General features: G+C 42.5%; 2 protein-coding genes and 2 pseudogenes across 3 annotated transcripts; 2 read left to right on the top strand and 2 right to left on the bottom strand.

Moving 5' to 3' along the window:
- Positions 1 to 9,138: 9,138 nt before the first annotated feature.
- On the bottom strand, positions 9,139 to 11,846 carry LOC113188958 (cyclic AMP-dependent transcription factor ATF-4 pseudogene; annotated as a pseudogene).
- Positions 11,847 to 15,476: 3,630 nt separating this feature from the next.
- On the top strand, positions 15,477 to 70,229 carry Piwil2 (piwi like RNA-mediated gene silencing 2). Its single transcript, XM_026397531.2, has 22 exons — positions 15,477 to 15,641; positions 17,677 to 17,764; positions 17,909 to 18,047; positions 18,482 to 18,688; positions 19,397 to 19,507; positions 23,084 to 23,201; positions 23,604 to 23,728; positions 24,638 to 24,718; positions 25,029 to 25,142; positions 35,581 to 35,769; positions 36,668 to 36,752; positions 37,395 to 37,484; positions 39,069 to 39,209; positions 40,285 to 40,398; positions 41,363 to 41,551; positions 43,919 to 44,020; positions 45,223 to 45,339; positions 46,056 to 46,144; positions 47,165 to 47,270; positions 68,072 to 68,325; positions 69,219 to 69,326; positions 70,073 to 70,229. The coding sequence occupies exons 1-22, from the start codon at positions 15,477 to 15,479 to the stop codon at positions 70,227 to 70,229; spliced, it is 2,889 nt and encodes a 962-aa protein (XP_026253316.1).
- An 8,537-nt stretch (positions 70,230 to 78,766) lies between these two features.
- LOC113188971 (small nucleolar RNA SNORA51) lies at positions 78,767 to 78,886 on the bottom strand (annotated as a pseudogene).
- Positions 78,887 to 79,879: 993 nt separating this feature from the next.
- Positions 79,880 to 126,693, top strand: Slc39a14 (solute carrier family 39 member 14). Of its 2 annotated transcripts, none has more exons than XM_026397521.2 (9): positions 79,880 to 80,000; positions 111,697 to 111,975; positions 113,668 to 113,854; positions 116,406 to 116,575; positions 119,254 to 119,376; positions 120,010 to 120,198; positions 120,319 to 120,526; positions 121,381 to 121,565; positions 123,612 to 126,693. In XM_026397521.2, the coding sequence occupies exons 2-9, from the start codon at positions 111,712 to 111,714 to the stop codon at positions 123,756 to 123,758; spliced, it is 1,473 nt and encodes a 490-aa protein (XP_026253306.1). In that variant the 5' UTR covers positions 79,880 to 80,000; positions 111,697 to 111,711; the 3' UTR covers positions 123,759 to 126,693. The 2 variants fall into 2 exon arrangements, with proteins under 2 accessions (XP_026253306.1, XP_026253307.1); XM_026397522.2 differs by lacking the exon at positions 116,406 to 116,575 and adding an exon at positions 114,512 to 114,681.
- The last annotated feature ends 8,426 nt before the right edge of the window (positions 126,694 to 135,119 follow it).

Here is a 135,119-nt window from a genome sequence, read left to right as displayed (position 1 = left end):
TGACTTCTCAATGCATTTTTAGAGAAACCAAAATTGGCGATCTTAGCAGTGCATTGTAGATTCCATAGAATGCCAACCAGCATGCCTATTTCTTAGAGAAAAAGACTTGTCCCTGCACCATTGGACATTTCCTTTTTATGTGTGTTAGGTTAAAATATTTAAGACAGATATGTTTCTTTTATTAAGCCAAAGTCTGTTCAATTTAGAAAATGGCATAGAATCCTCCTATGACCTCGATGACCTCCTGAGTCATCCCACTCCAGCCACCCAAACCTATGCTGTTTGTGTCACACAGCAGGCAGGCTCCATGTTTGGGACTTTTGCATTCTTTTCCCCACTACCTAGAACCCACTTTCCCCAGGTATCTTGTTTCTTGAATTCCTTCAGTTCTTTCAGACTCCCTGACCACCTTTCATAAATCAGCAAACTCCCAACCCTGATGATCCTTATGCCTCTTTTCTTGATTTCTTCTTCTCAATAGCATTTGTCATCATTTGACTTATTGTTTCCTTTTTTTTAATTTATTTTTTAGTATTTGGCGGACACAACATCTTTGTTTGTATGTGGTGCTGAGGATCGAACCCAGGCCGCACGCATGCCAGGCAAGCATGCTACCACTTGAGCCACATCCCCAGCCCTTGTTTCCTTTTTTTAATCTGATATTTCATCTAGAACACAAGCTATAGAGTAGAGATGGTTTTGTGCATGACTTTTCCCCCAGTGCTTAAAATACTTTCTGGCACATAACAGGCACCAAATAAATGTTGGTGAAAGAACACAGGCTCGAAGATTACATGGGAAAGTTGTGTGTGCTCAAGAATTTTTACATTTCTGCACAAACATGCAAGTGAGGAAGTTGATATGACTGGACAGTCTCCTAGATTCCTCCTAGGGAAAGAATGCCCATTACTCTCTAGGGAGAAGAAAGGATCAGGCTGACCTTGTGGATAAACCTTTGCACCAGTTTAATGTACTGTCTTCATGGTTTCCCCTGGTGAGTGTATAGTTGGCACTGGCGTTATACACAAATGTGCTGTGTGCTCATAAACACCAAAGGGAGTTAGACCAATCAGGAATTGCAGCATATAGAGATGTGTTCTTATCTTCAGGACCCCAGAATCCTAGTGACTTTGAGCTAAACATGTTTGGTTGTTCATTTTGCTGTATGGAACATGTGTCCAAGAGAGGCAGTGTCCACCTGAAGTGCCCCTATAGGGGTGTTGAATTTGTTACCTCCTTGATGTGGCTAAGAAGTAAGTGTACTCCTTTTGAAAAGCAGTTCCTAGCTTGCTACTGGGTTTTCATCAAAACTGAACACCTCACAATACCTAAACTATGGAACCAACACAGATACCCTCAACAGATGAATGGATAAATAAAACATGATATATATGCACAATGGAATATTAATCAGCCTTAAAGAAGAATGAATTTTTGGCATTTGCAGGTAAATGGATAGAGCTGGAGAATATCATGCTAAGTGAAATAAGCCTATCACAAAAAATATAAAGGCCCAATGTTTTCTCTAATATGCAGATGCTAATTCACAATGTGGGGTGGCTAGGGGAAAATAGAGGTACTTTGCATTAGAGGGGAGCAAAGGGAGAGGAGGAAAGATAGTAGAATGAATCAGACATTATTACCTTATATGCATATTATGATTATACAACCAGTGTAATTCTACATTACGTACAACCAGAAGAATGAGATGTTATGCTCCATTTATGTATGATGTGTCAAAATGCATTCTACCATCATGTATAACTAATTAGAACAAATAAAAAACTGAACACCAGAGAAAGTGTGTCACAATATGTACCCATTGCAACCTGTGACTGGCCTCCCATTTTGGGGTAGATTAAATTTAACAACTAGCAACAGGAGAGGAGCCAAACAGCCTCTCCTGTCAGAAATGGTACATTCCAGCACTCTGACCTGGCCCTGTTGGCATTTCAGATGGATGTGAAAAAAAAAAAAAGGCACCTATTCCTTTGGGGGCAGTTTATTCTTTGCTCTACAGCCTAAAGCAAAGCCACCAGGTCAGTGAGTTTTCCAGTTTGCAGAGGCCCCCCTAAATGCCAGGCCTTTCTTTACGGATGTTTGGCTAAGCTGAAACCAGCAGCAGCCACAGGCTGCTGGGGCTATTTGGGGTCAGCTCCAGCTGTGTGCATTGGAGGTGGATGTGGTCACTCCACTCAGATGGCACAACGAAAGCTGTTCTCATAGCTCTGGCCAGTACTCCTGATGAACCCTGTTCTAGTTTCACTGATTCTTAGGCTGTTGACAATGGCCTACCTATTTGGTCTGCCATTTGGAAAACTACAGACTGACAGATTAAAGATTTCTCTTCTTAAGGCCATGAACCATGTAAACAAATCATACTGTTGATAGAACCATGTGACTCACTCATGTAGGTGCCCATGATAAGGGTACGTTCTCTGATGAGATGAATTGGAATCAAGGTGGAAGCTGTGTTGCACCTCCCAGATTGCTACCTCTGCTGCCTGGATTCATTGCTGTCCCGGTCATGGCAGCAAGCAACGGACTCTGCGTTCCAGATGCACAAGCTTCCACTGCATACCGGGTTTGGGACTCCTGATAAAAGTTGAACCATTTGTCTCTTGGCGAGGGAGGCCAAAATGCACAGGGCAAGGCAATTGAGTCCACCCAGCCTCTGACTCCCACTTGGGGCTACAGGCTTACCTGTGCTCACAGTCTTTTAGGTTCCAGTGTTTCTGTCCGAGTTCAATTAGTTGTCTCTGGCCACCCCGTTGTGACCCTTGAAAATAATCTTTGTCTTTCAACTTTGTGAAAAGGATGTACCTTTTTTCACAGTGGATGCTCCAGCCACTGAGGTAGACCTTCTAGACTGCCCGCCATACACGGATATTTGATAGTGTTGATCACTGAAGTGGCCTCCTCAAAAATGAACAACTTCTGAGTCTACCTTTGTTGTGCTATGAATGTCCTCTCCAGGGGAGGGGAGGGGAGGGGAGGGGGGATAGTAGACAATAGGACAGACAGCAGAATACATCAGACACTAGAAAGGCAATATGTCAATTAATGGAAGGGTAACTGATGTGATACAGCAATTTGTATACGGGGTAAAAGCGGGAGTTCATAATCCACTTGAATCAAACCGTGTAATATGATGTATTAAGAACTATGTAATGTTATGAACGACCAATAAAAAAAAAAAAAAAAAGAATGTCCTCTCCAAAACTCACATTGAAATTTAATTCCCTCTCTGATGGTATTGGGAGGTGGGACCTTTAAGAGGTAATAAGGATATGAGAGTGAAGGCTGTTTTCTCTTGCCCTCACCCTCTCTTGCCGTGTTGGCTCTGCCATGTTGGACAAAGGAGGAAACCTTCACCAGATGTCGCCCTTCAATCTTGGACTTCTTGCCTCCAGAACTGTGAGAACTTTATTTTCTTTATAAATTACCCAGCCTGTGGAAAACTTATCTGTTTATCTTTTTTTTTTAATTCAGCACTAGAAAAATTGAACCCAGAGCCTCACATATGCTAGGCAAGTGAGCTATATCCCCACCCCTTTATGATATTCTTTTATAGTGACAGAAAACAAACTGAGGCAGCATCCATTGCCTTTTTCTGGCCCATACACATTTTTAAGTGTCTTGCTTGTTTTCTGTTGCAATAACAAAATATCTGAGACTGGGTAATTCATAAAGAAAAGAGGTATATTTTGGATTACAGTTCTGGATGTCCAAGAGCATGGCACCAGCATTTGTTCAACTTTTGATAAGGGGCTCCTGGCAGAAAGTGGAAGCAGGTACATGTGTGAGAGATACCAAGGGGAGGTTCTTGGCTTGCTTTATAACAGCTTGCTCACAAAAACCAATCCATTCCATTGATAACTAACCCAGCCTCTTGAGAGACATTCATTCATTCACGAGAGACATGCCTCATGCCCAAATCACCTCCTGAAGTCCTCACAAAACTGCCACACTGGCAATAAAATTTTAACACAAGTTTTGATTGAGACGGACCACTTACGAACCATCGTACTAATCCATAGTACTGAACATAACTGTTCTCAGAAGAGGATCATTCTCTTTCAGTTCTCTGGGTATTAATCAGGATGAAAAAATGGAGACCCAGTTCAAGTTCAAGCTGGACTGAGAACCAGGAGAGCCAAGGTTGCATTTCCAGTCCAAAGGCTGACAGGTTGCAGATTCAGGAAAAGCGGATGTTTCAGTTTGAATCCGAAGGCAGGAAAAAGCTGATATCTCAGTTTGAAGGCCATCAAGCAAGAGGAAGTCTTTGTTAATTGGAGGAGAGTCAGATCTTTTGGTTTATTCTGGCCTTCAACTGATCAGATGAGGCCCAACCCATTAGGGAAGGCAATCTGCCTTATTCAGCCTGTCAATTTAAATGTTAATATCATCAAACCTCCCAGGGACACTCAGAATGTTTGACCAGATATCTGGGCATCCTGTAATACCAAATTGACATAGAAAATTAGCCATCAGCTGGATGCAGTGATGCACACCTATAATCCCAGTCACTTGGGAGGTGGAGGCAGGAAGATCAGGAGTTCAAAGCCAGCCTCAGCAAATTTAGTGAGGCCTTAAGCAACTTAATAACACCCTGTTTCTAAATACAATATTTTTTAAAAAGGTCTGGGGAGCTGGGGATGTGGTTCAAGTGGTAGCGCACTCGCCTAGCATGCGTGAGGCACTGGGTTCGACTCTTAGCAACACGTAAAAATAAAAAAATAAAGATGTTGTGTCCACCTAAAACTAAAAAATATTAAAAAAAAAAGGGTCTGGGGAGTGGCTCAGAAGTTAAGGGCTACTGGGTTCAACCTCCAGTACCAAAAAATAAAAATAAATAAAGGAAGAAAATTAGCCATCATAGTCTGTCAGGGCCACCATGAACAAGAGCTAAACACACCTCTTTAAGCCTTGAGTAAGGAGGTACTGAACTCAGCAACATTTGTTTCACCAATTATCTTAATAGTCTCCGTGGGACCTCCAATTCTCTAATTCCTTATTCTCTATGCCCAATTATGGTCTTTACAATTGCAAAATAAAATTTTTCTAAAGACAAAAAATTCCCCATATATTATGAGTTTAAAATCACTCACTTTCTTCTAATTTTCTTACTTTCCACCAACCAATCCACAATTCTCTGAGAATCTAAGCACGATTAATAAACTGCTGGAGAGAAGACCAAGCCCACTAATTCTTAAAATTCACTCTGGAGTGACCCCATCCCTGTTCAGGCACCCGCTCCCATGACATGCAAATCAGTCAGGGTCACTCCAGGTGAATTGGCTGGTGCTAAATAATCACACAGACACAGAAACTACCTTTTTCTTGGGGTTCAGTGATGGCTCCTCTGCCCCAGCTCTCACAAGGGAGACAAGAGAGGCAGGCAAAAAAGAGAGAGAGGGCTCACCTGAAAACATCCTTTTTATTGAGGGGAAGACATTTGAGAAAGTTCCACCCAAATAAGGCAAGGGATTGGGTTTCAGAGGGGGTGTAGCCCAGTCCCATTGGGTGATGCCCACTCCCAAAGCTGCACCTCTCTTGCTGAACAGAGGAAGTCCACATGCATCACAGCAGGTGCAGTGCCATTTCAGTACCTCCTGAACTTAAAGAGGTGTGCTTAGGGGCTGGGGCTGTAGCTCAGTGGTAGAGTGCTTGCTTTGCACGTGTGAGGCACTGGGTTTGATCCTCAGCACCACATAAAAATAAATAAAGATATTGTGTCCATCTACAACTAAAAAAATATTTTTAAAAAAGAGGTGTGTTTAGCTCTTGTTCATGGTGACCTCCCAACAATAGTCATTATCTATTTTTCTTGCAATGGCCATTTTAGTGGTTATGAAATGATATTTTATTGTGGTTTTGTGTTTCTGTGATGAATAATGATAATGTGCCCATTACCAATTTATATACCTTCTTTAGTGAAAGATTCATTGGTATTTTTTGCCCATTTTTAATATTTTGTTTTTCGACTTATTACTGAGCCTGATATGTCTTGTTATTTATTTTTTTCTCGTAAGTTCATATCTATTGGACTTCTTGCCTCCAGAATCTTGAAGTTTTGCTAGCCTGGCTACGAGTATATTCCTCCTGGGAGGATTTATATTTACCCTTGCCAGGAACCCAGAGGTACCACAGACATAGGTCCAGTTAAATAAAATTCTTCCTGTAGTTTCTAGACTGAACAGGTAATATAGTTTTATACCCTCAATAGTACTATGGCTTTAGTGATCCTATTTTCTGAATAACAACAATCACCATCAATCAGAATGCACAGTCAAACAAAATACACACAAGGGCAAAGGGTCAGAATATTTGAAGTTATAACTGCCTAGAAAGTCAAGATTGTATATAGTTATAGGTCCTCTTCACCTTGAGTTTTAGACTCTAGGCAGAGTCAGATGACAGAATTTGGTGTTATGACTTTTTTGAGTTTAAAAAAATGTAGTACCTGTAACTTAACTCAAAATACTTTATCTTAGTGTGGTATGTGTGTGCTGTTTTCTTTTAATTGGCAAATAACAATTTCATGTATTTATGGGGTGCAATGTAATGTTTGATATATATTTACATTATAGAATGATTAAAGTAAGCTAATTTACATATCTATTACCTCACATATTTATCTTTTTGTGTGTCTGTGGTGAGATAGTGCTTTTTGTTTGTTTTTCTCCAATACTGAGGATGGAACCTAGTGGTGCTTTACTACTGAGTTATATCCCTAGGCCTTATTTATTTATTTATAAATATTTATTTTTTAGTTATAGTTGGACACAATATCTTTATTTTATTTATTTATTTTTATATGGTGCTTAGGATCAAACCCAGGGCCTCTCACGTCCTAGGAAAGGGCTGTACCGCAGAGCCACAATCCCAGCCCTATTTTTTGAAACAGGGTCTTGCTAAGTTGCTGAGATTAGCCTTGAACTTGCAATCCTCCTGCCTCAGTTTCCTGAATTGCTAGGATTACAGGTGTGTGCCACTATGCCTTGCAGTGTGTGCTAATTTTACAAAAATATTTTTTACCTGTTGATGGACCTTTATTTTATTTATTTGCATGTGGTGCTGAGAATCAAACCCAGTGCCCCACACATGCTAGGCAAGTGCTCTACCACAGAGCTATAACCCCGTCCTGCTATTTTTTGTTGTTGTCGGTTTTGTTGAGATGAAGTCTCACTGGGTTGTCCAGGCTGATCTAGAATATTGAGCTCAAGCCTCCTCCTGCCTCGCTCTCCTAAGCATCTGGGATTACAGGCTCACTACCACATGCAAAGTTGTGTGTTTGTTTGTGGTACTGGGGATTGAACCTAGAGGTGCTCTATCACTGAGTTACACCCCTGCTGCAGGCTGCTCGGCCAGGCCGTGTGGGCTTTTTGAGCTCTGCTCCTGCCGCTGCTGTCGCAGAGCACCGCCTGCTGCCTTCCTGCTGGGCGCCTCCCTGCTGGGCTGTCAGTGCACTCCGGCTTGCAACCTTGCAACCCGGCTGGGCACAAAAACACAAGCCAGTCAAACTGAAACAAAGTTTTATTTTGTGAGAGGCCGTGTGCGTCCCCTAACAAGCCGGTCCACACACGTGTGTTGTCTACCTGAGCCGGGGGCTCCACTTCCCTCGGAACACCCTCCTACCATCCTTTCCCAACCAATGGGAACTCTCCCATTACAAGAGTGACATGAGTAACCTGAGTCCCGAAACGGGCCCAGGTAAACAGCAGGAGTCCAATTACCATATGAATGTAACTTAACATAATCATAATCTCAATGGCTGGCTGGCAGTCACTAAACCCAAAGGTGCCTGTATCAATATTTTTGCTGTGGCTCCTAGCACACCCCCAACCCTTTTTATTTTGAGACAGGGTCTGTCTAAATCACTGAAACTGGCCTTGAACTTGTGATCCTCCTGCCTCAACCCCCCAAATAGCTAGGATCACAGATGAGTGCCGCTGAGTCCTGATCTCCATGTGTTATTTTATTTAGTACCAGGGGCACTTAATTACTCAGCAACATGCCTAGCTCTTTTAATTTTTTTTTTTTATTTTGAGATAGGTTCTCACTAACTTGCTTAGCACCTACTAAATTGCTGAAGTTGGCCTTGAATTTGTGATATCTGCCTCAGTCTCCTGAGTTGCTGGAATTATAGGCGTGTGCCACCATGCCCGCCTCTATGTGTTATTTTAAATTGCTACCCTAGAAATGGTTAATTAACAATCGAAGTACCCTGATAGGAAATATAAACTCCAGGAGAGGTGGATGTGAGTGAGTTAAGACATTAACATAGACTAGACACATTTGTGTCTTTCCACAATGTCAGAATTTTTGAATAACAATAAATTCACAAGCTATATTACTTTCATTGGTTGTTATTCACCGAGTACTCAAGGGTCACTTGGTAGCCAAAAGCCCAGCAATCACAGGTTCTTTTATTCCAATCTTAATTATTAATAGCTGGAACACTCAAGTCATACATCACATTTTCACAGTGACATATAGATTATAGAAAGACTCAAAAGGGTTATACAGCAGCCATAGAGCTTCAGGAGGCTGCACTGAAGCAATGGGAGAAAGCAAGAAATAAGAAGTCATTGCATGGTCAGAGAAGATTAGAAACCAGATGAAGTTGTTCAGGGTGCAGAGATGTTGGAGGCAAAGAACTTATTCTACACCAGGGCCCAGAGGGCAGACAATTCAAAATTGGTCATGTCGGGCAGGAGACAGCTGAGCTGAAGTCCCAGAGACAGAGTTGAGATTTCATGTTGACTCATGCTGAGTTCGCTGCATGATCTGATCATGGGTGTGTGTGTGCTATCATTAACTAGGATTGGGGTGCTTCTCCTTTTATGGGTTTCAGGTGAGGGTGTTAGTCTGGTGAGATTGATGAGCTTGTGGGCCTGGTTTTTCTGATATGGGTTTGATATGCCCATGCATCCATGTACTTCTGATTTAATTTGCTAAGTTTGTGGGTGGTTCTCTTTTATGATCATGAACTTCGTGCCTTATGATTGTTCTGGACAGTCTTTTTTTTTTAATTTCACTACAAAATAATTTATTACAATGCAACTTTACCGCAAGACACACCTACATAGAAGCACACGGCTCTCCTGATTAGCCACTAGAGGACCATTTTCTTCACTCTGCCTTACGGACCTCTTCCAGAAAATCTTTCGGATATTGGATCTCCTTGGCTGCAGAATTTGCTTTTTCTTTAGAGCTTTATTCTTCTAACTCTTGAAACTTGCCAGTGAGGACCTTCTGTTCTGTCCTCTTCTTCTGGTGGTCCCTAGTGGTTGCTGCTTGTTTTGTTCCATTTTTTTTTCCAGCTTTTTCTCCAGCTTCTTGCCCTGTACTTTGTTGCTACCATCTTTTCCCTAGGAGGGTTGTAAGGTTTGGGGTGGGCAGAATGAAGATTCCTATCAGGAGAGCCCTAGAAGGTAGAGGGGCTATGCTGGGAAGAGCCCAGGTTGGACTCGCAGTGAACACAGATGCGACCATCATGATCTGAGGGCATCTTCTTCCCTTATACACTGAGGGATCATGGTAATGTAGGAATGCCAGGGATTTGGGGGAATATTTTGCAAGAAGGTGAATGGGGCAAACTGGTCAATTTCTGTTCAATTTTCTGGGAGACGGCCAATTGGGTTCATTGTCTGGGGGGGGGGATCCTTATTAGTCTCCTGGACATAAAGATATCCCATGTGTTATCTAATGTGGCCAAAAGAACATTTGTCATGGTTTCTAGATCTCCTATTCTCAACAGGCCATCAAGGTCAAACTCTTTCAGATCCATTTCCTCCAACATCCAATCTGTCCCAAAGAAGGTGTCGTCCTTGCCCTTGTCTGAGACATTGACCCAGGTACAGCCAACCATTCCAAAGAGCCCACCTTAGCCTTATTGCTGGAGAACCCATAAGGTTGAAAGTGCTTGGCCACCTCCAGGTAGTCATCTGAGAGACCTAGGCTTGCTTTTTGTGTGTGTGTGTGTGTGCTGAGGATTGAACCCATGGCCTTGTGCATTTGAGGCATAGGTTGGCTTTTAATCTATTTATTTTATTTTTCTCTGTGTTTTTTTTTTGTATATATATATATAAAATATGTGTGTGTGTGTGTGTGTGTGTGTGTGTGTGTATATATATATATATATATATATATATATATATATATATATTTAGTTATAGTTGGACACAATACTTTCATTTTATTTGTTTATTTTTATGTGGTGCTAAGGATCGAACCCAGGGCCTCACATGTGCTAGGAAAATGCTCTACTGCTGAGCCACAACCCCAGCACTTCCTTTTTTAAAAATATTTTTATGTGTTCTTATTAGTTATATAATAACTATATATTTTGATATGTTATACATAAATGGAGTATAACTTCTCATTATTCTGGTTGTACATGATGGAGAATTACATTAGTCATGCAATCATATGTGCACATAGTACAGCAATGTCCAATTCATTCTACTATCTTTCCTATTCCCATTCCCCTTCCCTTCCCTTCATTTCCTTTTGTCTAATCCAAATTACTTCTATTCTTCCCTACCCACTCCTCCTTAATGTGTGTTAACATCCACATATCAGGGGCTGGGAATGTGGCTCAGGCGGTAGCGCGCTCGTCTGGCATGCGTGCGGCCCGGGTTCAATCCTCAGCACCACATACCAACAAAGATGTTGTGTCCGCCGAGAACTAAAATATATATATATATATATATATATATATATATATATATATATATATATATATATATATATTAAAAATTCTCTCTCTCTCTCTCCTCTCTCACTCTCTCTTTAAAAAAAAAAATCCACATATCAGAGAAAACATTCGACCTTTGAGTTTGGGGGATTGGCTTATTACACTTAGCATGGTATTTTCTAGTTCCATCCATTTACTGACAAATACCATAATTTCATTCTTCTTTATGACTAATATTCCATTGTGTATATGCACCACATTTTCTTTATGCATTCATCTGTTGAAGGGCACCTAGGTTGGTTTCATAGCTTAGCCATTGTGAATTGAACTGCTATAAACATTGATGCAGCTACAGCATGCTAATTTTAAGTCCTTTGGATATACACCAAGGAGTGGGGTAACTGGGTCACATGGTGGTTCTGTTCCAAGTTTTGTGAGGACTCTCCATACTGCTTTCCAGAGTAAGACCCAGGCTTTCTTCAGCCCCCAAACCTTGAAGGGCGACATCAAGTGTCCTGCCAACACCTCACTGTTGAGGAAGTTCACCTTGGTCACATGGAGGATTTTGCCTCCACAGTGAATATACTTAATTCCAAGATGACTTTGTGGGTTACAGGGGGGTTGCTGCTGGATGCCATGAAAAGCTCTGTGGCTTAAGTTACTGCAAAAGCCCACCTGCTACAGGCACTGCTATCTGTATGCCATGGTGGTCCCCGCACCCTATGGAGGGGAAGAGGGAGGGCATAGTAATGGAGGGCTCTGTATCTAGGGGCAGGCAGAGCAGAAATGTGAGCATTATTCTTTTCCAAGTCCCATCTGGTGGTTATTTTCCCAGACAAGTTACCAAGTCATTCTGCCTTAGCACTTGTTCTCAAAATGGAGTAGCTCAGGAACCTGGCACAGCCTGAAATCTGCATTTCTATACATTATGAAATGACTCAGAGCAGGACATGGCCTGCTCACAGCCTGTTCTGCACAGATGATTAGCTTTTGAAAGATTCTAAACAAATGCCCATATTTCAGGGAGAGCTTCACCCATCCCCCACCCCCACTCCCCATTCCTGGAGATGGAACCTGGAGCCATGGGCATGGTATATTTGCACTCTCCACCTGAGCTAAACACCTACCCCATTTTGACCATTGTCGTTGGGGGGTGTGTTTTGGGGACTGAACTGGCACTCGACATCCCCAGCCCTAATTTGTATTTTATTTAGGGACAGGGTCTCACTGAGTTGCTTAGTTCCTCACTTTTGCTGAAACTGGCTTTGAACTTGTGATCCTTCTACCTTAGCCTCCAGAGCCACTGGGCATTTTCATCATTTTTATCTCCAACTGATACCAAAGCTAGGAAAGGTGGTGCATGCCTGCAATCCCAGTGGCTCTGGAGGCTGAGGCAGGAGGATCACAAGTTCAAAGACAGTTTCAGCGAAAGTGAGGGGCTAAGCAATTCAGTGAGACCCTGTCTCTAAATGAAATACAAAATAGGGCTGCATATGTGGCTCAGTGGGAGAGTGTTCAATCCTGTTACTCAAAAAAAATAATAATAATTCCAATCAACACCAAGATGATATGAATTTTTATTTAGTGAAATAAGTAGTATTCATGATGTATGAACTGGCTACAAATACTGTACAGAGGCCACCTTCTCTTGCATGAATGTTGTGTAGCAATCTAAGGAATCCAATAAGTACCCTTTTTTTATGTTGATCTTGATTTAGATTACAAAACAGATGTGCTTTGAAAATTACTGTTGCCTTATATCACTTGCTGAATCCATTCCCTAAAATACTGTTTCATGTATGATGAATTTATCTTTCATGCAGGTGTAGATTCCGAAAAGGACTGAGAGAGTTCCAAAAAGGACTGGGAGCTGGGACTTCATCAAAGTTACAGAATAGTTTATGTAACTGATTTTTATTGCACTTGTTACTGAATGTTTGCATAAGCAACAGAATCCTATCTATAACATAACAATGTAACATCTAAGTTAGGCAGGTTAAGGGGTAGAGGAATTTACAATGTTAACTTGTACAAACAGTGAGGGGACATCCTGCCAATTTCATTCCTACCTTCCTACTCCAAATAGTTTTCAGACTCTATTCTCATTCAAGATGGAAAGGAGGATCCTTGAATATATGGATTAAAACAAGGCATGAAATATTTGAGGCCTTAAAAGGTAAGGTCAACAATCCTCCTCTGGTTCAGTTCCATGCAGAGCTATCTGGACGTCTCCATAGCATCTGCCAAATCTTCCAGAAATGGCCCCAATCACTTCCTATAATCTATAGGTTGATATGGGGCAAAATTACTTGCCAAAATGTTTGGAAGAAGGGTAAGAAATATTTCTTTGGGTGAAAATATGCTTTTATTGCAGAATCAATAATTTTCTAGTTTGAAGAAGCTCTACTCAGCTCATCCATTAATGTACCAATAAGAATAGACAGCATGGGGGGGGGGCGATCATCTCCTTGTACTAAGTATTTTACATACATTATCGTTTGTACCTTTCCATACAACCCTGTTGATGCCTACAGATTGAACCGGGGGCCTGTGCAAGCTAGGCAAACACTCCACAACTAAGCTACACATCCAGTCCCAAGATTACTGGTGTGTGTGTGTGTGTTTATCACTATATCTTCTAATTGGGAGAAATGGGGCAAGTCAATTTCCACAAGAGCATGTAAGCTAAATCTGTGCGCAAGAGTTGCCCACGGAAAGGGAGTTAGGATCTCAAAAACGTTTAAATGCTCAGGCTGCCGCTTAATTTCTAACAATCCTTTCGGATGAACCTCCTTGCAAAGCGAAGCTGCTCCAAATGAACTGCCTCTTTTTCATACGAACCAATGAGATGGCTGGATATTGTGAGTGGCATGTGATTTGTCCAATGGGCTAAGCCTCGGTTTTGCACTCCTTCGGAAAACTGTGTGGGGAGCACGTGGATCCTTCCGCGTGGCGGATGGGTTTGAGTGCGATGTTCTTCAAGGTGCCATAGGCCCTAGGGAGGACGTAAGCCCAGGTGAGAGGACAGGAGTCAGGTGTGGAAGGCCAAGGGGGCCAAGCTGCAGGTAAGGGCTGGGTGGGCTTTTGCTCTAGCACTTGGTGGTGGGTGGGGCCATCCCACCCACTCCCGACCCCCCAGGAGACGCGAGGTGCCCTGGGGCTCTGGGTGGGGCGGGGGCGGGAAGTCGTTATTTGAGGCCGAGTGGGTGGGTGGGAGGGGCCGAGCACTGGGAAAGTACAGAAAGGTGTCGGAGGGAGGAGGGAGGAGGGAGGACCCTCGCAAGGTTTGGGAGGTAATCAGACCCGCACAAGAGCTGTTGGTTTGAACAAAAAGTCCTTTTCCCTAGGTGAAAAAAGGGGGGTGGGTGGATTTGCGTTTAGGGTCCTGGCTTGGGGTTAGGCCCAGGCCTAGTGCCCCAGCTCAGAGCAGTGCTTGAAGAGGCAGGGAAAGCTGGTCTGGCCTGGCTCCCTTCCCTGCTGAGCCTTTCAGTCAGCAGAGAGCTAACCAATGAAATGAGGAAATGGACTTTAAAGGAGTGCCCCAAGTTAATGGAAATACTGGTGCGGTTCAGGGAAGGGTGGAAAAAGAGGATTCTGTGATTGGTGGGTGTTACAGCACTTCTCAGTATGTGCCAGTTAGGCAACTGATTGTTCTGGATTTTTAGTTGGGGTTGGGGAAATGTGGGCAAGGAATCCCGGGTTTTGGCAACAAAAGGAGAGAGCCATTGTAATTTGAGAATGAAGGCGTAACTATTTAACAAAGGATAGATTAGTTAAAAACTTTTTGCAAATCCTTGACTACCTCCACCCTTACTGTCTTTTCTTCATATGCATGGGGTGATCTGTCATGAGAGATTTTCAAAAAATTAAGAAGAGGCTTACTTAATTTTCAGTTAAGAAAGATTCTTCGGCCTGGGGATGTAGCTCAGTAGTAGAGTGTGTGTTAAGCATGTACAAAGCCCTGGATTCTATCCTCTGCCCTACAAAAACAAACAACAACAACAACAAAACAACAATTTCAGGGATTAGAGGCAGGTTGGGACAGTAAGAGGAGCTGTTACAGAGAGGGAGTCCTGAAATTTGTAGAATACAAAGTAATTTTGAAGAGGCCTGGTGGACCTGAGATTTTGGGGAATGGGAAGAGTGTTAAATGGAATTGTGAGATCCAGCCCATATTGTAGGTTCAGAGTAGGAAGGCTCTGTACCCTGGAGACCTCTGTTCTAGTAGAGTTTGAAAGAAACATTTTGTAGAAAGGAATTGGATAAAGATTCAGAGAGTTGACCAAAGAAATCATGAAGATGAGCTTAATGCAATTACAGACTGGAAAAAATAAAAATTTGGTAAAGGAGGGCAAAATCCTATAGATATTTATTAGAATAATTTTATGATATGGCCATGTTAAGTTTATAAACCAGAATCGTCCCCACATATAAAATGTATATCCTTCTACAACAGGTGGTTAACTTAGAGAACTGAATTATCTGAGGCTGTTTGGATAGAAAATGTAAGTTTGAGAAGAGATTGGGCTTTTAAAGGATTGTTAATGGAAGGTGTTTAGAATTTTCCAGGCTCATATAGAAGCTTTCCAAGTGAATATGTTATAAAAGCCTGGTCACATCAACTTAAAGTAAATATATATGTATATTTTGTAATGCTTTGTGAGTCTTTCTCTAAGGAAAAGGAAAACAATTGGGAATTTAATCTTTTTCCCAATGCTGACAGGTAATTAACCAGAACAGGTTCAACATCTGTGTCCACTGCCGACTTGCAATGGATCCTGTCCGACCACCATTCAGGGGTGTACGGATGCCAGGCCGTTGGCCACAAACTCCTCGACCTTTGGACTCAGCTCTGGGTAGGGCAGGGCCTGCAGGCAGAGGCCATATGTTTGGAAAGCCAGAGGTACCCAGCTCACAGAACCGGTCAGCACAAAGGGTAAGACCACATCTGGTTGTACAGGATTGGCATACACCTTAGCTGTGTGAACAGAGAAGGAGTGGATTTCAGGGTTCGTTGGGACCTGGAAGTCCATACCAAAATGAAGAGGTTGTTTCTGGTTGCATCTTCTGGGTATAAAATTCAAATCCTAGAGTCTATAAAGTACCTCATAATAAATACTGGATGGGCTTGGGTAAGGGCCCTTGATCAGTCCTCTAGCTTTAGTCTATCTATCCATCCATTCATCCATTCACAGTTGGGAGGCTTAAAAGTACAACTTGTTGCTGAACAAGTACAGCTGTAACCCTAGCTGTTTGGAAAGCTGAGTCAGGAGGCTTGCCTGGGTGACTTAAGACCCTTTCTCAAAAGGGGTCGTGAATGTAGCCCAGTGGTAGACTACTTGCCTGTCATGGGTTCAATCCCCAGTACTGGGGAGCAGAGAAAATAAATAAAACCACACATACACACACACACACACACACACACACACACACCCTGATGCTTCTTTCTGAGTGTTCAGATTTTTCACCCTGGTTGGGCTCTATGATATTGACAGCAACTCTTGCATCTGAGATAACAGTTGTTAGATTTTTCCTTTTAAAAGTTCTTTGTCCAAATCTTAAAGAAAAAGAGGATCTTCAACTATTGCTACTGCAGTGTGAATGGGTGTGTGCATCCTTAATCTGTTAATTATAGAGTAATTTTAAGAACAGTATTTGTCTATAATTAATATATGTCAAAGCTAAAGAGCATGTACAGGAAGAACTTAATAATGCAGTTATGATAATTTTTAGAGTTGTCAGTGTCAGTTTAATATTCTGTTAGAAGAAAAGTGAACAATAATAATCTTGTGTGTTTATTCAGATGAATTGCTCGAGTCTGTGGGTGGCTTTTAGTCATGTCACAGCTCTAATCTGTGTAACTGTAGTAAACTTTTCAGACTGCTACAGGAAAATACTAGCAGTTTTGTTGGAGAATATTAAGAAAATTTCTAATACCCATAAAGTGATCTGTTCTTTCTGAAAATTTATTAGCCCATATACTTTTCCCCACTTATCTTGGGTAAACAAAGAATAAACTAGAAAAAATTCTTTTCTTTTGCATTTTATTCTACTTTAGATCAAAATTATAGAATTACCTCTCTCCCCAGTACTGGAGATTGAACCCAGGTTTTTACTCTTCCACTGAGCTACATCCCCAGTCCTTTTCTTTTTTATTTGAAACAGGGTCTTGCTAAGTTGCCCAAGCTGGTAATTTTTGATTCTTCTGCCTCAGCCCCTCAGGTAACTGAGATTACAGAAAGTACCACAGCACAATTTATGCTTGAAACTCTAATGTTCTGTAATTATTAGTATTGAAAACATTTTTGTCTTTTTTGTCCTGGGGATGGAACCCTGGACGTGTTAGGCAGGCACTCTACCACTGAGTACATTCCCAGCCTGAATTTTTTTTTTTTTTTTTTTTTTTTTTTAGTATCAGGGGCACTTAACCACTGAGCCACATTCCTAGTCCTTTTTTGTATCTTATTTAGAGACAAGGGCTCACTGAATTGCTTAGGGCCTTGCTAATTTGCTAAGGCTGGCTTTGAACTCTCAATCCTCCTGCCTCAGCCTCCTGGGCTGCTGGGATTACAGGTATGTGCCACCATAACTGGCCTGAAAAAAATTTTATAATTTTTTTTTTTTTTTTTTGTATCAGGGATTGAACTCAGGGGCACATGACCACTGAGCAACATCTCTAGCCCTATTTAATATTTTACTTAGAGACAGGGTCTCACTGGGTTGTTTAGTGTCTCACTTTTGCTGAGGCTGGCTTTGAACTCGAAATCCTCCTGTCTCAGCCTCCTGAGCTGCTGGGACTTTAGGTGTGCACCATCATGCCCAGTTTTATAAAATATTTTTGTCCCTTAGTCTTAAAACATTATAGAATTTGGAGAAGCTGATTTTTATTATTTACCAAGGCTTCAAGAAAGCCATTGTTTCTAGGGTTTTAAACTTCATCTTAAAATAACTTACTCATCAACTTTTCCCAGGAGTCTGTGGGTTTGGTGTCCATGTTCCGAGGCATGGGCCTTGAGACAATGTCCCGGACCCCTCTGAAACAGGAAGTGCCTCCTTTAGGTAAGTGAAAAACTAACTTGAGAAACTTTGGTTGTATGTATGATTGCTTGATGCCTAAATCTGTACAGTTTATCCTAAGAAAAATAACTGTGCTTTGAAACATACTCACTCACAGTCACAGCTGAGTTTGGTTCTTCCACTCAGGCAGAGGCATTTTGGGTCGAGGCTTGTCTGCTAACATGGCACGCAAGGACAAAGAAGAAACTCGTCCCACATTTCCTGACCCTTTGGTGCTGGCTGCTGGGGATAGCAAGCTGGCAGAGGCCTCCGTTGGTTGGAATCGGTGGGTAAAGTCACTTCTCATGCAACTATCAGGTTCAGGGTGAAAGAAATGCGCTGGGAGGGGACATGTTATCATTAATGTTGCCAAGATGGACATTTTCTGGGATCAGGGAGCTGCTGCTAATCCAGGAAGTCACTGGCAATGATGAAAAGTGGTTTTCCCTGGGTTGTCCACAGCTTCATTTACCTCTCAAAAAGCGCCTTGGTTGGAGAGGTTCCTTTATCTGGGTGAATCGCATGCTCTCCTCTCTGGAAGATGGCTGTTGGCAAGCAAATCATGACATCACGATGTTGAGAGAATGCTGAGGCTGTGCCTGGGCCTCTTTGGCTGACTCCTCTGGGAAGAGAATGTAGACTCACAGAATGATCTGGATGAAGCGCAGATATAAACATGACTAGGAAAGTTCTAATTTGCCTCCCTTTTCACCATTTCAGAGTGCTTGGAAGAGGGAGTTTGGATTCCTCTTTATTACCATTGGGAAGAGCAGCTGGTGGTATAGGCAGAGGAGTCGACAAGTCTCCCAGTGTGTTTAGCCTGGCCACTCGAGATCCCCCACGGCTGTCACCACCCCCACCTTTGCCCCAGTCCTCATTGCATGCTTCAGACTGCCCTCCTGTCCTGACCATCGAACACAAGGAAAAGTAAGTCCAGAGCACTGCCTTGGTGGCAGAGGGCTTTCTGAGGGGTGCCTTCTGATCTTTGCCTTTGGGCTGGAACACCGTTCTGTTCTGTTCAAAGCCCTCCTTTGGAGACAGTGTGTTTTATTTTTTATTTTTAATTTTTTTGCCATTAGGGAGATTGACAAAGAGGTGGGACAATTCCTGAGGAAGTGCAGTGGGTTTCACAGTGAATATATATAGTGGTATGTACCAGAGAGGGGACTCATGGCCTGTCATTTTCCTACCATTTTCAAGCATTTTCAAGTTCTTTTTTTATGTTAAGATGAGGAAATAGTTTAGGAGAACATTCCAGCACTGCCTAACCTTCTGCAGAACCAAGTCTTTGCTCTTGGCTAGCTGGCCTCATCCGTTCCAGCACTATGGTTGGGACAGGTAGCGTGGCCCTGCCTATCTAACTAGATGCTGCTAAGGATTTCAAGTCTTCAAAGCTTGCATTTGTACATCTTGGTTCTTGGCTTATGTTAAGTGAAGGGTGAAAAAAATCACTTCCACAACCTTTTTGTTGTTGGTGTGGGTTGTTTGTTTGTTGGTATATATGTGGGTACTTTCTTTTTCGTGTTGCCCTATTCTCATCTCAAACTTCTGAGTGAAAGTAAGTCACCTGCCTCAGACCCTGAGTAACAAGAACTACATGCTCTGGCTGCATTCTTTTATTTTTCCTTCCGCCAGAGAGCTTTTAGTGAAGCAAGGATCAAAAGGAACACCTCAATCTTTGGGACTGAACCTCATCAAAATACAGTGTCATAATGAAGCAGTTTATCAATATCATGTGACTTTCAGGTATTTACAGCATTTATTCTCTCTGTCACTCACTTCCTAGAGGGCAGGAATGATGTGGTTTCCTTGGAATAACTGAATGTTTTTCTTTATAATTCTTTTTTTCATATTTTTATTGGTGCAGTATAATTGTACATAATTTTGGGATTCATTGTTCTACATTCACACATGCACATGATGTAACAGTATTATGATAATTCTTGGTGGTCCTCCCCATGCAGTGATGTCTGTAGTCAGATCCTGGCAGGAAATTTAAGATTAATATTTTTGTGTTTTATGTTTTTAAACCATTTTGCCAATTCAGATTTTAACTGAAGAAATACAGGTTTCTGTATGAAGCTAGAATTGGATTTAATGTGAAATGAATAAAGCTTAAGTTACTTAAAACTTAAGAGCCTTTTACTTGCATGTGGCCCTTCCAAGTTATTTTGACTAATTTGGTACTCCTTGTCTTAAATGTACTCTGTATCCCACAAAACCTGGGTTCTCGTCTGCCTGTGTTGTCATAGTCGACATTTGATTAAATTTGAGGGTGAGGAAATAAAGGAAGAGACCTTCAATTATGTGTCAATAACTTTAGGATTTATCATCCTTTTTTAAAAATTAAGATTTATGGGCTGGGGATGTGGCTCAAGTGGTAGTGCGCTTGCCTGGCATGCGTGCGGCCCGGGTTCGATCCTCAGCACCACATACAAACAAAGATATTGTGTCCACCAAAAACTGAAAAATAAATATTAAAAAAACCTCTCTCTTTAAAAAAAATTAAGATTTATATTAGTTTGTGTTCTTCTTGTAAGATCTTAGGGGAGTTGTTAACTAGAAATTGTTAGCAGGAATTGTGAAAGTGAATGACTGCTTTGAAATACCTATGGGAAAAATAAGACAGAAGTCTAATTTTTTAAAAATTGACAGTTACTGTTTGTCAGGTATAATATGATGTTTTGATACATATATACATTATAGAAAGATGAAATCAAGCTCATATACCTGTCACATCACCTACTTGTTTTGTGATGGGAGCATTTAAGGTCTCTTGGCAATTTTGAAATATATAACACATGATTATTAACTATGGTCACCATGCTGTGCAGTAGATCGTTAAAACTATCCTCTCATTTCACTGGAGCTTTGTGCCCTTGACCAACATTTCTCCTCTCCCTCTCCCCCACTGCCTTCCACTATTCCACTCACTGTTTGAGTTTGACTTTACTTTTTAGATTCCACTTATAAGTGAGATTGTGGAGAATTTGTCTTTCTGTGCCGGGCTTATTTCACTTAGCATAATGTCTTGTAGGTTCATCCATGTTGCCACAATGATGGAATTTCTTCTTTTATAAAGACAGTATAGTATTTGTGTGTGTGTGTGTGTGTAATACACAGTACATTTTCTTTATTCATTCAAGCACTAATAGATGTGTCTTGGCTATTGTGACTAGTGATGAAACAAACACAGGAGTGATTTATACTGGTTTTAGTTCCTTTTTATATATATTCATAAATGGGATTGCTAGATCAAATAGGAATTCTGTTTTTGTTTTTTGAGGAACCCCCCTACCTTTTCCCAAAGTGGCTATACTAGGGAGTCTAAATTTTTGAAGGGCAGCTTCTAATTGATAGTAGAAGTGGAAGAATTGAAGAGAAAAGAAACAGTTATGAAGACCAAAGAAAAGAAACAGTTACGAAGACTTAATTTGAATGAGGAAGAAGGGGTTGACTTTGGCCACAGGAAAAAATGTTTCTGGATTTACTTACAAGGGGGTTCTTGGTTATTTCCTAATTTCTCTGTTTGAATTATAGAGGAAAATATCTAAAAGACTAAAGAAGCAGGGAGAGCATAGGCCACTTTAAAAGCTTGTAATAAGAATGAGAAAGGAATAGTTCCAGTGGGCAGCAGGGAGGCTTCAAGAGGGGTAGGAAAGCCCAGCAGGAACAGGGAAGGAGCCAGGAAAGGGAGCAGGCCTGCTGGGAAAGGAAGGGGAGGAGTCCAGTGTTGCAGAGGGGGTAGAGACTTTCTCTGAGAATGGCTTGATAAACCTTAAGGAAACAGAAATGGTCCTTTGAGTTCCCGTAGATCTGAGGTCACTCAGCATTGAATGGGCCATGGAGAAGACATGGAATGTAGGGTTTGTGATTGTAGATATGGACCTGTGAAGCTGCAATGTGAAGGTGCTTCTAGGTCAGTGAGAGAATACTGAGCAGATTCAATGAAGTGGGCATCCTGCAGCTTCCCCATTGTACATGAAGGGGATCTAGGAAGAGAAACTTAAATAGTGTGTTCAGAGGGTAGCTCTGTGTATGCAGGTCTGAAGTGCTCCAGAATCTGAAACCTTTTGAGCACTGACATAACATCAGTGGAAAATTCCACACCATGACATTTCATTTAGTGCCCAAAGTTATTTAAAATACTGATAAAATGACCTTCATGCTATGTGCATGGTATATATCAAACATAATGAATTTCATTTTAAGACTGAGGTGCCATCCCCAAGAAATTTCATTATATCTGCAAATATTCCACAATCCAAAACACTTTTGGTCCCAAACCTTTCAAAAAAAGTTATATTCAACCTGTATTTAAAATTTTTTCAAAGAAATGTGATGTTAGCATGGGAGTGTTTAATTTTAGGGACAACTATATTGGATTACCACTTGATTTTTTTTAAAAGTCTTTCTTCACATACTTGAACACCCTTGACCCTTTTAACCTTGTGTTTGTTCAAACTTTGGAGTTGTAAAGTAAGGTTGTATATTACTGTGATATAATGGGACAATCGTTGTACAGAGTAGCTGCTGATACTTTTTGAAGTTTAATATTTGTAACAATGAAAATTAATAAAATATTGAAATAGCCCTAAGTGAAAAATAGCCAAAGTAAAATCCTGTTTTTTAAAAAGCACCTTTTTAAAAAGTATATTCCTCTGAGGATTCTAGAGCTGGAATTAATAAACCACAGTTGGTCCAAAGGTCAAACGTGGCCCATAGCCTGTTTTTGTAATGAAGTTCTATTGGCACATAGTTACACAGTAGTTTACATATGTTTATGGCAGAGTCTTACGGTAGATTTGCAAGATTTTGCCCCACAAAACCTAAAATATTTATAATTTGCCCCTTATAAAGGTTTTTGATCCCCTGATCTAAAGTCCCCTGGCTATACACACTGACATGTTATGGCAAATGTCCTTGGGGTTAGAATTATGGATTGTTTTTATTTTTATTTATTTATTTATTTTTTGTAATTATAGATGGACAGAATGCCTTTGTTTTATTTGTTTATTTTTATGTGGTGCTGAGGATCAAACCAAGTGCCTCACACATGCTAAGCAAGCACACTGCCACTGAGCTTTAGCCCCAGCCCTGTTTTTATTTATTTTTTCCTAAATTTCCCAATGTTTCTGTGATGAGCAGGTGTTCCTGAGTCCATTGTAGTTTTATTAGACATCTATGTATTTTTTAACATGACCACTAGATGGAGCACTTACAAACGCTGCTTCTCTGATAACCCCTTTACCTATTGCACAGCTGTAGTAAATATTGTTATATAAGCCAAATTGAAGTGAAATCCTTTTTATTATTTTCCAGCCCCAACGTGGAGTGTAAAAGCATGAGATTTGGCATGTTGAAAGACCATCAAGCTGTCACTGGAACTGTCACTGCTTTTGATGGATCTATTCTCTATCTGCCTATTAAGCTTCAGCAAGTGAGACCAAAGAGGACGTGTACTTTGGGTGAAACCTAAGAGTGTCTGGTGTTTTGAGTGGTGGGAAACCATAGAGTTGAACCTTTTCATTTTTAGATGGAAGGCAGATATCTGCAGAACAAAATAAAAATTCTTCAGTTTGAGTTCTATAAGAAGTACCTTCTCACATAAGAGACCTTTGATCTCAGTGATAAAGAATGACTTAAAATTTCAACTTCAAATTTTATTGGGTTTATATTACCAAATAATTTCTTAAATCCTGGTTGTCATGCTGTGACTTTGCTTTTGTAGGCATCAAAGTGAGGGGGGAAACATTTTGAAATATTTTGGTATTGTTGGATTAGATTAGGCCTTGGTAATTTTGTCATTTCTTTTTACTTGTGTATATATATTTTTTGTTAGGTTCTTGAGTTAAAAAGTCAAAGGAAAACTGATGATGCCGAGATCAGCATTAAGATTCAATTGACAAAGATCCTGGAGCCCTGTTCTGATTTGTGCATTCCCTTCTACAATGTTGTTTTCCGACGGTGAGAAAATAGCTGCAGTCTTACTTTGCTTTAATTTCCATTTTGTATTTGCAGTAGTGCTCTTCAAGAAGCTTATAGCATTATATGCAGTGTGTATGTGTATAGTTGGTTTAAATAAATAATTAAATTATTAAATGTTTAATAAATAAATTTGTTATTTACAATATATAATAATCCAAAAAGGATTGCTAAGCATTTAATAAGTAAATGGATTATCTTGATGCTAACTTAACGATTATTTCACAAGTGATAGGCCAAGTTTGGGTAAATTAGATTGGGTTTGGGGATAATTGGAAATATTTGTTGGGAGAATTTTTCCAGTTCCTGAATTTCAGGATTACAGACAGCTCATAATTGTTTAATTTCTTTTGAGATTCCCTAATTTTCTTACAGCTTTTATTCCCAAACTGCCTCTTATTTGATGAAATAGAACTTATATAGACCTAATTCTATTTGCCATATTTGTTATTCACACACTTAGAAATTGGTATTCTCTTTAGCTAATGGTGACAAGTAATGTAAATTAAGCCTGGCGGATAACTCAGTATTTGGCTAGCTAGTAAGGAGGAAAGACTGCGGTCACTTGCACATACTCCAAGATAAATGCTTTGATAATCTTTATTTTTCTTTTAGCAACACTGGTCTTAACAGAAAATTTGGATTGTACAAAGAAAAAAAACATTTCTGACCCTTTAGGTTTCAAAAAGAAATCATAGCTAAGAGAAATGGAGCTTAATTTTGTTATTTTTCTATTAGGAAACCCATTGTAGGTCTGGGGAATGTATCTCAGTGTTAGAGTGCTTGCCTAGTATGTGTAAGGCCCTGGGTCATCCTAGCACTGCAAAAAAAGAAAGAAAGAAAGAAAAAAATGTATATATAGAGAAAGCTCATTCCTGCTCTTTATTTCAGAGTAATGAAACTTTTAGATATGAAGCTCGTGGGAAGAAACTTCTATGACCCTACAAGTGCTATGGTATTGCAACAACACAGGTTGGTGGTTTTTTACACCTTATTTTTTACTTTTGAATATACTGGAAAGGAAATTTTCATTGTGACTATCCTACTAAGGACAAAAATTCAACAATTTTATGGTAGTGAATACAATTAGTTAAACTTTTTTTTTTTTAGCTTAGATTTTTAGTAAACTTTAGTAATGTCAATTTAATTTAGTTTGTTTCCTGGGGCTTCCTCATTGTTATCAGGAAAGGGCAATATCAGCTCAAAATATTATTTCACTTGGGGGTATGGAAATGCCCGTTTTCCTTTGGGACTCTAGGGTAAAGGCCACCTCTCTCTCCAGATTGCAGATCTGGCCTGGCTATGCAGCCAGCATCCGCAGGACAGATGGAGGTCTCTTCCTGCTAGCTGATGTGTCCCACAAGGTCATTCGAAATGATTCTGTGCTGGATGTCATGTGAGTAAATGATAGGATCATCCTTTAACATTGCTGATGATTTTCTGAAAGGTTCAGTAATAGCCAGTCATAATATAGATTAGCCACTGTTCCATTTGCAATTTTAATTGTAGAATGGAATAAGAGAACTGAATGGATATGTTCTTGTCCCTCAGTCCTACCAAGATGGGCATCTGAACAGACATCTACTGTGCTTTGAGGAATCATATTTCTTGGGTGGTCTAAATCAAATTAGATCTAGATTTGAGCCCCTGTTCTCTGAGATTATCAGAAATCTTGTGTCAGGTATCACCCCATTATATCATGGGATATGGGGTATATGTGGCCGTGGTTCTTACTGTGACTGCAGTGTCCAGGCACTCACTCCACCCCAGAGCATGACTGTGGTTCTTGGGACCCCTGCAACTGGTATGGCTACCTTTGTCCTCTGAGCCTTTGTGTTCTTATGGACCCCTGGAAACCAAAAAAGGCCAGTTATTTTCTGGAGGTCAGAAGGGCCGGGTCTTAAGAAACATGGTAGCTTTTCCTTTCATCACCTCAGCATGGTTTGTGTACCACCCTGAGTCAACTAAAATTTAACAAATGAGCTTAAAGTTCATATGTTGTTATTAAGTTCTCAGTAATTCATTTAATGGCCTGTCCTCCCAGAACTCAGTACCATCTTAGAATGTCTGGCAAATCCTGATGGGCTACAGTTTGACGGGTTGCTCTCCAGCTGGCTAGGCACCCCTGTCTTGGAACTCCCTCTTCCCCTCAGGTTCCATTCCTCCTGCTTCCATCGTTGTTCCTTGCCTCAGTGTACAGCATAACCTTTAGTATTTCCTGAAGAAGAGTGCATAGGAGGAAATGATTTTGAGACCTTACTTGTGTGTGAATGTCTTTGGGTCACCTTAGGGAGATCCGGTGTAAAGTTCTAGGTTGGAAGTACTTTTCCTTTAGAATTGTGAAGGCATCACTTTCCCATGTTTTCACTTTAAGATTTGCTGTTAAAAGACCTAGAGCCATTTTGATTTCTGATTCCAGAGTCTTTGTATGTCTCCCCTCAGGCCTCCTGGCCCTTTCAAAACAAAAAGAAGTTTTCTTTACCTCAGTCTCCTTAAAGGTTTTTTTGTGTTCTGTATTCCTTTCTGTCCATGTTAGGATTGTATCTGGAATGAGTTTCTTTTTGTCTGAAGAAACTCCCTATTGAATCTGCTGATGACAAATTCTCTCAAATTTTATCTAAAAATGTTTTTTATTTTGTGTTTAAATTAGAATTCTGGATTTGGCAGATTTTTTTTTTCAACACTTTGAAGATATTTCATTATCTTCTGGTTTACGTTGTTTCTGTTGACAAATAATTACCAGTGTTACTGCTGTCTCTTAAATTGCTTATTACCATCTTTGGTTTTCAGAAGTTTTACTGTAACATATTTAATTGTGGTTTCTGTTAAAGAAGAAATCATGATACTGTTGAAGAATGTCAAAGCAGCCAGGCATGGTGGTACTTGCCTGTGATCCCAGCAACTTGGGAGGCTGAGGCAGGAGGATTGCAAGTATTCAAGCTTAAGGCAAGCCTCGGCAACTTAGTAAGACCCTGTCTCAAAATTTTTAAAAAGGCGAGAGGTGGGTGATCTGTAGCTCAGTGTAGAGTGCTCCCAGATTCCACTCCTAGGAACACACACACAAAAAAAGTTAAGGCAGATTTTGTGCAGGAATCTTGTGGCAGAAGGGTTTTTTCAGTGCAGGAGAAAGATTGGATTCAACTCCAAATACAACAAGGAAAAGTGGGAATTTATAGCCAAGGAGTAGTGTGAGTGTCAGTGGATGAAAAACATCTGGGGTTGGGGAGATTCTGGCTCAATAAACCTAACAGGATTCTTGCTGCAGGCTGGCCCTGGGGGTGTCAGATAGCACAGTGGTCAGATAGGAAGGGTGGGGATTCTGGCTAATCCAATGTAGTAGAATTCTTGAACAATGCAGTAATGAAAACGGAAGCCCAAAAGTTAGAGCCTGGTTGCAGAGAGAATTCAAAAGAACATGAGGTAGAGTTTGGTAAAAGATCTTGGTTGTTTCCCAGGGTTTGTGCTGCCTGGCCCTGGCCTCTTCGTTAAACAAGCACTGTACTTATTGACATGGCTCCAATGTGTACAATATGGTAAGAATGAGGTGATGTCACCTTTTTCCCCCCCTAAGACCAGGGGTTGAATCCAAATCCTCACACATGCTAGGCACTGAACTACATCCCCAACCCTTTTTATTTTATTTTGAGGCAGAATCTTTTTTTTTTTTTAATATTTATTTTTCAATTGTCAGTGGGCACAACATTTTATTTTTATTTTATGTGGTGCTGAGGATCAAACCCAGCGCCCCGCGCATGCCAGGCGAGCGCGTTACAGCTTGAGCCACATCCCCAGCCCCTTGAGGCAGGATCTTGCGGAACTGCTAAAGCCATCCTCCAATTTATGATCCTCCTGTCTCCGCCTTTCAAGCAGCTGGGATTACAGGTGTGCACCACCATTCCTGACTGAGGGGATGTCACTTCTGAGAATAGATTATAGAGAGTTTGTTTTCTGCTTCGGTGCTCACTCTGTCTCATGGACACTTACCCTCGGGGCAGTCAGCTACTATGCTGTGGGCAGTTCTGTGGAGTGGCCCAAGTGAGCTTGGAAGCGTATCCTACTCCATTTAAGCCTTGAGACTTGAAATCTTGCCACACTTCAGGAGCCCCTGAACCAAGGCACTCAGCTGACCAAATTCAAATTCCTGACCCACAGAAACTGTAAGATAATAAGTCTACAAATACACATATACGTAAATAAAATAATATATAAATATATGGACAAAAGTGTGTGATTTTATTGATTTATTTGCAGTGCTAGGGATCAAACCCAGGTCCTCTCATATGCTAGGCAAGCTTTCTACCAGGGAGCTACACCTTCAGTCCCTGTGTGATCTTTTTAAACAACTTTATTGAGATATAATTCGCACACTGTGCAATCCACTCATTTATAGGGTATGGTTTGATGTCTTGTATAAAGCAGCACTGTACATTCATCACTACAGTTTTTCTTTTTTAAGGTGCTAGGTAGGGATTGAACTCAGGCATTATGCATGCTAAGTAAACACTATCACTGTACTATGTCTGCATCCTTTTTTTTTTTTTTTTTTTCAATTTTATTTTGAGACAGGGTCTTGCTATGACCCTGTAACCCATGCTGGCCTTGAATTTTCTGTTCTCCCACCTTGACCTCCTGATAGTTGGGATTACAGGTAGACCACACCTGGCTCACTACCATCAGTTTCAGAACATTTCCTTCACCCCATAAAGAATCCCCACTGTCCTTAGCTTTCACTTCCCATTCCTCCATCATCCCTCAGACCTAGGCAATATGAATTTATTGTCTGTCTATCCCACTGGCTCCAAACATTTCATATGAATGGAATCCATGTGAAATGGCTTCTTTTTTAAATTTTTAATTTTTTTTTAGTTGTAGTTGGACACAATACCTTTATTTTATTTATTTTTATGTGGTGTTAGGGAGCGAACCCAGCGCTTCATATGTGCTAGACGAGTGCTCCACTGCGGAGCCACAACCCCAGCTCCCCCTTGGCTTCTTTTCGTTTGTTTGTTTTTTGGTACTGAGGACTAAACCCAAGGGCTCTCAACCACTGAGCCACATCCCCAGCCCTTTTTATTTTGTGACAGGGTCTTACTAAGTTGTTCAGGGCCTTACTGAGTTGCTAAGGCTGGCTTTAAACTCACAATCCTCCTGCCTCAGCCTCCCAAGCTACTGGGATTACAGTGACCATACCTAGCAGCATAATGTTTTCGCGGTCCACCCATGCTGTAGCATTTATCAGTATTTTTCCTTTTAGCGGCTGAATAACATTTCACTGTATCAATATATATTTTGTAAATTGTTTTTCCATTTGTTAGTTGATAGTCATTTGGGTTTTTGCCTTTTGGCTATTATGAATAATGATTCATGTACAAATTTTTGTTTGGACATATGTTGTCATTTTTCTTGTATAGATATCTTGAAGTGGAATTGTCGGGTCATGTGCTCTGTTTAACCATTTAAGGGCTGGAAGATTGTTTGTCAGAGCCGATAGACCATTTTATATCCCCACCAGCTGTATAGGAGGGTCCCTGTTTGTCCACATCCTTGCCAATACTTGTTGTCTATTTTTAATTCTAACTTTCCTGCAGTGTGAAGTGATATCTCCATGCATGATTTGCATTTCTCTGATGACTAATGATGTCTAGTATTTTTTTCATATACCCATTGGCCATTTGTGTATCTTCTTGGAGAGGTATCAGTTTCGTTTCTTTGCCCAATTTCATATTGTTTTGTAATTGAGCTGTAGAGTTCTTTATGTATTTTAGTACAGATCTCTTATCAGATGTATAATTTGGAAATATTTTCTCTTATTATATGGATTGCCTTTTTACTTTCTTCACAGTACCCTTTGAAATAAAATTTTTTAAGTTTTGATAAAGACCTATTGTTACTTGTACTTTGGGTGTCATATATGAGAATTTATTCCCCTCAAAGCAGTCTGAGATGATCTATGAAAATGGATTGCTATTCACTTGATCCAGAAAACCCCACAAAATCATGCAAATAGGTTAAAATCTTTGTGTTTAAAAACACATGTGACTGCTCAGGCTATTAAGGATATACATATTATAGAGACTGCCAAGTATCTGAACACTGTCGCTTTATTTACTTTTTTTGTGTGTGTGTGTGATTCTTTGGATTGAACCTAGGAGCACTTTACCCCTGAACTTTATCGCAGGCCTTATTTTTATTTTGAGACAGGGTCTCACTGTGTTTCTGAGGCTGCATTGAACTTGTGATCTTCCTGCCTTTAGTTGCAGAGATTATAGGCAGTTGCCTGGCTGAACAGTGTCACTGTAAAAAAACAATATGTTCCATTCTATCCTTACAATGGTGGAGTTTATTAGTGTTTCCAGGACACATGGTGGGGCTGGACATAGGGTTGATGGTCCCCAAAGCCAATCTTTGGTGCACATGCTTCATAATACAGAGAGTAAAGTTGAATGTAAGGGGTTAGATGTACTTTCTCTGGTCATTGAGCAAAGCCTCTGCACTTAACAGCTCTTAGTAGGATTAACCTGTATATGGGCCTCCCAAGCCACACAGGGATCCACACTGAGAAATACCAGATTGTTCCTAAAGCAGAAGGGGAGTTAGCACAGAAGAAAAAGATATTCTAGAAGAAATTGAAGAAACAAAAACTTGTGAATGTCCCATGTGTGCTTAGACCACTGTAATTTTAAAACAACAATAAGGTCTCATCATGTTGTCCAGACTGGTCTCAAAATCCTGGCCTCAAAAGATCCTCTTGTGGGCTGGGGTTGTGGCTCAGTGGTAGAGCGCTGCCTAGCATATGTGAGGCCCTGGGTTTGATCCTCAGCACCACATAAAAATAAAGATATTGTGTCCAACTACAACTAAAAAATAAATATTAAAAAAAAAGATCTTCTTGTTTCAGCTCCCAATTGCTAAGTACAGGTACATGCCAATATGTCTTACTCTGGTCATTGTAATTTTAAGTCACAATGTTTTTTACAAGTACAAAGGAGAGTGCAAGAGTTAGGGTTGTAGTGTACCTTGATATAAGAAGCAGACCTTTTTTCCAGGATGAGGTCCAGACTTTGACTTAGGCAAACTCATGCTGAACAAGAAAGAAAAGCACTAGCTAGGCATAGTGGCATATGCTGTAATCCCAGAGGCTCTGGAAGATCACGGGTTCAAAGCCAGCCTCAGCATCAGTAAGGTGCTAAGCAACTTGGTGAGACCCTGTCTCTAAATAAAATATAAAATAGGGCTGGGGACATGGCTCAGTGGTTGAGTGCCCTTGAGTCCCTGAGTTCAATCCCTAGTACTCCCTCTCCCCCGAAAAAAGAAAAGTACTAAGGTCATCCAGGAATTTGGGAACTCTATCTCAGAGTCCAGCCTCAGATAGGAAGGGGCTGTGAGATCAGTAACTCAACTGTCATTGACCACGGAATATGGACTGAATAAACACCTTTTGCAAATTTTGACAAGATTGGACTGCTCTCATGAATTTGACCAAATGTTAGCAGTTTGTGTTCTAGTCTAATGTACTTCCAACTTGAGTATCCTTACTAATTTACTTTGACACTTTTGTCATAAATGTCTGAGGTAGGTTCTTATGTAATTTAAAACTATAATTTCCCCCTGAATACTGCATTGGCTAGAACTCCTGAATTTTTTGTTGTTGCTGAGCATTGAACCCAGGGCTTCATGCATGCTAAAAAAAAAAAGAGAGAGAGAGAAAAGGGGAATGGAATCCTAACTAGAAAAGTTATACTCCATGTATAAATGATATGTTTAAATATACTCATGTATCTCTAACGAGAAAAAATAAAAATTGTAATAAACAGTGGCCTTGTTCATTAGGTTCAAGGAGAAAAAAATGAATACAGGGCTTGAGGGTATAGCTTAGTGGTAGAATGCTTGCCTAGCATGCATGAGGCTCTGGGTTCACTCCCTAGTACTTCAGAACAAAAATAAACATAAAACCCTATGTACTGTTGATCAACATGGTATAAACAGGAAGCCAAAATTCATAAAAGGTTCTGAAATAAAATCTCTAAAATATCATTTTTAGAGAGTAGTTAGCTTTACCACCTCACTGTCTCTGTGTATGATGTGTGTTTGAATACCTGTCCCTCTAATTAATTTTTTTCAACTCAGATGTCTGTTCTTTAATAAATATCATTTTTTTGTTGTAGTTGGACACAATATCTTTATTTTATTTTTATGTGTGCTGAGAATCGAACCCAGGGCCTTGCATGTGCCAGGCAAGCACTCTACTGCTGAGCCACAATCCCAACCCCTGATGGTTTTTTTCTGTTGTTGTTTTTTCTGGTACTGGGGAATGGATTAAAAAACATTCTATCTCTGAGTTTCATCCCCAGCCCTTCTTTTTATTTTATTTTGATATGTGGTCTCACTAACTTGTCTGCAGTGGCCTCAAACATGGCAATTCTCCTGCTTCACCCCCCCAGTTGCTGGGATTATAGGTGTTCACCACTGTGCCCAGGTCAACTGTAGGCAGGAAAAATAAATCATAGTGCATGACCTAGAAAGCATTTTTAACAAGTTACACATACTATGTCATTTGATCATTTTTGAAAAAATTAGTTTTTGCCAATGATACCTGTTTTTAAACATTTTAAAATTGTTGAGGTGGTAGTGCACACCTATAATCCCAGCAATTTGGGAGGCTGAGGCAGGATGATGGCAAGTTCAGGACCAATCTCAGAAATTTAGCAAAGCCTAAGCAACTTAGCAAGACCCTGTCTCAAAAAATATAAAAAGGGCTGAGGATGTGGCTTAGAGGTTCAGCACCCTAGATTCAATCTCCAGTACCAAAAAAAAAGAATGAAAGAGAAAAAAATTAAGGTGGGGGAGGACCATAAGAGGTTAAAAAAAAAACAAACCAAAATAAAATTGCTGTGATTTTTTTTTTTTTCTTTTTTGGCCGGGGGACTGGATGCTGGGGTTCAACCCCAGAGCCTCATGCATGCTAGGCAAGTGCTCTACCACTGGGCCACACCCTTAACCCTACTATGTGTTTTAAAATTGCTTTAAATTCTATGTTATATATATAACATTTACTATTTTAGCACAAAAATCACCATTTCAACCATTTCAAAATGATAACTTAGGGCTGAGGGTGTGGCTCAATGGTAGGGTGCTTGCCTGGCATGCACAAAGTCTGGGGTTCAATCCCCAGCACCAAAACAAAAACAAATAAACAAAAAATAGAAGTGCAAGGTCAGAAGCACTTCTCTACTTTAGTAGAGATAACTTAGTGGCATTAAGTGCATTTATAATGCTGGACCACTATCCTCACTCTGTATCTCTAGGACTTTTTCATCATCTTAAATAGAAACTGTGCCTATTATGCAGTAACTCCCAAGTATGTCTGTTTTAAATATTTATCTTACTTTAAAACGTGTGTGTGTGTGTGTGTGTGTGTAAATGAATGAAAATATTTAAGCAAATAACATTTTGCAAAAAAAAAACAGTTAATTTTTTTTTTAAGAATTAAAAGTAAGGGGCTGGGGATGTGGCTCAAGCAGTAGCGTGCTCGCCTGGCATGCGTGCGGCCTGGGTTCGATTCTCAGCACCACATACAAAGATGTGTCCGCCGAAAACTAAAAAAAAAAAATAAATAAAATATTTTTAAAAAAAAAAAAGAAAAGAAAAGTAAGGTAGGTGCAAAGTCAGTGGTTTTTTATTCTCTAATATTTGATATTGGAATCACAAGATATGGGCCTATATTCCTTATTTTCTGTAATCTTCAATTCATTTTTAGCATTTTCTTGAAGTCTTCCAAATTTAGCATCCATTTTCTATAGTCAGGGGAAAGGGATTTGGTGAGAGAAAATGAAAATTATCACAGGGCTATGAGAATAAATTATAACTTGAAAATTGTTTAAATGTGGCCTCTATAATAGTAGTTGCTTCTGATTTTCCTAATTACATGTCTATTCTGAACTGTCTTTACCAGTCTGTGTATTCAAACTGAGATAAAAGGCCATACATTTTGGTGGGCCTTGTTAACTCTTTCTAATAATCCATTCATTTAAAACATCGAGCACACACATACTGTATCTGATGTGTATTAAGCACTAACTGTACCCATAGCAATGATAATGTTTGCAAACATTCAGTTTTATTATTTTGATAGGCACAGATCTGAGTGTTTTATATTTATAGAGTCATTTTGTTCTCTCAAGAGCATGAGTTAGGTGCTTGTACTGATGCCACAGGAGGAAACTGAGGCATAAAGACATTAAATAACTTGTTCAAAGTCTCACAAAGTAAGCTGGGTGTTGTGCCGCATGCCTGTAATCCCGGTGGTTTGGGAGTCTGAGACAGGAGGATTGCAAGTTCAGACAGTCTCAGCAGTTTAGCAAGGCCCTCAGCAACTTAGCAAAACTTTGTCTCTACATAAAATACAAAAAAGGACTGGGGATGTGGCTCAGTGGTTAAGTGTCCCTGAATTCAATCCCTGGTACCAAAAAAAAAAAAAAAAAGTCTTAACAGCTAGTAAGTAGCAGAGCCGAGCTTTGAATCTGTACAGTTGGCTCCCGAGTCTGGAGTTGGTGTTGAAATCTCTGAGGTTTTTCATTTACTGCAGGCTTTCTTAAGGCAGGTTCTGTAGAATACTCATTACCCAGAATAGTAGTAAATATTCTGAGGTGAAAATTAAAAGGTTGGGGAGGAATCTGTGGTTCAATAAATTGGAGGAAAATAAACTCAGTGTGTTTCTGTAAGTCCTGATGTGGTAATGGACGCTGTGCATCTGTAAAGGGCGTTATAAGATGCAGGAGGCCTCAACTTTCTGATTGTGGACACCGCCCCTACTCCCAATCAACCTCTCAGAGACTATAGTTCGTGAGGAATATATCATGAGTGACACTAGCCACAGGGTAAAGTCCCACTTCCACCCCATCCCCAAACCCTGATTGTCTGCCACCCTTCCTCTGCCTGGAGAGTTGCTGATATCTCTGTCCCAGCCATTTGAGTGGCACTTTTCTCCTCTCAGTAGCTCCTTCTGTAAATGTTGCTCAACTTCCCCAAGTGCCTTTACATGTGGCATCTGTGAGTTTCCTGTGCTGCCTTGGTCATAGTCTTGCTATATGGGTCACTCAAGAGGACATTTGTCTATCTCAGGTCTTCTCATCACTGTTTTTTTTGTTGTTGTTTGTTTGTTTTTTTGTTTTTTTGTACAGGGGATTGAACCCAGGGGCACTTAACCACATCTCCAGCCCTTGCTATTTTGAGACAGGGTCTCCCTAAGTTCCTTAGTGCCTTGGAACTAAGGCAAAATTGCTGAGGCTGGCTCTGAACTCGGGATCCTCCTGCCTTAGCTTCCTGAGCTGCTGGGATCATAGGTGTGTGCCACTGTATCTGACTTACCTCTGGATCTTTAATGCCAGTATCAATGCTTGCCTTGTGATGAGTACTTTGTATTATAATTTCTTTCTTCAACTAGGAAAGGGCATGTGTGGCTTAAGGAATGATTTTCTTGTCCTGTTTGCGTACTTTATCCTAGTGATAATGCAAAATAATTGTTTTGTGATATAAGTACCTTATGTTACAGAATACAGTGAATTTTAATTTGTTGTTGCTTTTAATATGATTTTTATCTTTTCATTATCTTTTTTTTTTTGGTGTGTGTGTGTGTGTGTGTGTGTGTGTGTGTTAATATTAAAAAGGAGAAAGGCAAGAATCCTTCTCTTGAAAGACACAACTGGGGCCCTCTGGTGTCATAGAGCTATAATGAGATCACTAGGTCCCTAAATTACTTACTTGTGTCCTCTGTTCCTTTCATATTACCCTGTCTGTGCAAACGTGATCCGAAAGTCCCTTACCTCTTTCCAAAGGCATGCCATGTATCAGCAGAGCAAGGAAAACTTCCAAGACGAGTGCAGTAAGCTTCTGGTTGGCAATATCGTTATCACCCGATACAACAATCGGACCTATCGTATTGATGATGTAGATTGGAATAAGACTCCAAAAGATAGCTTCACAATGTCTGATGGGAAGGAAATCACATTCCTGGAATACTACAGGTAGAAAGAAGAGATTGGATTTGGCCCAAGGGTGGGGTGGGGTTTAGAGGATATTGAGTTCCATAATAACATTCAACTTCATTATTAAAATAATGAATTTGGCAAAAAACCAAAGGCTGAATATTCTCTTTGATAAGTGGATGCTGATCCATAATGAGGGAAAGGGCATGGAATGAATGGAGGAACTATGAATTGGGCAAAGGGGAGGAAGGAGAATGGGGATGGAGGTAGGAAAGATGGTAGAATGAGAAGGACATCAGTACCCTAGGTACAAGTATGATTGCACAAATGGTACAACTCTACATCATGTAAAACCAGAGAAATGAAAAGTTGTACTCCATTTATATACAATGAAACTAAATGTATTCTGCTGTCATGTATAACTAATTAAAACAAATAAAAATAAAAACCTGCTCTGAAATGGAAAAAAAAAAAATGGGATTGGTAGCATACGTAAGATCCAGTGAGCTTGTTTATGGGGTTGACCTGAATGTGCTGTCCTGACAGTTTCCATTCTTTTAATACTTTGGGAAATTACTACATAAATTAATTGTATTTCCTTACCTGGTTTTGTTAGAATTTTAGCCTGGTTGGAGACATTAAATTCCAGTCCTTAATTATTCAACTAACTTTTCACCTGAAAAAAGTTGCCTGAGCCCATTAGCCTGAGGAAGTTGTTAACATATTTCTTTCTTGGACATTAGCCTTAGTTCTCCTCTTTAATTGCATTGTGACTCAAGCCTACTTTGTCCATTATCCTTTTCCAATGGATTCTTGACACAAGGGTTTTATGTGAATTATAAGCCTCGATCCTGGTAAGAGACAGAGACTCAGTGTGTGTTGCTGTAAGAATATCGATGTCACTCCTGAAAATTTTTCTGCCTCGTCCCTGCTCTAGCAAAAACTATGGAATCACAATTAAGGAAGAAGACCAGCCGCTGCTGATTCACAGGCCCAGCGAGAGACAGAATAACCACGGGACGGTGAGTGTATTGCCTAACTTACACTTCCAGGGCAAGGTGGCTGCTTGTATCATACCCCAAGCCTCAAGGGAGCTGTGGCGCTGTGGTTACTGTGTGGTGGGGAAGCTGGGCAAGGTTTTTGGTCTCATCTGACAAGAGTTGCTGCATCACACTGGTAGGATTTGCTCTTGAAGTCCCCACAAGGAGGAGCTAAATATCCACATAAACAATTCAGATAAAAGGGATAAGGCGAATGTCCTGTGCATAGACATTAAAACCTCTGGATCCAGGAGGGAAGGTATGTTTAAGGGGGGTAGGGCCCTGGGGGGAGGAGAGTGCCCTGTCACCTGACTCCCTGCCTTAAACAGGAGGATCAGGATGAAAGGAAAGAGAGGCACACAGCTTGATGGGTTGTCTTCCCATTGTTTTGAGGCCAGGCAGAAAAGTATGTTTTGTTTTTCTAGGTTTCCCTCTTTTTTTTTTGACAGTTTCATTATTTTTCCTTTTACCCTCTATAGCAGGCTGTTTGTATTGTGACTGAGGGGACAACCAGTGACATGATTGTGCTCCTCAGTGTAAGCTGTGGCCTGGCCATGCTTCCTTGGGCCAGGGGGTCGCCAGCCTCTTTCACTGCTGCCCTCCCTCTCTGTTCTCTCTCCAAAGCTGCTAAAAGGCGAAATCCTCCTGTTGCCCGAGCTTTCCTTCATGACTGGGATCCCAGAGAAGATGAAGAAGGACTTCAGAGCCATGAAGGTTGGCATCTACTGTTTCCAGGGGAAAAACTCCTCCTGTGTTGAGTGGTCACCTGAGCTAGCAGTTTGACTTAGAACTGGACCAGATTCTGGCTCTCACTGTGGCTTGTGTTGTCACCTGGGCAAGCCCTTTCTTTCAAACTCCTCTATCAGAAACAGGATCTGTGACTCTTCCCCCACTGATGTGGAAAAGCATGTCACAGCTTCCTTTTGAGGTAATTAGGGCAGCAGAGGGACTGAATTTCAAAGTTAAAGAGCCCTGTCTCCATCCTGAAGATATGGATGATGGGTGACTGGCCGTGTGACTGCACATGAGGTTCTGGAGAGAACTAAAAGATAATAGCATGCCTTCCGATTGTTTGAAGGTATGGAGACAAGCAAAAAGTCAGTGAGAAGATGAATATAGACATTTGTCTCACAGGGCTGTGAGGTGCCGGGACTGTGAGCTAGCCAGAACTAGCTGAGAAGCAGAGGTAGGGACAGTGCCCCTCCCAGGCAGTATGTGGCTGAGCTTCCACCCGCTGCCTGCCACTCTAGGGTCCATGCTTGAGCTACTCTGCTATCTTGCTTTCCTTGCCTGTCCTGGACTTAAATGCCAAGTCAAATTTTAATTAGTATCCTAAAGATCTTGGAGTGAAGCTGAATATTCCTGTGGGAGATTTCTTTCTTCTCTGTTACCTTCTTCTATGATTATGTAGGTCAAGGCCCTTTCTTTACAACTGCTAGTTACCTAATGACTTTATGATCACAGAGCTATCTAGATAGCCCCATAGCTGTTGTTCTGCACAGCAGCTGTACAACTCATTAGTTCAAAAAGAACAAATAAAGAACTCACATGATTCAGAATCTTCATATACACTTGCTAGATATTACTCAATAAAAGTATTTAGCAGGCATCCATATGGGTCAACACTGTGGCAAGTTCTGGGCAACAAGTGCCTCGTGCTAACATCAAATGGCTAGTATAGTGTGACAAAGTGTAAGACTGAATGTGGTTTGCTCTTTTGTTGTGTATGGCTAGACGCTGGCATATGTTTTTTCCTCTGACTTTTCTCAAATTTTAAATAGGTGTACTCAAGCCCTTTTTGCTTGAGTCTTTTTTCATAGACTCTGTTTGGAATTTCTAAATTTAGAACAAGCTTTGAGGAAGCTAAAAGATTTAGATCTCATAAGAAAAAGTCAGTAACCTTTAAAATTCTTTTATTATTCAAGTTTTAATGTATACCTTTTTCACATTTCTGAGAAAGATTTACAGAAGTCCTCCATGATATTTGAAAATTTCTGCCGAGTTAAAAAAATTAAATAGGGACTAAGGATGTAATTCAGTGGTAAAGCATTTTCCTAGTGTGGCAAATCTGAAACAGCATCCCCAAACCTAAAGAGGTTTATGGAAATATTTCAGACACATTTGGGTTTGTATATCTAACTTCATATAAGATAAATTAATATTTACATTTTGTGTGTGTGTGTGGCAGTGCTGGGGATTGAACCCAGGGCCTTGTACATGTTAGGCAAATGCGCTACTTCTGAGCCACACCCCCAGCCCAATACTTTAACTTATTATCTCCATTTTACTTCTATTTAGGATTTGACCCAGCAGATCAACCTGAGCCCCAAACAGCACCATAATGCTTTAGAATGCTTACTACAGAGAATTTCAAAGAATGAGACGGCCAACAACGAACTGACACGTTGGGGCCTCTGTCTACAAAAGGATGTGCACAAGGTAAACCAGAAGATGTGAAGGTGCAGGAACAGAATCAGCTGAGGTTCTAGAGCTGTGTGAGGCCAGCTGACAGCCTCCTCGTTTGACTTCATTGTGGAGTTTTTGCTTTATTCTTATACCTTTTTTTTTTTTCATTAGATGGTACTTAAATTTCCTTAAATTATGCTAGTATCATTTACAGATTTTTTTTCCCTCTGTATTTTCAAGGGATCTAAGCTAATAATTTCTGGTCAGATAGCCATCAAGAGGAATGAGTATTCACTGACAACTTACTTCAATTTAGTTTTTCAACCCAAATTATTATTAAAGTTCTGTATGTCTTTCTGTTTCCTTTTTTTTGTTGTTGTTCTTTTATTCCCCAAGTTGTTTTTTCTCAATTAATTAATTTGTGTTTTCTTGAATATGCTACTGTTATTCCTTCTGTAGACCTAAAAGGTCTCCAGCTTGTGTACTGGAATTATCTGGTGGCCTTTTCCATCTGGGTTTGCCTGAGTTGCTCCAATCCCTGTCATCTTGGTTGTCTTGATCAAGTTGCTTAGCATCTCTTTGTTTCCATATCTGTAAAATGAGGATAATGGTTGAGTTAAAAAAATTAAATAGGGACTAAGGATGTAATTCAGTGGCAGAGCATTTTCCTAGCATGGCAAATCTGAAGCAGCATCCCCAAACCTGAAAAAAATTAATTAAATAGGGTGAGGGTGTTGCCTCTTTTTATCTTATTAAGAAATTTTACCTTTAATTTTCTCTTTTTAAGTTTCCCATAAAATACTTTATATTTTATGCCTCTATCACTGGTTCTAAGGAGATAATGTTTTCCAACCATTTTCATGAAAGAATAGTACCTATAAGCATTTTACCCACATTTGTCCAGATTTCGATTGACATGGATCTTGCTGATAGAAGTTTCATTTTTCTGCTATTCTCTTTTTTTTTCCTGCTATTCTCAAAAGTTGTAATGGGGCAAATCTATGACGTAGAGATGACTAGGCCTCAGAGTCATCAGAATCAGTGTTTTCCCATGTAGTGTTCATAGATGAATGCTTAATAAAGTCATAATACTTTATATTCTGTTTAGATTGAAGGACGTGTTCTACCAATGGAAAGAATTAACTTAAGAAATACTTCATTTATCACATCTCAGGACCTAAACTGGATTAAGGAAGTAACCAGAGACTTTTCCATCTTAACTGTAAGTGATTTTTGAAGGGATAAAGAGAAAACCATTATCCCCAGAATACTGAAATTTGGAGGCAGAAATGAGAGAAAGTACCACTGAATTCCATTCTAAATTCCCTATTAAACAAGGGTCCTTCAAACAAAGCAGAGGAGGAGTTGTTATGGGAAGTAGAGAAGGAAATTGTTGCCATAGTGATTCATCTTATGCCAGCTCATGGCCCACTCTCCTCCTTTATTCCTTCTTTCTTTCTCCTTTCTCCCTCTTTTTCACTGAGGGCAGGAGGTGTTTTTATCCTTGAAAGAAGTCAAAACAGTACCCCACCAAGGCAACTGGCACATTAGCTATTTGAATCAAATAACAAAGTGGTATATAATTATTTCTAAGTATTTTGACCAGCCTGGTCTTTGTGGCCATGTATAAAATATTTATATTTAAAAATTTTTGAGATTTTAATTGAAATGTATTTAAAGAAGCGGCACACTTATAAGTATATAGCTTGATGAATTTTTGCAAATTAAATTAAACTTGTGTAATCAGCACCAGGGGTTAAGAAACAGAACTTTCCAGGCATCCCTCCATGCTCCCAGTTAGTCTACCCTTGAACCCTCCCCACACATTCAGAATAACTACTGTCCTGATATGGTCACTGTATAAGTACAATTCATTTGGGTTTTTCTGTACTTCATATATACATGGAATCATGGAATGTATGTTCTTTTATATCTGGCTATTTTTCAGTCTTGTATTCATAAATTTCATCTATATTGTGGTTGTATACATCTTTTGAATAGTATTCCACTGTGAGAATATGTCAGAGTTTACTTATACATTCATGTGGCTAGTAGGAATTAGATAAGACTGGACTTAAGCAGGGTAAGTGAAAGTAATTTATTCTCTGTAATAAAATCTCCTGAGTGTGAGTTTGGTATGTTTTAAATTGTAAGAAATACTAAAAACAGCTTGTGGTTGTTCCTAGATCCCCATGCATTTCTGGGCACTCTTTTACCCAAAGAGAGCAATTGATCAGGCCAGAGAACTGGTTAACATGTTAGAGAAAATAGCTGGCCCCATTGGTATGCGTATGAGCCCACCGGCCTGGGTCGAACTGAAGGATGATCGAATAGAGACCTATATCAGAACCATTCAGTCCATGCTGGGAGTTGAGGTAATAAATTAACTTAATTTGAGTAAATGTATAGGATCTCTGTTTTAAAATACTTGATTACTCAATTGTCAATGCTTGATTACAGTTTGCTATTGATGATGTCATGGAACCTCTGAGTTGCACATGAAGTACTGAGCTGAGGAAGTATTCTCAATGCCCTTTGGTTATTTTTGTTCCTCTCATTTTGTGTTGGCACCCTCACTCATTCTACTGTTCTTTTTCTCACGTACTTGGCTAGGAGAATAGCTGACTTGACTTCAGTTCATTATCTATAGAACATGTTGTGCTCAGAAAACAACTACTTGGGCCAGGTGCCATCTTTCACTATTCAGTACTGGCTGTCACTGTCTGGTCTGGCTCAAGACTTGAATTGCTCTGGTGATGAACTTGGCTGAGGGCCCATTGACAGGGTCCTGATAACTGATCTGGAACCCTGGAGTTGAACAGGTCATAGCACTCACAATTCAGCTGTCCAGATCTTCCTGCTCTTAATCTGTTTGTAAACAAAATACAGGAAGAAGACTAGGGAGAGGACAAAGGCAGAAGAAAGATTTTTGGAAGTAATTTGCCCTTGAATTGAAGACTGGTGAATTGAATTATTCTGATGAGATCAGTCCTAGAATTTGATTATCTTGACATCCTAGTTTTCTTGTTGTGATCCACTTTTCTTGGTGTGTCATTCATAGATCATAGTCTCATGATCTCTCTCTCTCTCTCTCTCTGATTTTGAAATGGGATTTCACTGTTTCCCATGATGGCCTCAAATTCCTTGGCTCGAATTATCCTCCCACATCAGCCTCCCAAGTAGCTGGGACTAACAGGCGTGTGGTAGGGCACCAGCTTTCATGTCCTATCTTGGGTGTTCCCTTCATAATTTCCTCCCAGCTTCCCATGTATGTCATATTCTGCCATGGCCTCCCTCCAGCATGGTTAGTGATAAGTTCCGCTCTGCTTTCAAAGGACTAGCCCAGTTTAGTACACGACTCCCCATTTCAGAACTTCTTGTGTTTCTGTGTGAGAGCACATAGCCAATAGTTTTCATGTAGTGTGATATGAGTACCATTCATAATCTCACCACATGTACCTCATGTACTCTGTCTCTTTCTCATCTTTGGGGCATTCGGTTTTATTGTTCTCTTTGTGAGAGATCACAAAATCAGATGTGTGCAGGGACCGCATAATAAATAACATCAGTGAGTGAAGAGGGCTAGGAGGTACCTGTGGTAACTAAAGAGGGTGATCCCTATGACCAGAGACACAAGCTCACCATTGCCAAATTGATTCATTATTCATTTTTCAGTATAAGTTAGAATTCAGGATTTGCATATAGATATACCTCCCTGTATTTAAATTAAGAAAAAAAAAACTTATAAATCACAATAGATACTAAACAAACACATCTGTTTGCTGTGTCCAGCCCATTGGCTCCCAGTGTGCAATCTAAGTTTACATTGTTCTCTGTCCTAACAGGAGAGAGAGAGAGACAGAGATATAGATAGATAGATAGATAGATAGATAGATAGATAGATAGATAGATAGATAGATAATGTTGTTGTTGTTGTTGTTTTGTACAAGGGATTGAACCCAGGGACACTGTACTTAAGATATATTCCCAGTCCTTTTTTTAACATTTTATTTTGAGACAGGGTCTCACTAAGTTGCTGAGGCTGGTCTCAGTAAATTGCAATTATCCTGCCTCCGCCTTCTGAGTTGCTTGGATTACAGGCATGCACCACCACACTCAGATAGTGGTCTTGATCAGGAGCAGTGTTCCACTGCTTTGGATGTATAGCAGTGTCTGACATAGGGCATTGGCAACCTTGTTTCTCTTGAGTGCTGCATACTTTAGAAGATCCTGTTCTCAACTTTGGCTCTCTAAAGCAGTGAGGGATAAAAGATACTGACAGGAGGGATGCTATCGGCATTTTCTCTCTCTCCCTAACCAGAGTGAAGAATAGCTACTATGGACTTGGTAATAACATCATTACTTCTGCATTTGACTCTGAACCTTTCTTATAGTATTGCATTTCACATTTCCTCAGAGAGTGGTCAACCACATTATAGGGAATTGAAAGCAGCAAGTAATAGAACCCTTGCATATTTTCAAACCTGGTCCTTTTCCAGGGTCTAAAGTCTCCTCGTAAATAAATCTTTGGTGATCAGGACCAGCTCTAGATAGTAAATAGTAACATCACACATCCATGAAGAGCAGTCCTGAGCCAAATGAATGCTAATTCAGATTCAAGAGCCTTTTTCTGTCCGTTAGTTCTTTGTCCATCCTAAAGGTCCTATGACTTTGCAAACTCAGTCCTATGAAAGTCCCTAGAGAGTTTGGGAACCTGATCCTTTATGCTTTATCTTTTCAAGGGGAAGATACAGATGGTTGTTTGCATCATTACGGGCACACGTGATGATCTCTATGGGGCCATCAAGAAGCTGTGCTGTGTGCAATCCCCAGTGCCCTCACAGGTAAGTAGAGTGGAGAAGAGGCAAGGCAGCTGCCCCAGCCTCCTCTGAGGTTTGTGAAGATGAGTGCATGTGTTCAAAAAGACCATAAAAACTATTGGAAGCCATTACTTGGAGCCTTGGGCTAAAAGAGTCCCCTGTTGAGAGTAACCTGGCAAGGAGCAGGTAGTTCTTCAAAAGGACACCTTCCTGCTCAGTTCTTTTTTTTCCTGATCAGTTCTAAGAGTGGAGGCTTCACTTTGAGAGGAGAAGGCTGTTTTTCCTTGGTGGGGAGTGGGGTTTTAAAAAGGTTTTACCATGAGCCGGCATGGTGGTGCATACCTGTAATCCCAGCAGCTCTGGAGGCTGAGACATGAGGATCACAAGTTCAAGACCAACCTCAGCAATGAAATAAAATAAAAAATAAAGGACCAGGGATATATCTCAGTGGTTAAACACCTCTGGGTTCAACCCTCAGTAAACTCCTACCCACCCCAAAAAAGTTTCACTCTGCACCAGGTGCTCTTGAAAGTTTTCATTTTTTTTAATATTTATTTTTTAGTTTTAGGTGAACACAATATCTTTATTTTTTATTTTTATGTGGTGTTGTGGATTGAACCCAGCGCCCTGTGCAATGCAGGCAAGCGCACTATACCGCTTGAGCCACATCCCCAGCCCAAAAGTTTTTATTTGTTGAGGTTTTTTTTTGTTGTGTTATGTGTGTGTATTCATGTATGTACACACATGCCTAGAGATACCAGAATTAGAATTATTAGTCCCAAACATAGTGTGTGCTATCTCAAATTCCTTAAGTATAGTGTAGTCAGTCCTCTATATCTGTGGGCTCTGCATCAGTGGATTTCAACCCACCATGGATTGAAAATACTTAGAAAAGTTGTGTCTGTACCAGAAATGTATAATTTTTTCCTTGTGCTTATTCCCTAAACAATAAGCTGAAACAACTATTCACATGACAATTACATTGTATTTACATGGCAATTACACTGTATTATTGTAAGTCATCTAGAGGTGATTTACAGTACATGGGAGGATGTTTGCAGGTTAGGTACACATCCTGTGCCATTGCATATGATCGGCTTGCGCATTGTGGAGTTTGGCACTCTCGGGGTTCTGGAACAAAGGAATAACTGTGTTTACTTGGAAATGATTCATATTTCTGAGAGTTTGATAATGTCCTGCCTTTCCCATATCTGTTATCACTATAGGTCATCAATGTCCGAACCATTGGTCAACCCACCAGGCTTCGCAGTGTGGCTCAGAAAATTTTACTTCAGATTAACTGTAAATTGGGAGGCGAGCTGTGGGGAGTGGATATTCCTCTGGTGAGTGCTGCTGAGGTGTCTTCCCTTAGTTCAACTCTCCAAAGAGTGCTCTCCAGCTCTTCTCCTAGTGCTCTCCTCTGGTTGTCTTTTCTGCCCTCAGTGCTACCAGGAGTCTAAATGGTTCACTGTCTGTTTTGACCAGTCCATGAGCTAAGAATGGTTTTTACATTTTTTATTTTTTATTTTTTATTTATTTATTTTTTTAAAGAGAGAGTGAGAGAGGAGAGAGAGAGAGAGAGAGAATTTTTAACATTTATTTTTTAGTTCTCGGCGGACACAACATCTTTGTTGGTATGTGGTGCTGAGGATCGAACCCGGGCCGCACGCATGCCAGGCGAGCGCACTACCGCTGAGCCACATCTCCAGCCCGGTTTTTACATTTTTTAAATGCTGAAAAAAATATAAATATTTTATGATACTCAAAAATTATATGAAATTCACTTTTTAGTGTCCTTAAATATGGTTCACCAGAATATAGCTGCACTCCTTTACTAATCTGAGGCTTTTTGTCTATTATAAAGAAAGAATTGAGCAGTTTCTACTGCAAAGCCCAAGAACATGTTAAATCGATGGAAGTCTTTATCTTTCTTTCCCAGAATTTGTTTTAATTAGTAAACCTAGAGAGAGGTTTCTTTGGGGTTCAGATAATAATTAAAGATGGAACAATGGATTGCTTGGATTTTGGGTTTTCTTTTTGTTTTTGTTTTCTAAATTAGAAACAATTAATGGTGATTGGGATGGATGTTTACCATGACCCCAGCAGAGGCATGCGCTCTGTGGTTGGCTTTGTTGCAAGCATCAATCTGTAAGTACTACTGGTTCTGTTGTATTTGGTTATCTCATTTTGATGCCTGATGTTGTAAATCCAGCACATGTTTTGGAGTCCCGTGTATTTATAATATGAATATTTCTAACCTCCTCCCTCCTCTGTCTTCTTATGGCATTTGTTTATGCAGCCTCTTTACCAGGCTTGCTGCCCACTGCAGCCCAGCCTCCTGTGAGCGTGCAGGCTGTGCCTTGTCTTGTTGGCTCCCCCAAGAAATGAGGTGGTTCTTGTTTATATGCTTATTCCCAGTATCTACAGAAATTGAGAATGTGAGACTTCCTCATTTTACCAGCCACCACCACGGTTTGATGTATATATGCTTTCAGATTCTCTTCTGTACATACATTAACATGTATGTGATATACACATACACACACATACAGTCATATTGGCTTGTGTGAACATCATAGAGTGTACTTACACAAATTAAGTTGTCCACATCGTCACTAGGCAGTGTCATTTTAAGGGCCCACTGTCATATATGCAATTTGTCTTTGACTGAAATAATATTATGTGGCATGTGATTGTTTATATATATGATATATACACATATGTCTGTAATTTGTACAAATAGGATATTACTGTGCATATTATTTCTCAGTGTGTTTTTTTCACTTCAAATGTATATTTTGGATATTTTCCTATATCAGAACAAATATATCTCAACCAGTTCTCTTGAGCTGCTACACAGAATTTATTGTATGTTGTGTCACTGTTTATTTATGATGACTACAAGGTAGTTGGTTATTTTTTTCCCTCTTGGAAGCAGTTTTGTAACAAATACTCAGAATTTTATATTTTTGATGTTATATGTGGCTTAAATGTATCTTCCCATATCCTCCATGTTCTCAATGACATAAATACATTTACTAGATATTTTGTTGATTTAATTCAGAGAGAAACCTGTGTGTGACATGCAGACCATGCCTTCCTATGTGAGTGTCTGTTAACTGTCCCCTCTCTCTGTCTCTCCCTCTCTCTGCCCACCCACCCACCCAGCACCCTCACTAAGTGGTATTCTCGAGTGGTATTCCAGATGCCTCATCAGGAGATTGTGGACAGCCTGAAGCTGTGCCTGGTGGGCTCATTGAAGAAGTTTTATGAGGTGAGGAGAACAGAAATCCTAAAGTTTCTGGGTTTTAAGGACTACCTCTCTGAACTCTTGAACAGGAGGTCTGATATAGAGGGAGAGATCCCACATCAAAGGTGAGTTTCTAAAAGAACCATTGTTTGTTAATGGAACAAGCAGCTCACAGTTCTTCCTTTCAGCTCAAAGGGCCAAAAACTTCAATTTGGTTGGGTAAGTAATAAGTATTTCCCTAGTTGTCAGCCTGATGCCTGCAGACATAATTTTCATGCCCTTATCAGGGAAATTGGGGGTAAATTTCAGCAATTAAAACAGCTTATGAATTACTCAGCTTTTTATGACTATCATTAGGTGCTGATTCTTTCATTTTGGTTTAAGACAAAAGCTTTCTTATATGTTACTCCTAGAACTCTTAACTCCTAGAATGCTAACCATGGAGAATTGCTGTCATTAAGCTGATATTGAGTCTGGGACAGTGAGCAAGCAAGGTACTGATTTTTGTCTTGGCCTGTACATCAAAGGAAGCGTTGATAAGTGCCTTTCAGTCATAGGGTTGGTGCTAGCCCTTTGCATACAGGTTAAACAGCAAGAGGTTTAACTGTATTTCATGTGATTGATGTTAGTTTCTCAAACTCCAATTTGTCTCCTTCTAGAATGTTTCCTACAGTGTAAATATTTTGATACTGTTGACATGTTAGATGATGAATTTTTATCTCTAAGGTCCATATAATAAGCTACTTTGTCACCATGTTCTACTATACCTTTCTTTTTCTTGTTATTGTTTTCCTTCAAAGTTCTGTCTTGGAGAACCTCGCTCAAAGATTACCTGTCAAACCTTTCCCATTTTCCTTCACTCCCTCTCTGCTCTTATCTTTTAGCAAGAATGATTTATATTTCTCTCCCAAGACCCTTAGTTTATATTTTGTGTAGTAGTTATCATATCCTGCTAACTTATTTTAGTTATTTGTGTGCTTACTTACCACTCTTGAATGTTTTTTTTTTTTTTTTTTTAAGAATTATTTGGCTATTGATGGCTATGTAACACATTACCTTAGAACTTCGTGGCATACAACAAGGTAACAAGTTACCTTAAAACTTCTTGCCATACCACAAGGATGCATGAGATTCATGGTCAGGAACACTGGGCTCCATTTTTTTTCCCATGTGAGTCTTGTGATATAGTCTTTCCATGTGGCCATTTGCCTTCCTGTCAGTATGGTAGGTGGATTCAAAGCATTGACATTTCATGAGATGGAGAGAACCAGGTAGGGGTCATGCTGCTTTTTATTGCCTCAACTGTGGCAGTCATACCACGGCACTTTGGCTGGGTTCTACACACTGAGTTAGTTAAAAAGTCCTGCCCAGGTTCAAGGGTAGAAAAAGAGATTCCACCATTTACTTGAGGGATGGCAAGGTTCTGGAAGATTGTGTGCAACTAGAGATACTGCTGTGACTATTTCTGAAGAACAATCTGCCATAATATCTTACTTTTCTATCCTTTGCAGGGCCTTGCATACAACTGATACTCTTCTAGGGGAATTACATTGAATTTCTAGTGACATAGCTCTGTTCTAAGTCAAATAACTATTTTAATTTTTGTTTCTTTTTTTGAATTATAAACTTTAAGAAATACTTATTAAACCCCATTGAACCAGGTCAAAGAGGAAATTAATCAGTGTTTATTCTAAATCTAGAATAAAGATAGTAATATCAGGATTCTCTAATCATAATGTTTCATTGGACTCTAGTCCTTACCATCATCTTAGTTTTTTGTCTACTTTTGCCATCTTCCTGCTTTTCTGTATCTAGCAGAAGAAATCTTTATATTGAAACTATTTTGATCCTGTCTCTCCCAGAGTTTCTCCTGATTACTCAGCAGAGCTGCCTCAAAACAAATTTACTCCTAGATTTTAAGGTTCTGACCACCTGCAGACTCCCCAGTTTTGTCTTCCCCTAAGAGTGATGGTAGCCACCAGAAGTTCTAACACCTCTTAAGTAGTTCTCTTGTTACATATTTTCATCACCATTATGATTGGCACTTGCTACCCCTTGGCAACAACTTTCACCTTTCTTAGTTATTTTTTATCTAGCCTGTATCTCCAGTCTCCTAAACAGTATTTTTTTTTTCTGTTTGAGACATTAGCTATTGTTTTTCTGCTACAGAAAATGGGATCTTACAGCACTGGCGCATGGCTCCCTTCTTCTACTTCAACTTTCCCAATCTACTTATATTACCAAGCCTGGTTAAGTAGTTTTTTAGTGTACATGATATTATTACAGCCATCACATAATATATTTTGACTATGATTCCTTTCTTTTATTTTGGGTTTTTGTTAGAATTAGTGATTGCCTGTTTTTCTTTTTCAAATTTCTTCATGTTTATTATTTATTCTTTCCTCAATTTAAAACTTTTCCTGTTAACTCTAAACACACCGGATACTCTATCTATTACCCTTGTTTTCATGGAGAGCTTCTTCCTAGAATCCTTCATTTTGTTATAACAAGATAGGAGGTACTTGACTCCATGTTTATTTATCTGTCTTTTGAGTTCTCGTCACCATCTGGGGACTTACTTTTGTCTCTCTTCTGTGTTCAATGTCTTTTTTTTCCTTGTGGAGATTGAACTCAGGGTGTTTTACCACTGAGGTATATCCCCAGCCTTATTTATTTATTTATTTATTTATTTATTTATTTATTTATTTATTTTTGAGACAGGGTCTCACCAAGTTACTTAGGCTGTCCTCGAACTTGAGATCCTTCTGACTCAGCCTCCTGAATAGCTGGGATTACAAGCATGTGCCACTGTGCCTGGCCAGATATCTTTATCTTTCTTGGCTTATTTCCTTGTTTATTTTATTGTTTTTGAATGACTCTTCCAATAACTTACTCATAACATTTTGAGAGTTAGATGCCTAAAAATATTTTTATTTTACCCACATACTTGATTGACAATTAATATGTAGATTTATGGGTTTGGCAATTAATTTCTTTAGAATTTTGAAGACATTGCTTCATCATTTTCTAGATTCTACTGTTAATAAGTCTTTTTCCTCTTTCTTTTTTTTTCCTAAACATTTTTTATTTTTTGGAAGTGGTTGGAAACAATACCTTTATTTTATTTACTTATTTTTATATGGTACTAAGGATCGAACCCAGGACCTCGCATGTGCTAGACCAGCGCTTTACCGCTGAGCCACAATCCCAGCCCCTCTTTCTTTATTTTTTGATTTAAAAATTTTTTTTAGTTGTCAATGGACCTTTATTTATTTATATGCAGTGCTGAGAATGGAACCCAGTTCCTCATGCATGCAAGGCAAGCAGTCTATTACTGAGCTAAAGCCCAGCCCACTTTTTATTTTATTTCTTTAATTTTTTTTTTTTTTTAGTTGTTGATAGACCTTTATTTTATTTATTTATTTGTGGTGCTGAGAATTGAACCCAGTGACTCACACTTGCCAGTCAGGTACTCCACCACTGAGCCTCAGCCCTAGCCCCAGACCATTTATTTATTTATTTATTTATTTATTTAGAGGCAGAGTCTCATTGACTTGCTTAGGGTCTTGCTAAGTTGCCCAAATCAGCCTCAAACTTGCCATTCTTCTGCCTCAGCCTCCAGAGTCACTGGGATTACAGGTATGTGCCATCGCACCTAGCTAATATGTCTTCAATTTATTCCTTATTCTTTGTATGTGACCTTTCCCCTCTTATTTTTACTTTTGGCATTCTGAAATATCATGATATGCCTTGATATGGTTGTTTTTTCATTTGTTGTACTGAGTATTTGTTGAATACTTTCAATCTTGAAAGTAAGCTCATAGTTTCATGAAATTATTTCCTATTTATTTCTTTGATTTCCTCTCATCTGGTTTTTCTTATCCTCTAAATTAAGGTTTCCTAATTTTTATTTCTTATCTCCTGTTTTTATATTGTTTTTTCATTCTAGTTTTTGATTTCCTTAACTTTATGTTCCTTTCTAACAAGTATTTATTTCAGAGATCTCATTATTGTTGTAGGAATTGAGTGACCAACAGTAAAGTTAAGGAGAACAGGATTTCTCTCACTTCTGACACCAATTATAAATTCACATTGTTCCCTGCTCAGTTTTGATAATTCACTGAAAGGATTTCTAGATCTCACTGAAAGTTGTTATACTCGTGGTCATGGTTCATTATAGGAAAAGGATACACATTAAAGTCAACTAAGGGAAGAGGTATATAGGAAGAGTCCAGGAGAAGTAACGCACATGGAAGGAACTTCATGGTTCTCTCCCTGTGGTGTCAGGACACATTAGTTTCCTCTCACCAATGTATGGTAAGACACAAGGAGAATTGCCACCAGGGTTGCTTACCTGGACCTTAGGTGTCCAAATGTTTATTGGAGATCCCTTACATGGGCATGATTGATTGTTTGCTGTTGTGGATTGTTCTTGGTCTCTGTAATCTCTGTAAACTGAACTATGTGCAGCCACTGAAGTCCCTTACTAGTTAGCTTAATGATCAGGTAGGGTCTGGAGAGATTTCTTCAAACATCTTGAACAACTTCTCCCCATCCACTCATTGCTGGATGATTTTCACAGTTACCCTGGTGGCAAGACTGCAGGTGTCAAAACTGTAGAGCTGAAGAAAGGGGAAGGCCAGGGGACAAGTTAAAACCCTACAGAGCTTTCTGTTCTCACCAAGGATTACCTGGTTTTCCTGAGTAAATGCTCTTCGGATTGTTACAACCCTGTAGTTGGTTTCCACAGTTCTAAAAATGTTGCTTTTGACCATTGTGTCCAGTGTTGTTGCTTTTATAGAGGTCCCTTTTTTGCCATTTAAGAATACTTTCTTTTTTTTTTTAAGTAATAAAATCTTTTAATGTATTAATTTAGAAGGTATAAAATGAATGAGATGCACAATTTTACCTAGTTTACTTTGAAAATAATTTATGTCTAACAGTAACTTCATTGAAGATGCAGTTGTTTTTGATCCCTACAAATAAGCACAGACTATGATCTAAAGAATCTATTTTAGGAGGGCAATATTTTTTTTATTTTTTTATTTTTTTATTGTTGGTTGTTCAAAACATTACATAGTTCTTGATATATCATATTTCACATTTTGATTCAAGTGGGTTATGAACTCCCATTTTTACCCCGTGTACAGCTTGCAGAATCACATCAGTTACACTTCCATTAATTTACATATTGACATACTCATGTCTGTTGTATTCTGCTGCCTTTCCTATCCTCTACTATCCTCCCTCCCCTCCCCTCCCCTTTCTTAAAAGTCCTTTTGTCAGTCCAGCAGTGTTCTAGGGGGACAGTGGTTAGCCTCTTGAACCCAGTAAGGGCGATAGAACTAGAGAACCTACATCATTTTGGTTTGGGGTTCTGAAGGGCTAAACCCTAGGAATAATGGTGAATGAGAGGCAAATAGAACCTTACAGTAAATAGTAACTCACCTTTGATTTGGATAGGATGATCCAGGGCACTGGTGTTCCTCAGTATGTCGGAATGCTGATACCCCTTGCATCTTGAAGAAACAAACCTAAATCATCTCTGTAGGAAAAACATTATTTAAGGCCCCACATTGTGTATATTAAGATTAATTTCTTTGCTTTTATTTATTTTATTTTTACAGTGCTGGGGATCAAACCCAGGATCTTACGCATACTAGGCAACCTTCCTACCACTGAGCTATATCCCCAGCCCCTCTATTATTTATTTCTATTAAAATATTATGTTTGAAGCTAGGCATGGTGGTACACACCTATAATCCCAGCTACTTTGGAGGCTGAGGTAGGAGTGTCACAAGATCAAGACTAGCCTCAGCAACTTAGTGAGACCCTATCTTGAAATGAAAAAATAAAAAGGGCTGGGGATGTAGCTCAGTGGTAGAGTGCCTTTGGGTTCAGTCTCCAGTACCTGGGAGGACTCCGGGGGTGGGAGGTAGGTTGTTTGGGCACTCAGTTTTTAAAAAGAAACACTCCTGGGAGCCATGGTACACAACCTGTAATCGAAGCAATTTGGGAGGCTAAAGCAGGAGAATCACAGTTTGGAGACAAGTCTCAGCAATTTATCAAGGTTCTAAGCAATCTTAGTGAGGCCCTGTGTCAAAAAATGGCTGGGAATATAGCTCAGTGGTAAAGTGTCCCTGGATTCAATTCCTAGAGCCCTACCCAACCCCACAAAAAGGAGCACACTGTGTACATTCCCACTTTGGGGGCTGTGAATCCAAAATATTACAAATTAAGAGTAAAGAATAACTATAGGTAAACCAAATCTGACTCATTTCATTCCCTAAATATGGACTAAGGTGAACTCTGACTGCTAGTTTAACTACTAGAAGAAATACACCCCATTTACTAGGAACAGATATATCTTCTGAGAGAGGTCCCATCATTTTAGACATCATATTGTTTGCTAATTGGATTATTTCTGGCAGTTGGTAAATAATAACCGGGATACAAGTAGAGAAAACAAAGGAACCAAAACCCAAGAAAAAAAAAATTGATAGCCAGTTCTGACCCACAGAGTATTCATATAATTGATCAGACACTTTATAAGCCTGATCCAGTGGAGCACATCGTAATCCTAGCTACTTGGGAGGCTGAGGCAGGAGGACCATAAGTATAAGTCCAGTCTGGCAACATAGTGAGACCCCCCATCTCAAAAAATAAATAAAAATAAAGATGACATATTTAATATCTTCAAACAGATAAAAGACAACATTAAGAATTTTTTAAAAGAATTGAAAACTATGGGAAAAATAGGAATTTCTAGAACTGAAAATGATAGTAACTGAAATGAAACTCAATATGTCATGCTATCTAGAGAGCCACTAAAGGAAAAGAGCATATGACTGGGCATCTGAGTGGTAGAGCACTTGTCTAGAAGCACAAGGCCCTGGTTTCAATTCCTGGCCCCACAAAACAAAAAAGCAAACAAAAAACCCATATAAGTATCAAGATTTGAGAGGGGGAAAATATTAAGAAATGTTTTTAAATGGAAGAAAGCCAAGAAAAAGAGTACAAATGAACAGGCAGATACTTGTACCTTGCAAACATGCTAAGTGAAAGAAGCCAGTCACAAAAGGCCGCATTTTACATGATTCCTTCATAAAGAGTTCAGAACAGGGAAGTATGTATAAAGACAGGAAGTAAATTAGTGGTTGCCCAGTACTGGCCAGGGGACAGGATGATGGATAAGGCACTCATTAGAGTTGAGTTACTTTTTTTTGGTACTGGGAATTGATTGAACCCATAAGCATTTTATCACTGAGCTAAATCTCTAGCCCTTTTAAATTATTATTAGTATTTTTTTTTTGAGACAAGATCTCACTAAGTTGCTTAAGGCCTCACAAAGTTGCTGGAGGCTATCCTGAAATTTGTGATTGTCCTGCCTCAGCCTCCCAAATTGCTACAATTATAGGTGTGCATCACCATGCCCAGCTGGATTTATGTTTTGAAGTAAAAACAGTTATTGAATTGTAGTAGTTGTCACACATATATGTGAATATACTGAAAACAATTGAGTTGTATACTTTAATTTGGTGATTTGTAGTATGTGACTTAAATCTAAAAGCCATAGAGAAAAAAAGGAGATAAGTGGTTTGCAGAAAACAAAGAATGGGGAGCAAGAATGAAGATCAATTGTTAATGAATACAGTATTAATTTAGGAGTAATAAAAATATGGAAAAATGAGAAATTATACCCCATCTAATTCAAATGTATGATATGTCAAGATCATTATACTGTCATGTGTATCTAATTAGAACAAATTAAAAAATTCTGGGTTCTCCCTCCATCTATAAATACAGTTAATAAAAAAAAAATGAAATTAGATAGTGTTAGTGGGCATACAAAGATATATAACTTTGTGAACATATGAAAAATTACTAAATTGTATACTTTAAATTTAAAATGATGAATTTTACGGCATGTGAATTACATACCAATTTTTGGTGTGTTGTATGTGGGTACTGGGGATTGAACCCAGGGCTGCTCTACCACTGAGCTGTATCTGTAGCTCTTCTTATTTTATTTTGAGAAAGGGCCTCACTTAATTGCCCAGGCTGGCTTTGAACTTAGAATTCTCCTGCCTCAGAATCCAAAATCACTGGGATTATAGGTGTGTGCCACGACACTCAGAATTGTTTGCCTTTTTTTTTTTTTAAGAAGAAATTGTTATGCATCGTGACACATGCCTATAATTCCAGTGATCTGGGAGGCTGAGGCAGGAGAATCACAAGTTTGAGGCTAGCCTTAGCAACTTAGCAAGACTCTAATCAACTTAGCGAGACCCTGTCTCACAATAAAAAGGGCCAAGAATGTGGCTCAGTGGTTAAGTACCCTGGGTTCAGTCCCCAGTACAACAATAACAACAACAGCAACAAGAAATTGCCAGGCATGGTCGTGCAGGCCTATAATTCCAGCAACTCAGAGGCTGGGGCAGGAGGAATGCAAGATCAAGGCCAGCCTCAGCATCTTAGTGAGATCCTTTCTCAAAAAACAAACAACAACAACAACAACAAAAAAAAACTTTGTGGTAAAGCATCCCTGAGTTCAATTTCCAGTAACAAAAAACAAAAACAAAACAAAGAAAAAGAAAAGAAAAAAAGAAAAATTAAGATTTCCCCACATAAAATCTGGAAGATTGTTTTTTAATTTTTATTTTTAGTTGTCAGTGGGCCTTTATTTTATTTATTTTTATGTGGTGCTGAGGATCAAACCCAGTGCCTCCCACATGCTCGGCAAGCACTCTACCACTGGGCCACAACCCCAGCCCCTGGAAGAAATTTTTATTATCAGACTTGTCCTCCAAGAAATACTAAAGAGAGTCCTTTAATGAAATAACTCTGTAATGAAATGACACTAGACAGTAACTTGGATCCATATGAAGAAATAAGTGCTACTGGAAGAGGTGACCACATAGGTAAATTTAAAAGAAAGCCAAAAAAGTATTTTTGTTAGTAACTTTTCTTCTAAGAGAAAACTGCATAAAGCAATAACTATAAATCTGGTAGAATGTGCACATAATGCATAATGATGTCATTTGTACAACAGTAAAGACAAAGGATGTGGAAATTACTGAAATTAATTTTGTTAATTATCAAGTGAACAAGGTGTTTATTTGTTTGTTTATTTTTGGTACTAGGGATTGAAACCAGAGATGTTTAACCACTGAGCCCCATCCCCAGTCCTTTTTAACATTTTATTTAGAGATAGGGTCTCCCTAAATTGCTTAGGGCCTTGCCAAGTTGCTGAGACTGGCTTTGAACTTGGTGATCCTCCTGCCTCCCAAGTCGATGCGATTACAGGTATGTGCCACTGTACTCGGTATAAATGAGATGTTTAACCTTATGTTAAAATTTTAATCTCCAGGGAAACCATTAAGAAAATAACTCCAAGGGCTGGTGTGGTGGTGCATGCCTGTAATCTTAGCCACTTGAGAGGTTATGGCATGAGGATGGCAAGTTTGAGTCCAGCCTGGGCAACTTAGTAAGGCCCTAAGCAATTTAGTTAAGACCCTCTCTCAAAATAAGTGATAAAAATGGCTAGAGATGTGGTTTAATGTTTGAGGGCCCCTGGGTTTAATCCCTAGTTTAAAAAAAAAAAAAGAGAGAGAGAGAGGGAGAGAGAAAGAAACTCCAAAAACTATATAAAAGTTCATATAACTAGGTTAAAAAAGGGAATTATAATGGTATCTAGAAATGTCTATTTAATACAAAATAAGGCAGTTATGAAAGAGTAGAAGAATTAAAATATATATAGGCACATAGAAAACAAATAAAATAGCGGATATAAATCTCACCTTAATAATTACATTACCAGCCAGGTGCAGTAGCTCATGCCTGTAATCCCAGCAGTTCAGGAGGCTAGGCAGGAGGATTGCAAGTTTAAAGCCAGCCTCAGCAACTTAGCAAGACCCTATCTCTAAATAAATTACAATAAAGAGCTGGGAATGTGGCTCAGCAAGTAAGCATCCATCACAAATTTGAACCCATTATACGATTTTTTTTTTTTTTTTTTTTTTTTTTTTTTTTTTAGAGAGAGAGAGAGAGAGAGAGAATTTTTAATATTTTTTAGTTCTCGGCGGACACAACATCTTTGTTGGTATGTGGTGCTGAGGATCGAACCCAGGTCGCACGCATGCCAGGCGAGCGCGCTGCCACTTGAGCCACATCCCCAGCCCCCATTATATGATTTATAATGAGGCAGGACGATCACAAATTCAATACTTGGTACCAAAAAAAAAAAAAAAAAAAAGACATCACATGTCAGCAGACTCAATACCACTCAAAAGGTAGAGAGTAACAGAACAGAGTAAATGAAAAATGTAGAGGGCTGGGGATTTAGCTCAGTGGTGGAGCACTTGCCTAGCATGCTTGAAGCCTTTGGTTCAATCCCCAGAACTGCAAAATAAAAAAAATTTAAAATGTTTAGGTATGCTACCTGCAAGAGCCACATTTTAATTTCAAAGGTGTAAGGAGGCTGAAAATAAAAGGGCAGTACAAAATATACTATGGAAACAATAACCAAAATAGAGCCCAAGAGGCTACATTAGTAGAACACAACCTCGGCAGGGCTGAGGATGCAAGATATTTTTTAATAAAGTTTTTATTAAAAATGTATTTACAGAGGATGTAAGATTTTTATAAAATAAATTATATTTTTTATAATAGCAGTGATCAAATCCAAAAATTAAGGAAATAATTTCATTTGCAATACCATAAAAAGAATATCTAGGAAGAAAAGGAAAGAAGTACAAGACAAATACTGAAAACCACAGAAAAATTATTTTAAAGATGTGGTATTTCTGTGTTGTCCAGGATTGCCTCAAACTTATGGGCTCAAGTGATCCTCCTGCTTCAGCCTCCCGTGTAGCTGGGACTACAGATGGGTGCCAGTGATCCTGACTTGCAGAAGTATTGTTGAAAAATATAAATAAAAGGAAAGACATCTCATTTTCATGGATTGGAGCATTTAATATTGTTATAAATGCAATACTCCCAGAATTTGAGTCTGTAGATGAATTAAAAATAGATAAATTGGGCTGGTCGTGATGGTGCACGTCTGTAATCCCAGAGGCTCAGGAGGCTGAGACAGGAGGATCGTGGGTTCAAAGCCAGCCTAAGCAACAGCGAGGCGCTAAGTAACTCAGTGAGACCCTGTCTCTAAATAAAATACAAAATAGGGCTGGGGATGTGGCTCAGTGGTTGAGTCCCCTGAGTTCAATCCCTGTATCCGCCCCCCAAAATAGATAAATTGGACTTCACCAATATTAAATACTTTTGCCAGGTACTGTAGCTGGTGCCTATAATCCCACCTACTTGGCAGGCTGAGTCAGGAGGATCCCTTGAGCACAGGAATCCAAGGACTGCCTGGGCAACATTGTGAGATGCCATATCAAACAAAACAAACCTCCTAATTGAAAACCTTCCAGCTCAGTGTAGAGTATCTAATGTGTGAGGCCCTGCATTCAAACCCCAGCACGGAAGGGGGAAAACAAACTTATGCTTCAAGGGATACTACTAAGAAAGTGAAAAGACGATCCATAGAACAGAATAAATTATTCCTCTGATAAAATTAATGAGGATGTAAGATTTTTATAAAATAAATTGTATTTTATAAAATGTTCCAGAATACAAAAAGAATTCTTACAGCTCAAGAGAAAGATAACCCAATTTTAAAATGAATAAACATTAAAATGGATATTTCCCTAAAGAGCATATGCAACTAGACAGTAAGCACATGAAAAAAAGCTAAATATCCTTAATTATTATGGAAATGGAAAACAAAATCTGTGACATTCCACATCACACTAAAACCAGGTAAAGACACAAGAAAGAAAACCTCAGATGTGTATTTCTCATAAGCATATGTGCAAAAATCTTTGACAGAATAACAATGTTATTTTAGCAATACAAAAAGAAGTATATACTATGACCATAGTGAGTTGAATCATGCCCCTCCAAATTCATGTTCCCTGGAATCTGTGAATGTGCCCTTATTTGGAAGTAGGGCTTTTGCAAAGATTGGACTGGATAAGAATGGGTCCTACTCTTGGGCTGGTGTGTGTCCAAAAAGAGGGGAATTTGGACACATATGCAGGGAGAATACTTTGTGAAGCTGCAGACCTTTGGAGGAGAAGATGATGTGAAAGTGAAGGCAGAAATTGGAGTGATATAACTACAAGCCAGAAATACCAGGGTTAGGCAGTAACCAGCAGGAGCTACGAGAATCAAGGAAGAATTCTTCCCTAGAACCTTCAGAGGAAGCATGGCCCCACTCATGTCTTCATTGTGCACTTCTAATATTCAGAACTGTAAGGGAATAATTTTCTGTTGTTTTGAGCCACCCAGTTTGTGGTACTTGGTTACAGCAGCCACGGGAAACAAATACAATAGCCAAGTGGGTTTTTATTCCATTTCTACAAGGCTGATTCAGAGGGGAACTTCTACTGAAAATAATAACAAAACTGACAGCTAAATCAGACTTAGCTGTGAAAAGTAGATGTTTTCCCTCTAACATAAGGAATAAGGCAAAGATGCGCCCCTTTCAGCACTTGTGTTTGGCTTCACGTTGGAAGTCCTAACTATTGCAGTAAGAAAAGGAAATTAAAAGTGTACAGATTAGGAAGGAGGAGAGAAAATGATCTTCATTTGCATGATTATCTGTTGCTGTGGTTTGAATGTGTCCCCCAAGGCTTCGTGTATTGCAGTTTAGTCCCCATTATGAGGTACCTACAGCGTGGAATATCTGAATTGGTGTTTGGAGGCCTGGCCCATGGAAGGGACGAAGATGAGCTAATGTCACGAAGGAGCCCTCTTGAATCAGTCCTGGTAGCTCTGTGAGAAGAAGAGACCGGGAGACACAGTACACTTTTCATCTCTTGCTACACAATGCCCTGTACCATCTTGGCATTCTTCCAGAAAGAATACCACCAGGTGTGGCCCTGCAACCTTGGAACTCCAGAACTATGAGCCATAGCATGCTTCTTTTCACTTGAAGTCATCCAGTCTGTGGTATTCAGTTATTAGCAATAGAAAATGGACTAATACATTTCTGGAGAAAATCCCAAGTAATTAAAAAGCAATAAAACCAAACCAAACAAACCCTGCTGGAACTAACAAGTGGGAACTGCAAGGTTGTACAAGGTTAATATGTAATAGTCAATTGCTTTGTTAAAGGAAAAAAAAAAGAAGAAGAAAAAAGAAAGCCACTTCTCTCTGTCCCGGCAATGAAGAATTAGAATTTGAGGGGCTGGGGTTGTGGCTCAAGTGGTAGCGCGCTTGCCTGGCGTGCATGCGGCCCGGGTTCGATCCTCAGCACCACAAACAAACAAAGATGTTGTATCCGCCGAGAACTAAGAAAAAATAAATAAATATTAAAAAATTCTCTCTCTCTCTCTCTGTCCCCCTCTCTCTCTCATTCTCTCTTTAAAAAAAATAGAATTTGAAAAACATTTATATTAGCACAAAAAAATGGAACACTCATATCTACATTTGAAAAACTACTAAATTATGATGAAAAACATTACAAGAATAATCAAATTGAGAGAGAACTCCATGTTCATTGACAGGAAAACTTGCTATCATTATTATGTCAGTTTCTCCCAATTTTGATCAATAGATTTACTGCAGTGAATCAAAATCCCAGCAGGTTATTTTGTGGATATCAACAAACCCATTCTAAGGTTTTCATGAAGAGACAGGAAATGTGGGACAACTGACACATTACTGAAAAACAAAACCGAGGGCTAATACTACCCAACTTGAAGACTTAACTATAAAGCTATAGCAATCAAAATTGTATGATATATGTATGTGTGTGTGTATTAGATGAACACAATACCTTTATTTATTTATTTTTATGTGGTACTGAGGATTGAACCCAGTGTCTCACACATGCTAGGCAAGTACTTTACCACTAAGCCACAACCTCAGCCCCCAAATGGTATGGTATTGATGAGGGAAAAGACATACAGGTCAAGGGAAATGAATAGCCCAGAAATAGACCCATGCAAATAAGTCAAGTGGATCTTTAAGGAAAAAATAGCAATTCAGTGAAAGAACAGCCTTTTCAACAAATGGTGCTGGAACAACTATGGGCAATTCACATGAAAAAAAAAATTGACATACAGTCTTTAGACCTTCCACAAAAAATTAAATCAAAATGGAGCAAAAACCTACATTTTACATGCAAAACCAGAAAGTTTCTGGAAGATAACAGAAAATCCAGATGACCTCGGATTTGGTGATTACTTTTTAGTCACCAAAAACAGTCCATGAAAGAAAAAAATCAATAAGGTAGATTTAATTAAGACTTTTGACTCTGGGCAGGGTATGGGGGTGCATGCCTGTAATTCCAGCTACTTGGGAGGCTGAGGCAGGAGGATCACAAGTTCAAGGCCAGCCTGGACAACTTAACAAGACCCCTGTCTCAGGATCTACAAAAAAAAAAAGGCTGGAGTGTAGTTCAGTGGGAGTATGCTTCTGAGTTCAATCCCTTGAACCACAAGGGGGTGAAAAAAAGGCTCTAGGAAAGACATTATTAAAAGAATGGAAAGAAAAGCTGCAGACTGGAAAAAAATATGTGCAGAATACATGTCTTGTAAAGGACCAAAATGTACAAAGAACTCTTAAAACTCAAGGAAACAAACAACCCTGTCGAAAAATTGACAAAAGACTGTTCAGGCATCTTGTTACAGAATACCAACTGATGGCAAATAAGCATATGAAAAAATTCCCAACATTTTATGCTCTTAGAGTTTCACACATTAAAACTGATGATGTGTCACTGCACACCTATTAGAAGTTCAAAATACTTGTAACTCCAAATGCTGATGGGATGTAGAACCACAGGAACTCTCACTCTTTGCTAATGGGAATGTAAAATGGTACAGCCACTTTGAAAACAGTTTGATAGTTAATTACAAAACTAAACACATCTGGCCATACTATCCAGTAATCATATTCTAATATTTTCCCAAATGAATTGAAAATTAATGTCCACACAAAACCTGCACATGAAGCTTGGAAGCAACCAAGATGTCCTTCAGTTGGTGAACAGGTAAATAAAATGGTACATCCAGACAATGAAAGGTATTCAGTTCTAAAAAGAAATAAGCTACCATGCCATGAGAAGACGGAACCACCTTGCAGGGAGCGGTGGCATAAACCTGCAATCTTAGCTATTTGGGAGGGCAAAGCCATCTTGGGAGATTTAGTGTAGATTCCGTATCAAAGTTTTAGAAGGGCTGGGAATGTACTTCCATGGTAGAGTGGTTGCCTAGCCTGTGTGAGCTCCTGGGTTCAATCCCCAGAGTGCCTCTCCCCCCCCCTCAAAAAAAAAAAAAAGACAGAACCACTTTAAATGCATATTACTAAGAGAAAGAAACCAATCTGAAAAGATTGTGTACTGTATGATTCCAACATAGGATATTTTGGAAAAATGTGATTATGGAGACCATAAGAAGATCAGAGATTTGGGAGGTGTATACAGTTAGACATAGGTGAAGCACAGGAGATATTTAGGCTGTGGAAGTATTCTATATGTTACTATAATGATGGATACATGACATTATACATTTTCCAAACCCATAGGAAAGTACAACACAGAAGAACCTTGATGTAAACTCTAGACTTGAGTCATTACTAATGTATCAATATTTGTGTCCATCAGTTGTAATAAACATATCACCTTAATACAGTATTGATGATACAGAAAATGGAGTTGGAGGAGGCTCGAGTTGTAGCTCAGTGGCAGTGAGCTTGCCTCACATGTGGGGAGCACTGGGTCTGATCCTAAGCTCCACATAAAAATAAAATAAAGGTATTATATCAATCTACAACTAAATAAATTTTTTTAATGGAGTTGGATGTAGAAGGAGGGTACATGGGAAATCGTACTATTACCTCAGTTCTTATTTTATACATTTAAAAACTGCTTTAAAAGTAGCCTCTTACTTTAAAGACTGAAGACAGAAAGATATCTTCATATGCACTGAATAACTTTTTTAAAAAATGATGGGCAATAAAAGTGTTATTGAGAATGTGGAGAAACTGGAACCTTCGTATATTGCCATTGAGACTATAAACTGATGCAGCTACTTTTTTTTAATTAGTTGCTCATGAAAATACAGTGATCTTGACATACATTTGAATCAAATGGGATATAATTTCTCATTTTTCCAAGTGTACAGGTTGCAGAATCGCATTGGTTATAGGATGATGCAGCTACTTTGGAAAACAGTTTGGCAGTTATTTAGAAAGTCAAACAGATTTACCATATGACCTAGCATTTCTAGGAACATACCCAAGAGAATGGAAAACAAGTCCACACACAACCTTGTACTCAGATGTTCACAGCAAAAGCTGGGTGTGGTATGCACACATTGCCCCAGCTACTCAGGAGATTGAGGTAAGAGGATTGTGAGGTTGAGGCCAGCCTCCGTAACTTAGCAAGACCCTGTCTCAAAATAACAAAAACAAAAACAACAGTAGAACAAATGTTCATAGCAGCATTGTTCATAGTAGTCAAAGATAGAAACAATCCAAATAAACGTCCGAGAATCAATGACAAAAGAAACGGGATGTGTGTCTACTTTTTATTGCAATAGAATATTATTCTTCAATACAAAGGAATGAAGGACTGGAACAAACTATAGTATGAAAGAACGATAAAAGCATTAAACTGAGTGAAATTATTTAGACACCAAAGACCACATATTTTATGATTTTATTTGTTCGGTACAGGTCAACCCATACAAAGTTCATTAGTGAAGCCAGTCACTTGGGCACACGCCTATAATCACAGTGGCTCTGGAGGCTGAGGCAGGAGGATCATGAGTTCAAATCCAGCCTCAGAAACTTAGGCCCTGAAAAACTCAGCAAGACCCGGTGTCTAAATAAACTATTAAAAAAATGGCTGGGGACATGGCTCAGTGGTTAAGTGCATGTTTGGGAAGTACTGCAAGTGTTATGGATTTCCTTTTGGGGTGATAGATAAATTCTAAAATTAGTGGTAATGGGCCAAGTGTGGTGGTGCACACTTGTAATCCCAGTGACTTGGGAGGCTGAGGCAGGAGGATCACAAGTTCAAGACCAGTTTTAGCAACCTAGTAAGGCCCTACACAATTTAGTAAGACCCTGTCTCACTGTCATCCGTGGGGATGTAGCTCACTGGTAAAGCACCTCTGGTTTCAATTTCCAGTATCAAATAAATAAAATTAGTGGTGATGGTTTCAAAATTCTGAAAACATCAAAATCTTCTTATACTTTAATGGGGTGAGTTTTATGATATATCAAATTATATTTCAAGAGCTTGGTGCGGTGGTGCACACCTGTAATCCCAGCAGCTAGGGAGGCTGAGACAGGAGGATCACAAGTTCAAAGCCAGCCTCAGCAAAAGTGAGATACTAAGCAACTCAGACCCTGTCTCTAAATAAAATACAAAATAGGGCTGGGGATATGGCTCAGTGGTCGAGTGCCCCTGAGTTCAATCCCCAGTACCAAAAAAAAAAAAAAAAAAAATATACATTTCAATAATGCTGTTCAGAATAAAAAGCACTCCTCAACCTTGCAGCCTTATTGTTGTCCTGGTGGAACCCGCAAACAGGAAAACAGCTTCCAGTGCTGACTGGGCCCCTGTCATCCCTCCTCTGCTGCTGGTGGCTTTGAAGGCTTCCTCTCGAGGTGGTTACATTTTGTCCAGCTTTTCCAACTGTCCTGAGTTGAGGGTTTCTCAGGTCTTGGTCTACCACCTGAAGCCTTCCAGGCAGTCTTAAACCAGATGTGACATTTAGTATCAGATTTAAATTTGTATCTCTAAGTCTAGCAATTCTCAAAATTTTTAGTCTTTACATTCTTAAATATTACTGAGGGCCTCAAAGAGTTTTTGTTCACATGAGAATATATCTGGAAATAGTTACCATATTAGAAGTTATTTAAAATTATCAATAAACTAGCCAGGCATGGTAGTACATGCCCTATAATCCCTGCTATTCAGAAGACAGGCAGGGGGATGGAAAGTTGAGGCCAGCCTTGGCAACTTAGTGAGACCCTGTCTTGAAAAATAAAAAAACAACTGAATGTGCTGGTGCACATTTGTAATCCCAGCAACTTGGGAGGCTTAGGCAGAAAGATTGTAAGGTTGAGGCCAGCCTGGGTAACTTACACCCTCAGCAACTTAGCAAGATCCTGTCTTTTTTTTTTTTTTTGAAACTCCAGGGGCATTCAACCACTGAGAAACATTCCAGCCCCTTTTTAAAGACTCTGTCTTAAAATAAAAAATTAAAAGGTCAGTCCCCAGTACAGTGTGCGTGCACACACACTCAAAAGATAGAGATACACAAGTATTCATGTGTTTATATATGTTAAATATATATTTATGTAGAGTAATATTTTATAAATATGTGTATAATTTTAATTTATTCCTCCTAATCCTGATGAGAAGGTAAAATGATTGTTTTCTCCATATTTCAACTGAGGAGATTGAGTCCTCAGGGCATAGCTAAGGGGCAGTGGAATCAAACTCAGTACCAGATCTCCTGACCCCAAATCCAGTGTCCTGTTTGCTTATCTGTAAAATGAAGTTTCTTCCAAATAAGTTTCTGAGTCACCTCTTAATACAGCTTATCAGGGGAGTTGGTGAGATTGATATGGTTGTGCCCCAAATTGGAAAATGGACTAGAGCTGGGCTTCTGAAGCAGGGGCCTGACGAGAAGGTGCCCCTGAGGGAACAAACTCCAGGTTTTCTTCATTCTCTTCAATCTGCTCAAGACTGAGCACAAGGGAGGAATTTCTGTTGGCGAGGCTTGAGCCCTCTGCATGTCCTGTGGTTTATGTGGTGGCTGTCAACTGGGGGTGGTTTTGTCCTCTCGGCGGGCAGCCTAGAGACACTTTTGGTCATAACTAGGAGAGAATGCTGTTGGCATCTAGTGGACAGAGACCCAGCATGCTGCTGAACCCCGAGCACAGCTCGGCCCCCACAATGAAAAATTGTCTGGCAGTGCTGAGGTCAGGCGGGAACTGAAGTTCTGTTACCAAAAGAAGAAATAAGTACCACAAACTGAGGCAGTAATTCCAGTGATTGTGAAGATGGATTACATGTTTGTAAATTTTGGAGTACTTGAGGTTTCTCAGAAAAAGGGGCATTTATAAAATATTTCAACCTCTGAGCTTAAAAAAAGATTATAGGTGATTATTTTTAGGAAAGGTTCTTTGAAATAAAATTTTCATGTAGGATAACCTATAAATAATAGTGCATGCATAAGTAATTAATATTTAAACTTAATTCATAATTTAGTTTTTTGAAGGGAATTGTGAACAACAACAAAAAAAATTAGTATGAACTCACTCAACCAGAATCAAAACTGAATTAAACCAAGGCCAGGTGTGGTTAGCATACCCCTGTAATCCCAGCTACTTGGGAGATTGAGGCAGGAGAATCCCAAGTTTAAGGCTAGCCTCAGCAACTTGGTAAGAACCTGTCTCAAAAACTAAAGGATAAGGGCTGGGGATGTGGCTCAACTGGTAGTGCGCTCGCCTGGAGTGCGTGCGGCCCGGGTTCGATCCTCAGCACCACATACCAACAAAGATGTTGTGTCTGCTGAGAACTAAAAAATAAATATTAAAAATAAAATTCTCTTTCTCTCTCTCTCTCTCTCTCTCTTAAAAAAAAAAAAAACTAAAGGATAAGAGCTGTAGTTCTGTGGTAAAGCATCCCTGTGTTCATTCCTCAGTACCAAACAACAGCGACAAAACACAAAAACCTGAATTAAACCAAAGCACTCTTAAGGGGACTTCTTACAATTGAACTAAGCTTTTTTTTTAATATTTATTTTTTAGTTGTAGTTGGACACAATACCTTTATTTTATTTTTTATGTGGTGCTGAGTATCGAACCCAGGGCCTTGCACATTCTAGGTGAGCGCTCTACCATTGAGCCACAAACCCTGAACTATTGAAATTGAACACAACTAGAACATGATTATGTTCCCCAAATGGGAAAGCAATTATTCTTCAAACTTATTCAAGACAGTAGATAATTTATTTAGTTATAATAAAAACATTTCACATTATGCAGATTGTAGGATAATATTTAGATAAAGAACCTTTCATTTCTCCACAACTTTGGATGTTGCCAGTATGTCGGAATCTGAGGATGGTGGATCTGTGGCTTGTGTGTTCCTTTGTTACAACTTTTCTAGCACTTCACCATGTTCTTTGCCTACACAGTTATTAGCGATAAATCCAAGTAGAAGGAAGACTGATTCAGCCCATAATTTTCCTACCGTTCCCTTTTTTTTTAAAGTTTATTGAACATCTAATTATTTCTGAACTTGTTTTTGCTATTATATGTGTTTTCCTTTTTTTTTAAGAGAGAGAGAGAGAATTTTTTTACTATTTATTTTTTAGTTATCGGAAGATACAACATCTTTGTTTGTATGTGGTGCTGAGGATTGAACCCGGGCCGCATGCATGCCGGGAGAGCGCGCTAGCACTACCACTTGAGCCATATCCCCAGCCCCCTACCGTTCCCTTTAACTTTGTTCCGTCTGTTTGAAGATAAGCTGTGTACATGTGACTCATAACTTGCCTATTTGGCTTTCATATTTTGTAATACCCATGCTGTTCCAGGTCTGTTTTACTACCCTGAGAAAGTCTAGAAATGATTAGAAGCTTTTTTCCATGCCTGTCAGACATGGTAACTTTGGAGCCAGCTGCCAAAGGAATCCACTGCCAGGTCCCCAGGTTGGGATTTTAATAAGTCTCTCTCACTGTGGTCCTTTGCCCCAGGGCCCCACGAGTTACCTCATTTGGGTGTCATTTCAGGTGAACCACTGTCTACCAGAGAAGATTGTGGTGTACCGTGATGGAGTGTCTGATGGTCAGCTGAAGACAGTTGCCAACTATGAGATTCCTCAGCTGCAGAAGTGTTTTGAGGCTTTTGAGAATTACCAGCCCAAGATGGTGGTGTTTGTAGTTCAGAAGAAAATCAGTACCAATCTGTACCTGGCTGCTACTGAGCACTTTGTGACACCCTCCCCTGGAACTGTGGTAGATCATACAATAACAAGTTGTGAGTGGTAAGTGGGCAAAAAAAAGACAGTATTGGAGGATAGGTTGGAGAAGTTACCTGTTTCCTGGGTATTGGGATGTGGAGGATGCCAGAGAGATTGGAATGGAATCCACAGGTTCTCTTTTTCTTTCTTTCTTTCTTTTTTCCTTTGTAAATTTTTTTTTTTTTTTTAATTTTGGTGCTGAGGATTGAACCCGAGGCGCTTTACCACTGAGCTGCATCACCAGCCCTCCTTATTTTTTGAGACAGGATCTCACTAAAGTTGCTCACTAAATTGCTGAGGCTGGCCTTGAACTTGCATACTCCTGCCTCAGCCTCCTGAGTTGCTGTGATTACATATGTGCATCACCATGTTCAACCAGATTCTACTATTGAAAAAAATAAAGCTTTAAGCTAGACATGGTGGCACAGGCCTCTAATTCCAGCAACTAGGGAGGCTAATGCAGTAGGATTGCAAGTTGTAGGCTTAAAAATTTAGTGAGTTCTTGTCTCAAAATAAAAAATAAAAAGGTCTGGGGATGAAGCCTGGTGGTAGAATGCCCCTGGGTTCAATTTCCAGTGTCAGGAGGAAAAAAGAAATTAAAAGAAGAAAAGTTTTAACAACATTGAAAACCAACAAAGCTTTTACCGTTAAATACAGAATTCTGCCTATGCAGTCTTGTCTTAAGACCCAGACGGCTAACCCTTCCACGCACAGGTAAGGGAGCGTCTCCCACCACTGCAGTAGCCCAATGAGTCAGGAGACCTAAATTCTAATACTAATCTGATTCTTGTGTGTCCTGGATCCAGTCATTTTCCTTTCTAAGCCTACATGGAGGAGCTAGAGTGATTTCCAAGATCCTCTCCAGCTCCTCCAGCCAAATCTGACCATGTCCTTCATTGGTGCTTTTTCCTTCCTAGGGTGGATTTCTACCTCCTGGCCCACCATGTACGACAGGGCTGTGGCATTCCTACGCATTATGTCTGTGTTCTCAACACTGCGAACCTGAGCCCTGATCATATGCAGAGGTGATAACTTACTCCTTTCTCACCCTAACTTCTGACCAGCTAGCTAGGTGGGGTCACTGCCTGCCCCCAGGTATACCTACCCCTTGAATTTGACCACAGTGGTATTCTTTTGAGAAGTAACTGGTAATCCCGATTTTACAAAATTACTTGAAGATCTTAAAATAAATAAATACATAAATAAAACTGATGTCAGCCAGTGCCCCTGAACGTTCTAAAGTACTCTTATTTATTCAAGAGACAATGTCTTGCTGTGTGGCTTAGGCTGGTCTTGACCTCCTGGACTCTAGTAATCTTTCTGCCTCAGCTTTCCAAGTAGCTGGGACTGTAGGTGCACACCACCGTGCCTGGCCGGCATTTGTGTTTTAAGAAATGCTGCACATGGTTATGACACCACCAGATGTGACACCCAGTGTCCTTGAGTTCATATCGTCTCAACATGCCGCTGAGGTCCTTATCCTACTGCAGACTTTTCTTGTAGGCAAAGAAAGGCATTTTCTTCCTGTTGTCTTTCTTGTTTTAGTATAAAAATAAGAAAACGAGGGGATTCACCCATCCTCTGACTTACAAATGATCGAAGTAGAAACAATTACATAGAAGAATAATGATCCCAAGTGCTGCTTTGTGTATTCCTGGGTTCCCCAGTTTGCTGGCAAGGGCGCTGTGTGTCATATCCCCGTGAGTGTGTGATCACACCCTGAATTGGAAGCAGAGAGTGATAAAGATCACATTTTCTTTTTGGCCTCCAGGTTGACTTTCAAACTGTGCCACATGTACTGGAATTGGCCTGGTACCATTAGAGTTCCAGCTCCTTGCAAGTATGCCCACAAGCTGGCTTTCCTCTCAGGACAGATTCTGCACCATGAACCCGCCATCCAGCTGTGTGAGAACCTGTTTTTCCTGTGACCACAGCCTGAGCATAGGCTGATAGGAGAAATAAGACTTCACAGCTCAGTCATGACTCTCGCAGAAGGAGCAGAGACAGAAGTGGAATTTTGTGTTGGTGTTTTCTCTTTCTCCAATCTTGTAGAATAGGTTTTCCGTTTTTCTTTTATCCTGATATCAAGAAGCAAGTTTCCAAGTACCAGGTGGAGATTGCCTTCCTGTCTTTGTAGAGCAAATGATGGAAGTACTGTGCAGAGGCAGGCAGAGTCAGTAGATGTAGGGGAGCCATTAACAGCCTCCCAAGGAGTCAAGCACAGTGGCACATACCTGTAATGCCAGCAACTTGGGAGGCTGAGGCAAGAGGATCATAAGTTGGAGGCTAGCCTCAGCAACTTAGTGAGGCCCTAAGTAATTTAAGGAGACACTGTCTCAAAATAAATAGGGCTAGGTGTGTAGCTCAGTGTAACTCAGTATGTGCTTAGCATGTGTGGTCCCAGGTTTAATCCCCAGTGCTTCCATAATAAAGAGTCTCCCAAGCCAACATAGCTGTAGAAATATGCAGAAACAGCATTTGTACCTGGAAGCTGTGGTTACAAAGAGGCTCCCATTTCTGGCACCAGAGGTGAGAAAATGAATGAAGTCATTGCAGATTTCTTAAGTAGGGAGTTACTTTTTGGGAGCAACTGAGAAAGATTAAGTAAAAGGGTGTGAAGCAGAGTTTTTCAAAGAGAGATTATTGTTGCCCACAGGTGTGAAAGCAGGTGACCCGCTCCTGTGGCATAATCAGGCCCTGTGTGTTCATCTCCCCTGGGGATTGAGTTTATGATACCTGTCACTGGAATCGGATTTAAGGTGACTTGCAGCTATCCCTCAACTTAGTTTTTTCTATGCCTTTCAGTTGCTTTACAGCATGTTGCTTTCTTGCTCCCCTTGAACACACACTTTGCTCTATCTTTGTGACTGATCTTCAGTAAGTTTCAGTCTTTTAAGTAACAATCAGAACACATGGAAAGAATTCAGCAGCTAGGAAAGTTCAGGATGGGGTGTGAGTTTTTCATTGGCCTTTCTCCCAGTGCTTGGCCTTCCTTTCGGAGCTCTGTTTGTAAATGGAGCGCTCATTTCTCTTGCACAAGAACCTCTTCCGGCTATGGGCTCACTTAGCTGGGGATTTTTCGGAATCCCGGTTAAGATTTCCAGAAGTCAGCTTTGGAAAACGGGACGCTTCTACCAAAGTCCACACATTACAGTTTAGGAAGTTATCACTATGCCTGAGTGTTTCAGGGAAGCAATGGTTCTTGTTTTCTGTGTCTTCCTCCATTTCTCCCCTCCCCATTTTAAAATCTTTGGATCTCTTCAGACTTATTTTTATCATACCTTGCTTTGCTGGGTTTTAAAAGCCAGTTTTATTTAACCTTTTCAAATTGATATTTATTTATTTATTTGTGTGTGTGTGTGTGTGTGTGTGATAGAAGGGAGAGAACAGAGCAGAAATACCTATTTTATACAACAGTGCATGGGAAGAGGAAATTCAGCTTAAATTCCTTAAAAGAAGAAGCCAAGAGAGCTTTTAATTTGTGGCAGTGCCCACAGAGGTTGGGAAGGGATGTGTGTTGATAGAGATTTATTTGGAGTTGGCTACAGAGGGTGAGGCTAAGGCTGGGAATCTAAAAGCCACAGATGGAACCACTGGTCTCTGGTTGGAGAGATCAGCTTCTGATAGTCTTTAGAAGCATTTTGAATTTCCCTTTTAAAGTTGGATTTCCGTGCTCTTTTTCTCTTAGATAATCAGAAGAGATAAATGCTTGAATATAATATAGAAATTTCTTCACTTTTTATTTCTGGTGTTCTTGTGTTGTTTTTCAGTTTTAATGCCAAGTGATTGGATCCTGGGTGGGAAATAAAAGTAAATTTGTATAAATGGGCAGTCATGTTTGAAATAGTATCATTTATTTATTATATGGATACAGTTCTTTTTCTGCAGACAGCTGTAACACTTAGAATTATTCATTTATTACTGTACATGCAAGGTGCAGTGTCAGTAGCCAGATGATTGCACCCTGAGCTGAGTAGAGTTATTAGAAGACTTATTGGAGCTGTCTCACTTCTGGGACAAATGTAGCATTTATATTTTGTGTGTGTCAGGTAGCGGGTGTACCTCAGTGGTAGAGCACTTTCCTGACAGACTCTGAGGTTCCATTCGCAGCAATGGAAAGAAAACCAAAAACAAAACCAAAACCTTACACCTCTTACCCATATTTTGTTGTGTTTGTGTTGTCTTGTTTTCAGATCTCCTTAGACCTGGAGAGTGCGCTTCAGGGTGGCCTCCCTTTTGTTATTAAACGCTTGCCCTTCTTTATGTACACTTTGCAGTGTGCTTCTGGTTCCTAAAACACCTTCCCAAAGTGTCATGGCTGCTCCTTTCATTGAGGCTCCTTTTAGAGCACTGCAGTTTTCTATTTAGGAACTCCACTCTTCATGATGTAGTGCTTCCTGGGCTCATTCTACACAGTGTGCAATAGGGCCCTTTTCACGGGGGCAGCATTTCATTGATTGATGTGGAAAAGGAAAGAATTTTAGAAATGTCTAGCTCTTTATATTGAAAATCTCTAAGTTTAGGACCTGAAATTAAATTCTCAAAGATTTGGGATTATTGAAGAAGATCCCATTTTCTCCTTCTGGTTTTATTCCTGGCTTCATCTGAGTTTCTTAGTAACTTTTCCAAAATATGAGGAAAATCAAGAGAATGAGAAGACAAGCCATAGACTTGGAGAAAATACTTGCAAAATTCATATCTGGTAAAGAGTTCCAAAATATACAAAAAACTCTTAAGAACATCATAATGAGGGACTGGAAGTGTAGCTTAATGGTAAAGCACAAGGTTGGCATTGGGGAGGCACTGGGTTCAATCCCTAGCTCCCCCCAAACAAAAAAATTAAAAAGCCTAATTTAACATAATCTTACCATACAACCCACCAGTCACACATCTTGGCATTTACCCAAAGAAAGTGAAAACTTAACATCCACACAAAAATTTGCACACAGGTGTCTATAACAATTTTATTCATAATTTTAAAACTTGGAAGCAACAAAATATACTCAGTAGCAGAGTGTGGTGGCACACACCTGTAATCCCAGCTACTTTGGAGGCTGAGGCAGGAGGATCATAAGTTCAAGGTCAGCTTGGGCAACTTTATGAGAACCTGTCAAAAAATGAAAAAGGCTGGGGATATAGCTCAGAGGTAGAGCACTTGCCTAACATGTGTGAGGCCTTGGGTTCAATTCCTTGTATTGCAAAAAAGAAGAAAACAAAAGAAAAGAAAATGTTCTTAATTGTTAAATGCATAAACAAACTCAGGTATCCAATTGGTAAAATATTATTCAGTATTAAAAAAGCCATGAAGTCATAAAAAGACATGGAAGAACTTAAATGCTTATTGCTCATGAAGTCAATCTGAAAAGGCTATATAGTGTGTGATTCCAACATATGGCATTCTGGAAAAGGCAGAAGTTTTAGTGGAGGCTATAAAAGGACCAGAGGTGGGGAGGCAGGGAATGACTAGGTAGAGCACAGAGGGTTTACTTAGCACAGTCAAACTATTCACTGTGACACTGTAGTAATAGACACGTGTCATGAATTTGTTAAAACCCAGGGAATGCCCAACACTAAAAGTGTACCCTGATGTAAACGATGGACTTTGAATAAAAGTGATATGTCAGTGAGGCTCATTGGCTGTAACAAATGTACCACTCTGGTGGTGGACGTTGATGGTGTGGGAAGCTGTGTATATGGGAGGGCTGGGGATATATGGGAAATTTCTATACATTCTGCTCATTTCTTCTTTGATATTAAAACTGTTCTAAAAATGAGGTTTGTTTTTGTTTTTGTTTTAAATAAGGAATAATAGTAGACTTCTGGCAATATGGTAACCTGAATTGAATCCAGGGGTGCTTAACCACTGAGTCACACCCTGCCTCCGCACTTTTTATTTTTTATTTTGAGACACTGTCTCACTAAATTGCTTTGGGCCTCACTAAGTTGCTGAGGCTGGCCTTAAACTTGAGATCCTTCTGTTTCAGCCTCCCAAATTGGTGGGATGACAGGTGTGTGCCACCACACCCTGCACTAACCTGACATTTCTGACAAAGAAAAGTTGACCCAAATAGTTTTGTTTTGGGGGGGTTTTGTTTTTTGTACTGGGTGATTAAACCCAGGGCATTTCTATTATAGCCTTTGTGCTTTTTGTTGTTTATTTATTTATTTATTTGGTACTGGGGATTGAAATCAGGGGCACTCAACCACTGAGACATATCCCCAGCCCTGTTTTCTATTTTATTTAGAGACAGGGTCTCACTAAGTTGCTTAGTGCCTCACTGTTGCTGAGGCTGGCTTTGAACCCATGATCCTCCTACCTCAGCCTCCTGAGCTGCTGAGATTACAGGCATGATTACATGCATCACTATACCAGATTTTTTTGTTTTTGAGACAAGATCTCACTATCTTGTCCAAGCTGGCCTTGAACTCCTGGGCTCAAGTGGTCCTTCTGCCCCAACCTCCAAAGTAGCTGGGACTAAAGTGTGCATTACATCCTCCTTGGCCAATGTAGAAAATATATTTTTTCGTACATAACTGAACTTGGAGAAAATGGAACAAAGAAAGGAAAGAAGTGGAGAAGAGGGGAAGGAGGAAGGAAAGATCATATCTAGGTACAAGAAAGGAAAGTCAGAGAGGTAATAGTTGATACCAACACAGCTCCCAGGATAATGGACAAAAGGGCAGGAGCACTTGATTCTAGGGAAGGCTAGGAGATGTGGCCTCAGACCCTGGGAAGTGCAGGATTGTTGGAGCTAAGTCTGCTGGATGAAGAGGGTATAACCTAGAAGGGTATAAAAAATTCCTGCCAATCATGCATGTGTGTAGTCTGAAGTTGTATTGCCAGCTTGCTAAAGGACCACAGGCTGAAAAGTTAAGATAAGGTTGATCTAGGCTGGTGAGAGCTCCAGAGCCCTGCAGAACCAAAGTAGTTGACTCTATTGCTGGAGGGAGGGCTTCCTGGGAGAGAAAATTTAGGAGGGAAGGGAGAGAGGGTCCAACATTTGTCTTAAAAAGCTCCTGCAGATTAAAATAGAATAGGTGACAGACAAGGAGCAAAATATAAAGTCTGAGAATTTTCTAGAATTAAGGTCAGATATGAATCATCTAACTGAAGAAACTCAGTTGAGGATAAAGAAGAACAGTTCTAATAATAATGTTTCATTATTGAAAAATTAGAGAAAAATGAAAAATCAACACACCCATAACTTGGTTCTTTGAAAAGATGAACAAAGTGAGCAGACCTTTAGACAGGTCAAGAATAAAAGAAGACTCAAATTACTAAAACTTGGTGAGGGGTGGTGATTAGAGAATACCATGAAAATTGTATGCTAGAAAATTAGATAAAATTAACACATGCCTTTTTTTTTTTCGTACTGAGGATTGAACCCAGGGGCGCTTAACTATAAGTAAGCCATATTCCAGCCCTTTTTATTGTTTATTTTGAGACAGGGTCTCCCTAAATTGCTTAGAGTCTTGCTAAATTGATGAGGCTGGCCTTGAACTTGCAATCTTTTGGCCTCAGCCTCCCAGGCCACGGGGATTATAGGCCTGTACCACCACACTGGGCAAACTGACACATTCCTATAGATTACTTGCTAACAAGTCAACAATTACTTTCCCCAGTTCTTTTTTTTTTTTTGGTCTGAAAATCCATAATAGTAATATAGATGATTCACAACTGAGGCATCTAGCCACATTCTGTTCTTACCCTTTGGCTGATAGTGTAGGGCAATGGGTCTCCAGACCTGATCATGGGTTGAAGAGGACCTTTACATTCCCTCTGGTCCTCCCTGAGTTTGTTCCATGCCAAAACAGAAAATCATTTTCAAGGAAGTACCAAAGAAACCTGGTCATCCATCTCCTGACAGGCTGTAGAAAAGTTATGGCCTTTTGGTCAAAGCCTTGGCCTTGAGCTAGCGCTGGGGGCCTGTAAGAGGCATCCTGGACCCCCTGCAGGCATGCAAGAGGCATTCTGGACCCCCTGCTCATCAAGTTGCCTGCCTTGTCAATGCAGACCACCCAGGAGGCTAAAACTTCCTGAGTTCTCAGCTCCACCCTTAACACAAATAGGGTCATCATTCTCTGGCTTCTTTCCCAAGGCCTTTCCCTTCCCTTCCCCTCCTCCCCTCATCAACGGGAAATCTGTCTTCATACCTTTGGCAGGTAGGTGTGGCCTTTTGTAGATGGGAAACAGCAGCAATGAAAATGTCATTTTCTTGTGCCCAGTTCCCTTAAATATTGCCCAATATTAAACTTTTAGTGAGCTGGCCTGTTCATTCATCCAACAAATATTGATTGAGAATCTGTTATGTAGGAGATATTATGTTAGGGAACACAGCTGTACATCAAGATCTCTTGTAATCAAGGGAGATTAACAAAGTTAGATGTTGCAATTAGATACTTTGAAGGGAAAAGTTTAAGTATCATAAACCATATTAATTCTGTAGGTCATAATTAATGGGGGTTTGTCACTACTTTTTATCAATGTGTTGCATATATTAAGAGCATTTCATTTTGTGAAAAATATATTTTTTTGTAGTGCTGCGGATCAAATTGAGGGTTTTGAGCATGCTAGGCAAATACTACAACTAAGCTACAACCCCAGCCCCCATTTGGTGAAAATTTTGCTTGCTATATTATTTGTATTGGAGTTCTGGTGTTTCTTTTTATGCTTTAATGTGGGTTACCATCAAAAGAGTTTGAAAGAATGGATCAAATACATTTAGGAACAATCAAGAATCTTGCTAAGGGAAGGTTACTTTGAGTTAGAATTTTGACAATTGGGAATGGGAGTAATGAGGGGGGAAAGGGTATATATATTCAGTGGACACAGAGAGAATTTGGGCCCCAAACTGGCACTCGATATGAAGATCAGTTCCATCAGTGACAAGATAAGGTTTAGTGAGGATGTACGGAAAGAATTTTGTGTGGGGGTGGATACAGAGACTTAGGACCTTTTGGTTTTGAGCAGGTTAATAATTTTCTTTCCCTCCTGGACTACTGATAGCTTATCAGCTTTGGTTGCCCATTGGACTTTGGCAGCTCCACCTTCACTCTGATTGCAAACAAGTGAGAAGCTGTGATAGGCTGGGTGGTGGGGTGTCTTTTCCTTCCTCCCCTCCCCACTATGCACTTTGAGCAGTTTCCTTGACAGATGTCTTACACAGTACTGACACCTTAGCTGGAGATACCATGGGGACTGCTCTTGCCTTAAGAAGGGATTAACACTTCTTTGGGATGTGTATTTTGGGGCTTCCTGTTATTTAGAACTATATGTTTGAAGCATTTTGTTTTGCTTTATCTCTGGGTGGGCTTCTCATTAATGCTTAAGGGAAAGGGCCTGATGGGGACTGACCTTTTGTGACAGCCCACTACACTTCAGATTAGAGTCCCATAAGTATGACATAATGTCTGAAAAACACTGAGTCCAACCAAGAAAGATAAATATAAAGGGTTATTACAGAGATGAAGGGGCTTAGGAGAAATTTTGCAAGAGATATCATTACCTTGAAATTACTTGGAAAATACAGGAGAGGAGTATCACAGCAGCTCTCCCCCTTGCCCACTGACGCAGTAATTACAGGGTGAGGATAATTGAATTTTAGAAAAACCCAGGGCCCAGCTATAGTCTCTTTCAGAGTGACAGGAAGAATCTGGCCTGGCTTCAGTGCTTGCTGTTTTACTCCATCTCTACTCAGCACTGAAGAGCAAGCACCCTGCCGTGGAGCACCAGGTCCTTCTTGCCACCTGCTTTCCTTTCCTCAGCACTGTCTTCATGGGTGTGTCTCCCCAAGAATTGCATAGGGTGGGATGTTGTCTCCCTTCCCTTCACCAATTCAGAGCCTGGTATCAACTGGGGTATCAACCACTCACTGAGCTAGAACAGGAGCATGGATACTAATTGGGCACAGTTCTGCTAGAAGATCCTTCCTCTGGGTCTGCCTGACCCAGGTGGCAGCTGGTTTAGCCATAAGGAAATAATCCTAATGTCTAGTGGAATAGAACAATGGGAATTCAGTGGGTGGTTTATTTTCTCAAGAAATTTGCATTTCCGAGGTCTGATATCCATCTCAATAGGCCCATTCCACAGCGGAAGAGACTCCTGGGACACTCCGGACACTCAGCACAAAAACATCAGTCCTGGCTTTGGGTTAACAGACAAGTCACTTTAGAAGTCTGACTATCGTCATTGGCAGCCTAGCCAAGGGAACCAACCTGGATCCATCTAGCTGGCTGGATTGGCCTACCGGCCCACATAAGAAATAGGTAAATTGGGGCTGGGGATGTGGCTCAGGTGGTAGCGCGCTCGCCTGGCATGCGTGCGGCCCAGGTTCAATCCTCAGCACCACAAACAAAGATGTTGTGTCCACCAAAAAATAAATATTAAAAAAATTCAAAAAAAAAAAAAAAAGAAATAGGTAAATAATGGAAAAAGGAAAGATGTAGCAACTCCCTTTTCCTTTCTCCATGTTTCCCCATTCACAATACAGATGGGGCACAGGACCTTGGCTAAGGTGTATATGGGGTAGAATGAAAGGTGCACCTTTTTTTCTTTCTTGGTACCTGCATTTGAACGCAGAGGCACTTTACGCTGAGCCACATCCTCAGCCCATTTTTTTTTTTTTTTTTTTTTTTTTTTAATTTTGAGAAGTTGAGCTTGGCTTTGAACTTGCAGTTCTCCTGCCTCAGCCTTCTCAGTCACTGGAATTACAGGAGTGCACCACCATGCTGGGCAAAAGTTAATATTTTTAAGAAGTAGACAAAGGAAAATCGAGCAAGGTTTTTGTTTTTTAAAACATTTTTAAATTGGTGCTTTATAGTTGTACATAATGGTGGAGTTTGCAGTTACATATTCATACAAGCACATAGAATAACAATATAATTGGTCTATATCAAATGATCAAGATTGATCAAACTGCATAAATTTATTTTTTTTTTTCTCATTATTCGCCTATTTCTTAAGCAGGCAAGAGAATCTGGCCAGCCAGAGAGATCTAGGCAACTTCCTTAACTTGGCTGCCAGTAACATTGTAGGGAAGTGGAGCAAAGTCTAGTTTGGTTATTTGGAACTTGAACAAAGCATTTTAGTTCTTTTGGTTGGTGGAGGTCTGCAGAAGAATTATAGTCTACTGGGTGCCCCCTCCTAGAGTACATTTCGGAATTCGGGACGAGAGAACCTTTTTAGATCACTCAGCAGTGTTGGAATACATACACAGATGAAGTGAGGAACACTCTTTCTCCAGCAGCGTGGGATGGAGGCCAGATCGCGAGAGAGCGTTCCACATGAGAGAAGGTAGAATGAGAGGTTTCAGGAGGGAGGAGCCTGTGGGGCCTCTATGAATCAGTGATGGAATTCAGGAGATGGCTGGAGAGAGCGGAGCGAGCCAGGATCCGGGCGGGGATGCAGGAGCAGGAGGGCGCGGGCGGGCCTGGGTACCCGGTGGCTGCACGCCGGCTGCCCCACGTGGCAGGCCCTGGGGAGAGCCGGGCGGGGCGGGGCGGCCGGGGGGCGGGCCCTGCCGCTGACGCGCGGGGTATATAGCCGGGCATGCGCGCGGCGGCGGGGGCCGGACGCTGGGAGGGGGGGCGCGAGGTTGTCTTCGCTGACACGCCGGCTGAACTGCTCCTACCGCTGCCGGCCATCCTAGGGCCTGGCGGGTGAATCTGCGCGGGCCCCACTGCCGACCTCCCGGCTGCAGGTGAGGGCGCAGAGCGGACGCGCAGGATGGGCACCGGCGACGCACCTCCAGGCTTGGAGGCACCGGGTGGGGGTGGGGGTGCTAAGGACCGGGAGACTCTCCGTGTATCGCTCTCTCCGGGGCGGCCGGGTCCCGGTGGCACCTGGCAGCGGTGCGGCGATGGCGAGGGGGAGGTCACATTGAGGTTTCCCTAGGCTGGACTGCCTGGGATGTGTGAGTCAGACAAGGGCACCCGGAACGTCGATGGCCGAGCGGAAAGGTTGAGAAAGGCTTCCTGGAGCCTGGGAACACGGAGCGCAGGGTCAGAGAAAAAGCATCGTGGATGAGCAAATCCGATGCCCTGCCCCAGGACAGCTCTGATGGGGCTCCGGTGTCTGGTCTTTGCTTTCCAGGAACTGTGTACCCCATCACCCACCAGACCATTTAGCAGCTGAAGATCGATGTCCCAAATGTTCTAGCTGGAGCTGGTGCACGGCAGAGGGGGTACCGATCTAAGCCTGGCTAACCGCGAGCATGGCTCTTTGGTTATTTTTGGTCGGTACTGACCAAGTTAGGTAGTTTGGTTCAGGCTGCCCCCTTTTGGTGTTTTAGGGCTATGGGACAAAATAGCCATCCAAGCGTTTTCACCATGTGATCCTGAGGGCCAATTAAGCGAGGAAAATATCCTGTGCTCTAGGTTGTGGGTTCACTTTTAAGAATCTTAGTATCCGTGTGAAAAGATTGGCTTCTCTAGATAATTAAATGACGTGTGTGTCCTAGGGGAGCCTGAGTATGACTTGGTGAGGGGCTGAGTGCTCTCCTGTGGGGAGGAGGAGAGGCAGGAGTGCTTTGACCCTACCCTTTCTTCTGGAGCAGCTTGGATTTGGATTTATGGCTTTAATGCCCTTCCCAGGAGATCTGCCATTGGGATAGATGCCCTGCTGGGGGTGGGTGGTGATACTAGGGTGGAGAGGGGACTGGTAGTGGAGAGGCCATCCTGCCTCTATTTGGGTTCAGCTCCTAACTTGCTCTGCAACCTTGGGGATGGCTCAGGTCAGCACTAAGATCAGATTGGATTTCTTATCCACAGTATGTACATGAAATTCTGTAATCCTTACCTCTTAAAACACAAGCCCTAAAAACTGAGAGGAACTTGTCTCTTCCTTGTTGAATAAGGGGAAGAATGTCTAGAATCATAAATTTCCGTAGTTGGAATTAAAGTCACATATTCCCTTTCTTCTTGGAGGCTTAGTTGGTTTTCCATCAGTTGTGGGGAACACAAGAGATATTGTAGTGGTCTCTTTCTGTGACTGCTTTGCAGGTGTGACTAGGGCACTGAACACTGGAGTGGGGAGACCCTGGGTATTGTCTCTTCTTTCAGAAAGATAGGACCAGAGCCTTCTTCCTGCTTAAACTAACTTTTTTTTTTTTTTGAGGGGGACCTGGGATTGAACTCAGGGGTGCTCGACCACTGAGCCATATCCCCAGCCCTGTTTTGTATTTTATTTAGAGACAGGGTCTTACTGAGTTGCTTAGCACCTCGCTGTTGCTGAGGCTGACTTTGAACTTGAAATCCTCCTGCCTCAGCCTCCTGGACTACTGGGATTACAAGCACTGGCCCTGCTTAATCTAACTTTTATTGCTTACCTGGCCTTTGGGACCCTGGGGGTGGGGGCAATGCAGGAGAGGGAGACGAGAGCCAGCTATCAACTGAGAAACCAACAAACCTGAGGGAGTAGTGGCTGGGTATATTGGCCTTGTCATTTAGGCAAGAAGAGGAGCAGGAATTGTGGACTCCTTGAGGATATGAGAGCTCTGTGACTCTCAGAGCAAAAATCTAAACCCAGCATTGCTTCAGGAAGAAGAGCTAGGTTCAATGTACAGGGGCTGGTCTGAGTCCTGTGACAGCCACTATAGTGGGTCAGGAAGAAGGCCTGTCCCCTGCCTTCCAATGTAGACTCTTGGTGGGAAGAAAGAGCACCAGATTAAGAGTAAGGTGGCAAAACCAGAGCACTCTATCAGTAGAGATGTGCTGGGCGACGGGTGGAGGGTGGAGTCAGCCAGGTGGGTCTGTGTCTAAATCCTGGCCCCATCATTGTCCAGCAGGGGACATTTCTTAACCTTTGTGGGTCTGTTCTTATTGCCTTGTGGCACTTTGAGATTGTGCCTAGAGCAGGTAGAGGCCTCTTTGTTATCTTTATCATTTTTGTAGGATGGAGTGGGCTATTTAGGATCACAGAAGCTGATAGGCAGATTGAGTTTAGGGCTGGTCTGAGCTCAGACATAGGACGGATTCACCTCTTTAGTACCTGGGCACGACTTCCCTGCCATTCTGGGTGGTCCACTTTTCCATGGCCTGATAGGGATTAGCCCACACTGGGCACTCTTAGAGAAAAGATACGTTTTCTATCATTAATTCTGGAAACTACTTTGATTTCTTCAGAGAAGAAATACTCCTCCACTGGGCCAATGATGGCCAGGAAGGACTCACAATACCTGTGTGCGTGTGTGTGTTTATGCACATGTGTGTACACGTGTCATAGGGCTGTTCCTGTTTTCAAACCCTTTCTACCTTCTTCCTCTTTCCTTACCTTCTCACACTCCATAATTGGGCCATGTCGAATATCAGCAGGCTTGGGATCCACTTTGTGCTGCCGTGAGTTGATTGTAGATGTTGGGAATTGGGACCTCCCTCTCCCCACTCTGCCAGAGTAATTCCTCCTATTCCCACTTGACACCTGAACACCTGGTGCCTTTGCAGAACCACAGACTAGCATGTTACCTGGAGGGGCTTTGTTTTAAAATGAAAGACATTAGATCCAGAGATGCTAATTGGTGCCTTGAGTCACCAGTTACTCTGAGGAAGACCAAAGAAATGTTTTACTTTCACTCATAAACTTGATGAAATTGCCAGTAGTCCCAGTCTTTTCCTTGGAAAATTGAGGGAGAGAGGTCAGTTGTCCCTGCATATATTGGGGGTGAAAGATGGTCTTTGTTTCTGCCGCAGGTGTTTCTTCTGGGAGGGTCTCCTACTTCTTTCTCTTTGCAGACTCCCTGGTAATAGGGGCATATGTGAGAAAGGGTCGCATTGTGTGTGTGCAGGACACAGACACACTAGATGTCTGCAGTAGGCCCTCTTGGCGGGTTGTCAGACTGCCAGGTGATAAGGGGGTCAGAGTCTACTAACATGGGACTGCTGCCAGCCAGGGCCTTATGCCTGCCCTACCACAGGGCTCTGAACCCCTGCTGCCATGGAGCCTCCCAGAGGGGGGTCTTAGTTGGGCCCAACTGAGATCTGGAGGCAGAGCTGCCTGCCGGGCCCTCCAACCTGCACTAGGCCAGGAGCCTGCCTAGAGGCCAGACAACCACAGAATCCTGCCAAGGGAGCCTGGCGGGCCCAGCCTGGGAAACCTAAGTCCCTGCCTAGGCAACAGAGGTCTGACTGTTCTCAGGCCTCCTAACCTTCTTACAGCATCAAGTCCCAGAGAGTCCTGGAGTTTGATGGAATGAGAAGGTGACAGTCCTAAATTTATAGCACTCAGTATTTGTTCTTAGTAAAAAAGTTCTGTTAAAAGTTAGGAATTTATGACCAGCACGGTGGTACATGCCTGTAATCCCAGCTGCTTGGGGAGAATCTCAAGTTCAAAGCCAGCCTCAGCAATTTAGCAGGGGTCCAAGCAACTCAATGAGACTCTGCCTCTAAATAAAAATATTAAATTGGATTAGTGATGTGGTTCAGTGGTTAAGCACCCCTGGGTTCAATCCTGGTTAAAAAAAAGGAGGGGGGGTGGGAATTTAAGTTAAAAACTTATTTTAAGTAATATATCTCAAAAAACACTTATTTTTACTCACCAAGATTTTTTTCCCCTTTGCAGTGCTGGGGATCAAACCCAGGGCCTGAAGCATGTGCTCTACCACTGCAGTCTACCCCAGCCCCTTCTAGATTGTGTTTAGGGCCAACTAAAAATAAAAGGTCTTTTATTTGAGTCTCTAGATTTTTTATTAGACTTCCAAATTGTATATAAAAATTGCACCTTCATCCATCACCTGTGATTCCCTGATTTCTTTGTTAAGGTTTTTAACTAGGCTGTATATTCACATAGTTTTAACTAGGCTCTATATTCACATAGTTCAAAGATCAAAACAGTGAAAATCAAAAATAAAACTGCCCCTCCCTTTTGTAAATGCTCTAAGTGTCTAGACATCGGTCTGTCCTGCACCTTTTGCACACAGCAGCTGTATCAGCTCTTTCCACATGTGCACATGGAGGATTCTTACCATTTTTCTCTGTAAAGCTGCATGGGGTTCCATACTATGGAAATACTGTCTTTCTTTAACCACCCCCCCACCGCCCCCGCCTTGGGTTGTTTTCACTATTTTCCCATTATTTACAGTGCTGCAATGATTAACTTTATACAAGTGGCATTGCCTATGTTTATGACTGGAATAAATTCTATGAAGTGGAAATGCTGGGTAAAAGGTGAAATACAACTATTTAATTAGCTTCCATTTTTTAAAAAAAGTGAATATTTAAGATATTTGCAAATCATATTTAGAATCCTACTTCTTTTATACACACACCTGATTTAATTGTAATTTAATTTGTAACTAGTCTTTTTGTTCTTTTCTGTCTGGGGTTTGAACCCAGGGGCATTCTTCTGGGCTACATCCCTAGCCTTCCCCCACCTTTTTTTTTTAACCAGGGATTGAACCCAGGGATGCTTAACCACTGAGCCACATCCCCATCCTTTTTTTGAATTTTATTATTGGCAGGGTCTCACTGAGTTGCTTAGGGCTTTGCTAAGTTTGAACTTCCGATTCTCCTGCCTCAGCCTCCCGAGCTGCTGGGATTACAGGAGTGTGCCACTACGCCCATCTGTGAAAAGTCTTTCTAGATTAGGCATTTTCATACTTTTGTATCCTAGGATCCCTTAATATTTGCTTTTGTGTGGCTATATCTGTGGGTATTTACTATATTAAAAATTCAAACTGAGAAATTCAGAAATAGTTATTAGTTCATTTAAAACAACAAAAATAAAGCCATTATGTTAGAAAGTATATCTATTATGTGCTGTAAAATAACTATTTTCCAAAATTAAAAGAGTAGTGAAAGCCGGGCAAGGTGGCACACACCTATAATCCCAGCGACTCGGGAGACTGAGTCAGGAGGATCGAGAGTTCAAAGCAAGGCTCAGCAATTTAGCAAGGCCTTAAGTAACTTAGACCCTGTCTGAAAATAAAAAAAGGGCTAGGGATGCAGCTCAGTGGTTAAGCACTCCTGGGTAAATGCCCCAGTACATCAGAAACAAGCAAACCTACGTTCAGAGTCCTGAGAACAAACTTGAGTTAATCTCTGAAGACATATATTTATATCCTAAAATTATTTCCTAAAATTTCCAGAAATTTCTGGAAAATTCAAGACTACACAGGCACAGGTTTGCCACATGTTACACCACATATCATTTCAATTTGAAAAATGAAAGTGAAAAAGCATTTCATGTCTTAATATTATAATACAATAGTTTTTATCTCAGGGACCCCTACTAAAATCGTAGAATTGCTGCTCTCCATCACTTAAATTTAATTTTCATAGAAATGAGAACTCTTCTTTCATTTCATATTCAGTTTCTATTTAAATGAATTATAATCATAAAATTAAGTAGAACCAGCATACAGAGGTTTGAGCATAGGCCCAGCTGGCTTTTGACAAATGGCCCCCAGTGGTGAGGGGCTTAGCCAACCCAGTGGAGCTCATCTAAGAGTCTGCTCTATGAAGACAGGCCAGATCCGTCTCCATCCCCAAGTTTGTAAAGTGAGCGTGGGCAGCGCCTAATGCCCTGGGGTGGTGTTTATTGAGCTCCAGTGACTGGAACAGATGAGTTACTCAACCAGGCCCATGGAGGGGCAGGAATGGTCTGGAAGCATCCTATGAGCAGAACTGAGCCAAGTTCTGAGAGTGAGGAAGACGGGAGAGGGAGCAGGGTCCTGCCAAGAAAGGTCATGTGAATACTTTAGAGTGGCCAGCTAGGCCAAGTGGCTGAAGGGAAGAGAAGTTGGGTCCAAAATCTTTGCAGGATTCAGTCTAAAGAACTCTGAGCTATTTCCACATCAAACACTGACTGCTCTGTGTCAGTAGCCCTGTCCTGGAGGTCCAGCTCTTATCCTGAGCAACCCTGTGACCCCAAGTCCATGTTCCCTCCACCAGTCCACTGAACTCCAACCTCCTGCCTCTTCCCTGGGCCTCCGAAGCATATCACACCTTCCTTTGCAGTCTACCTGAGCAGTTCTCGCAAGTCCTCCAGACACTGTTCAGTTCCACAAATCCCCCAGATAGTTGTTTGGTATTTTTGTAAACTATATTTTCTTATTATCAAAAATAATGCATGCTTATTATAAATAAAAGTAGAATATGAAGGGAAAGTCTATGATCCTGCTGTCTGAGGTAGTCTCCTTTAGCATCTTGGCATCTTTCCTTGGAGTTGCTTTTTATGGTCCGAGTGGGTACTTATTCATTCTTACCTTTGTTTTTGTTTTTTTTTTGGTACCGGGGATTGAACTGAGGGGCACTCAACCACTGAGCCGCATCCCCAGCCCTATTTTGTATTTTATTTAGAGACAGGGTCTCACTGAGTTGCTTAGCACCTCGCCTGGATTACAGGCAAGCCCTGGGATTATGGGCGTTCGCCACCGCACCCAGCCCACGTCTTACCTATGCATCAGAATTTCTCCCTATTAAGCCTGTCTTACATCTGAATCATAATTTACTCAACTATTTCCTTTCATTTTTAAATTTTAGACTTTTTTATTTTGAATTTACATGTACCAAAAAGTTGCAAAAATAGATTCCTATGGCGTAGTACACTTATCGAGAGCAAGTCAACATTGGCACAGTGTTGTCACCAGGATCTTCATAATGTCCTTTTTCTGTTCTAGGATCTGAATTGTCATCCTCCATTGCTTTTAGTTTTTCTCCTTAGTGTCTCCTCCAAATCAGTTCCCCAGCTTTCCTTGTTAGAATTCCATACATTTTGAGCAACCCCGCCACAAGAATGATCTTGCATCTTTCCAGAGCATGGTAACCAGGCATTCATCATTGGTGGTGTCTTTTTGTGGGGGGGGGGGTGCTGGGGGTTGCACCCGAGTCCTTTCCCTTGCTCAGCCCCTGCCTGCTCAGTGGGTCTTCTTACTGGTGCTGTTTACCTGATCACTTTTTTTTTTTCCACACTGGAAAAGTTACTGTCTTGCTCTTGCTTTGCACTTTCAGGCAGTGCTTTGAGTCACTGCAATTCTGTTTCTTCTTGTGCTTTCATCCTCTAATTTTAGCACCCATCTGTGCATCTCTTGCAACAATGATTACTGTGGTATTTGCCTAATGATTTTCTATTTTCCTTCCATATTTATCAATTGGGAATCTACCCCATTTATATCAGATTTTATTATATAACTTAAAATCTTGTATGATCATTATTTGTGGCTCAGATTGTTTCAGCTTTGGCCATCTTAAGAGCTCCTTCTTTTGTCTCCTGTGGGTTTTTTTTTTTTTTTTTTTTTTTTTGGTAAGCCCCTAATTTTTTCTGTGGGCCAAGGGTGCTGGGGATTGAACTTCAGGGCACTATACCACCGAGTGAGCTATACCCTTAGTCCCAGTCCTTTTTTTTTTTTTTTTTTTTTTTTTGAGACAGGATCTCCTTAAGTGACTGAGGCTGTCCTCAAATTTATGATCCTCCTACCTTGACCGTCTGAGTCACTGGGATTACAGGTGTGTGCCACCACAATGGCTTCTATTTATTTTATTTTTTATTTATTTTGTTGTGTTATAAGGTATTCCTTGCTTATCCTGTCACTTCCTTACCCCAGCCCTAGGGTCTTCCACTTCTCCAAGGAGCTTATTATTAAAGAATGGTATTTAGAAACTAAGATGTGTTTGCTTACTGTGCTTATTGCTACTGGGATTACTTTTGTTTCTAGACCTCTTGGCAGAAAAAGCTGGGAAGTAGATGTACACCAACCTGTGCACACACCAATTTCTGTATCTGAATACACAGGTTTTGGGCTGGGGTTGTGGCTCAGCGATAGAGCGCTCGCCTAGCACGTACGAGGCCCTGGGTTCGATCCTCAGCACCACATATAAATAAATAAATTAAATAAAGGTATTGTGTCAGTTACAACTAAAACACACACACACACACACACATAAAAACAGGTTTATACTAGTATTTATTACAGTCTTTAATTTTATTTTAGTCTTTCCCCTTTTGTTCTGTATAACTTCTTTCTCTAAAAACAGTGAAAAACCCTCCTAATCATTTTTGTAATGTTGGGTGGTAGGTTTTTTTCTGATCGTTTTGCTTCAGTCATTAGGATGCTGATCTAATTTACTTGACTTGACTCTGCTCACCTTTTTTTCTTTTTTAATATTTATTTTTTAGTTGTAATTGGACACAATACCTTTATTTATTTTTATGTGGTGCTGAGGATCCAACCTAGGGCTTCACACGTGCTAGGTGAGTGCTCTACCACGGAGCCCCAACCCCAGCCTAATCCACTCACCTTTTATATGACAGAATGCGGAGACAGAGGTGAGCACTCCTGATTAACATGGGGTTCTTCATCTACAGCTGTCCTGGGATACACTGAATGTTCTGTCAATGTCTCCTTTCTTTTTTTTAGCATGCCTTATATTTTGTTTCCTTTTTATGTGGTGCTAAGGATCGAACCCAGTGCCTCACACATGCTAAGCAAGTGCTCTGCCATTGAGCCACAACCGCAGCCCCACACGACTTCACTCCTTCTCCATCACTTGCTACTCTCCTAAGCAACACTCCTGTCTGGTTCCTAGCTTCAGAATTCACTTAACACATAGAACGCACTGTACCTTGATGTTAGAAGCCAAAAGGGCTGTCTGGTGCAAGGTCAGAAGCAATTACCTCTCATTTCCACGATTACTGCTCTTAGTGGGCATGTATTTGAAATTGATAGTGGGTTGGGTTAATTGGATGTTAACTTGACCAGGAAGAAGTACAGAGGTCCAGTGCTCTGCCTGTGACCAGATCTTGTCATTTTCTACTCTGGAGAGTGAAGGTCTGTCTGTCAGAACAGGCAAGCTTATTAGTACAGCACACTTAGTGGTTTAAATCTACACCCATTTATCATTTCACAGTTCTATTCTGGGCATAGGCTGGGCATAGTGGTGCATACCTTATAATCTTAAGTGACTCGGGAGACTGAGGCAGGAGAATTACAAGTTTGAGGCCATCTTTAGCAACTTAGCAAGACTTTCCCTCAAAATAAGTAAAATGGACTGGGTTCTATCCCCAGTACCAAAAAAAAAAAAAAAAAAAGTCTGGGCATTGTGTGACTGGCTTCTTTGCTGAGGGTCCCACAAAACTATAAGGTACACAAAGGCAAGGGTCACTGGGGTTTTATTGTCCTCTGGAATGGGTGTGTGGGGCTCTGCCAAGTTCATGTGATTCCTTGTGGCTACAGGACTGATCCCCCCTTCCTTGTTGGTGGCCTGCCACGAACCACTTTCGGTTCCTAGAACACCGCTACTTTTACTTCCCTTTCTTTTTTTGGGTACTGGGAATTAAACCTAGGGGTGCCTAGCCACTAAGCCACATCCCCATCCCTTTTTATATTTTATTTAGAGTTGCTTAAGGTCTCACTAAGTTGCTGAGGCTGGCTTTGAACTCAAGCCGCTGGGATTACAGATAAGCACCACTCTTCCCAGCTTCCTTCCCTATCTTAATGTCAACTAAGAACTGCAAAATCCCTTTGGCAGATAATGCAGTATAAACAGTCCTGGTGTTTACAGGTCCTTCCCATACACAAAGGCTGGGGTCACTGAGGTCATCTTGAATCCTGTGAACCACAGCTAAAGTGATCTAGCCTTAATTCGAGCATCAGAATGTTTACTTAGTATAATAGTTTCCGAGGGCTACCTTAACCAGTAGCCACAGACTCCGTGGCTTAAAACAACAGGAATGCACTCTCTGGCAGTTCTAGAAGCCAGAAGTCTGAAATCAAGGTGTGGGCAGGTCCTTCCAGCAGAACCTCTGGGAGAAATCCCCCTGCGCCTTTTCCAGCTGCTGGGGCTCTTGACATTCCTTGACCCGGTGCTACGCCAGTGCAGTTCCTGCCTCCGTCTTCACATGTGCGTCTCTGAGCACCAGGTTGACTTCATCTTGAGATCCTTGTCTGATTTCCTCAGCAAAGCCCCTGCAGCCCAGTCAGGTTATGTTCTTTGTCAGGACATGAATTTGGGGGGGATACTATCCAAATACTGCACTTGGGATGTGAGAGAATGGCCTTTGTAAACCCTGGTCCATGGAGCTACGGAAGAGAAAGGAGATTTCTTCCAGACTGAAAGTGGACCTGGTCGCCGTGGGGGTCAGGGTCCAGCTTCACACACAGCCCCTATGTCTTCTTGTTGGCTCGGCTCTGAAAACCCCATGGAGAGGCCTGATGTTCTGGATCCAGGTGTTTCGCAGTACCAACACCTGTACAAAAGGCTGTTGAGTGTGACAATGTCCCTGCAGAATGGACAGGGCTGAAGTGTGGGTCCTCTCTGCAGGGAGGGGAAACTGAGTCCACGTGTCCAGGTGAGTCACAGAAGGCCGTTGCTAGAGGGGACTTCAGGCCGTAAATCCAGCAGTTCTGAAATGTCAGCCTAGTGCTCCAGCCGGTTCAAGGCTGGTATATGGAAGTTTAATGCAGTATAAACATGGTGGATCTCACCTAGGCACCTGTGATCAGAAGAACTGAGGTGAGACACTCCCTCTACCTGTGGCCAGGTTAGGGAACCATGTACAGGTGAAGTCCAGCCTGCAGCTGAGGACTGGCATCTACCTCCAAGTGAAGATCTTCAAACAAGGGGAGAAAAAGTCTCCCTACTAGTTATCAGTAAACCTTTACCTTGTTGAAAGTTAACTTTGTGTGTGTGTAATTCTGGGGATTGAACCTGAGGCCTCGCACCTATTAGGCAACGCTAAGCTGACCTCAAATTAGTGATCCTCCTGCCTCAGCCTCCCAAGTAGCTGGGTTATAGGCATGAGCCACTGTGCCCAGCTTTGTAATATGTCTTTGAGCAAGTTGTTGTTCTATCCTTGGTCTCAGTATCTTCATCTGCACTATGGGGATGATACCACATATCCTCAATAATAAGATGCTTTTAGTTATTGTTTTAAAATTATTTATTATTGGGCTGGGGCTGTTGCTCAGTGACAGAGTGCTTGCTTAGCATGTGTGAGGCACTGGGTTCGATCCTTAGCACCACATAAAGAGAAACAAATAAAATAAAGGCATCCTGTTCATCTACAACTACAAATTTTTTTTTTAATTTTTAATATTTATTTTTTAGTTCTCGGCGGACACAACATCTTTGTTTGTATGTGGTGCTGAGGATCGAACCCGGGCCACACGCATGCCAGGCGAGCGCGCTACCGCTTGAGCCACATCCCCAGCCCTACAAATTTTTGTTTTAATTATTATTATTTTTAAAAGTTACCTAACAAAATTTTTATTTTTTCAAGCTTAAAAATATTTTTCTTTTTAATACTGATTACTTGAACCCAGGGACACTTTCTCACTAACATGCCTCTTCGGTCCTCCTCTTAAAATTGTACTTTGAGACAAGGTCTTGCTAAGTTATCCAGGCCAGCCTTGAACCGTGATCTTCCTGGCACAGCCTCCTAAGGAGCTGGGATTACAGGTGTGCACCACCACCCCAGCTAAACTGATATTGCTTTAATGTTTCTGAAATAGGGAGGCGTCTCATTGATGCGTACATGTAATGCAGTGTTTTTTGGTTTTTTTTTAATCTTATCTGAAAAATTGTCCTCAATACTTCTTCTAATTAGGGAAAGACTATAGGATCTCTCTTAGTGATGTGGTCGGGAAGATCAAATGAAATAATGCAAACAAAATAATGCTTAGCACAGTGCCCGGCAGACAACAATCAGTCCCAGAAATTGTTGCTACGATTATTATGAAATTAAGGAGGAAAGGACGGCGTAGAAGTTGAGAAGTGAATGGCAGTACGGCCAGTGCTGGTTTGGGTAGGTGGTTGAATCATCCAGAGGTTCTGAGTCTGGGGCCAATGTTCCTGCTCAGTGATGCCAGTGGAAACCCAGACCCTTCCCACTCTATCCGCTGTGCCTTTCTTCACATATAGGGCTTTGTCCTTGTGCTTATCACTTTCCAGCCTGTACCTCTGGACAAGAAGGAGGAGCGGAAAGAGGTGGCATCCACATGAGCTGCAGCAGCCATTGGCCTCTCCCAGTGTCAAGGACATATTTACCTCTGTCTCTTAGTGTTCATGAATTCCACAACCCAGGTTTGCAAAGAAGATAGATCATGCACTAAACCATATTGATTGGGCTAACTGACTATTTAGAAAAAATAAAGTTAGGGTCTTTTCTTAAATTATGCAAACTAAGTTCTAGATGGGTTAGAGATTTAAATTTTAAAATATAAGAAAATACAGGTGTATGTGTTTATAAATTAAGGGTGGGAAGGAAGGCATTTTCTAACATGCTACATACAAAAGGGAGAAACCTTGCGGGTGTAGCTCGTGGTAGAGTACTTATCTACCTAGTAAGTTCATGAGGCCTTGAGTTTTATCCCTCAAAATTTTATAACTAAAATAAAAATCTGAGAGGAAAAGTGTGATATGTTTGACTTTCCCTCCATTTAAAAATTGTCTCACTAATACCAGGTACTAAAATTCAAAGACAAATAAATAATTGAGAAGAAAGAATATTTGAACTTGTGACAAGGTTAATATTTTCACCATACAGTAAAATCTTAAATAAACCTATTAAAAAAATGAATGCAGCTCAGGAAAAGTGGACAAAGGAAAGTAATAAGCAGTTTGTAAAGCAGAAATATAAGGGTTTGTGAATCTAAAAATGGGTTTAGCTACACTAGTAATCAAAGAATGCAGAGGAAAAGAGCTATAAGAACACATTAGCAGAGATGGAATGACATTTATTTCTATTTATTTATTTACTTAGGTGCTGGGGATTGATCCCAGGGGGATTCCACCACATCCCCAACTAGCATTTTTTTTTTTTTAGAGACAGGGTCTCACTCAGTTGCTTAGGGCCTTGCTAAATTGCTGAGACTGTCTTTGAACTCATCATCCTCCTGCCTCAGCCTCCTAAGCTGGTAGGATTACAGATGGGTGCCACCAGGCCTAGCTTGGAATGATATTTTAATACACAATGTTGGGGATAATCCTGTGCTACACTCACTCAAACACAGGTAACAGTATAAATTGGTGCAGTGTTGAGGAGGGCTATTAAGCCTGTTGTGTACAGGTTGGACATCCCTGTTCTGAAAATCTGGCATTAGAAATGCTCTAAAATCAGAAACTTTTGCAGTGCCAGTATGACAGTATAAGTGGAGAATTCTACACTATGAAACTTTGTTTCATGAATAAATCATTAGAAATATGATGAGGCTGTGGTGCACATCTATAATCCCAGCAACTCAGGAGGCTGAGGCAGGGGGATCACAAGGTTGAGAACAGCCTCAGCAACTTAGAGGGATCCTGTGTCAAAATAAAAATTTAAAAAGGACTGGGGCTGTAGGTCAGTAGTAAAGTACGAAAAAAAATCTGCTGGGTGTTTGAGGAGCTGCAAAGAAGGGACAACAAGCAGGAGCAGAGGCATGGGGTCTTGTTCTGAGGGCTGGACAGGCCACCACAGGGCACTTTGGTCAGTACCTGCTATCAGCCCTCCCCAGTGTGTATTAGGTATGTGTGAAACATACATGAATCTTATGTTCAGATATCTCATGTATGTACAAATATCCCAGAATCTGGGTTAAAAAAATTAAAATCCGGAGCTCTTCTGATACCAAGCGTTTTGGACAAGGAACACTCAACATATGTTAAGTTTTAATAAATATTTGTCGACTAGCCCCTGCCATTTGTTGCTGGATCTCACCCACCGTTCTTCCCATTCTGGGAAGCTCTTCTTCATCCCTAGGGCCTCCCCGTTCCTTGCTGGGGTGGGGATGGGGAGAGGAGGCAGAAGCGCTGGGGTTGCTGGGCTGCCCTCCAAGGGACCCGAAGGGACCTGGCTGGAAAGATGGTAGACCTGACCCGCTGTGGTTCTTTTACTTTTACCGGAAGACTGAAAGGTTCTGCCAGTCAAGAGAGCCCTGTACTACCGGGCACTCACGCTGTCCTTTCCTGGAAGCCAGAGGACTCTCGGGCCAGCCCTCAGGGACTCTTGTTTTCATAGAGCACAGAGTACAGAGGCTTGGGGCCAGCTGCAGCTTGCAGGCCTGCTTGGAGGCTGGCCCTGCTCTCTGCCAGACAGCCTGTGCCCTGCCTACCAGGCCCGGGAGACATCTTCCGGCCTGTCCGTGTTTCCGTGCTGGTCATTGCCCACCTTGGATTATTTCCATCTGACAGGCTGGGCCATCCTTAGGATCCTGAGTCCCTGGGTAGTTTCCAGGGCAACAAGCCATGGGTATTCCCATCTCTTTTCCCAGAAAGATGCAAAGAGTACAAAGTCACCCTCTCCCCCGGACGCGGGGAGCTGACACAAGCACCCATGGGGCAGCCTGTCCAGCTCTCGGTAGAGAAATCCCACGTCCCTGTTCCCGCTCCTCTTCCCTCAGCACCCCCTCTGACATCCCCCAGATGCCACACGCAGGTGCCTCCCATGGCTGAGGCAGAGAGGCCTTGACCGCAGGTGAACTGCCGCGTGTGCAGCTCTGCTGGCCAGCCTGTGGCTGTGACCTTGGTTACTCTCACACCACTCCTCTTCTTGGCAGCCACTCAGGAGCCCCCTCCCCCAGCATCTCTGCAGTTGGCACGCTGAGAGGGGTTGTGTGTGTAATGGGAGCAAAACTCAGAGTTTCCATGAGTAGCCGAGAAGTTCTAGAAACAGCCTGTACTCATGAGCGTCCCTTTCTCTTTCCCTGACACGGGGAAAAGTGCAGTGTTATTTTTGGTGGGATTATCGATGGTTGTTGGCTATTCTGGGCACCTTTGTACTCAGGGATGGGGGAAGGGAGGCTGCAAGCCTGTACCTGCCACCTGCCCCCCATCTAATGTTTTTAAAAAATGTTTTCCACCTTGTGTTTTGTATTCCAAGTCCAGACCAACATCTATGGCTGTCTGGGGTCTTCAGCTCTATTGAGGGACCCTGCAGAAGGGGCTCCTCCCCCCAATGCTACTCAAAGTTCACCCAAGAACAGTGAAATTCTAAAGTGTGTGGCACCTATAAATGGGTAGTGGGAATGTAACATGTTCTTTGGGGACCAAAAAGGTGCCAGGCACTCCTCCAGGCTCTGAGAATCAAATAGGTCCCCCAGGCTTGGTCCTCTTGGAGTTTGTAGGAGAGAGATATATAAAGAGGAAAAAAGACTATTTTGCAAAATGACCTGCAGGATGCGGGTCTGAATGACTGGGAGAAGTCTCTTTGTGGGAGTGGCCTTCCACATTGAGGAGGTTACATCTGAGCTGTTGTAAAGTTGTGGGAAAGAGCCTTCTAGGCAGAGGGAACAGCAAGTGCAAAGGCTTTGGGTCAGAATGACCTTGACGTGTCAGGGACAGAAGGCCTGAATGTCTGGAACCTGGTAAGTGAGAGAGGTCCATCGTAAAGCCACTGGGGTGGCCACACAGGGCAGTCACTTACAGGCCAGGTTGTTTACTCCTTTTTAACTGGGAAGCCAGAGGAGGGATTAAAGCAAAGAAAATGCTGTGATCAGATTCTTACTTTAGGAGAATGAGTCTCATTAAGCTGTAGGCTTTAGATTTGGGCATTTTGGGTATACGTTGTACTTAGAGGAGAGACAGAAGGGGGGGTTGGTGCTGAGTGCAAGCTGGAGAGAGCTTTTGTCAAACCAGCCAGAGCTTTTGTCTTAACTAACATTCCAACACTTCTTCCACTCATTCCTCATGCTCCCTGGGCTTCACTAGGCAAATTTGGGTATGCTCTTGTTCTCGCAGAGTTTACAGCATGGTGTCTTCAGATTCAACTGGTACTTCCAGATCTTCCTTGAGGAAGTCTCTAGGAAAGAGCAGTATTCAAAAAGCAACTGTTATTAAAAATTTAGACTCTTCACTTATTGCATACAGTTCCTTCATGAACACCTGGGTTGGTGACTGGTGCTGCTGTAAGAGTTCTTACATCCATGTCGTTCCTCCTCTCCATTTGGGATTGAAAGCCACCGGAACTGGAGCGTGTCTCTATTGTAGGCCAGAATCAGGAGCCCTTGCTATGTGGCAATCTGATTGCCCTTTGGGGTGAGTGTTGCCTGGAAAGAGTAAGCCTTTAAGTCCAGTTAGAATGTTGATCCCTTTTTAATAGGCAAGCAGCAGTTTGTAGGAGGTAGAGGAGGGAAGAAGGGGAAATGCACACTTCAGTAGTATGCTGTTAGGCAAGTCACTTCTTTGCTTAGAGTTAGCCGCCGTGCCCATACCTTGAGAGGGTTTTTGTTGTTTTTTTTTGTTGTGTTTTAATCTTTGCCCATGTCACCCTGATCTGGCACTTAGTGTGATATGAGCCAGACACCTGGTTGCCTTGCTCTGGAATTCATCTGTGTGTGCCCTTGACAGTGTCTCTGCAGAGCTCTGGGCCAGGCAGAGATGGGCAGATCAAGAGGCCCGAGGGCCAGGGTCCTCATTCTCTCCTTTGCACCTTTGACAGAGGCTTTGAGAAGACATTCCTGTCCTCCTGCCCTTGACCCTGTGGCCTCCACTGTGCACTCTGGTGAGGTCATGCCTATGGACATACGCATTTGCACTTACACAGGCAGCAAGTACTTATGAAGGTCCTGCCAGCCTCACTGAATTTGGTTGCAGGTGGAACGGAGGAACCAGAGGCCCCTGGATTGCATTTTTGCCCCTGGTGTTATGGCCAGACTGCAGGAGTCCCTGGAACCAACCAAAATAGTTAACTCAAAATCTAAGCCTGTCAGTCTATGTCAGCCTAACCCTGAGACTAGACGCAGGGGCCGGCACGGGGCTGGTACTAGAGGGCAGGATTGGGGTAGACTAGAGATAAACACACAGGACTTCCTGATGGGCCCTTCACACCCAGTGGAGAGGTCTCCTGAGCCCCTGCAGCTTTCTGACACAGTTCATTGTCAGACTTTCTAGTCCTGGGGGAGGAAGCAGAGAGATGGAGCTGAGCCCAGGCAAGAGAGTGATGGCAGATGAGGGGGAAGGTGGGCAGGAGCCTGGGCAGAGGAGCTCAGGTGTGTTGCTGGGGGAGACGGGAGGGGGTGGGAGGGGGGCCAGCGGCGCCTGGCAGTGGATCCAGGGATTTTTCTTCTGGAGCGTGGAGTCTCCACGCTCCAGAAGGTGCTCTGGTGCGTGGAGAGCCCACAGTGAGGAAGCAGAGGATGTGGGAAGGCCTTTCACATCTGTCATCAGATGATGGCTGCCTGTGACCTTGGCCAGAGAATGTGCTGTGTGGGAGGTTGGGACAGTGGGAGGGAACCTGGAGGAATTATGATTCATAAATATGATTACTCAGTCTCCCCCTGCTGCCACCTCTCTTACCCAATTTGGAAATAGGGTCTTATTACAATAACCTTCTTTCTCATGAGATGAGGGCTCATTTGTCAATGTGTTGGTAAGACTCAGGGCCATGGAGAAATCCAAGCCCGAGACCACTCCTGCCTTTCTGCTAAGGCCTGATCATGTGCTGGGGCGCAGTAGCTATGCGGGAGGCTGTGTGCTGGGGGAGGGTCAGGCTTTAGTGTGCATAAGGAGGCCTATGGGAGACTTTGGATCAGGAAGATCGGAAGTGGGGCAGTGGGGGGCAAGCCTGAGGCAGAGTCTTGGTTGCAGGTGGAACAGTGGAACCAGAGGCCCCTGGGTTGCATTTTTGCCCGTGGTGGTGTTATGGCCAGACTGCAGGGGTCCCTGGATACATCAGAAGAATTCAGCCAACCTGTCGCAGCCCCGGGTGGGGGGTCATCTTTTCTAACTCTGCTTGTATCCCCTAGATAAATTGTGTCTGCGTTTTCCATTAGAGAAGGGAACAAGCTCCTCTAGGATACAAATAGGAATTTATGTAGCTCTTGTGTTATATAGGTGACATGCTGTTAGGCAGGTCACTTATAAAGTTATAAGAAGCTTTGCTTTGTTCCTTTGTTGCAGTCCTGGGGATTGAACCCAGGGGTATTCTACTTCTACACGACACCTCCATTTCTTTTCTTTCTTTCTTTCTCTCTCTCTCTCTCTCTCTCTCTCTCTCTGTTTCTTTCTTTCTTTCTTTTTTTCCCAGTTTGCTAAGTTGCCCAAGTTGCCCTCAGACTGGGGATCCTCCTGCCTCAGTCTCCCAGATAGCTGGGGTTACAGTCACACACCACCATGCCTGGCTAAGCTGTGCTCTTTACGCCAAACTGGCCTCTGCTTCTGCTCTTTTCCTGTCTGTTCTCCACATGGCAGCCAATCGGATTTTTTAAAACGCCAGGGGCTGGAGGTGTGGTTCAGTAGTAGAGTACTTGCCTAGCATGCCTGAGGCCCTGAGTTGGATCCCCAGCACTGAGAGAGGAAGGTGGGAGAACATATCAGACCATAACTCTGATTAAAATGCACCCTCCCCTTCTAAATGAAGTTTGCAGCCCATTTTTCTCTCCTATGCACATCCTCTGCGTCCTCCCTGGCCACTGTGGATTCTTTTTTTTTTTTTTTTTTTTCAGAGAGAGAGAGGAGAGAGAGAAGTTTTTAATATTTATTTTTCAGTTTTCAGTGGACACAACATCTTTATTTTATTTTTATGTGGTGCTGAGGATCGAACCCAGCACCCCGTGCATGCCAGGCGAGCACATTACCACTTGAGCCACATCCCCAGCCCCCCTCTGTGGATTCTTAAGTCCTTAGATGTGCCATCTTTACCCAGTCTCCAAATGTAGCAACACCCTGCTGGAATATCCCACCCCCTCCCTTCACTGCGCTGACTTTAACGTGTCCTGCTGATCTCAGCTAAAGTAGTGTTTCTTTGGGGGAACCTCCCTGACCTCCAGCACCAGATCGATTGCCCTGCTGTGTTCTCCGATGCTTCCTGTGCTCAGCCTGGCACTGCCTGTGGTGGGTGGTGCTCCTCAGCTTCTTTCCCAGGCACCACATTAAGTAATGGTGGTTTACTCTCGGTGTCCAGGCCTGTTCATTAATAACACCTCCTACGGATAATTACAGTCCTGCATACTAAAGGTAAAGCATCAAAAACCCCGTGTTCTAGCGTGGAAGCATAGTTCAGTGGTAGAGCGCTTGCTTACCATGCACAAGAGCCTGGGTAACAGCCTCAGTACTGCTAATACAAGGAGACAAACAAAACCCCTGTGTGTTCCAGATATCCTTGCACTAAAATCCCCAGTGTGATTCACTTCTGCCAGTTAGAGGTGCTTGGTCCAGGCTTACGTGTATACAGTCCTGTGAGAAGAGGCAGGGTCTCTTCTACCTCGGGATGGGCCCTAGGGCTTTGTTTTGCTGGTGTGGATCCTGGCAGGAGCAGCATAATTCTGGAGCAGGCAGCTTCCTTATGCTGTAGCCACTTGACCATGGCATGGCAGAGGCAGGGGCTTCCTGGCAGCTTAGTTCTGTAGCATGATCTTGGGAATAGCTCCTGGGAGCTCAGCCTAAAGTTTTTCTTCAGCCTACTGTTTAATATCCTGTACAGAATCCCTTTCTGATTATATTGCCCAGCTGAACAGAATTACACATTGCCCTTGTCATCATCATACTGGCAAAATTCTGGCCAAAGGTTTGCTCTCCCTACTGCGTGAGGGCAGGTAGCTGGTGTACGTATCCTTTGCATCCCGGTGACTACATAATTCCTGGTAATTACTGTTGGAAACCAGCAGGCAGTGAATTTTTGTTGAATGAATGAACTCTTGGACTGAGTTTTAAGTCTGGTGGGTGTGAGTTCAGCTAATATACATGAACTTCAGGGCAGTGGGCTTGTTTAGAGATGAAGAGGCAAGAGATGGTGGGGGCTTTGACCTCAGGTGATCTGGGGCAGCCTTGGCCTGTGGGCATCCTGGATGGACTGTCTGTGGAACTAAAATGGGATTTTGAGATGAAACTAGATTCTTTACTTCTAATCACGGGTGAGGTCTGCAAGCCTGTGCAGCCCAGGCCTGTTTTAGAGTTCGCAGCTAATCACAACAGGGGTTCCTGCTGGTGCTGCGTGGTAAAGCTGGAGAGTGGCGTGTTGCAGCTCTTAATGGTGGACCATGCCCTCCAGGGATGCAGCAGACCCCAGGAGCTCCATTTCTTCTTTCTGGATTCTGGTCTTGTGAATTTAAAGAATGAAATCCATAGATGAGAAAGAATGAGGGTTAAAAGAGTAGCATTTATTCAAACGGGAAGGAAAGAGCTCTCACAGGGCTTGAGGGGACTTGTAGGGTTACCTCTTAAATGTGCTAGTCTAGGAATTTATGTAGCTCTCGGGCCAATACTGTTGGTCCAAATTTATGCTAATCAGGCTTTGGAAAGGTACCAAGCCTGCAATCTCCATTTATCGGCCCCTCTTCCATTTTCTCACCCTCAGTGGACTGGGCCAGTCCTGCAGGGCAACAGGTCCTGTCTCGCCCTGCCTCAGGCCCATGCCAGCATGGTGGGCCCTGTGAGGCTGCAGCCCGTGCTCACTGCCAGCGATCCAGGCTTCCTGGGCCTTCTGCTGGCTTCTAGGTGGGAATTAGTGGGCTTGACTGCAGCTCGGGGTCCAGGGAGCTATATTACCGGGACAGAGGCTTGGGTTCAGAAGGAGGTGTTGAGCTGCCTGTTGATCAGGGGCGATGTGGAAGTCAAAGGCAGAAGGGAGGTTGAACTTTTCAACTTCCAGCAGAAATACTGCTTCCAGCCCCTTGTGTGCCCAGCACTTTAGCAGGCCTGTACTTGCCGGGGCGGTGGGTGGCGGGTGGGGGTGAGGTGAGGATAGGAGTAGTAGCTTTGCCTTTAAGAAACAAAGATCTAATTAGGATGGTTTCCTGGAAAACAAGGTAATTAGGCAACCAGAGTAGCTGGAGAAAAGTGCTGAAAGAGTAGTCCAAAAGAGCTTCCTGGAAGAGGAGGGAATTGGGATGACCTCTGAGAAAAAGCATTCAGGACTAGGTGAGGGCATTGCCCCAGAGGATGGGGGCCTGAAGTATTGTGCTATGTGTCCTGTGAGCTTGATCATTGCAGTTTCTCTGTGGTGGAGACCCATGGGGTTAGTGTCAGGTCCCACATTTGATGCCAGGTCTGTCTGACCTCATACTGTCTGATGACTTGGCCTCTAGATCATGCTTTTTATTTATTTGACCCTGATTGACAAAGCTGGGGAATTTTGCTTCAAGTTGGTGACGTAATTGGTGGACATGAGCACCACGTTTGCCAATCCACCTGCTGGATCCTGGGGTCTGACACATGGGAGTGAACTGAGAGGGACAGCAGGTCAGACTTTGGCAATCCCAGACACTTGTCTGGGAGATGTTCATGGGTGAATGGTGGGATTGGAGGTGACTCTGGCCCTGGCCTTGGGTAGGGTGCTGGGTGGGGAGTGCTGGCAGGCTCCCGGGGCCCTTCCTGTCCATTGCTTCCTGAAGTCCTCTTTGCTCTGTCAGGCCCAGCCCAGCAGCAGGGCTGGAGCTGGGAATGTACTTCATCCTGGTCTTCCTGGCTCTGGCCTCTGGGCCTGCCTGTCATTAAACTCACTCGGAGCTCAGCGTGGGGCTAAATAAGCCTTCCCTGGTTTGTCTCCTGTCTGTGCTGGCTGCCCTGGGCGCTGACCACCAGTCTCTGGCCTCATAACCTCCTCCCACTGGCGCTGACACACACAAGGGAGCTCAGTAAATATTGGTTGATGATGAGCAGCAGCCTGCTGGTTCTAATTTTGTTCCCTGCTTCTGGGTCACCACTGTTTTTATTTAAAGTTTTCCCATCTTGCCCCTCCCAGCAGTTTGAGGTTTCATGGGGAGACTAAAAGGGCCACTGCCTCTCGGTGCCCCCCGCCCGCTCCTGCATCATCTGTGGAAATCTCCCACCCTGGGTGGCCTTTGGCTATGCCAAAGCTGGAGGCTAAGGTTCTGGAAGACAAGAACATCCTTTTAGGGGTATGTAGGAGAACGATTAGGTGGGAGGGCAGAAGAAAGCAAAAGAATAGACCTATTGAAGGCTTGGCCACTCCAAGGCTTGGTTTTCAGGCTGCAATATTTGCTATCCACATAGTGAAACTTTCAGCCTAGAGTGCTGGTCCAAGAGGGAGTGGCTTTTTCTCCAGTGTTCATTGGGTAGTGGAGGGGGGCATGGGACGTATATTTTTTTCTCAAAGCTCTTTGAACCCCATAGGGGTCTCTAGGGTGGTATTTACTTGAACACCAACCTTCTAGACGGCTGGTTTTCTAATGGCAAATACAGGGACTTAGATGACTGTGAATATCCAGAATATTCTAATTAAGGATTTGCAGGGCACTTACTGGCAGTTTTTGTAGTCAGATGTATCAGTGACGGCTTCTATGGGTTCTAGATTTTGTATTATACTTAGAAAGTTCTTCCCAACTCCTTGATTATGGCCACGCCCACTGCCAGTTGGGGCACATCAATAGGTTGAAGTGTAAAAAAAAACCTCTCAGACTTGCCACTCAGAAATAGCCGTCATCAATATTAGTGAATGTTATCCCAGGTATTTTTGCAGGCGTAACCACAGACAAATGGACATAGAAAAATAGAAATAAGTACTTATCTGAAAAAGTTGTAAAATTTCTCTGAAAGCAACTGAAGAAAAAGAAACTGCAATAAAACCAAAGGAATTATTAAGCCTTAAGGAAGAGATCATTTCCTCCCCAGAGAAGTAAATAGCTTGAGTCATGCATAATTACTTGTTTTCATTTTAGACAGTACCTGTTGACTCTGCTATGAAAAAATGAAAACATTGGAATCCTCACATTTGTTCTCATCTCCTTTTTTCCATGTCTTGATTGTGTTAATTGTATTATTAAATTTTTCATTTTTTTAAACATGTAGACTGTGTTCTGTAACTATTGTGCCTATAATGACTTTTTATTATTTCTTGTGCAGAGTGGGCTCAATGCTGACTCTCAGTCATCCTCTTGCTAGGGTTTTTGCATTCCTGAGTGCTTTATTATTTCTGTATTACTTAGTTGCATTTCATTGTTAGATCATTTTCCTCCCTGGAAGGGGGCTGTATTCTCTGATATCTTTCATCCTTGAGAATTTCTGCCTGTTTTCTTCACCAAATTCATGTGAGATCTTGGCCAGGGCTAATCCTCTTGATTTATGTTTTCTTTGTCTCCGAATTGTGTGGACGCTTTTGCACTCTCTTCTGATGCCAAATGTTGTTATGGGAAGACGAGGATAGTATTAATTTTCTTCTACATATAAAAGAAGCTTTAGCATCTCGTAATTTTTACAATGAATTATTTGGGGAAAAAAGAATCTGGCTGATGATGTAGCTGCAGTGCGTGCTTCCCATGCTCCAGGTCTTGTGTTTGATCCCCAGTAAACACGCCACCTTCCAAAATAAAGAATTTCTTGCGCATGCCTCAGCCTTGAACATCTGAGAAGTACAGGTGCACTATTTCAGTCCTCAGATTCGGTTTTTCTTTTTCCTTGTGGTATTTATCTTTGGACATTCTATTCTTAGGTCAGCTGTGCTCATGGGTTATCTCAAACTTTCCTTTGTCATATTTCTGTTTAAATTACTGGCAGAAATTGGTTCCCTATCCATGACGGTGTATTAGTTTTTCAGTGATCTTTGTTCTTCTTAGTAGTGAACCCACACCTCCTTGGGTCTCCTGTGGTCTCTTTTTGGCCTTGCCTGGTGGGATCACTGTTCCAGCAGTTAGTCTAGCTGGGCGGCTGCTTTCCCTGGGGCCACTTATCACTGTCCCCGGCGTTGTGCCTGTTGGCCTGCCCTTACTTTTTTTTCCATCCTGTCATGGTGGGTGCTGTTCTGCTCAGATGTTCTCTCAGCCCTAAAATAAGAAAGTGACTTTCCTCCCACCAGGTTGCCCAGGCTGCCAGGTTGGGTGGGTGAGATGTGCCCCTGTGGACTGAGGCAGGGTGCAGGGAGAGGAGGCGGGCATGGAGCTGTCCTCCGCTTTAGGATTTCAGGAGTGGTCTCTGTAGTGTGGTTCAGCCCACTAGATTGGAAGGTGTTCTCCCTTTCCGTTGGAAGGGGAGCAAGGAATATTCCCTGGAATTGGCCACTTTGCCCAGTGAGGTCTCTCCATGGAGCCCTCAGGAGAGCCAGCCAGAGGTCCAGTTTCACCTCCCTGCTGCCCGGTAGCTCTTCCCACCACTCCTCAATTGAAGGGGACAAAGAATGGGTGATGGTTGGCCTCTTGCCAGATTTGAGGACCTTAGTGAGGATTTTCATAGTTCCCTTGTGATCTGGGCCAGAGGTAGGAGAGGAACAGTGCACGGTGCCAATTTCATTCCTTCTTCTACCCGTGGCTTTGTTTTTTTTGTTTTGTTTTGTTTTGTTTTTTTTGGTACTAGGGATGGAACCCAGGGGTGCTTTACTGAGCCACATCCCAAGCCCTTTTTTATATTTTATTTTGAGACAGGTTCTCATTAACTTGCTTAGGGCCTCACTAACTTTCTGAGGCTGGCTTTGAACTCATGATCCTACCTCAGCCTCCTGAGCCACTGGGGTTATAGGCACGCATCACCACACCTGGCTGCCCATGGCTTGGGAGTTAATATGTCTGATTAGGCCTATTTCCTTATTTTTGGATACTGTTGATTTTTTGCTTGCTTTTTACTATTTAAATATATATATACACACATACATATACAGATATAGATAGATAGATAGATTATTATCAGGAGAAGGAGATTGTGCAGCCATTTCAATTTCCCATCTAAATCTATGTGGTGTTCCACATACTTTCTCTTTTATTTATAATATTTTTTAAAAAAATTTTTGTTACCAGGGATTGAACCCTGGGGCACTTAAACCTCTGAGTCACATCTCTAGACCTTTTTTATTTTGAGACAGGATCTCCCTGAGTTGCTGAGGCTAGCCTCAAACTTGGTGATCCTCCTGCCCCAGCCTTTCAGGTCTCTGGGATTATAGGTAGTCACCACCACGCCCAGCAAAAAGAGACTTATTGAGCTCACAGTTCTGAGGGTTTAAGGGTATGTTGCCAGTGAGCTTAGCTCGGCTGAGGATCTCATGATGGAAAGCAGCGTGGTGGGAACTCGAGCATGTGACGGAGGTCACACGGTGAGATGGGAAGCCAGAGTGAGGACCTCTCACTGGGCCCAGCTCTTAAAGGTCCCACCCCTCTTCATATTGCCACATTGGGAGCCACGCTTGACTCTCTGGAGGACATGCACAGACCATCCAAACCATCGCCATTTCCCTCTTTCAAAACTAAGGAAATGGGCTGGGGCTGGGGCAGGGGCTGGGGCTCATTGGTAGAGCACTTGCCTGGCATGTGTGAGGCACTGGGTTTGATCCTCAGCACCATATAAGAATAAAAAGAAAACAAAAGTATTGTGTACATCGGAACAACTAAAAAAAAAAAAAAATCTAAGGATACAGGATAAATGGGATTAATAGGGTTGATGACTTGCTGGAACACAGGTTCGGTGGACCAGACTTGAACACTCAAGTCCACACAAGCCTGTGTTTTGATTATGACCCATCATGTGAAGGCAGGTGTGGGATTTTCCACTTGTGGTATCATGTCATTCACTCATTGTTTCAGATTTTTTATTTTTATTTTTTATTAGGGACACTCAGCTCGAACTGGGTTTTATGATTCCTTGAGCCTCCACTGTCTACCCCAGGCCTGGTTTGTCTTTTTTATCTGCAAGTTTCTCGGGGTTTTTCCTGCACTTCTCGGGGGCTCAGAAATGTCCCCTGACTCACCCAGAGCCATTTGCTTTTGTATTGCCTACTAATGGTTAACCTTTTGACTAGTAGGTGACAGACTAGGAAGGGGGTACTGGAGAAAGCCCAGTCTACTTTAAGACTCTTGCAGGAAATGAGCTGTTGCCTGGGAGAGAACCCCAAGAGGTGGTGGGAACCACTCGGTCATAGCTGGCCGGGTCTTTGATGCCCCTAACCCTGGTGGCTGTGCTGAGTCCACAGGAACCTCAGAGTCACCTCCTCTCTTTCCTTGTACGTATGAGAACAGAAGTTTCCTTTTACGCCCTCTGAAGTTCAGATGGCTAGAAGACTGTCGAGGGGAAAGCTTAAGATGGTTTGCCAAGGCCAGTCAGTAGTGGGACCAGGGACTTTGGGGAATGGGATTCCTAGCAATATGGCTTCTTCTGCCCACACCCCCCCCCTTCTAACCTACCTCCTCACCCACCTCCACCGCTGTGCACTTTCCTTGATTTGGACTTTCAACCTTTTCTTAGTTTTAAGTAAGGTGTTTTGTAAAACCCCATTTCACACTGCCCTCAAACTGACCTGAGCCCGCGGCTGACTGAGACCCCAACTTCAGAGCTGTCCCCTGGCAGGGGACTGTGCTCCCACATACCAAGCCTTAAAGGAGCACACGCTGGGCATTATGGGGAAGCATTACTAGCATACATCTTCTTGGCCTCCGAAACAGTCTTGCCTTCACCAAATTTAGCTCTGGAGCACTTTGTCTTTTTCCTGTTTTGGGTCTGTACTCAGAGGAATCAGGGCGGAATTGAGTGCCTTCTGGCTACTCAGGCCCTTCAAGTTTCCATGGCCTGTTCTACTTACCTCTCAGTGCCCAGCTTCTCAACTCAGCAACATGGTAAATCACTACTTTGTTGTCTCAAGGAGAAGTCAAAAGTTGGCCCCCCTCTAGTGGGGAGGTGGGCCTGGACAAAATGAATAGGAAACTTAGCAATAAATGGTGTTGCTTCTGGGCCCAGTGAAAGGGTGGGAATAGGCAGGATTCCAATTTAGGAGCCTCTAGGATGATAAAGAAACTTGTGCTCCTTAGAGGGTTCCAGAACAATAGTCTTCCCCACTTTCTCCTTTGCACCTTGGAGACAGGCCTGAGGCACTAGAACAGTTAACTTCTCTGACCCGGAGCTGAGCTGGCTTCTCTTGAGTAGGAAGGCCTGGGGGTCGGAGCCAGCCTCCACTCCAGCTTTTGTGTCTTTCCCCTCTTTGCAGCTCTTCCTAGCACTCTTGGCTGGCTTTCTTTCTTGACTTGAGGGCATATTAGCTCAGGTCCCTGGGGGCCTGGAGTGGCTCCCCTCAGGCCAGAACCCCTGCCTAACCTTGCCCTCGCTCTCCCAGGTTCAGTAAGAACTGTGTATTTTCTCCCCCTCTTTTTTCTTTCCTTCAAAGAATCTTTTATGAACTTTGGTTGTTGCTACTGCTAAGAATAACACGTAGTTGAAAGGTGGGGAATCTCCGCTGATGCAGAAAGCTCCCCTTTCATGACTGCCAAAAGAACAAGGTCACTTGAATTGGGAGTGTCTTCAGCAGCTCGGGGATCTCTGGAACAGGATTCCTTTCTGCCCCTAGTGACTCTCCACTGATTCTTCAAGGGGGTGACTTCAGCTCTCAAGTGCTGGGCTGGGCAGCAGGGCTGAGTTTACTGGATCTGCCCACCTTTAGGGACTGGCCTAGACTGCAGAGCCCAGTGGTCTCAGGGCCATCACAGAAGCCTGAAGCTCAAGTTACCAGAGGCAAGAACAGGTTTTCTGGCCAGGAGAGGAAAGGTCACCTGGGAGACGCACAGGTGGCGCCATCACTTATCTGATTGCACAGCCAGAAGCTGCCTCTTGCCTGCCCTCCAGGCTTTCTGTCTAGTAGCCACATAAGGGGCTCCTGGGCCAGTAGAGAGCAAATGCTTTGTAAGCATACCTCTAGGGAATGCCCATCCAGGAGAAGATTCTAAAATTGTCCCTTGTTCTCCCTTGAAATGTTTTTGTTTCTTCAGAGTGTTTATCTGCAACTACATGTTGCAGATAAATTTGGGAAATATATTTGAAGTGGAAACAATCATTTTTGTTGTTGTTGTTGTTGTGTTCTGTGATTCCACAGCAGGAACCCAGTAATTCAGTCTGGCTTCTAAGGCATCCCTAGGTATCCCCCTCCTAGCTCTTCAGGGCATCCTAAGCCAGGATCTAGAATGCTTACTGGAGCTGCTGTGCACAGTGGTACACACCTGTAATCCCAGAGACTTGGAAGGCTGAGGCAGGAGGATCGCAAGTTCAAGATCAGCCTCTGCAACTTAGCAAAGTCTTAAGCAACTTAGTGAGACCCTGTCTCAAAATAAAAAGTAAAAAGTGCTTGGGGGTGTGGCTCAGTGGTAGTACCTCTGGGTTCAGTCCCCAGGACAGGGTAGGAAGAGAGAAGGATGATGAAAGGAAGGGAGGAGGAAATTGGCAAAGATGTGCATAGTGCAGGATTTTGTGGCTCTCCAGGTCCTGCATTTTGTCTTCATGCTGAGAGCACACTGGTTAAGTGTCTTTCAGACCTGGCTTTGATTCATGAGAAAGTCAATGTCTGGCTTTGCTGGCTATGGATCACACTTCCTAGTCTCTGGACTCCAGTTTCCTTATCTATTAAGTGGATAAGTTTCCCAGCTTCTCTTAAAGGAATCAGTGAGTGTCAGGTACTTAGCAAGGTCTGCCCTTGGTCCATGCCAGATGCTGGGCCTCATCTCTCCACCTCTTTTCCTAAATCCATGCACACCTCCACTCTCTGTGTTAATAGCAGAACACATGCCCAGGATGGTTCACAGCTGCTTGGCTGAATGACTGCTTTCTTTGAACAACGAGTTTCAGTCATTTTGGCCTAAGACCCACTCCCCTCCCATTACCCTGCTCACATAATTTAACTTTTGGTTCTGGGTGGAGATTCAAGTTGTGAGTCTCAAAGTAACACTTTCAGAAACCATCATTTTTGCTGATCCATCCATTTCTGTATATTCCACCTATGAGTAGCACTTCATGTGTCTAGGTTCTGTGTGTATCCTGTGTGTAGAACCCAAAGCCTGAATGAACCTGGGTACCCTTGCATTGTAAGACTTAGGTAATGTGTGTGCTACAGGCCTGGAGTTGTGATAGTTGCCATTGAAAGTAAAGTTAGCCACCAGGTATTCCTCACAGTCATGTTAGTGGCTTCATGTTCAGGCTGAGTCAAAGTTGGAAGAAACCTGCTAATTATGTCTTAGAATAATTCTAGCCAGGGGCTAGGGTTGTGGCTCAGTGGTAGAGTGCTCGCCTAACATGCACCGAGACACTGGGTTCAGTCCTCAGCAGCACATAAAAATAAAGATATTGTGCCCACTTAAAACTAAAAGATAATTTATTTTATTTTTTCATTGTTGATAGACCTTTATTTTATATATGTATTTATATGTGGTGCTGAGACTTGAACCCAGTGCCTCACTCATGCCAGGCAAGTGCACTACTGCTGAGCCCCAGCCCCAGCCCCGAAAAGATAAATATTTTTTTAAAAAATCATTAAAGCCAGATTCTGAGTGCTTTAGTTCAAGCACTTGGCAAGGGCCTTGCCAGAGCTTGGGCATTCAGTCTTCACAATAATCCAATTAGGTGGGTACCAATTTTACAGATGAGAAAGGTGAGATATGGGGAGATTGAGTAACTTGCCCAAGGCAGCTTCTTTTTTAAGCATCATTATGAATCAATTCAAGCCATGTTTATGTAGCACTAGGGCCCTTGTGAGCTGCACTGCTACCCTGGGTCATTCTGTGTTAAATAACATTCTGGGTTAAATAACTTACCCAAAGTCACGTTGCTCTCTGTCCAGGGTTCAGGCAACCTGTTCTGAGCCACTCAGATCCTGTTCCTCTGTCATAAGCTAAGACCCAGAGGTGGAGCAGCAGCACACTGGGAGGCATTTGGTGCTAGAGCCCTGGGATCCTGGGGAGGAAACCACTGCAGTGGTTGAACTCTTCCTGGTCTGGAGCAAGGAGGCTCATTTCCCACTCCGGATATTTGCTTATGTCACTAATTAAATTACAGTCCTACTAAGGAAAATGATTAACAAAAGAAAGATTACAGTTAGCACTGATACCTTAAGCTGTTGTTTTTCTGTGTTCTTTTCAGTTCTTAACTTTGCTACGTAATTCTTTATTTACCTAATGTTATATCCATTTCAAATGGATATGATTTTTTTTATATCTGCATAATATTCCATGAAATTGACATAATTTATTTGATTACAATACATCTTCTTGTGTATGACCTTTTAATTAATTAATTAATTAATTTTGGTGTCAGGGCTTGAACCCAGAGGTGCTCTACCTCTGAGTTACATCCCCAGCCCCTTTTATTTTTTTTATTTTGAGACAGGATCTCACTGAGTTGCTTGGGGGGGTCTCACTAAGGTTCTAAGGTTGGACTTCAACTTGTGATCTTCCTGCCTCAGCCTCCCGAATTATTAGGATTACAGGCATGTACCACTATGCCTGGTTTATTTTTGAATTATCTTGATTCAGGTAAATTCTAGAAGTAGAATGACCAATTTGAAGGGCTTAAATATTTTTTATTATCATAACTTTTAAAAAAATATTTTTAAGTTGTTGATAGACATTTATTTTATTTATTTTTATGTGGTGCTGAGAATCAAAACCAGTGCCTCACACATGCTAGGCAAGTACTCTACCACTGAGCTACAACCCCAGCCCTCTCATAACTTTTTTAAGAGTCCCATCTTATTTCTGCTGCTATTCAGCTTCATGAGCATACGGTTGTTTTTATTGTGTGTTTTTTAAAATTTTTATGCTACTGTTAATTTATTTCATTTCACTTTAGTTTTATTTATTTGTGGCCCTGTAGTTCAAGCGCAATTGTGCAAGTTCTCTACCACTGTACTGTATCCTCCTCCCTGAAGTGTTCTGTATTAAAAGTCTATTTTGCCATTTTAATAAGTAGAAAGATAGCACGAGTCAAGTTCTTAATTTGTATTCTCAATGTCCTAAAGAAACTGGGTTTTTAAATTTTTTTTCATCCTTGATGGTGTATATTTTTGCTAGTCTTGTGTTTTTTCCCTTTTAGGTATAATATTTATATTTAAAGAATTTTGTTTTGGAGGATTTTAAATTTAACAAGCTTGGTGCAGTGGCTCATGCCTGTAATCCCAGTGACTCTGGGGGCTGAGGCAGGAGGATTGCAAATTCAAGGCCAGCCTCACCGGTCTCAAAAAGGGCTAGGGGTATAACTCAGTGGTAGAGCATTCCCGGGTTCAAATTCCCAGCACCACAAACACAAAAACAAACCAAATCATAACACAAAAGCAGAGCCTAATGAGCTCTTACGATATATCCCAGTCTGTCTCATTCACTCTCTGCCACCACCACACACTCACCTACTTTATTATTTTGAAGCAGATTCCAGGCGAGAAGTCATTTAATCAATGATTATTTTAGTATCTCTAAAAGATAAGGTCTTTTAAAATCATAGCCACAATTTATTTTAATTAATTACTTAATTTTTATTTTTCTGCTGGGTAGAGCCCAGGCCCCATACATGCTATATAGCACTTACTCTACCACTGAGCTACAGCCGTTTTTAACTTTTAAATTTAATTTAGCCAACCCTGTTGAATTTGTCCTTTTTCTTAATTTTCATGTATTTCTTTTAAAAGCAGCATCTCTCAAAGGTTGGACAAAGGGAGTGGAAAAGGGCTGAAGTCAGACTTTGATGTTGATCGGATGCAGGGGCTGGGGGAGAGACCAGACCTGCTTGGTGTGGGGTTGGTGGGTGCGGGGCTGCTAGGAGGGAGGGAGTGGGGAGATCTGGCCTTCACCTGGCTCTGTGCTCTGGTAGGTGTACCTGGTCACCATGAAGCTGCCGAGCCCAGCCCTCCCCAGCTGCTTCCTACTGACTCTGCTGAATATATGGAGAGCTGCTCCCGAGGCCCACGCCTCCTCCATGGACATGCAGGCCGTCGGCGCCACCTCTTTCCTGGAGAACCTCATGCATCGCTACGGTGAGGGTGGCAGCCTCACCCTGCAGCAGCTGAAGAAGCTGCTCATCCACCTGAATGTGGGAGTAGACCGGAATAACGCCACACAGCCTGGCCAGGGACACTGGAACCTCTCCACGGTGAGGCTCCCCGCCCCCTGGGCCACTACCATCTGTGGCCTCTGGGGCTCTGTCTGGTCAGGTGGAGGGTGGCTGAGCAGCCTGATTAAGACGGGTTCAGGTAGGTCTTGGTGACAGAACAGACAGGCCAGTTCTCTTCACCTGCTGTGTGGATCAGCACAGCCTGCATCCCCAGCAGGGCTTCCTCGATATAGGGTGCTTTGAAGCCCTTACACAGGGCAGCCAGGATGTGGGGTTCTCAGCACCGCCAGACTGTTCTTTGGAACTGCACTTGGACAGTCTGGCGCTGCTGATAAGCCAAGGCTCCCAGGACAGCATCTCCATTAGAGTTCACAGTTTCCAAAGCCTTTGTACGCTCTACCAGGTGAGTCTCACAGTCCTTTAGGGGCAGGGGGAATTATCTTTTAAAGGAGAGAATTCTGGTCCCACATGAGTTCCTGGAGGGACCTGGACTAGAACTTGGAAAAGTGAGGTCTTTGGGCTCTTGGTTCTGCGTCCTTTCTTCCTATCAGCTTGGCTAATCAGAGTCTGAGGCTATTTGTGGCAGCCGAATCTAAGCCAGCCAGGGTCTTTATATATATATCTGTTCTGTTCTCTGTGCTGAGTCCTGTGGGAAAGAGAGCAGGAGTCGCATTTAAAGAGTGTGCTGCTGTCGACACAGGGAGCTGGATGAGAGTGACATCATATTCTGTGGGCTGGAGAGTAATCGTGGGGTTCAGAAAGGAGATGGGGTGACGAGTGTGCTGGAATAGCAAAGGCGGGTTCAGGCCTGAGATGTGGAGTGAGAGGGGACGAAGAGGACCATGTGACCTGGGTTCAGAGTGTGCTCGATGTCTGAGTCAGTGAGGAGGCTGAATGTGCCGTGGGACAACCTGAGCCTGAAGGCCTGCCACATGGATCTCAGGGCCTGCCAGGCAGCAGCAGTGTCCTGGGGTCACCAGAGTCTATCCCTCAGCATTATAGGCCCAGAACTGGGTGTTGTCAGCACACCCAGAGGGCCAAGCCTCAGAAATAGACCTGAGCAAAATCAAACTCGGAAAGGGACTGACGCCCACATGTATAAAGTATAATTAGAAGTCAAACAGCAGCGCTTCCCTGGAACAGTACGTGAGAATCACTTGCAGTCCTCCTGCAGGTGGCTTGTGCTCGAGTCTGCTGACCAGCCCATGCTTGCTCTGCAGCCGGCTTTGAAAACTCAGGTTTTCCTTGCCTGACTTCCTCAGCACCTCCTTCAGGCTGAGGACAAGCCTCTGGGGTTAAGGAGACTAAATTTCCCCAGGCATTTGTCTTCCCAGGTAGCACCACAGTTTCAAAGGAGCCCACCCCTATACATACCAGTAACTGGAATCTTGATCTTGATAGCTCTCTGGGCTACTGTGATACAGATAGTTGGTATCTTCAGTTATGCAAATAGAATCACAAATCACTCCCTGGTCACAGCGATTAGAATCTTGTTTCCTGAAATATCTCCCCAACCCCATTTGTAGTTAGGTATGCTTAGCACCTGTGACTTTCCTGGTGGCCAGTCTCTAAGATAGCTGATCAGATTTTCAAGTTTAGGGACTTCTTGCTCCATCCCTAGAGATATGTCTGCAGTTTGTCTTATCTCTGGGCAGGCTGTGGAGGCTGCTTGGCAGGCAGGGCGTGGGGTTTGGGTTCTGAGAGGCTCTCTGACCCTTCTTCTTGTTTCAGTGCTTTAGTTCTGGAGACCTCTTTGCTGCTCACAATTTCAGCGAGGCGTCTCGGATCGGGAGGAGTGAGCTCCAGGAGTTCTGCCCCACCATTCTCCAGCAGCTGGATTCTGGGGCCTGTACCTCTGAGAACCAAGAGAATGAAGAGAACGAGCAGACCGAGGAGGGGAAGCCGAGTGCCATCGAAGGTGAGCAAGGCGAGGCGAGGGAGGCCGAGACTGGAGTGTGGCATGCAGTGTGACCTGCTCCGGGGCCCAGGACAGTGATGATGTGCTGGGAGTCCCTGGGTTCACAGGCTGGTCTGGCATATGGCCCGGTGCTGAGCAGATGCTGGCCAACATGCAGAGTGCGGGGCTTCGAGGCCTGTGGGTGTCCTCCTTTTTGACCTCTGGAGGGCCAGCCTTTAAGTCCTGCTTGGCCCACTTCATCTTTGTACCCTCCACCCCCAACCCAGTGCCTCTGCTTCAGCCACAGCAGGCTGGCCGCAGACTGAGGGCCACACAGCCGTGGGCCCCTGACTGTCCTGAAGTCCCATAGCGCCAGCCCGTGGCACCCAACCTGACCCATGCCATTTGCTGTCTCTCCCTGCTCCCTGCTGTCGTGGCTGACTCCTGTTTAGTCTCCCATGTTGTTTCTTCGGGCTCTCCCTCTAGTAAGCTCCTTTTGAGTGGCAACCTTGACTTTTTTTTCCTAAGGCTTCTTCACAGCACCTAGCCAGAGGTGGACTCAACAGCTGCTCGAGCTCTGTCTGCCCAGGTTACCCCTGAGTGGGAACAGGCCCAGGCGGCCGCGGGCGTGCTGGCCCTCAGTAATGGAGGCCCTCGTCTGTTCTTGTTCCTCCGCAGTGTGGGGCTTTGGTTTCCTCAGTGTCTCACTGATTAACCTGGCCTCTCTCCTGGGAGCCCTCGTCCTGCCGTGCACGGAGAAAGCGTTTTTCAGCCGTGTGCTCACTTACTTCATCGCCCTGTCCATTGGAACGCTGCTCTCTAACGCGCTCTTCCAGCTCATTCCAGAGGTGCAGTAGAACAGGCGCGCGTCCTCCCCAACGCCAGGCCCTCCTGGCTGATGTCCGTACCCCACCACGCTCCAGGCTCCCAGCACTGCCTCCTCTTACCAAGGGCCACCAATGACTCCTCACTCTATCTAGATCTCAAGGGCCTTCTTTCTCTCCTCCGGGCACTCAGGGTTGCCTCTGGCCTCTTCAGGTGCCGTCAGATGCAAGGCTCCTCATGTTTGCCGCCCTGTGGGGGATCTGTGGCTGGGGGCTGGTCCCTATTCTTGGTGCTGCCTGCCTTGTCTCCTCTGAGGGAACCCTGGGGGCACTTGGATGTGGCACCAGTTATCCACAGCACTGAGGTGGGGAAAGGTCACTAACGGATGTGTGCTGTGTTGGCCATCCTTGTTTGTCCTCAGGCCATCTTTGTGCCGTACAGAGCCAAAGGTAGAACAAAGACTATTTGAGAAGAACAAATACAATTAAAAATATAAAATAAACAGAAGGGCACCGCATCCTTTGTACCTTGCATCTTGACCTTTTCCTGATTGGGACGGACTTCCTGGTACCCTTCCTTGACTGTTTTGAAATGTTTGGTCATTTTGTTTCTTAATTGTCATCCCTGAGGAGCTATAAAAATAAGCCCAAGTTGACCGTCTTCCCGCCTTTTCAGCTCAGTCAGGGACTCTGGTGTGTACCTGACCCCCTTGGAGTGAGTCCCTGTCAGCAGCTTCCCCGCCCGCCCAACTGAAAGATGCCAGATGGGATGTCGTGCGTGTGTCACCTTGTCCTCATCCATGATTCTGAGACCACCTCGATACGCCCTCTCAGAATTTCACATGGATTTAGCCAGCACTTCAGGGGAGGCCTCATCTTGGGCTATTTTTTCAGCTCTAGAAATGGAACTTATTAATTTTTTAAAGATTTGAAATCAAATGCCTCATTGTCTGTTTGAATGAAGCTACTGTCACTGAACATGCTCCGCCCCTGGCTCACAGGGGAGTGTCATCCTGGCACAGTTCTGCCCTGCCCTCTCCTGGGGCTGGACTCAGCTCGGAGTGTGTCTGACTGAGAAATGTGAGAGGAAGTATTTTTTGTGACGGGGTGACTCTGGAACTCTGTTCTCTACGTCCAGGTCCCTTTTCAAGCAAATGGAAATAATTAAAAACTGCTGAAGTGCAGAGACGGAATATCATAGGCATCGGGTCTTGTTCTTCGTCCCTCCTGCCCTGCCCGTAGACATGACTTTGTGTATTTTGCACAGACTGCACCACCTCCAGGTTGTGCTGCATGTGCCTCTGTGACAAAGATTGGATATGCAGAGGCCAACGCTCAGCATAATGTGCAGGTCCCTCCATTTGTCTGTGTGTCCTGTTAAAGAGAGTCAGTCCTCAAGTCCAAAGTCTGAGGGACCTGAGCATACGTTGGACGTGTGACAAGGTAGCACCCTGCACTTCCTGCCAGACACACCAGCTGGCAGGTATGACTCAGGCCACCAAAGACAGCAGGGGTGGAGTCACAGGGTTCCAAGGCCACTTCGAGCTCCTTCTCATTTCTCTGCACTGATTGAAAGAAATTTTCATCAAAGACTCGAATCACTAACAGATTTTCTATTTCTCTCTCCCTCCCTACTTGTCTCTCTGGTTTTTCTTTTTTTGTTTCCTTTGTTAATATCCACAACTTTCCCTATCCCCTCCTCCCCTCAATGGTGGCTGCCCCGCTCCCTGTCCCGGGTGGGCTGGCAGTGTGGGGATACGGTCTCCTCTGTGTCACCGTCATCTCCCTCTGCTCCCTCATGGGGGCCAGCGTGGTGCCCTTCATGAAGAAGACTTTTTACAAGCGGCTGCTGCTCTACTTCATAGCTCTGGCGATTGGAACCCTCTACTCCAACGCCCTCTTCCAGCTCATCCCTGAGGTATGGCGAGCCAGAGCCCCTGGACCTGGAGTGCGCCTGTCTCCTCGGGGGGACAGTGGGCACCGTGGGAGACCTCCGATTACATGGAAGGTGCAGGGAGGGGCTCTCAGGGGCCTTTCCTTTGGGAAAGTCAAGCCAGGACTTAGGTAAGAGGTAGGAGAGGCTGTGCAGTGTAGGGTTAAGAACCAGGTCAAACCCTGCTGCACCGTCTCCAGGTTGTACAACCTCGGGCAAGCCGCTGACCTCTCTGCTCCTGTTTCCTCATGTAAAACAGGAAAGACGCTAGGATTGACCTCAAGAGAATGGAAGGGTCACATGAGATAATATTTGTAAAGTACCTGGTGCCAGGAAAAGTGCTCCAGCTGTTAAGTGAAAAGATGTCGTTTAGCTGTGTCACTTTATGGCTCTCCATTTGGTACTTTCGGTGCAGAGTGGTAGAAACACGTCGACAGAATCCATGGGTCTTAGTAAAAACATCAGTTCTCAGAAGGGAGTTTGGGGACAGAGACAATCTAAACAGAACAGGCGAGTTTCCCATCACTGACAGCAGCTTTGTCCCTTATCTGGGTAAATGAGAAAAATCCTCCACCTTAGAGAAGGGCACTTAGTACTTGTAAGGTCTGGTAGGCCCTCTCGCAGATGCCTCATCTGCCTGGGTGCAATCTCTTCAACAGACCCATTAATTACAATAAGCACAAGACATTTCGCGTAGGTGGTCTGGCAGGCCCACAGAACAAAAGGGTGACTCCACATGCTTCTTGTAGTACTTTGTTTTCTAAAATGCTGTTTTGTGTTCCTAGTGGAGCAAACCTGAGATCTGTAGAGCTAGTATTGTTTTTTTTTTTAATATTTATTTTTTAGTTGTAGGTGGACATAATATCTTCATTTCATTTTTAGGTAGTGCTAAGGTTTGAACCCAGTGCCTCATGTGTGCTAGGCGAGCACTCTACCACTGAGCCCCAGCCCCAGCTCCAGAGCTAGTATTGTTTAACCCATGGAATCTGACCCTGCACGAGAGCACCTACCCTGAGCCTATGTGCCAGGTTTGCTGACCCTCGAAGTCAGGCTTTTGAATACTGCCGTCCTCCCTGGCTCAGTGTGGAGAGGTGGTAGTTGCTTCTTTTCACTTTACTTTTCCCTCAGTGATTCGCCTCTCCCAGAGAGCTGACCAGATGTGCTACTTCTACTATAGAATGTATGTCTTTTAGAAAACGACATAGAGCCGGGTGTGGTGAGCACATGCCTGTAACCTCAATGGCTCAAGAGGCTGAGGCAGGAGGATTGCGAGTTCAAAGCCAGCCTCAGCAAAAGCAAAGCACTAAGCAACTCAGTGAGACCCTGTCTCTAAATAAAATACAAAATAGGGCTGGGGATATGGCTCAGTGGCCAAGTGCCCCTTAGTCAATCCCTGGTACCCCCACCAAAGAAAGAAAACAACACTAGAGGCTTATGATTGAGTATGGTGCCTTTAAAACCTAAAGGAAAAGCACCTTTTAAACAGCCAGGGTTCCCCTTCGCTGGTTAGCTCCTATATGCAACCTGAACCTAAGGGGCACTGGAGTTTATTCAAGGCCTGTTTCTAGTTAGGAGACTGAGGAGCAAGTCATTGAACACTTTGACACCATAAACCAAGAACTGAACTGGAAAGAGAATTCTCCTGGTTTCTGCTCCTGTCCTCTTTCCAATGGATTCTTTCTCCCTCTCCTTAATAAGTGAGGGTTTTCAGAAAGAACTCAGAACAATTCCCCTTCCCCAGCTGGGCGTGGAGGTGCACACCTGTACTCCAGGCTACTTTGGAGGCCCAGGCGGGAAGGTCACTGGAGCACGTGCACTCAAGACCAACTGGGGAGCAAAGCAAGACCTTGTCTCAAAAACCCTCCCAGCACAATTTTGTTGTTGTTTTTTAAAATATTTATTTGCTTATCTCTAAACTGGTAGGGATCTCACTATATTGCCCAGGCTGGTCTTAAATTCTTGGTCTCAAGAGATCCTTCTGCCTCAGCCTCCCAAGTATCTGGGATCAAGGCGTGTGCCACAGAGCCAAGCTTCAAAAGCTCCCAAGATTAACACCTACAGGGGTGTTGACGGCTTTTTTGGCTTTGTGGTCCCCATGAGGTTTGTGGTTAAGAAGATGCTGCAATTCTTGCTGCTCAACTGGGGAATGGATTTCCCTTTTAGAAAGCATAATTCCACCACTTCCCGTTCTGTTTGCAGACAGATCCGCTGGGGACATTAAATAAGATGAAAATAAACACAGGCGTCTTCTTCTTAAATATGGAATGCGCTGACAGGATGCTCTTATAACTAAGTGCTAAGAGAAATTAAGGCATACCTAACTAAGAGTAGAAAACCATGTGGTACATGCCTATTGTCCCAGCTACTTGGGAAACTGGAGCAGGAGAATCCCAAGTTCAAGGCCAGCCTGGGCAACCGAGCAAGACCTAGTCTCAAAAAAAAAAGTAGAAAGTCTTTTGGGAAGATGAGCAAGAAAGAACCTGGCAGGGCTGGTGATGTCACATCAGGGGAACATCAAGATTAGTTGATGGCAAGAGAAGGGCAGACAGCGGAGGTATTCCCGGATGCCTCTTTCCTAGAGTCAGGGAAGTAGTTAAGAGATGAGAGGGAACCAGTGGAGATATTTATTTTCTTAAACTCATTTTATTTTCCTGGGTCCACAGGCTTTTGGCTTCAATCCTCTGGAAGATTATTATGTCCCCAAGTCTGCCATGGTGTTTGGGGGCTTCTACCTTTTCTTTTTCACAGAGAAGATCTTAAAGATGCTTCTTAAGCAGAAAAATGAGGTAAGGCCAATCATCAGTTTAAAAAAAAAATGTCCGAGGGAACGCACCCACCTCAGAGAGCTGAGGCTGTTGGTGCAGGTGTGGCTCCACCAGTGCAATGATGTGACCTGAGTGAAGCCACAGGTGCCCTAAGGAGGTCAGCCCAGCTCACCTCATGAGGATATTAGCCACGGTGGCAGCCCTACTGGAAACTGGGTCTGGCCAGTGAGCCCTTTACTGCAGCAGCAGTTTATCCCCTTTGCTTTGTTCTGGATTATTTCCTAAACATCTGATGTCTGACTGCAAAGAATAGGACTGACTAGCGTAGCACAGATCCAGAAAGATAACCTTCCACATCCGGCATGTGGTTGTTCCCTCACGGTGGCAGAGTCAGCAGAAATGCTCGTGGCAGAGGAGGGGCTCTGAGTGCCTTTGCAGCGGCCCCTCAGTGCAAGGAGGGCACCCCAGGGACAGGCCTTAGCCTCACACGTGGTGCTGCCACAGGTGACAATTCCCACACTTCTGTGCGTGGCCTGCCCTGGTTTCCTTGGATGACCGTAGTGAGGTCTTTGCAGAGCTTGGAGCACTCACTTGGAGTAGGTGTTCAGGGGTTTGGTGAGGGTCACACTCACCCCTCCCCTGTCACCCCGCCAGCATCATCACGGACATAACCATTTTGCCTCGGAGACACTTCCTTCCAAGAAAGACCAGGAGGAGGGTGTGACAGAGAAGCTGCAGAATGGGGATCTGGACCACATGATTCCTCAGCACTGCAACAGTGAGCCCGATGGCAAGACCCCGGATGTGGACGGGAAGGTCATCGTGGGCTCGCTCTCCGTGCAGGTCTGTGGCCGCCAGCTGCTGGGGAGCCTGCAGAGGCAGAGGCCTTGACGGGTCAGGCGTATGCTGAAAGCGTGTGGTCTTCCCCGTGACCCACGGGTCGTGGGATGTGCTTTCTCATAGGACCTCCAGGCTTCCCAAAGTGCCTGTTACTGGCTGAAGGGTGTCCGCTACTCTGACATCGGCACCCTGGCCTGGATGATCACCCTGAGTGACGGCCTCCACAACTTCATCGACGGCCTGGCCATAGGTGCCTCCTTCACTGTGTCTGCTTTCCAAGGCATCAGCACGTCGGTGGCCATCCTCTGTGAGGAGTTCCCACACGAGCTGGGTAAGCACACATCCCCTGGAGCCCGGGTGGTGACCTTGGCTACTGGTGCAGCCCCACTTCAGAGCTCCCCAGTGCCACTCAGTGCGCTCTGTAATCTGTCAACACCCGCAAGCTGTGTGGACTCTAACCACCGCATCCCAACAATAAGCCAACAGCAGCTTAGAACGATGAAGTTTTTCACAGGGAAATTTGTCTCCCTGTAGCTCATCCCCTGAGGCTCAATGTTCTCACCTGTACAGAGGTTGGTAATAGCAGCTACCTTAGAGAGTCACCGTGAGGTAGGCAAGACGCAGAAAGGGCTTACCATGTGCTGCTCACTGTGCCCAGTGCTCAGCAAGGGTGATCTCTTACACCCTGGACTCTTCCAAAGGCAGAGGAGTGTGTTAGAAGTCTGACAGGTGGATCTGTGGACAAGGCCGAGCTTGGGAGGTGCTTGGTTTTATCAAGGGAGAGTGTAGAAAGCCAGGATTCTGGAGGCTCAAATGGTCCAATTTTGGCTTTGCCATTGGCTTGTGACTTTTCTTCCTCACAATTTCATTTCCGAAAAAGACAATTCACTATAGTAGTAAGGAAGGAAGTTCTTTGTATTTCACCTTCAATCAAAAGAAATGGGGCCATCTCTAGCTGGTCATCTACTTTCAAAATCCTGCATGTGGTTTCCAGCGTCTTGGCCAGTGTGCATGGCCAGTTTGGCAGATGGGGCAGCTCCTGAACAGAACGGCAATGGTCAGTCTCGATTCTGAGGCTGTCATTGAGTTTTACCCAGACTTCGTCCATAGCTGAGCCTTCTGACTCGCCCATGTTCTCTGTCTCCCAACTCAACTTCCTTTCCCTTCCTGTTCTCCCCTCCGTAGGAGACTTTGTCATCCTGCTCAATGCTGGGATGAGTATCCAGCAGGCTATGTTCTTCAACTTCCTTTCTGCCTGCTGCTGCTACGTGGGTCTGGCCTTTGGCATCCTGGCCGGCAGCCACTTCTCGGCCAACTGGATTTTTGCCCTGGCTGGAGGAATGTTCTTATATATTGCTCTGGCTGACATGGTAAGTCTGCCGTAGTTTATACCTTAGAGGCAAATGGGCCAGATTATCAAATTGTGAATAGAGAACAGCTAGGGGGACATAAGTTCGTTTTTAATAATGGCTTTATTGAGGTGTCTTCGCATACCGCACAATTCATCTACTTAAGGTATACGATTAGTGGGTTTTAAGGAAGTATTAGATCTACCACCTTCCCACCCCCAGTAGGGTCTCACTGGGTTGCCCAGGCTGTTCCTAAACTCGATGACTCAAGCAATCCTCCTGCCTCAGCCTCTTGAGTAGCTGGGACTATAGGACTCCGGGTGTGCACGATCACACCAACCTATGACATGACAAGAGATTTTAAGTCCAGAAAATTTAATGTTTCTGTTAGGATGTCATTAAAGAAAATGTGCTCAATCTAGGGTCCTTAGTTAAGTATTATAAAATAGGTATATATAGATAAATAAAAAGAAGAAAGAAGAATTACTCATAATCTCTCTACCTCATAATTATAATTAACACTGTTTCTTTTTTATCTCAATGTATTGTGTATGTCTATAAGTGATTGTATTCATATTGAATATATAATCTTGTGTCCTGATTTCTTTTACTTAACACATCATGGATGTTTTTACATGTTGCATGCTCTTTGTAAATATTCTCTTCAGTGATGGTATTGCTCAATGAGAGTATATACTTTAGTTTCAGAATTAGAATTATTGGCTTAAAACGGATACATGGGTTGGGTTGTGGCTCAGTCATAGAGCACATGCCTAGCAAGTGTGAGACACTGGGTTCGATCCTCAGCACCACATATAAATACCTAAAAAGTAAAGGTCTATGAACAATTAAAATAATAATAATAATAAAAACTAGCCTTTAAAAAAATGGATGCATGGTTTTAGGCTTTATTTTTTCTTTTTTGGGTACTGGGAATTGAACCCAGGGGTGCTTTACCCCTGTGCTACATTCCCAGCCTGTTTGTTTGTTTGTTTGTTTGTTTGAGACAAGGTCTTGCTAAGTTGCTGAGGCTGGCTTTGAACTTGCCATGCTCTTGCCTCAGCCTCCCAAGTGGCTGGGATTACGGCTGTGTGTGAGCCACCCTGGTTGACCCCTGCTTTTAGGCTTTTATTAGCTTTCTTCCATTATCAGTGGTGTCCAGAAGCACACTGCCCTGTATCCCATGTTACTAGGTGTCAGTCCCCGCCTGCTCTGCTGCACCTTGTGCACAGCCTTGGAGCCTGAGCTCCCTCCCTGGTCTGTTGGCCTGAGGTGCTCTCTGGCCTGTTTGCCTGAATTACTTTTCTTTACATACCCCTTACATATCAGCATATGTAAAGGAGATGCTTTACTTTATGTACTGTTTTATTTTATGTCTTCTTTGAGAATAATGTTTTTGGCGAGGTGGTGAGAGCAGCAGTGGCCATTACCATCCAGACTCACCCCAGGGAAACGCTGTAGACAGTCTCTCCTGTGGGGAGCCTGTGCCGTGGGTAGGATGCTTTAGCATTCCTTATTGGTCCCACAGTGGTCACCTGCTTTGCTGGCCCAGCAGGACGAGGCCCTGAATCAATCCCAGCCACCTTGTAGTTCCATTTTCAGTCCCCTCACACTGTTGCTTGGTTTCCCATAGAGGTGGTAACAATGATTTGTCAGTTAAAAAAGATCTTTTTAAGTGGTTTTACGTCCACAATAAAAAGGGTTTTTTCTTTTCATCAGAGTTTCTTTTTTTCTCCTTCGGTGGTACTGGGATGACACCCTGGGCCTTGTGCTTGCTGGCACACGCTTGGCCGTGCAGCCACGCCCGCAGCCCGAAGGCATTGACCGCTAGCCAGCTCCTACCCCCAAATCCAGGGCCAGGTGTCTAGTTCAGTGCTGGCTTTTCCTTCATAGTGGTAAAGTCAGGGTGAGCAGTGGAGGAAGGCTATCGTATTCAGGTGCCAGCTGCTGTGGCTGGGAATCTCCTGTCGACTGATTTGCCACGTATCTCCATCACTGACCTGCGCTGGACTCGTGAGGTTGAGGAGGAATCACAGATCTCTCTTATTTTTCTCTCTTTTTTCTCAGTTTCCTGAGATGAATGAGGTCTCCCAGGAGGATGAAAGGAAGGGCAGCTTCTTGATCCCCTTTGCCATTCAGAACCTGGGCCTCTTGACCGGCTTCACCATCATGCTGCTCCTCACCATGTACTCAGGGCAGATCCAGATCGGATAGGGCCCTGCCAAGAGCCAGTGGGACCGCAGGTCGGTTCTGGCCTCCACAAAGCTCCATGGAGGAGGCGATTGGATTAGACTGATAACAGCCCGTCTGCCTGCTCCAGATAGCGACTGTATTTAAAGTGCTCTGTCCTAGGAAGAAGCTGCCCTGGTGACGTTTTCCAGGTAGTGCCTCAACCCTCCCTGCCCCCTTCTTCACGGTGGCTCCGGAACCTGAATGCCGTGTGCAAGACAAGACTCCCTTTCCTCTCCGCTCACTCTGGACTCTTTCTCTTGGAAGCAGCACTGAGAGACTTTCCGTCTTTTACCCTGCAATGTCAAAACAGAGCTCGTGGTCATGGCTTGGTTAGGAGTATTAGGAGATGAAGAAAAAAGGAGAAAGAAAGAAGCCTCAGGAGGTGGATCTATACTTTGGGGCCTGTGGCCTGTGAAGCGGGTTCTTCTTTTCTTACAGAGAAGGGACAGGAGACAAGGGACCCCCGCCCCCACCCCAGTCTGTGGAGTTGCCCATTCTCTCAAAGAGAACTTAAGGTCAGCCGGTGAGTAGTGCAGGAGAGAGGCAAGGACCACCCTGAGTGGGATAGGAAGCAGCCAGTGATGGATCTCCTCTCGTGATCCCCGCTTGTTCTCCTGGGACGCCGGGGGTGGGTTTGTGCGGCTCCTGTGTCCTGGCTGCCCAATTGAGCCCCTGTGAAGGTTCCGTTGCCTGGACCTTCTCTTGCGGCTTGATGCTAACAGAATGGAGGAGCAGAAGATCTGCGAGAACACAAATTATTTTTGCTGTGATTTCCACCTCCCTTTCCCAGCTCCCTTCTAAGAGACTGTTCAGATCCCTCCCTAGAAGCACATGGTCAAGATGTGGGGGTTGGAGGGGAGACTGCGCACTCACCTCCCCTGGTCACGACTGGCGCAGTGTGGCAAGGCGACCTGTAGAATTAGAGTGCAGTAGTTTATGCTTTACCACGACAAGGGTAGTCAGAAATGGAATGAGTGCAGGCGAAATGTATGACTTAGTAATTGCATAAATAAAAGTTTGAGTACCGGGGAACACCGGACTGTAAGGTCAAAAACTTGGGGCATGGCCGAAGGTATTGCTGCGGGTGGAATTTGAGTGGCACTGTCTTGGTTACTGCTTCCTCCCTGGCCCCAGACATCAGAAGTAGAATCCTGTATTGAACTCAGTATAAATTCCTCTAATTCTCTCCAGATCATGGATGGATGAACTTGGCTTAACACTGTGGGCCAGCCTCAGGCACTGTGGAGCCCCCTCCTCAGAACTCTGGCTTCAAGGGGAGCTAATCTCCAGGTTCACTAGGTGAATTGATTTATTATTATCATATTGATAATGTGAGATTCTTTAGCCACTTTGGGGAGCCAGTCTCTCCAGAAGCCTTTCTTAGTGGTGCCACAGCTGCAGCCCAGAGGCTGTGTTCACATGACGACAGGAGTGCTGGTTCATTGCCATCGCCTGAGTTTTTCTATCCTTCCTTAGAAAAACTGTCCACTGTTGTTAATTAAAATCAACATCTATTTTGTTTTTGTTCTTAGGAAATGTTTCTCAAAACCAAGAATATTCCTGAAAAGAGTATGAATGGGAAAAGTGCTGGGGGTTCTTGTTAAGTCTCACTCTCAACCCTGCCTGTTGACCCAGATGGATTTAGAATAGGCTGAAGAAGGAGGAACCGTTAGCAATCAAGATTCTAGATTGAATGTCAGGACCGACTCCTGATCGAGTTAGGGTCCAGTTTTACCAAAGAACCAATTCCTTAAATGTTAGAATCTAACTTTTTATATTTATCATCATCATTGTTGTTGTTGTTTTAAAATGATTTCGTCCTTTCTGTTTTATTTTTCTCAAACTGCTTTCAAGAGGGAGCAGAAAATGATACTCTGAGGCTGGGAGGGTAGCTCAGTGGTAGACAGATGGAGCTCCTGCACAGCCTACGTGCGAGGCCTGGATTCCATCCCCAGCACACCACCCCCACCCCCACCACCCCCCAAAAAGACTGGAAGATTTACTTTATCTAACTCACGTTCATCTATTACAATTTTAATTTTAGCATTCCCTGTAGTTCCTGTCATTCCTTTAAAATATCCTTTGTCTTGGAGTAGAGTACTGACTTAGAGTTAGTGGGTTTCTAAGTTTAGGAGAGGAGATTAAAAAAAAAATGTAATCTTTAACAAATTGAAAAATAAATATGAACTAGTAGGGTGCTTGCCCTTTTCATGCACACCTATATTATTAACTCAAGAGCTTCACCTTCACAGACGACTGCCTCAGAGGGAATTCCTCTTTCGCCTGCATGGATGCAGAGGCCGGCCCAGTTGGAGCTTAGGAGGGAGAGGTGGTAATGGAAGTTCCCATTGGCAACAGATCTGCCTCATGATTTGAAAATGTGGCAATTTCATTTTGACTTTTAAGTGTTGAATTTGCTGTTCTAAGCATCTGTACATATTAGAAGTCTGAGGAGTAGTGAGTTGTTAGAGGACTTTTCCACCTGGCACCCCAAAGGCACCTTCCACTTCTTTCCAGAAGGACCAGTTCCTATTAATGTCAGCAAGGAAAGTACGTGTCACGTAGGCGCCATAAGCCAGGGACAGGGTCCTGCTACTTCTCACCTTCTGTCTTTGCCCCCAAAGATTGTGTGTCTAGTGTTACCTGGGGGCCATTCTTCGGTGGTCCTTCACCCTGGGTTTGTAAAATGAAGACTTCTCTGTTTGATCTATTTTTAGGAAGTCCTCTTCCAAAGAGACAGAAATATGCCAGAAAACTGCTTTAAAAAATAATAATAATAAAGTCTGATTTTTTGCAAAAGAAAGAGGTTAGGTTTTTATTATTCATATTTCCCTTTACAGTTCTACAGTTACATCACAGTATTTTTTTTTAAAAAAAAACTCAGGTGTTATGAAAAAATTAGGAAAGAAAATAACTTATGTGGACTGTAAATGTTTTATTTGTAAGATTCTATAAATAAAGCTATATTCTGTATTTGTTGAATCCATGTGTGATCTTTGTCAAAAAATATTGTGGGTGTAATGAAGACTGTTGAACACAAGGTGGCGATGGTGTCTTGCTGACCTAACTAACAGGTTCGTCTTCCCAGGACCAGTTTATGCTTTCACGATGGGATTTGGAGGGAAATTCATGTGTCCTAATATGCTCACTTTAAAATGGTTAGCTTTGGGCTGGGGGTGAGCTCTGATAGAGAGCTTGCCTAGCATGAATTGGGCCTTTGGTTTGATCCACAATACCACAAGAAAGAAAAAAGAATTTAAATGGGTCTTTAAAAGAATTGTGATGTTTTTTAAAAAATTTTTAAGGCTGGAGAGTGCTCAATGGTGCACTTACCTAGCATACAGGAAGTCCTTAGTCCTATCTTCAACAACAACAACAACAAAAAATTGTTTATGTAGCCTGTGACTTCACTTGTTGCCCTACAAAAGAATTGTGATATTTAAGCTCATTGGAGTTGGAGGTGTTGCTCAGTGGTAGGGTGCTTGCCTAGCATGCACCAGGCCCTAGGTTCAATCCCAGCAACACACACACACACAGAGCTATCTCCTTGTTTTATATAAATCTACCCCTTGAAACTTGCAGAGTTGGCTTAATTCATTTAAACCACATGTGTCTGTCTTAGGAGAAAAGTCCTCTGTTGTGAGACTTAAAACCCCTAATAGGGTTGAAGATCTGTTGCTTTTTCATTACAATAGTAATGAATAGTCAGGGGAAAAAAGTGACTCACTCTTTTTTTTTTTTTTTTTTTTTTTTTGGTGCTGGGGATTAAACCCAGGGCCTTATGCATGCAAGGCAAGCACTCTACCAACTGAGCTATATCCCCAGTCCTGATTCAATCTTATTACTGATATGCATTTGAGATCCCAAATGCCTACTATTCAATCCTTCCTTTTTTTTTTTTAAAGAGAGAGTGAGAGAGAAAATTTTTTAATATTTATTTTTTAGTTTTTGGCGGACACAACATCTTTGTATGTGGTGCTGAGGATCAAACCCGGGCCGCGCGCATGCCAGGCAAGCACACTACCGCTTGAGCCACATCCCCAGCCCTCAATCCTTCCTTTTAAGAAAATTGTTTTATGATCATTATTATTATTGGCAGTAATGGGGTCCAAGGGTCCTTTTCCACTGAGTTACATACCCAGACCTTTTTCTGTTGTCTCACTAATTTGCAAAAACTGGACTTGCAATCCTCCTGTCTCGGCTTCCCACATTACTGAGATTACAGGTGACCCCACCACACCTGCTCATTCTTCCTTTTTTTTTTAACTCAAGAATAATGTGTTAATATTGCTCTTTTAATTGGCATTTCCTTGCTACTCATCCATTTGTTGGAGTTCAAAATGACATTCACTGCATCCTTTGGGGTGTGCCCCCCTCCTCTGGAAATCCTCTCCTACCTGCCCTCTTTCCTGCCTTCCCCAGCTGGCTTAGGCTCCTCTCATCATACCTGGGCTTGCACTGTACTGTTTTTTTGTAGTACTGAGTATTGAACCCCGGGGTGCTCTACAACTGAACTACATTCCCTCCCCCACCCTCCACCTTTTAAGTACTGGGTATTGAACCCAGGGCCTTGCACATGCTAGGTAAATGCTGTACCACTGAGCCACATCTCCAACCCATTTTTTTTTTTTTTAACTTTGAGATAGGAATTTGCTAAGTTGCTGAGGCTGGCTTCGAACTCGGGATCCTCCTGCCTCAGCCTCCCATGTCTCTCAGATTATAGAAGTGTGCTACTGCATCCATTGTAATTGCTGATTTTGCACCAAACTCCTGGGTGGGACTATATCTGGTTTCTTTCTATGATTTTGGCACCTGCCATGCAGAAAGAATGAGTGAAAAGACCGAGTGAGATGCCTGTGGATTCTGGACGGGTGACCTGCTCCTTCTCATTGGCAACAGCTGCTGGTGTGTTTTCCTGTTTGGTGATGGTTTTCCTTGTGTCCTCTTTCCAGGTCCACCTTCATTTAGAAACAAATTTTGAAAGGAGAATTTGTGGCCCTTACACAGAAGTAAATAGGTCATTAAGAAGATTAAAACCTTGACCTTGGCCATCTTTGTAATACTCTTAACCAGTTAAGCCACTTAGGACATTTTTGGTAGAAGGTGAAACACAGTAAAATTTAAAAGGTACTATAAATTAGTACTCTTCTATCTTGTTGCTTTGCACATTCTTTTTTGAGGGGGGCGCTGGGGGCCTTGTGCATGCAAGGCAGGCACTCTACCAACTGAGCTATATACCCAGCCCCCTTGCACACTCTTTTTTACCGTTCAGTGATGCTTAGATCTGATTTGAGTGGCATCCCTTCCAAGAAGTAAAGGGCATTGCATGTGAACCCAGGCTTTGATCTGCAGAAAAGCAGAATGCCCGTCTATTTTTAAAAATTTGTCTTCTTCACAATGTAGTATGAGATACCTAGACCTCTGAAGAATGACAGGTTCAAATCCCTGTACAAGTGAATCCCTTTGTCCTTCTGGTATAAACGGAATTACATTCCACTCATGATAGGTTGGTTTTTTTTTTTTTTTTTTTTTTTTTTTTTTAATTTTAATCACAATAGGGAAAAAGCCAGTGGTTGGGAAAGATCCAAAGGTCCTCATCAGCTTTCAGCAAGTGTGTTAAGAGTCAAAAGAGCACATTCCTCTCCAATATCACAGCCCCTTCTTACTAGGTGTTTCCCAGGGTTTATTTTAAAGGAAGGGAGGGAGTTACCAGACTATCCTCCCTGGAAACAGCAATCTTTTTTTATTATTATTATTGTATGTGTACATATATAGTTGTAGTTGAACACAGTACCCTTGTTTTATTTAATTTTATGTGGTGCTGAGGATCGAACCCAGCACATCATACATGCCAGGCAAGCGCTCTACCACGGAGCCACAACCCCAGCCCCTATCACGGCAATCTTTGACCCTGGAGGCAGGAGAGATTCCAGGAAGGTAGTAGCCTCACTTGTAGTTAAGGAACAACCCAGAAGTGTTCTAGCCCTGCTAATCAAAAGCCAAGAGGTTGTCGTTTCTTCCACTAGATTCTAGATGGGTTGTTGGTTTGTCTTTGGGCTTTTCCCCCATACGTCTGTGGTTTGTTTATAGATCTGTTGAACACTGAGGTCGCCTAAGAATAAATTTAGGCAATAGTCCCCCAGGTTTTCACAACTATAGTAAAAGAATCATCAGTTAATTTCCCAGTGGAGGCCCTGACAGCTTTTTTGGGGGGGATGCTGTTACTGGGAATTGAACCCAGGGGCACTTTACCACTAAGCTACATCCCCAGCCCTTTTTATTTTTTATTATGGGTCTTGCTAATTTGCTGAGGTTGGCCTTGAACTTACACTCCTCCTGCCTCAGCCTCCTGAGTGACGGAGATTACAGGGTGTGTGAACCAATGGGCCTGGCTCTGACAGATCTTTTGATGAAATAATTCTAGATGAAATGCTTTCTTACAATACACATCTCCCTGCATCTGGCTAATGTTTTAAATGCATCAAGATCAAAGAATGACACCCAAGTCAGTTAGCTGGAGATTCCTTCAAGAATATGATACCACACTTGTGGTTTTAAAGAAGAAAAACAACTAATTCAATAAAGGGAATGCTTGTTTTGCACACATAAAAAGCTGGATCTTTACTTATAGATGCTAGCAAGGAGGGGAAGGAAATCTTTGATCTTAAGTATCTTCCCAGATTGGGAGATTCTTTCAAGTGCCATGTTCCTATAACTTCCTAAGGTTTACAAAAGGAGTCTTTTGAGACTGTTGTCTGCTTGTGTCTTATAGACATGGCCTTTGGGAAAAGACACTGCCAAATTCACAGAGTTATGATAATATAACCCTAAATAATGTAGAGGTTTATTTGCTCTTCTTGAAAATGAATGTATAGGAGAATTATATTTTTTAGATATTTATTTTCTAGGAAAGATCTTTGTTTGTTTGTTTGTTTGTTTTAATAACAGGAATGGAACCAGAGGTGGCTAACCACTAAGCAACATCCCCAGCCCTTTATATTTTTTATTTAGAATCAGGGTATTCGCTAGGTTGTTCAGTACCTTGCTAAGTTCCTGAGTCTCGCTTTGAATTCATGATCCTCCTGCCTCAGCCTCCCAAGCTGTTGGATTATGGACATGCATCACCATGCCCAGTGGAAAGCTAATTAAAATATACATATTATAGTGATTTTTCAGTATAGATGATTCAATTATATATTCTAACAAAAAGGGCAGATAAAATCTAAACATTAGAAATCTCAAAATCATCTTCATTTGGCTTTAAGATGTATTTATGCCTACAAATCTAGTTTCTCAATTATACTCTACTTAGCCTAGTAGAAAATTCTTTTGTATCTTGGTTTACACGTTACTTTAACATTCTGTTTTAAAACTTCGGCTTGATAACATGGGAAGACTGCCTTGATCTGTGTAGCCAATGGTAATATTTCTTCACTGAAAAACTTAATGCAGTTTATTGGCTAGTTTAAATGGGAAAGTCCTTAGAACTAAAGTGTGTAAATTTGCTGATTTTTGAAAAAAAAATGTATAAAATAAGCAAGCACCAATGCAGTCCCCCCGAATTCTGGATTCTGTCCATATGTTCAGCAGAAAGAGCACAAGATTTTGAGTCCAAAGAATGTATTTGCATCAATTCCATCTTTGACTCTCTGTGTGATCTTTAATAATATGTTTAACCTGTATGTTGCACTTTAACATATTTATCCACAAAATAGAAATGATAGTCTCTGTTCAAGATCTCTAAGCATAGCAAAAATTAAATTTAGGAGAAAGTGCATTACCAATTACAACTCCCTACTAGTAGTAATCAACATTCTGTTGTTTGGATTCCCTTAAGAATCTGAAAAAAAAAAAAAACATTTTCCCACACATTTCTCACACCCCAGAGGATATATACTCAAAATTTAAATTCATTTGCATGTGGGAAAAGGATGGGGAGAAGAGGGAGAGGAGCAGGGAATGATTTCTTGAAACCATTAGTCCCAGGTTAAGAACTTCTGCTCTAGATAAGAATAAGATGATACCAGGGCTGGGGGTGTGGCTCAGTGGTAGAGCACCTGCCTGACATGTGTGAGGCACTGGGTTCAATCCTCAACATCACAGAAAAATAAATAGATAGAGAAGGCTATTGTGTCCATCTACAAGTACAAAAAAAAATTTTTTTTAAAGAATAAGATGATACTCAACAAATTGTTATGTTCCCATTTGGTGGCAGGAATAGAATGACAGCAATGGACAAGAAGGTAGACAAAGATCCTCTTCTTGGGGAGTGATGAATAAAGAAACAAGTGCCATGGAGAGTAATTGTAGGGTGATGAGGTAGAAGATGGGTGGACAGGTGTAGCCTTAGCTGTGGGGGTAGGGAAGGGCCCTGACTGAACAGGTATCATTTGAGTTGAACCTCAGCTTATCAAAGATGTAGGAGAATATACCAAGAAAAAAGGCCACCAAATACAAGAGCACTGGTACAGAAACAAGCTTGATGTGTTTGAGGCTAGCGTGTATAAACTAGTGTATTCAGCACAAACAAGGTCAAATTGATGTATAGGGGGCACCAGGAAGAGCTGAATTTAGAAGCAGACCCCAGGCAGACCAGCAGGAAAGTGCGAGGCATTTGAGAGCTTTAAGCAAAGGAATGACACATCAGCTTTGTGCTTTTAGAAAGATCTGCTACTCCAGGCTCAGTGGTGCTGGCCTGTAATCCCAAGGGCTTGGAGGCTGAGGCAGGAGAATTGCAAATTCAATGCCATCCTCATTAATTTAGCAATCTCCTGATCAACTTAATGAGACCCTGTCTTAAAAAAAAAAAAATAGAAAGGGCTGGAGATGTGGCTTAGTGATTGAAGGTCCCTGGGTTCAATCCCTGGGAATATCAACAACACGAGAACAACAAAGACAGGAAGCAAGAGAGGGAGGGAGAGAAGGAAGGGAGGGAGATAGATCTGCTGTATAGAAAAATGACTGTAGGGGGAGTAAGTAGACAGGAGTCTAAGTTTGGGGCTTCAGGATCTCAGTGAACCTCGGTGTTCTTTACCTATGGCATCTTAGCTGTGGAATTCTGAAAACCAGGCATGAACGAGGTATTGAATTCTATTCTAGACAATGCATCGTGCAGGGGTGCCACCATTTTCTCCTGAAAATAACAGTAATAGGGAGGGGTGGCAGGAAGAACTGGCTCCAATACTTATCACAGTTCTCAGAGTATTGGGTTCTTCTAGGGAGACCAGGGAAAACACACCACTGAGGGGTTTGCATGGTACCCCAAAAATTGCACTGAATACACTTACCAGTCAGCAGAACTTTCATCAGCATTTTTTTAAACTTATAACCATCTAAAGAGATTTTTAATCTGATAGCAAACAGGATGTTTTGCTTTAGGTCTTGTTTTTCTAATTACAAAACATATGTGTGTGTGTGTGTGTGTGTGTGTGTGGTTTTTTTTTTTTTTTTTTTTTTTTTTTTTTTTTGCATTACTGAGGGTTGAATTCGTGGTCCTGAGCTACAAACCCAGGCCCTCCTTTAAATTTGCCCAGGCTTAGCCTTGAGCTTACAGTCCTCCTGCCTCAGCCTCCCAAGTAGCAGAGATTACAGGCATATGCCACCACACCTGGCCAAACATTTTTATCTGAACTTGATAATTTTTTTAAGACCCTAAGATTGAAGAGTGTCCGTACCAAAGTAATTTAATCAAAACTACACACACCTATAGAAGACATGTATTAAATATGGTGTCCATACAACATGTTTTTTTTTTTTTTTAAGATGTTGGTGGACCTTTATTTTGTTCATTTATTTATATGCGGTGCTGAGAATCGAACCCGGCGCCTCACACATGCTAGGCAAGTGCTCTATCACTGAGCCACAACTCCAACCCAACATGTGTTATCAATACAAACTCATTTAGTGCTTTTCATATAAAATTGGATAGCTTACACTACAAAAACGCCTTTTATTCTGCATAGCTATTTCAGAAATGCTTATTCTACTCTAGTTTTTTTATTTTGTTTTTAAACCAGGGATTGATTGAACCCGGGGGTGCTTCAACACTAAGCCACATCCCCAGCCCTGTTTATTTTTTTATTTTGAGGTAGGCTCTCACTAAGTGCTTAGGGCCTCACTAAGTTGTTGAACCTGGCTTTGAACTTGCAATCCTCCTGGCTCAGTTTCCTAAGCCCCTGGGATTACAGGAATGCACCACTGCACCCAGATCTACACAACTATTTTTAAAACTTTTTTAAAATTTTTTTTTAGTTTTTGATGGACCCTTATTTTATTCATTTATTTATATGTGGTGCTGAGAATTTTACCCAGTGCCTCACACATGCTCAGTAAGCATTCTGCCACTGAGCCACAACCCCAGCCCAACTACACCATTACTTTTTAAAATATTCTACAATTCTTTTGCCTGCATTTAACGTAGAAGCTTAATATTTAATGGTCTTATATAAATAGAAACTGAAGCCAGATTACTTTTACACAACAGTGAAAACAAGGACTCCCTGTGCTTTTGTTAAATTAAGAGTTCATAATGATTTCTCAGAGGAGCTGGTCATTAATTAAGACTTATGAAGTGCTTAGGGAGTTCCAACTACCAAGTCTCACAGCCTTGTACAAAGGAACCTAAATTTGAAGCAATTAGTAGACATGCCATTTAACCATGGATCTTGGACATTTCAAATATTTGTGTCCATTCTGATGAGTGCAGAAAGGAAGAGGAAAAAGATCATGGGCTAGAAAAGTAGCTTAGAGGTAGAGTGCTTGTCTGGTACACTGAGGCCCTGGGTCCCCAGTACTGCAAAACAAAAGAAAGAGGTGAAATTCACTAATTAGGTAACGGGGCAGGTGGGGCTGTCCTCAAACTGAGTGAAATAGGGCTCCAGTTATTGTTGGGAACTGTTAATGTGATGACTCTAAAAAACACCACCAAGGCCAGGCCCAACAGCCTCTAATCCCAATGACTGAGAGAGGAGAATCGCAAGTTCGAGGACAGCCTTACCAATTAGCGAGGCCCTAAGTAACTCAGCGACACCCTCTCTAAATAAAATATTTTAAAATGGCTGGGGATGTAGGTCAGTGGTGGAGTGCCCCTGATGTTCAGTCACCATATCACAATGAAGGTAAATTTATTCATTGCAGAAAAAACGGGAAGGGAGCTTAGTTAAGAGTTTTTTCCTTTCTGTATTTTCATTCATTGCACTTTTCCCCATTGAACCCAAAATTTCAGGTGTGACAGGCAAGTGCTTCTACCTTTGAGCTATATCTCCAGCCCTTGTTTGTTCTGATCAGAGAAGTCATTGAGAAAATCTCCCAAATGAAAGTTTTATAATATTCTCTTACCAATGA

The sequence above is a fragment of the Urocitellus parryii genome, chromosome 14 (genome assembly GCF_045843805.1).
Source record: "Urocitellus parryii isolate mUroPar1 chromosome 14, mUroPar1.hap1, whole genome shotgun sequence".
NCBI lineage: Eukaryota > Metazoa > Chordata > Mammalia > Rodentia > Sciuridae > Urocitellus > Urocitellus parryii.
Note: the sequence above shows the minus strand (reverse complement) of the source record. Positions and strands in the feature narration are given on the sequence as shown.

What these genes read in the sequence shown, in the direction of transcription:
- Piwil2 (XM_026397531.2), top strand. Translation starts at nt 15,477, where the DNA reads ATGGATCCTGTCCGACCACCATTCAGGGGTGTACGGATGCCAGGCCGT. An exon ending in AGAACCGGTCAGCACAAAGG is followed by an intron (nt 15,642 to 17,676) that starts GTAAGACCACAT and finishes AACTTTTCCCAG; the next exon opens with GAGTCTGTGGGTTTGGTGTC. An exon ending in TTTGTTGCAAGCATCAATCT is followed by an intron (nt 46,145 to 47,164) that starts GTAAGTACTACT and finishes CCACCCACCCAG; the next exon opens with CACCCTCACTAAGTGGTATT.
- Slc39a14 (XM_026397521.2), top strand. Translation starts at nt 111,712, where the DNA reads ATGAAGCTGCCGAGCCCAGCCCTCCCCAGCTGCTTCCTACTGACTCTG. An exon ending in TTCTTAAGCAGAAAAATGAG is followed by an intron (nt 119,377 to 120,009) that starts GTAAGGCCAATC and finishes TCACCCCGCCAG; the next exon opens with CATCATCACGGACATAACCA. An exon ending in GGAGTTCCCACACGAGCTGG is followed by an intron (nt 120,527 to 121,380) that starts GTAAGCACACAT and finishes TCCCCTCCGTAG; the next exon opens with GAGACTTTGTCATCCTGCTC.